This window comes from Schistocerca gregaria, chromosome 7 (genome assembly GCF_023897955.1).
Source record: "Schistocerca gregaria isolate iqSchGreg1 chromosome 7, iqSchGreg1.2, whole genome shotgun sequence".
Classification (NCBI taxonomy): Eukaryota; Metazoa; Arthropoda; class Insecta; order Orthoptera; family Acrididae; genus Schistocerca; species Schistocerca gregaria.
This window is the reverse complement of record NC_064926.1, coordinates 406,492,447-406,636,625: the sequence shown is the minus strand read 5'-3', so window position 1 is coordinate 406,636,625 and position 144,179 is coordinate 406,492,447. Positions and strand designations below refer to the sequence as shown.

Here is a 144,179-nt window from a genome sequence, read left to right as displayed (position 1 = left end):
AGATACCATCTCCAGACACCTTAATACCTAAAAATATATCAACAGATTCGGTACGATATGCATTTAGACGTGAGATATAAATTTCAAAATCGGCTGTAGTCACTTTTGCAAACTTTTTACATGTAATCGTATATCTGACCTCACCAGACGGCGAGTACTTATGCAGATTTGTTCTATTGTTAACAGTGAAACACGTCACGAGTGTTACTGACTCCTCTTGAAATTTTCAGTTACTTCAGTCATAGTCTATGATACCAAACTGATAGTCACTTGTCTTACAGACCGCTCCTGTCCCTTGTACTTCCGAAGTCGTTGACCGGATTTGTTGAAAGAATGATCAAATGAGATTTACTTTAGACCTGACCTCAACAAACAGATATCTGACCAATTTCAATAGTTGTTCCGATTATTTTTTGACATTGCAATCGAACTAATAGCATTTCTTCCTTTGGCAGCCCGAAACATTCCTTTACTTGGATTTCCTTTGTGTAACTTTCACACAGTGTGGGTACTTCCTCTTACAGTGCACCACATTCCACCCTGATACCAGCCAAGCACAAAGAACAATATTACAAGTCAGATTACCCTCTATATCTAATCCTATGGAAGTAACAGGTCCTCAGTGTATTTTAGTGGGACACCTCAGTAAAATCCTGTCTCTTTTTGGGCCTCGTCAAGTCCGATAAATGCTATAGGTCTCAGCAGCTGTCGCTACTGCAGACGTCAGATATGAAGGGTTTAGCTGCAAACTGCAAGGTTTAATTATTGATAAGTATTTATCTTCTACTTCTCAGTTCACCATCACTGTCTAATGATACAGCCCTTTTCAGTACATGTTAGTATCTGTATACGTTAGTTTCTGACCTCACATCTTGTAGAGGTGCTACTGTGACATTCCTTTGGTATGTTTCAGGCCAAAGTATACCGCTTCTCCATCTCTTGGCCCCGTATTCTGCCCAACGGGGACCTGGACGTGATCAACCAGGCTGGAATCGACTACTACAACAACCTCATTAACCTGTTATTGGAGAACGACATCCAGCCAGTGGTAAGAATTTATTTATTCTTCAGATTTCTTAAATATCCGACTACGGGTGGAGCAGTGTGTGTAACCACAAACTTCTCCCTCTGCTACTAATACTGGCGCATGATGGCACAGTTATACAACAAGCCCTACCGGTGCTGAACGGGAAAAAATGTTCAGTCAAAAAATTCAAAAGCCTAGTCAGGTGAAATATTGGGCCCAAGGCCGGTTCCCCTATATTCTACTCACACACATACTATACTCTAGCTTTATAACACCAACAAGGCCTTGAGGTAAAGGAAACCACTGATGCAATATTCCAAACGCAAAGATAGTGATGACCACAAAGTCCTTCCCTTACCATTTAGATAAGATAAAGCTAACTACTGGTACACAACTAACTACAGTTGTCTTAACCGTAACTTTTTTCCTTATTTTTTACCATAGTCATGACTGATTCCATTTTCTTTAAGGTATTTGTCTGGTGAAGAAGTGTTAGTTCCTAGCCTAATTTCTTCGTAGCGAAGTGTTACCATTAGGTTTTCATTGCATGTTCCCTACCAATGTATTTCTGTGATTATTAGACCCCTTATTTCTTTTGCGCCAAATCAGAGCTTTAAAATTAGTAATTACTGGGTAAGACGAAAAATCCCTCCTAACTAGAAGCATTGTATCATAATTCACAAGGCTGATAATACCGAGAAAGGGAAAATACTAGGTTTTTTTCCCTGCACTTGAGTGAACTAAACCGTTTTTATATTTGCATGGATACTCTACAAATCCCACTTAAGTGCATGGCAGAAAATCTTGTTTTTTCATAAATTTAGACAACATTGTCCACGTAGTGAAACGATCTCGTGCTATATTTAGGTTAAAATCAACAGTTGAGATTGCCATAATATTTGTTTATTTACCGGTTTTGGCTTGTATTAAAGCCAACTTCAGAATTTTTTTGCCCCTCATAGCTGGTGCTGACGCTCCTCGGTTTTCTCGTGATACCACGATAGCACATTGTTTTTTACTGTTTAAAGGTAAAGAACAGATGAAATACACCCTCAGGGCTACTATTTTATTAATTAACAATACATGCTTCACCCATAATTTAGAGTAATATAGTACAGTATATGATAATATGTAAGTCACATATTTATCACTTGAAATGGTCTGTTCAGTATCCACTTGCATAGTCTTTATGATTTTAAAGTTATTTTTCCAGCCCCGATTTTGTTGGTGTTCGACCGCTTGAAAAAGTAAAGGTAATCCTTAAAACACATTTAAGACGAGTATCCTTTTTTCTTAGTTTCCAAGGCAAACTGTGCCGCTTTCCTCTCAATCACTTTCTCCTTATTGGTACTTTACTGTCTATGTCGTCAATAATATCCTAACGCCTCAGTAACAGTTTCATTTTGTTAAAGGTGATGTTGTTAAGCATGAGTCGGGGCAATGGAGAGTCGTTTTACTGTTCCTTTTATGTTTAGTACATTACTTGGTCCGGAGATTGTTACCATGGAAATGTATCAGACGTGTTGTTCTTAGCGAGTCTCTCTCCTTTCCAGGTGACGATGTACCACTGGGACCTTCCGCAAGCCCTGCAGTACATAGGGGGCTGGCCCAACCCCATCCTAGCGGACTACTTCCTCGAGTACGCCAGGGTGCTCTTTGACAACTTCGGCGACAGGGTGAGTTACTGTGTATTCAGATTTGTTTCACGGGTCTTCTTGATACTGAGCAGCAACAATTTATACAAAGCAAATAGTCTCAGAATTACCTCAGACAGTATTAAAGATGTACATTAAATTAAAGAGTCTTGCCACCATTTATAGGGATTCCTTTCTTAAGCGTGACTCATGTGGTAGGCTAGGAAGCAATGAATAATTCCGAGAAAGCGACAGTTGCATGGAAAATGAATGCATTTTCTGTTGAAATGTTAATCCTTCATAGTTGAACCAAGATTAGCGTTTAACTCACTGCCGATTCCAAGTTTTTCCAAACGTGCTGCAAGCGCGGACTCCAAAACTACAGGAAAATAAATCGGCCTTCTGAGTGTAACTATCTCGGCTTCCGCCTGAATCGGTGTAGTGAATGATGGAAAACTTAACTCAGAAAGATGAGACTAAGATTTGAACTCCATTCCACATACATTTTATTGTCAGCTGACTACGAGAACAGGGATATTATGTGGGCAGTGAAGGAAGATAACGTCATATTGCATGCCAGATGAAAATCTGTTGTTTGTGGGAAAGTAATAAGAACTGGAGTTATATCTGTTTATTCTCATGTTTCGTAGTCATCTGCGATGTTGATAAAACCTAATATCTCTTTTAATTTCAAGACAAATAGTTTGTAAAAACAATTCTGAGTTCACGATACGTCTGGAAGACCGAGAGCAGCTGTGTCGTACGCTATTATGCGGAAGTGATCTGGTGTCCACAGAGCAATTTTCGGTGAGTTAACTGTGTAATGTGTAAGATACTTGTTACAAGCAAAGTGAACCTGTGACATAAGGAACAACAGAGCAACCTCTGAAACAACAGAACTTTTAGTGCAATGACAGCACAAGTTTAGTGAAATGGCTACATATCACATTTACTTTGACATCACGTATTTCCATAATATTAACAGCAACGATATAGATTTCGTAGTATGTTGTGCAGACAGACGTACTAAAAGGAAAAACTGAATTGGTAAATTTGAGAGTAGGCTCGATAAAAGTAAAACTAAAATTAGGTATTAGTAATATATCAAAAAAGTACAAATTAACAACTAAGTCATGTAAGCAGTTGATAACTAATAGTGGTTAGTCAGCTGAAGCCACCAATTGTACCTGCTCCAAAATGTACATTTCAAAAGGTACACTTCACGGATTACAAAGAGCCTTGGATCCTAGTGATAAAATGAATTGCTTCTCAAGTACCGGAAAAGTTTGTTATCGCCAGATACTACCATTCTTTGGGCTAAGGTAGTGAGACATGGACTTCACTTGCGAAGACCGTTGACTAAGTACCGTTCACCAAACTAACGGAGAAATGCATTTTGTTAATAACTAGGACAAGCGCAAAGATAAAAACGTGGAACAGGGAACAGGCCAGAGTGGAGCCATAATTAAGGTCGTAATGGTAGTGAGTTTGGTGGAACTTGTGGACAAGCAAGTGGATGGTAGAAAGAGCAAGAAATTTTCGTACTTGAATTAATAAGACGATACTCTGGAAGCGGAGTGCAGGAGCAATATGAGTGCTGAAGATTATTGCGCGGAAGCACTTATCTAGCAGTGGATGGATTGATGATAATGATGATGATGAATTGTTGAGCAACAGACACGAGTCAGGACAAAATTAAATGTTGGCCTTAGGTTTACGTGTAACATAGATCATCTACGACACCTTTCATGAAGGCAAGGGTATCATTGACCACAGTAGTTTCTTCTGTACGCCGCAGCCAACTTCAGAACCTTAAATGGTCCACCCATTCCGCTACTTCCAATGCTTTCAGCTATAATCAGCTAAAAAGTTAATTTATAGTCGTATGACATGAACGGATGGGAGACCTGAAGATCAGTTTAACCTCAAAAGTGTTGGAGATGATCAGCTTTCAAACGGAGAAGGTAGCAGCTATAACTTTTCACAATGCGTGACGATTTCAATCGGAGGAGGATATAAAATAAGCCTGACACTAAAGATGTTCAGTGAGCACCAATTTCACGAAGTTTTACAGCGGCTGGAAGGTAGTTGTCAACTGAATCTGTTCGTTATGTTGTTTGCTTTGAAAGGTTTTTGTCCCTGCCTGGGGCGACAATCTCGCTGGTGAGCGCGCAAGTAAAGTGTGTGTTGTCCTCGACCGGTGAGCGTCATCAGAAACAAGGGCATCGTCAAGAGTGCCATACGGAAGATTGACAGGACCGTTGTTATGTTCCATATACATAAATGACCTTTCGGACAGGGTAACTGCTACTGTTTGATGACGATGTTGGGATGAATGGGAAGGTGTCGTCATTTGCTGACTGTAGGAGGTGCAAGATGACTTAGACAAAACTTACAGTTGCTGAGATGAATGACTACTAGCTCTAAATGTGGAAAAATGTAAGTTAAAGCAGATGTGTAGGAGAAACAAAGCAATAATGTTAGACTGCAGAATCAGAAGTGTACTGCTTCACATAGTCACGTCTATTAAATGACTAGGCGTAACGGTTCGAAGCAGTATGAAATTTAATGAGGATATTAGGATTGTAGTAGGAAAGGTGAGTGATTGACTTCGGTTCATTAGGAGAATTTTAGGAAAAATGGCGTAGTAAAATGCTGAAACTGGTTGTCAAATAAAATATGATCGGAAAGTAGACGGCTGAAAGATGTTTAATTTGACACCCTGTACCGGATAGCTGAGTCCCGCAACCATCTCTAAAAAGACTGACGTACAGAAAATGTAGGAAAGTGTGTATCATCTTTAAAGGAGACCGTATGTAGGATACTACTACGACACATTATTGAGTAGTGGTCGAGTGTTTGGGATGCGCACTAGGCCATAGACATCTAAGCAATTCACAGCTGGGTTGCAAGATTTGTTTCCGTTGGGCTCGGAGATCACGCAAACACCCGGAACTAAATGGAAGTCTGTGGAGGGAAGGAGACGTTCATTTCGAGCAACTCTACTGAGGAAATTTAGAGAACCGGCTTTTGAGGCTGGCTGCAGAACGATTCTACTGCCTCCAACGTACATTTCGCGTTAGGCCCTTGAAGATAAGATTAGAGAAATCAGGGCTCGTACCGATACATATAGATAGTAGTTTTACCCTCGCTCTGTTTGCGAGTGGAGCAGCGAAGGAAATGACTCGTAGCGGTGCAGGGTACCCTCTGCCATGCGGTGACTTGCGGAGTCTGTATGTAGATGTAGATGTAGACGTAGACTGTAAGAGCTAAACTGATTTATTTCTCCATTATTTGGAACAGTTGATAGTAACGTTAATGATGTACATTCGTAGTTAACAACGCTTCAGGCTCAGATGAAAAACTGAAAGAGAACTAAATAACAGCTGCGATTTCAGGCTTTTAAATATAACTCGTTCTCTCCGATGTGATTATGGTTTCGGTAACGAACAGCCAGGTCTTTTAAAAAACATCGTTTCTATGTGCATCATGTTTAGCATGATAGGTTCCCAAATTCAGTGATTCCTTATAAACAAATAACCACACCAGCTGCAATTTCATTTTCGAGCACCATGACTTCTTTTAGTGACCAAGGCAGTTTTCAAGTGGTTATGAATCTAGCGTCGTAGTGATACAAAGATTCACCTCCATGTAAGAACTGGAAACCGGATATTAGTCTAGAAAAATGAAACGTGTACTTCACTTAATGTGAACATGCAGTCAGGCACCTGTAACTGAGCTCATAAGAAACGTCGGTTCGTATAATTCATGCCATATGAATAACTGGTGAATATCAGTGGTTGAGAATATGTATTGACAGTACCATGTAGGGTCAGGTGACGGCAAAGATGATTAATGTTATATAGTCACGGAATTCCACTTTTGCAGGATCTGGTTGAACAAATAAGGGTAATGGAATTACTCACAGCATCCGCGGCATATTACACTATTGAAACCACATATCCGTCTCCCATCACGACGCAGGTGTTTGAAATTTTCCTCAAAGGTGACTATAACCTTCCTTTGTAGTGGAACAAAAGTGTGGCGCCCTGGAGCGCCACCGTCGGGTTCGTAGACACTTCAAACTGCAAGATATCGACGCAAGTGAAAAGACACCATAGCTCAGAAGTTATTCGGACGTGCGTAATGGATTAGTGATCTCACATTGGCAACCAAATTTCACCAGAATTCGGCTCAACGCCACCGTGGACGTTTTGCGTGATGGGAAGGCCACCACACCCTCTGTTACCCACTGTTCATCCCCTCTTATGACGCCTCTGTGGTGGAACGCGATGCCCGGCGTTGAAATCACTCGGCTTTCTTATGAGTGCCAAGGAGAACATTTTAGGCAGACTGTCAATCACAATCGGCAAGAAAAGGTCTCAGGATCTGGCATATAAGGAGCGTCGATAAAATCACACCTTTCCTTCGGACATTGATTCCTACACATTTCGCGGTCGAAAACGCCTTTTTTGCTGTGAGACGGATGAGCAACAGAAAGACTTTGTTGACCATCTTTGATACTGCTGACATCTCCCGGACGCTTCAACCCATCTCCAACGACATCGTAACCTGGTAACCCCACTGAATTTGATATAACTCATTTGGAACGCATTGCGTGAGCGTTTTGTGATTTTGTGTACAGGATAGAGCCACTATGGATCGTTCGAAACCATTCGACGAAGTCTGAACGTTGTCCGAAGCAGCAAAGGGTGTTTATGCTTTTTCAGTGCTACTGTTTCACACTCTCCTTTGGTGTGATCACGGAAGGCTGCGACATTGAGACATGAGTGAATTAAACGGTGAAGATTCCCCCTAAGAAACCCACACCCAACTTCCAAATTCGGTAAAACCCTCGGTGGCTCCCACCCCCATTTATTGAGAATTTTATAAATGCGCCTTTACAGAGAACCCTACAAAGTAACCCTAAGCGTTTGCAGGCAGGCAACCACTTGACACACCTCTCATGTCATTTTCCTGCCTGCAGGTGCCTACGACTACTTCGCAGGTTTCTTATGGAAATGCACATTTTAAGAATCCTCAATAAATCAGGGAATCAGGGAGGGTGCCACGGAGAATAATGCTGAACGGGAAGAGGGTAGGCTTTATCCTTGTATCCACGCATTTGTCAGTGTCACACCGTTCCATGATCTGTCCACAGGAGCACTGAAAAAGCGTAATTACCGTTTCCTGCTTTGGGTCAAGTTCACATGTCGTCGGAGGTTTTTGAACGATACATAGCGGTTTCAACGTCGATAACAAAGCAAAAATTGCCCTCACACTGAAGATTGTTGAGGTCACGTTAAATAGGGTTGTTAGCCTACGATGTCCATAGAGACGGTTTGAAGCGTCAGGGAGATGTCAGCAGGATCAAAGATTGTCAGGAACGTCTTCCTGTTGATCATCAAATAGCAAACTATTGTTTTTCGACGGCGAAATGTGTGGGAATCAACGCCACAGGGAAAGATGTGATTTCATTCAAATGGCTCTGAGCACTATGGGACATAACTGTTGAGGTCATCAGTCCCCTATAACTTAGAATTACTTAAACCTAACTAACCTAAGGACATCGAACCTGTGACCGTAGCGGTCGTGCGGTTCCAGACTGAAGCGCCTGGAACCGCTCGGCCACCCCGGCCGGCTGTGATTTCATTGACGCCTGCTATGCCAACCCCTTAGGCCTTCTAGTGTTGATTATAAGCGTCAGTGTGATTGAAATGCTTTCCACGGCCACACACAAAAACCCACTTAATTTCAACTCTCAGTCTCGCGGTTCTGACCTTCATCGCAGAGGCAGCAAAAAGAGTTAAATGTGTTTAAGCCGATCATCCCATCGTGTGACACGTCCGTGGTGATTTGACCAGAATTTTGGTGAAATTTGGTGCGAATGTGACACCATTAACACATTTTACATATAACACGAAATTCTGACTTTTGGGCTTTTTTCGAGTATGGCGAATCCATGATTTTTTATGTTTCGTGGACCCACAGTGTGACATCGCAAGGGCTCCACGCTTTTGAACAGTTACAGAGAGACGCTGCAGGCACTTTTGAGTGAAATTTCAAACTTATTAGTCGCAACGGGAGGAAATTACGGTGTTCCGAAAGACTGACTCCTTAATTATGTTGCGCGGTATAGTTACAGAACAGGACAAGGAAGAGGTGGCAGCAAAACTGAAAATGATTTTAAGACACATCGGCTGTTAGGTGATCCCAGTTCACGACAGAGTGTAAAGTAAAAGTAGAAAATTTTTTTCACACCCGTGAAAGAAAACGATGGATACATTAGTACATTGTGATACAATTAAAGATGTTTTCTGTCGCTAAATTTTTTGTTATTTGAAAGACAAATATTTGGCACTTTCAACACTTATCCACGAATCATTCATTTTCTTTGTCTTTGGCAGAGAACTGTGTATTTCCAATTGTATTTTCTGCTCCAACGATTCCGTTGTAGCTGACTGCATGCAAGCAATCTTTGTGAGGAATGCACTTAAATTAATGAAAATAATATTAATTGCCAAGATTTACGGATAAAGTTCGTGCGTGAGCGAAGGTGTAGTGATAAAACTATTAACGAGCTAGATATTCACGCTACAGCGAGGACAGCAATTACACTGAATAACACTCCCTTCCGTAAGTAACGTATTATTTCCAGATGACAGACTAGGGCACTTGAAACCTTGACGTCATGGAATGATTCTGTGATTCCTTACGTAGCTCTTACTTAAGAACCATGGACATCACAGAGCATCAAGTACTTACCCGAGTCTAGACTACAATCAAGTTCTGACAGCTCTTGTTCACGATGGTGTAGTAGAGTTAAACGTTTCTCCACTGCATGATGTATCGACAGTTAATAGTCATGTCAGTAGATAATGTGGTTCTTCGCATTTTAGCGTCCGTCAGATATTTTAGTAACATTATTTAAGTAATCCAGAAAACAGTGATTGGGGCTGCATTGTGACTGCATGACAGAAAGTCAGGCGCTACAGATTTTAGCGAGTTAAATCTCTTCTAAGATTACGCTTTTGTAACATATAAATAAAGATTGTAGGTCTTTGCTAGCCAAACATAAATTGTAAGTGATACGACTTTGTCTCCCTTCAACGTTTGTATCGTCACAACCAATTCAGCGACTATGAAGTCCATGTGAACCCAAAATATAAAATACTTTTTTGGTCACACATGTCACATACGACGGAGCTAAATTTCGTATTAACTGCCAAAAATGCATGGAGTCGGCTATTTTTCAAATCTTCAATCTTTCAGTAGCTGACTCTTACACAAGCAAGAAAGCCAAATATGACTCGTTTCTCTAATGTTAACATACAGGGTGACAATTATTGAGTAATATGAAGTAAAACTGTCACAATTTCTGAACGGTTTGCGTTAGGACTTTCAACCTGGCAGGGGGCATGATTGGAATTAGTATGCGCATGCTCAAGCGCCTTAATTTTTCCGGTCATTAGAAGCTGAAAATGTCACGGTACAGCAAGCCTGAGCGTATAGCCCGTGTGAAGACCTACTATGCGACGAATAACAGCTCACCTGCGGCTAAAAGGAAGTGTTGCGACCGAGTTCCAGCTGAAGACAACTGGTCCAATTGTGCTAACAATCAAGAATTTGTTTCGCAATTTGAAAGAACGAGTAGTGTTCGTGATGACAGTGTTGGTCATCCAAAAAGAGTCAAAACGCCTGAAAACATTGAGAAGACACTCGCTGAGTTCCAAACCAGCCCCAAGAAATCGATCAGACGAGTTGCATAACTGGTTGGAGTGGAAACGCCTGAAAACATTGAGAAGACACTCGCTGAGTTCCAAACCAGCCCCAAGAAATCGATAAGACGAGTTGCATAACTGGTTGGAATCAACCGGGAGACACTGCGACGAACTTTTGTTGACGACCTTCATCTTGTCCCATACGGAATTCAAACCCATCAGCTATTAAGCCAAACGGCCATGGAACAGTGGTTGCTTTTCGCCAACACTATTTCCCACAGAATTGACGAACAGGATTTTGATATGAATATGGTTTGGTTTAGCAACCAACCCCACTTTCATTTGGATGGATTCGTCAATAAGCGAAATCGGCGAATTTCTGGGAGTGAGAATCCGCATTTCGCGATCGGGAAGTCTCCTCACCCTCAACAGATTGATGTGGAATGTCCACTCACGGAATAATCCGTGAGATATTCCTTTATGTCACAGTGACTGCCGAGTGTATGTGTAGGTTTTGGAAGATAATTTCGTCCCTGTTATCCAACGTGACCATGATTTCGACAAGATGTGGTTCATGCAAGGACGAGCTCGACCCCATCAAAGCAGGAGAGTGCTTGATGTCCTGGAAGAGTAGTTTGGGGACAGCGTTCTGGCTGTGGGGTACCAATGGCATGGGCCTCGATTGGCCGCCATATTCTCTGGATCTTTTTGTGGGGCTGTATTAAAGACAAGGTGTACAGAAAAAAACCCAAAACCATTGGCTGGTGTGTCAGCAGCCATTCTGGAGGTCAGCGGCAGCCTCGATGTAAGGTGCTTCAGCGGTCCATGAAGAATTTCGCTTTTCATCTGCTCCACATCATCGCCAATGATGTCAGACATATCGAGCATGTCATAACGTAAATCCGAACATCTGTAGTGACGTTTACATGTTGAATAAAGTGTGGGCACGCCGTAGTTTGTAACTAATTTACATTTCTTTTATGCAGTTCAATAACTGTCACCGTGGATTTCATATTCTCTGATCGGTACCAACATCAGTTGGGCTGAACATGTTCGAGCAAGATAGCATACTTTCAAGAAAGTTATTCTAAGACGCTGCAATCCAGTATCCACCCACAATTTGCCATATAACCATGTAAAATCGGTGGCGGCTAACGGTATAACGGTACCACGTCTCTGTTGTAGGTAAAATGGTGGACAACATTCAACGAGCCAATCACGTTCGTACGTGGCTACTCAACAAGCGGAGGCCAGGCTCCATCACAGAAGGCTCGCGGCATCGGCAACTACTTGGCTACACACACCGTCATCAGGGCCCACGCAAAAGTCTACCGCCTCTACGACGAGCAGTACCGCTCCACACAGAATGGTGAGTTGACCTTTTCCATGACAACTTAGAAAAATTATCCGTTTAAATAACTGACAGCGAACAGAAGACGCTGACAGAGTATGTGATTATTTGTATTCAAAGTAACCATCGTAAGGATCACAACACGTTTCGAAAGGTGCTGTAAACTGGAAGACAGGACTTATTTTGAAATCAGTCGAGTAATGATTCGTGACATCTGTCGTTTCAGAACAGTTTGACTCTCAGGTACCGAGCGAGGTGGCGCAGTGGTTAGCACACTGGATTCGCATTCGAAAAGTCGACGCTTCAATCCCCGCGTCTGACCATCTTAATTTAGGTTTTCCGTGATTTCGCTAAATCACTTCAGGCAATTGCCGGGATGGTTCGTTTGACAGGCCACGGCCGACTTCCTTCCCCTTCCTTCCCTAATCCGGCGAGACCGATGACTTCGCTGTTTGATCTCTTCCCCCCAAACCATCCCAACTCCCAGGTACAAATTCTTGTCAGATCAGGTAATATCTGTTGAAAATGAACATCAATTTTTGTGCTACTGTAATTTGGAGGGCGTCAGAGTTTATATTTCTATGGCGGAAGGGGAGGCAGTGTTGAATGGTTCGACAGGACCACCAGAAGGAGCTTCAGCTTTTCGTGGACGCAGTATACATCATTTCATTGACAATCATTTGGAATCGGGATTAAAACTGTTGCATCCCTGAAGATGGTGCTTTCTCATAAAGATGTCTCTCAGCCTCATGCCCCGTAAAATTCCCTAGAAATTTCAATCTTATATTTTCTGTTTATTTGCTGTTGTAGACTTCAGTCCAAAGACTGGTTTGGTGCAGCTTTCCATGCTATCTAGTCTATGCGAGACTCGTCATCTCTGGACAACTGCTGAGAGATTCATCCATCCATCCGTAAACAAACTGACGATTCCTTGATGAACAGGGATGCTTCTCACAACATGATCTTTTCACCAGGCTGTGCCCTAAAGATGTGTTTCTTTCAAATCTGATTCAGTACGTCCTCGTTAATTATTCCACCTACCCACAAAATCTTCAAAATTATTCTGTGGCCCCACATTTAAGAAGATTCTATTCTCTTTCTGTAAGACACTGTTATTCTCGTTTCGACTGAACACAAGGCTACACTTCAAACGAATATCTTCGGAAAATACTTCCTAACATTCGATGTTAACAAATATCAATTTTTGTGAAATGCTTTTCCTACTGTCACCAATCCCCATTTTATATCCTCTCTATTTTAGATACCATAAGTTACTTTTCTGCCCAAACATGAAAACTGTTTTACTACTTTTAGTATTTAATTTCCCAGTCTCAGTCCATCTGCAATATTGATGTACTTAAACTACGTTTCATTACCATTCCCCTTGTCTTACTTCTGTAGATATTCATCTTATAACTCTTATCAATTGTTATTCATTGTGTCAACTCGCGTTTCAAGTTCTTTCCTTTCTCTGATAAAATCACACAACTTTTATTTCTTATCCCTGGACCGTAATTCCCTCTGCACTCGCTTTCTTGGTTTCATTCACACCTCGCTTAATATACATACTGAATAGTCTATACATATTTCTTTTCTCAACAACTGATTGCCTTTCATGCCTTTCGACATTTATGATTGCAGTCTGCTTCCCGTAAGAACAGTAGTTAATCTTTCGCTCCTTATTCCTTATCTATTCTCCACTCACAATTTAAAAGATCTTACTGTACTCAGTATTAGAGAAAGCATTCCCTAAATCCACAAACGAATATAAATATAGATTTTCCTTCCTTTAGCCTATCTTCTAAAATAATTTGTAAGATACATATTGCCTCACGTGTTCTTGCAGTTCTCCGAACCCAAACTGATCTTCTATAAATAACTAACGCCACTATATTCTAACCATGTCCTATCAAACCGATAATTCCGAAATATTTACATCTGTCATCGCCTACCGATTTTGAAACTGGAGTTACTATATTCTCCCTTGGGTATTTTCATTTTGAATACCTCGTACATATTCCATGGCAGGGGCACAGTTTTACACAGCTGGCTATTCCAAGATTGTCAGTAACTCTCAGGGAGTGTCGTCTACTCCAAGGCTGTCACTTCGACTTTGGTCTCTCAATCCTCTGTCAAATTCTCCTCCCAGTAACGTATCTGTCTTCCCTCTTTATTTACTTCCTCTTGCCTTTCTGTAATGCCGAACAACATTTGATTCGATTCAGATCAGGTACACATAAGCACATACAATGTACTTGCTCAGCACGTAGTTGCTGCACTTTTGCCCTGAAAATGACAGGTTGGTCACCAGTCGCAATATCGGCGGCTTTCAACGAGATCATCCGGTTGCCTTCCCGTAAAGTTATTTAAAGAACGTATATACACTTCACAGCCACATAAAATTTTATTTTGGGCTAGGTGAACGCCCTCAGCGACAAACAAGGTCCCAGAAATATATTAATATGGCTCTATTGCCCCGATTACAACTAAGGTTTTCGGAAGGTTTCCGTTGATTGTAAGGTGACTGTAGGAACTAGTCAGCTCCATTTATCCCCAGTTGGTATCCCAAACTTCCCTACTATCAGACTGTCTGATAATTAGCTGAACAGAACCGCGTCTCTTTAATGGTCTGGATTTAGAGCATCCCACTCCACTTCTGGAGTGAAGAATGGAAAAAAAATCTATAATTTTGTCTCCATTTCCCTTGAACAGCCACTTCAGCTCCCCTTCTTTGCTTAGTAACGGATCTTTATACTCATATAAATGTTTATCTTTTCTACAAATGTATCTAATGTTTCTATGTTGTTGTTGTTGTTGTTGTGGTGGTGTTCAGTACTGAGACTGATTTGATGCAGTTCTCCATGCTACTCTATCCTGTGCAATCTTCTTCATCTCCCAGTACCTACGGCAACCTACATTCTTCTGAATCTGCTTAGTGTATTCATCTCTTGGTCTCCCTCTACAATGTTTACCCTCGACGCTGCCCTCCAATGCTAAATTTGTGATCCCTTGATGCCTCAGAACATGTCCTACCAATCTATCCCTTCTTCTTGTCAAGTTGTGCCACAAACTCCTCTTCTCCCCAATTCTGTTCAATACCTCCTCATTAGTTATGTGATCTACCCATCTAATCTTCAGTGTCCTTCTGTAGCACCAAATTTCGAAAGCTTCTATTCTCTTCCAGTCCAAATTATTTATCGTCCATGTTTCACTTCTATACATGGTTACACTCCATACAAATACTTTCAGAAACGACTTCCTGACATTTAAATCTATACTCCATGTTAACAAATTTTTCCTCTTCTATAGGTAGCATCAATCTTTTCCCTAGTCGTTGATGATTCTACAGCTTCACATTTGTCCTCTATTCATATCTAATCAGCCATTTTGGACTTCTCGTCAATCTCATTTTTCCTCTATCCGTATCTGATTGGCCATTGTGGACTTCCTGCCAATCTCGTTGGTAGTACTCACATAACATTTTGATATTCTTATATAAAAGTTTTTAATATTTTTAAAATTATTTTTAAAATCTTTATGTAACTTGCCATACGAGTTTATATCTCAGGGTTGTTATTCCTTCTGGATTTACTGTTATACAGGTGTTAACCTGAAGATTTTTTGTGCCACGAAACCGATAGTGATCCAATAACAATACAGCTGAAGCTGTTTATTAACACCCAAGATTACTTCTCATAGCTGTTGTTGCTCTCCATTCGGAGATATGAATGAGGACTTCGCCACTTCCGAATATTTTACCCAGGAGGATGCTATCATCATTAAGCCATAGAACAGAGCCGCATAAACTCACAAAAAATAACGGCTATAATTCCTCTTGCTTTCGTTCTTTCGCAGTACCAGCACAGCAACAACATGTTGGCGAGATGTTACAAAGCCAAATCAGTCAGTCGTTAAGACTGTTGCCTGCTGAAAAGGCGGCAGTTCCTCTTGAGGAAACATTGGCTTGTCTTGGCTTTCCACAGACACTCTTCCGTTGCTGTTGCACCTACGGTACGGTCATCTGTATCGTTGAGTCTCGCAAGTCACGACAAGATCTGTGGGTGATGGGGGTTACCTTATCTACTGCAACAAGTCTTTTCTTGAAGCAGAAGTCTGTCGGGCTGTGTACCAGCATCTGTCACAATATTTTGATAAACTATGTTGTTTTCCTTTCTGACTATCAAATGGCTCTTCTCGTCAGTAGTTTCATTTTATCCCTGGAAGCATTTGGATCCCGGGGTAAAAAGAATTTCCAGTCATTGCTGGTGTTCCGCACGGAATTCAGTCTGTAGGTATCAGATGTAACTTCGTTTCCGATTCCGCAGTTTTCGTAATTAAATATCTATGCGCTGCTCCGTTATTCTGTAATATTGATTTTCATATTCATTATGCTGAAATGTAGGCAGGAGACATACCTGCTCCACGTTATGCGACGCTTCTGGAATGGTTTCGCGACTTTTATGTCTGTTTCAGTTCCTCTCTAAATACTAGGCCATTAACAAAATGTTTCAGACGAATTTTGTGGAATACGTTGCTTTTTTGCGTAGTGTGCTTAGTTTTCAGTGTTTTCCATTTCAGACAGGATCAAGTGACATTCTCAAGTGATCATTATTGTCACACTTGGAGATGTTTTATAGCGAGCATGTCATCAAAAGTACGAGTTTGTTACATGATAGGTACTGACGACGAAACTGTATAAAAGACTATGTATATCTGCGGTTTACTTAGTGATCTCGCAAATAAAGAAAGAAATTTCTCCATGCTAAAAGGAGAAGCCGTCAACTTCGGCATCAAAGCGTACGAGAATTGTTCAAGTGCCCTCGTGTAAAGTGCTGTCGCATTCTACCCGAAAATGATGTGAGATATTCTACTTCTCCTGTACAAGACGCAAATATGTTTATAGTAAGTGCAATCATTATTGATTCATCAAATAAAATGAAAGATAAAAACAACACCGTATTGACAGTGTTTTGCACAAATTGCCAAACGTGTGATATTTTTACCGCTACTTGTTTCGGGACTACATAATCCCATTATTAAGTGCTATAAAACAAGGAAACAACTCAACAGACCGTAATTCTATACGTACTGACACACATCTAAAAATACTTCTATCGTCCTGTAATGTAACATTCGCAAAAACGTCTGTGCCATTAATAACATCGGAAGTAAAAATCCAGCAGCCAACAGTCATTGTCAAACATGAAACTCTTCATAGGAGAGCTCATGTTGACGTATTATACTCTCAAGGCTCAGGTGTATAGTGAAGGCAGTCTCTTTCACCTATAAAAGATAGCACGTTCCTGCAGCGCTAGGAACATCATATGCCAAGTCGTAGTAAATTCTACGAACCATCACTACACCTATGTTGCATCGTGTGCATCGATACAGAATGACCAACCGAAAACATTAAACCTAACGCCGGTAATTGGAATAAGTTTTTGGCTGCCGGCCGGGGTGGCCGAGCGATGCTAGGCGCTACAGTCTGGAACCGCGCGACCGCAACGGTCGCAGGTTCGAATTCTACCTCGGGCATGGATGTGTGTGATGTCGTTAGGTTAGTTTGATATAAGTAGTTCTAAGTTCTAGGCGACCGATGACCACAGCAGTTAAGTCCCATAGTGCTCAGAGCCATCTGAAGTTGTTGGCTGTTTCCAAGGGAGAACATCGCTAAAGTGGGCGCAGAAATGACCCATGGACATTTCTGTCTTCTCAAAGAACAAGCGTTCCTCTCTAAAAACACAAAAAATACCCACTTCCTCCAAATTTGATGGCAAACACCCTTTATCCTCAAAGTACAATACGCTCACGCTCACTCTCACTCCTGAGGTGCATTTTCACCATCAATAAGCCATTCGCTTTATTATTGAGTTCTTTAAACATTACCTTAAAGTTTCTTCCCATTTGGCCCTCGTACTTCATTTTACAATCCTTACTCTTTATCTCAATTAAAAACATTCTTGGTTGCAACTTGCTCTTTTATTAACAACGCCTTTCACTTTCGTGGAGCATCTTCATATTACCTTAAAACTTTCCTTTAACAAAATATTAGAGAAGAGAAAACTGCTCTGTGCTAGACTAAAACACGTATCGAATTAGATGGACCTGCCAACAGTGAATGACATTTCATGCTGTCACTTTCTTTCATAACCTACCTCTTACTCCATCCATTTCTCCACTATGCCAGTCTTATGCTTTAGCCTCTATTCCAATTTGTTGTCCGTCCTGAATGCAATTTTCACCTCTCCATTTTATATGAAATAATTCAAGAATATGACACCAACCTGTATTTCTGAGGGTTTTCTCGCCTTGTTGGTTTATGTGCCATACCGCTGCATTTGTCCTATTAAACCTGCGTTAAACCCATTTTCTGCCGCTACATGCCTAATTATTTTCATCCATTTATCCTTATTGTTAGGAATTAGCGGAATGCAGTTAGCCCTACGCACAGAATTTTTGAAGAAAGCTGATGTATGTTTATGAGGGTGGCAAGAGGTCTTATCATTTTCTGGGCCTGTTAACTTATGTTTCCTAAATATTCTTATCTTAAGCTTGTTGTTCATGTTTTCGAGACTCAGCCCAAGACAATTTACAACTAATGGTTACTCATAGTCCACTGTAAATAGTATATTCCTGTACATTTTTTAAGGTACCTACCCAATGCGTTGATTTCTTATTCCGGTCCTTGATAACTTGTCAGTATATTTCCAAAAATGTTCTGTGTATGAATATTTTACAAAAGCACTTATCGTTTTCCTTTTAAAAAAGCTATTTCATGTGTCAAGGAAGCCGAGGAACAAATACATTAATCAGCCAGAAAGTTATGACCAGCGACCCACTATCGATATAACCTCATCCAGGCTCTAGCAGTCTCAAACGGCGAGGAATGACTGCTAGTCAAACACCAGTTCGATGTATGTAGTAGGTGAGCGTGCTGTCTGTGAGCAGAATGGGGAAGGTTCGCGATCTATCTGAGTTTGAACGAGGGCAGATTGTGGTGATCCGGTGGCTCGGTATGATCATTTCGTAAATTACACAACTTGTCGGGCGTTCAGGGGGTGCTGTGGTGACTGTTTTCAACAAGTGGCAAAACCAATTGAAAGCACGTCCATAGGGCATGGGACTGGGCGAAAATCCCTCATTACAGATGTCGGATGTCGTAGGTTGGGCAGACTGATAAAACAGGTCATTCGGCTAACTGCTCGGCAGCGTATAAATGTGTCTGAAGACACTGTGCACCTAACACTCCCAACGACGTGCCACTTCAGCCGATGACCCAAGCATGTGCCAATGTTGACACAACGGAATCTGCAACTACGACTAAAATGGGCACGTAATCCTCGACACTGGAAATTGAGGCAGTGGCAGAGCGTTGAATGGTCTGGTGAATCTCGATGCCTTCTTCATCATGCCGATGGAAGGCCGCAAATTCATCGCCTCCCAGGGGAACAACTTGTTGACATCTGTACTGTGGGACAGAGACAAGCTGGCGCTGGCTTCATTATACTCTGGGAAACATTCATGTGGGCACTCATTGGTTAGGCGGAGCTCGTGCAAGGCACCATGACGTCACGGAGTATCGTGCACTGGTTGCAGACTACTTACACCCCTTGTGGGCGATCATGTTTCCCGACGGCCGTGACATTTTTAAACAAGATAATGCACCGTGTCACAAGATCATGGGTGTGATTTAGTGGTTCGAGGAATACAGTGGCTGTGCTGGCCTCATAGCACGCCATATCTGAACCCGATCGAACACATCTGGGATGAGATTGAACGTGACGTCAGAGCTCATCGGCCCCTCCTCAGAATTTGCGAGAATTAGGTGACTTGTATGTCCAGATGTGGTGCCAACTCCCTTCAGCGACCGACCAAGGTCTCATTACTTCTACGTCCCGACGCGTCGCCGCTGTTAACTGTGGTGGACATACCAGTTATACGGCAGACGTTCATAATGTTCTGGCTGAACAGTGTAAGTGAATTGAGGAGTGACATTAACAAAATCCATCCGTAGACACTGAGACGGGACTTAACAGCTAAGATCACCAGTCCCTAAGCTTACACACTACTTAACCTGAATTATCCTAAGGACAAACACCCACATCGATGCCTGAGGGAGGACTCGAACCTCCACCAGGACCAGCCGCATAGACCATGACTGCAGCGCCTGAGACCGCTCGGCTAATCCGGTGCGGCATGGCACAGAAAATCTTATATTGTATTCATATGGGCTTTGAAAGTGGTAGGTAGACGAATGGGACCTTCTACATAGGAAAGAAGACTTGCAAAAGAATTCATCATGCAATGGAGAACTAAGGAGTCTCTTTTACATCAGTAAAAGCGTAGGACGGTCCCTGATGCTACATCATTTGTTGGCGGTGTAATCTACTGTGATTTATTTTACCGTATCTTTTGCAGGCAGAATCGGCATCACGGTGAGCACCAACTGGTACGAACCTTACAACGACGAGGAGGAAAACCTGGCTGCCCAGGAGCGTATTTTGCAGTTTGAGGTAGGAGATCTTCACCTTCCTATCGTGCTCTGCTTGACCTTGACTCAAGTTTAAATAGTTTATAGTCCGTGATTTATTGATACAATTAGGTCTGGATACTCTAACATTTATAAAAGAATAGGTGAGTAGCTCTAAGTGTATCCTTACAAATTTTTTCGCATAAGGCATGTGTCAAGAGCAACTGTATATCGAAAATGATATATAACACTGGATGATTCATGTTGGCTGGGGGTTTTCAGTCCGTTTATTCCTTTCGTTGAATCATTTGTTGAACAAGGTCCCAAAGCGATCAAAAACATACCAATTAATCCCTACTAGCCCTTATCATAGCCCTTCAATGAAAGAACACCTTAGAATCAGGGTTTTCGACTGGAATAGAATGTAGAATACACGACTTATTCCTATTGAACATCGCAAATGGCTACCTATTAACTCATCATTATATTAAGGGCACACAAAAGAAGTCACATTTGAAGCAGTAATTAGCAGGGACTTAAAATTTAAGGAAGAGAGACGTTTAGCTGAAGGTGTAGGTGCTAGGTAGGGTTTGTGTTCCAGCCAGAATACTGAGACACTGTCGTTTTTGGAATATTGGGATCTATCGCTCTACCTGAGTCTGACTGTTTCGAAAGAAGAACAACGGGCAAAATTATAATATTGCTTCAGTAACTAGAGGGTGTAGGGAATCAATGAAACATACCAATTTGGGAACACACATAAAAATGCAGTTATTAGTGTTATAAGACTTGCACAGTCAAGGTTTTCCAACTTCAATGTAAAATATTTTTGAGTTGATTGCTCATTTATAAAATGATGACTAGTTTCTACTGTTCTAGCAACCATATTCAATAGATAGAAATGTCGTTACGATAAGCAAGTCATCACATGTAATACCAACATGTACTGTGTTAGTAAAACTCACCCGCTACATGTTCCTGCTGCACATGACGAGTTATTCACAGTAAAGAAATTTTAATTATTTGAGGATGCCTGCTCGAGCAATCGAAACCAGTCATCATCTGTGAATGTGCGATGAAGATAACAAAATATATTGCACTTATTAGTATTTCATGAAAATGTTCACAGAAAATTACGTGAACTTGCTTTCGTAGTAGAATGGGAGAACTTCATCCAGCAACATAGAACTCAGACAGACGCTACAAATTTACATTTAGTATAATAAGAGGCGATGATCAAGGAAATGAGCAGCCATTAGACTGTTTGAGACGTTACACATGCACTTATGCCCATAAAACCCATGCTGCACCTCATTAGTTCCATAAGCATAATTTCTTAAACATGGTTTTTGCACTATTATGTATTTAATATTACTGTCCCATTCGTTATCACGATGACGTAATTAACACCTAAGTCACTGAATTTGACATAAAAAGCTACAAAATGGATGAGAGTCACAGAGGTTGTGCTAGTAATGAAATCAGAGATTTTCATAGCAGATCACAGCGTTTTCTTTCTCTCGCTCACCTCTAACTGAAAACATAGACATCAAGGTTTACAAAATGTATATCGTATGTCTGTCCGAATATTTATTAGTTGCGTAAGAAACTGAAGTAAATCAGTCAAGAATTTTTTGATCATTTGCTAACAACGTTTCACCTTATACAGGATGCCCTGGAAATGTTGCGACAAACTTCGAAGGAATTGTACAGAGTAACTCGAGGACCAAACAGAGGATAGAAACCATTGTCTGGACACGTCATATAATGACTCAACAGGGCGTCGAAATAATAGGTGCCGGTGCCTGCCATTAGGGCACCCTTCGACAGAAAGCGTGACCGTAGGCCAGGGCCGGCCAGAAACTCTGCAAGCGTGCGGTGCTCCTGCACATGTGCAACCTCCGGGTCACAGCGTGCACGCCGCAGCCGTCAGCGTTCATGTAGTGTATGTCTCTACGCACAGATGTCGCTTTATCCACTTGCTGGGATACTCTGTACCGGCGCATTTTCCACAGCTTGTAAGCCAACCATGGGAAGGTATTTCGCGTATTAAGCATTTATAATACTGTCACAGTCTACTCATTGAAACATCTACTTTCGTTAACAGTTTAACCCAGTAAGACAAGTAATACAGTTAATAACCGTGGGTTTTTATGAAGGCAGCTTGACTGACGGCACATATATACGCGTAATGTTTTTGATCTAGTATTTAAGAAAGAGACCACTTAGCGACTTCCAACGAACCTTATTCATGATTTCAAATAACATTAAACTAATGCAAGGTTTCCTATAACTAAAACTCGGTGCCCTCAGTTACACCCACATAATTTTTGTCTCACTGACCTCTGAACAGAATGATAACCGCAGACCTCTCTATGATCACTTGTTATTTCAATCCCATTATTACTATATCTTTCATCAGTTCTTCCGTCTGAAGTCTGCATAATAACCGACAATTAGATGAATGTTATGTTTTATCGACTTCAGATAAGCGTAGCACTTCACACAATAAAAAAAAACCTAAATGTAAGTAGACATTGAACAATCGGTTTAATGACCAATTTTCCTGGTAATAATGTAACATGGAGCAAAATAAGGCAATAATGCACAGTTAGTAAACAATTTTTAATTATGAAAGGAATAAATCCAAACACGTTTATCACTGGTCATGAGAAATGATACAGTTAATATCGGGCACGATGGCACGGCTCATTGACAAACGCAAACAGTTGCGAAGATTTTCATGCTTGATCGAAATCTTGATTTATTCATTTTCATCACCGAGAAAAATCTTTCACAAACATATGTCGACCCGAACATGGACATAACTCTCGCGGCTTCTTGGTGCAGGTATGGAAAATCTTGTTGTGAAAAATTTTCGTAGAATTCTTTTGTACTTCGCACTGCAAAGAACTTGTCCTTCAGTCTTGTATTGCACTGTAGGTCGATCGGTTCCATCTGTAGATCATTCGGAGCATCTTCAACTGACGATGAGAACGGCCGAGCAAAGAGGCGAATGGCAGGAGACAAACTCGTAACATCTGCAAATCGTGCTCGAAATTGTTCCTTAATTTTTATAATTATTGACACTTATTCTTGAACTCTAGCACTTTCATGGACCAGTCCAAGAGTCGGGAAATGTGCAGTGTTTTCTGTCAATAGCTGCCTCTCCCAAAGCGCAAGGTTCCTTTCAAACGCATTTACTTTTTGCAACATGACAGAAATTAAATTATTTTCACCTTGCAAACTGACGTTCAGGCTGTTCATGTGAGACGTAATGTCCACGAGAAATGCAAGGTCTGAAATCCAACAAGGGTCTTCCAACATAGGTTCACTTTTTCCTTTCTCATGTAAGAATTTTACTATGACCAAACGTAAATCAAAAAATATTTTCAGCATTTTACCTCGACTGAGCCAGCGTACTTCGGTAAAGTAAGGTATGTCGCCGTGATCCGCTCCTAATTCCTCCAAGAGCCGCCGAAACTGGCGATGCGTAAGCCCATGTGTCTTCAGATACCTTACAGTTCGCACAACAATTTGCATGACGTTTGCTAACGTTACTGATTTTGCACAAAGCGCCCCTCGATGTAGAATGCAGTGAATTCCATACAACGTCTCGGCTGTGCGCCCTAGCTTTTGGCGCATCCGTGCTATGAGTCCTCTCTGATGGCCTTGCATTGATGGTGCTCCATCTGTGGTCACTGAGACTAACCGATGCCAGTCCATACCGACACCATCAATCGCTTGCTCAACGGCTTGGAGTAAGTCCGCACCTGTAGTAGTCCCTTTCGAAGGTAGTAAGTCCAAAACATCCTCTGTTACACAAAGTGCGTTATCGACACCTCGTATGTATATCACAACCTGGGCTGTACCTGTAAGATCTGTTGCTACATCGAGCGCAACAGATATAGCAACAAAGTCTTTAGCCTCATTTATTAGCTACCTATGCACATCGCTGGCCATAGCACTAATACGTCTTGTCACTGTTTGTTTGGACAGACTGATTTCTTGAAACCTGCTAACGTTCGAGGGACACACAAGTATGGCAGCATCCATCAGACACTCTTTCATAAACTCCCCTTCGGAAAAGGGTTTCCCAGATTGTGCAATTCTGAATGCGATTATAAAAATTGCTCGCAGTGGAGATTTAGTGTGGTTGTCATTCTAGAAAATTGAAAACAGTACATTGTACAGCGTACAGTAAAGCAGACGTAAATGTAACACAAGAAACTAAGAGTTCAAGAAGTACTAGTTACGTGACGTACAGTAAAGTCGAGTTGATGTGTCTCATCCATTTTCTTAAGGATATTTAATTTTGGTTGCCGTTCTTCACTGTTGAGTACACTACACGCATCTTTGTGATATGTATTGTAGTGTCTTTCAGTTGAAAACTTACGCTGTCCGCCTATTATTCGGCGGCACAGCAAACACTGTGAGTTTTCACCAACTGCTACAAAAAAATTGCAGTTCCCAGTCCTTTTTAAACGACTGAGAACATGGATCTCCCGTCCTTTGCTTTTTCACAGTACCTGCCACTTCTCAGTACTTCTCTGTTCAAGTTTACGGTCACCAGGGGTAAACGAGACTGGGTATGTTGCGCTCTTGCTTGTACAACATAAACAGGGAAGTGGAGCCGCCGCCGTTCATTTAGGACACATGTCTAATAACAGATGTCGCTGTCACTCGCAGTCGCACACGTGCACACATGTGCAGCACTTCCGCACGTCTGCACACTGTGCAGCGTTTGGCCGGCCCTGCCGTAGGCGGCATGTCTCGCAGAGTTGTTTGTTACTCAGCGATCATGACTGATTGGCGAGATCGTCACTGGAGATGATGGAAGTAGGTGCTCCGTAAAAAGGTCAAGTCTCTTACGAATGCTGTGCTCTGTTGCCTTGGTGGATGACGGTTTAGAACGCGGATTTACCATCCGCAGTGTAAAGCCAGGGCTGTCTTCAATAATATGAGTAACCTTTTCAAGAATCATGGCTTAACAATGACGACGAAGATCAGACTTCAACGCTGCTACGTATTTACCACACACTTCTGTGGTGTTGAAACATTTACAGAATCGTTGGGTAAGCGGATGGAGGTTTTTGAGATGTGGCTATACAGGAAAATGTTAAGAATTCCGTGGACAGTGCATATCAAAAATGTCGAGGTTCTACGTAGATTGAAGAAAGAGAAAGAAGTACTGGCCAAAGTGAAAGCAAGAAAGATTCAGTAGCTCGGATACGTCATGTGGAACAACAAAAGTTACCATCTCCTCCAGACCGTCCTGCAAGGAAAAATACCAGGGAAGAGAAGCGTTAACTGGAGAAGAAATCCTGGTTTAAGAACATAACAACGTGGACCTCTCAACATCTACAAAGCTAATTTGAGCTGCAAGTGACAGGAAAGGCAAGATAGTTGCCAACATCCGGAAAGGACAGGAACCAGACGAAAACGAAAATAAGTGTATTTTACTTCTGTAAAACAAAAACATCGTAGATTTTATAGGGCTCTGGGAGAAAAATAGACTGCAGGTGGATACTCGTGTCCAAAGCCATCATAAACAGAGCAACAGAGCATGCCGTTCGTAACAGTTAGGGTCCTTCCTCGCAGCAACTAAATCTATCTTCTTCACTTGCCAGCGCGGCAATACGTTGTGATGATTGACTGACAGATAACATTGCGAGACATTGCACCTACAGTCCGTGAGTGTACAAAGTCATGTTTACTGTTGAAGGGGTGGAATAGTGGCAAGCGCTGGCCCCTATCACTTCGACGTTCTGTAGCTTCGTTGGATGTCGTTGCTGGACACAGGTTCCAATCCCCTATTTGTTTCTCAAGACTCCCTCTACAACTCCTCGAGGTTTATCACAACATTTCTGGGACATACTGTATATTGGTATAAATTTAGGGTTTCACTGTGTTCCACAGAATACCAGTGTTCTGTGGAAAGTAGCTCTTAATAACATTGGGTTTTCTCGGTATTAACGTCTTTAATTGGTTTTAAATTTTATTAAGGTATATATGTTATTAGTTATGATCAGAAATTGTAGGTTTCGATGAATAAAACAAGTGTTCCTCATTTTTTTACATTTTAGTAACCATCAAAATCAAAAAGATATTCCGCTAATGTACCAGGTTTCGCACAGTATTCCGTCATAGGAACAGTTCAGTAACACTTGACGGATAATGTGAAGACAGACTCGGGTCTAAACTTATAGCGAACGACAGTTTCAGAATGTGGCTATGAATGTGAGACAGAGTTTCTCATTAATTCTTACCTTGTTGCTCGATTTTTCTCTGCGTTCTAGGTTAATACGTAGAGACGAGCTAATATAGGCTACTATACAGCTCGCTATACTGCGAGACAAGCAGGTTAGTCAGATCCAGACAGAAACTGCATATTCAGATTAATTACCATTGTTCTGATGCACCAGCCTACCTGATCCCGGTTGTTATCTGGTTTACCACGCTCTTTCAGGCAAATGCTGGGCTGGTCCTCAATCCACGCCTCATAAAATACGATGCACGAGCAGTTAAAATATGAAAAGCCAGAGAACAATAATACACGTTTCGCAAACAACTGTAGCACGTAACTTAACTCCCTTAGGTCAAATGACGACTGTGGAAGAGTGTCCAGTCTACAATCTCAAATAAAGTACACTCCTGGAAATGGAAAAAAGAACACATTGACACCGGTGTGTCAGACCCACCATACTTGCTCCGGACACTGCGAGAGGGCTGTACAAGCAATGATCACACGCACGGCACAGCGGACACACCAGGAACCGCGGTGTTGACCGTCGAATGGCGCTAGCTGCGCAGCATTTGTGCACCGCCGCCGTCAGTGTCAGCCAGTTTGCCGTGGCATACGGAGCTCCATCGCAGTCTTTAACACTGGTAGCATGCCGCGACAGCGTGGAAGTGAACCGTATGTGCAGTTGACGGACTTTGAGCGAGGGCGTATAGTGGGCATGCGGGAGGCCGGGTGGACGTACCGCCGAGTTGCTCAACACGTGGGGCGTGAGGTCTCCACAGTACATCGATGTTGTCGCCAGTGGTCGGCGGAAGGTGCACGTGCCCGTCGACCTGGGACCGGACCGCAGCGACGCACGGATGCACGCCAAGACCGTAGGATCCTACGCAGTGCCGTAGGGGACCGCACCGCCACTTCCCAGAAAATTAGGGACACTGTTTCTCCTGGGGTATCCGCGAGGACCATTCGCAACCGTCTCCATGAAGGTGGGCTACGGTCCCGCACACCGTTAGGCCGTCTTCCGCTCACGCCCCAACATCGTGCAGCCCGCCTCCAGTGGTGTCGCGACAGGCGTGAATGGAGGGACGAATGGAGACCTGTCGTCTTCAGCGATGAGAGTCGCTTCTGCCTTGGTGCCAATGATGGTCGTATGCGTGTTTGGCGCCGTGCAGGTGAGCGCCACAATCAGGACTTCATACGACCGAGGCACATAGGGCCAACACCCGGCATCATGGTGTGGGGAGCGATCTCCTACACTGGCCGTACACCTCTGGTGATCGTCGAGGGGACACTGAATAGTGCACGGTACACCCAAACTGTCATCGAACCTATCGTTCTACCATTCCTAGACCGGCAAGGGAACTTGCTGTTCCAATAGGACAATGCACGTCCGCATGTATCCCGTGCCACCCAACGTGCTCTAGAAGGTGTAAGTCAACTACCCTGGCCAGCAAGATCTCCGGATCTGTCCCCCATTGAGCATGTTTGGGACTGGATGAAGCGTCGTCTCACGCGGTCTGCACGTCCAGCACGAACGCTGGTCCAACTGAGGCGCCAGGTGGAAATGGCATGGCAAGCCGTTCCACAGGACTACATCCAGCATCTCTACGATCGTCTCCATGGGAGAATAGCAGCCTGCATTGCTGCGAAAGGTGGATATACACTGTACTAGTGCCGAAATTGTGCATGCTCTGTTGCCTGTGTCTATGTGCCTGTGGTTCTGTCAGTGTGATCATGTGATGTATCTGACCCCAGGAATGTGTCAATAAAGTTTCCCCTTCCTGGGACAATGAATTCACGGTGTTCTTATTTCAATTTCCAGGAGTGTAATTTCCTAATATCATGAAAACAGTAACCTTAATGGAATGGGCCAAACGCTAGGAAAGAGAACGTAAGTTGAATGCAAAGACAGATTTCACTAGCCCTGTGTGAACTGGGTATCATACGGTGCATCTTTTACAGTTGGGTCTGTTCGCGAACCCTATCTTCGCGGACGGCGACTACCCGGCTGTGGTGCGGGAACGTGTGGACAACAACAGCAGAGCCGAGGGGCGACCCAGGTCTCGCCTGCCCAGCTTCACAGACGAGGAGAAGAGGATGATCAACGGTCAGTACACTTGCTAAAGGGGCAGCAGGCGCAGTCATACTTCCTGCCTTCAGTTTTGCTACTCATTCCTGCAGCCCCTCCTTGCGCTGTGCATAATTTTCTATTCTGCATTACTGTATGCTACCTTGGTTGAATGCTGGCAAAATAGGAATTCTTGGGCATCGCAGTTACAGGAGCGATGTATATCGAGTCCCTCACAGTCGAAGCAGTGAATTTGTTTTCTGCGTTTCCTAGATAACATCATACAACGCTATAAATAGTAGTGACTCTGTTATGATACCAAGGAAAAGTACAGTTTCGTGCTAGAAATTAATTCCTCGAATATGTACTGTGGAAAAGTGCTTAGAGTTTTGCTGGGAGTACATCTTGTTGCCAAAAGTCCCATGTCACTGTCAGACAAGCGCTAAATTTTACAAAAAATTCTGTGATGTCGAGTTATAATTCGAGTGCATTGCACAAAGTGTAAGACAAAGACATCAATAAGGAAAAATACCCGGTTATACACGTAAAACCTGAGCATTAAAAAGAGTGTTATTATCTTTGTTACTGTGTGAGGATCTATGGACTAGATACCATTGCTTCTGAAAGTGAACAGTCTATCATGACCATATGCAACTATTATAGATTCTGCCGCGGAGTGTGTTATGTCATTGTCACAAACGAAAATGTCCGCATCGATGGTCACAACAAAGCCGTAGAAATTGACGAGTTATATCTCACGAGTCGTACATACGCCAAAGGACATTTGGGTCCTTCGGGCCCCTAAGGAAAGTCGAAGAAATACTTTATCCTTCGTGTGAACTCCCGGGGTAAGGCCACTTTAGAGCTCCTAATAAAGCATTTTATTTTACCTGGTACATAGCAGAGAGATGGAAATTGTATAGAAATCTGCGATAAAAAGGACCTGCCACGATTTCGTCAACAACTCTATAAAGTTAGTTTCATCTGACGGTTGATCGGTGACCACGCAAAACATAGGAGACTTTATGGACATCTTAAACTCATCTACTGAGCGAGGTCGTCGGGGGGAAACAGATGACTCCATATATTCCAGTACTTACATTTCATAACTTACACATGTCAGGGAAATAACTTCTACTGCAAATTCTTCCAATATTTCTCAGAGATATGACAACCCATTTGTCTTGGCTACGGAAAACAAGGAATGCTGCAGGATGCGGATACCACACGCGACTTTGTACACGGTGAGGATGTCGCTGACGAGTGAACTAGGTATAATTACTCCTCTTTTTATTACATCGCTTTAACTTGAACGAGTAATATTATGCTTCTGTTTATTATTTTCTTCAGTTCACAGTGCCTTCGTCTTTTGTCGTTTGTGTTGGCAACGGTTCAACAGTGAGGCATTCGATATATATCGCTCGTACTGCACAGGTGATTTCGAAACTCATTGGTTCTTCCAAATTAGCGAATGCTTTTGCCAGTGTTTCCTCCAACATTTCTTCACATTGTAGTTCTTTCTGTATCCTGCAGTTTCTGCTTTCGTGGCTAGTGTACTAACCGCTGGCGTATCTTTCGCAGGATCTGCGGACTTCCTTGCTTTGAACTCATACACAACTATGGTTGTGAGGTCTGCAGAATTTGGTTTCTCGCCCTCGTGGGGCCGGGACACGGGAACCTACAGGTCGTACAACCTCTCGTGGCCCGCCAGCGGAGCCACGTGGCTACGGGTGAGTGAGCTGTGGATGTTTCCGTGGTTGACACATTAGCTATGCATGCAACCATTGTCTCTAATCCGATAATCACTGCAACCCGTGCGTCATAATCTTTCTGCTCTTACCTTAAACTGTAAAATATAATGTTATTTCTCATGATCTCAGATCACGTGATGGGGAGTAGCAGTTATTAGAGACAAAGCTTCCCAAAGCTGGTAGGCGTCATTTAACGCTGGCTATTCACCTGAGAAGTGGCAGAGCAACGGCACTCTGTGGCTTTCGTACGCATTGTGTATTGCCATCATCCAGCACGATAGGCCTAGCAAAATTGATTCGCTTCTAAAAGCGCTAAGAGACACTCATTGTTACGGCTTACTTGTTGAAAAATAGGCTATCCATTTACTGGCGTAGGTAGTAAGCTGCAATCGTTGTTAGAAGACCTGATAGATCGGTCAACTCTCTGCATCAAGGGGTCAGTGAATACTAAAGGAAGCCTAGCGTTGTTGGGAAGCATCAGCGAACATGACTCCGCATCACCCCAAAGCTCATCATGTTTCTTGCAAAAAGCGCTCTTCAATGCATACTGACAGTACAGAAATGTCTGTAACTAAACTTCGTGCCGTGCATAATTTCTGTAGGAATGGACGCCGAAGGAAGGCACTTCGACAATACGGTAAAAACAGGTGCTACAAGTATTTTAATTAACTACTGTGCAGCTTTGCTGCTCACCTAATACAATGTGTGGTGTCTTATGAGTACTTGACGTCGACAGCACCATTCCGCATCTAGCTGTAATTTTTCTCTATTTTTTAGAATAAATAATGTTGCATCTGGCTTCTTAATTATTATACAGCAATTAAAGAATATTGTATACAGACTCATACAATTAATACTGACACAGAAATGAGAATACAATCGTTTTTTTCCTACTCAACTTTTAAAGACACATTTTGCTTATTAGTGTTATCCATTCCTTGCATTACTCCACTCTGTTTTTCTACCTCATTCTCTCTATTGCGCCGAGCGGAGTGGCCGTGCGGTTTGAGGCGCCTTGTCACGGATTGCGAAACTCCTCCCGTCGGAGGTTCGAGTCCTCCCTCGGACATGGCTATGTGTGTTGTTCTTAGAGTAAGTCAGTTTAAGTAATGTGCGTGTCTAGGGAACTATGCCCTCAGCAGTTTGGGCCCTTCAGAATTCACACACATTTGAACATTTTTCCCTCTATTTTTCCTCCTTTATTCAGTTGTATAGTTATATCCCTAACCCCAAAGTAAAAAAAAAGAAAAGAAAAGAAGAAATCTGACTCAACCACTCTTCCTCTTGGTCTGTCCCTGTGTCTTTCATCTTACCTACTACCCTCGCAGCCATACGAATCACATCGTCTAAGGTTACTCTTCCGTATTTTACAATCAACTCCATCGCACCCACTTACCGCCGTACAATAGTGCTCAAAAATATTTTGTAGTTAAGAAAATGGCTCTGAGCTCTATGGGACTTAACTTCTGAGATCATCAGTCCCCTAGAACTTAGAACTACTTAAACCTGACTAACCTAAGGACATCAATCACATCCATGCCCGAGGCAGGATTCGAACCTGCGACCGTAGCAGTCACGCGGTTCCAGACTGTAGCGCCTAGAACCGCTCAGCCACTACGGCCGGCTATTTTGTAGTAGCAGTGTTATGTGCTCAGTACTGTTAGTATGCAGTAACGCATGTAAATGTATCGCTTCATCAAGAGATTCACACACAGTGATTACATATCTAGTAAACAAACAAGGTCATAATAGCAATGTAAGCATGTATTCTTTTAGCTTAAAAGTACTTTGTAAATTGCTTTGGTTGTGCGGTGTATATTAACTATTGTTACTGAGGCATTCAGTCAGCGTCTGTTTATTTGTGGAGATACTTAGAAGCATGCCAATCCACAAAGAATACTCGGTTGGTGTAAGACAAGATGTTCCGCTTGCGATCTAGAAGGGAAAGGAATAGTGTAGCGCTGGTAGACACTATACCATTTCACAACTAGTGTGTGAAGTCGACGGCAAACTGGAAGGAACAGTAGCCAATAAGCAAAAGTCAAGTCGTCCTCGAAAAGAATATGGAAAAAAGACAGAATGATATGTAAGCAGTAGGCTGATGATCCAGGAAAATTGGTTCCACGTGTTAGGGATGATCTGGAACAGCGTCATGAAATGAACCTGTATGTCTATCGAAAATGTCGCCTAATAGCAGGTGATTGGAATGGTAGACGACCATCGAGTAAATCACTCATAAATTTATAAAAAGGAGGAAGACCAGAATAGAATTTGCAAATGAACATCTAACTTGGAGTGCTGCAGACAGGACAGGTTTCATGAAATGGTGAAAGTAAATTTAATGTATTTTCTTCTGATGGTGTGCAGTATATATGAGGATTAAAAAACCAATAAAAAGTATCAGGAACCAACCATTAAGCGTGGTGGTGGAAGCTTCATGGCGTGGGGATTTGTTCCGAGACGTGAGGTTGGTTCTCTAGTCCAAATTGAAGGCAAAATGCATCGTTTCCAGTACAGGGTCATTTTAGGAAAGAATATTATTCCACATGGTTGGAAGAATATGTCGCTTAACTGGATAACGGTTCATAACACACCTCTGGCCACATACGAAATTCTAACTAGAGTAAAATATCAAGTTTTTGGAGTTGCCAAATCCAAATGAACATCTCGGGTATGCATCGGATCGACGTGTTCGTCATGGAAGGGTCAACTGCTGCGTCTTTATTGACAATTGGTCAAATCCCCGACTTGTCGTATTACAAAAGCTTGTAAGTTCAGTACCAATGAGATGTGCAGCTATGATCAAAGCACACTGGCATGCGATGATATACTGATTTGTTCTTCAGATTACAAAATAGTTTGATATTATTTTTACATACTTTGAGCTACAAATTACTTACGAGCCACAAGAGTGGTTATTTATGTTTTGATGTAAGATAACTTTGCCGGCCGCGGTGATCTCGCGGTTCTAGGCGCGCATTCCGGAACCATGCGACTGCTACGGTCTCAGGTTCGAATCCTGCCTCGGGCATGGATGTGTGTGATGTCCTTAGGTTAGTTAGGTTTAAGTAGTTCTAAGTTCTAGGGGACTGATGACCACAGCAGTTGAGTCCCGTAGTGCTCAGAGCCATTTGAACCATTTTAAGATATCTTTGTTTAAACTAAATTTAGTTTTGTACTTAATTGATTATAATTTCGCACTTTTCAGTTATCCACTGGCGGTATTTCGGTTATACACTTATCTAACTGTAACTAGTGCTTTATACAAAATACGTTCGAGCGCTACTGTACCTACCTGCAACTACTTCAGTGGAGCATCATGGTTACTACTTTCATGTCCATTGCATTTCTTTAGCGCAATACATTACCAACAGGTCCAGCACCTAGCTCGCTTCGTACCGTAATTACCAAACTGTGTTGCTATTTTCATTATTATCATCACGCTACGACTCATCATGCTATTTAGACTACAATCTACTGGCTGCTGTTACAGAACTGAAGACAAACGCTCATCGTGACAGAATGGCAACTCTTCCGCAAATTGCTGCAGATTTCAATTCTGGTGTAGTACATTTTTTGGCTCCTCAATGTAGACGAAGTTAAGGAATTTTACTACCTAGGCCCTATAACTGGCTAAAAGGGCATCTCTGGCCACGAGAAACCAGCTAATATCAAACACAGGTCTTAATACGAGGAAGAAATTTCTGAGGAATGTACATTTTTGGCACAGCATTTTATGACGGACTTATATTAAGCGAAAACCGGAAAGTAGAGAACAGAAGGATTTGAGATGTGTGCTATAGAAGAATATTGAAGATTAGGTGGTCTGATAAGGCAAGGAATGAGAAGGAGTTTCTTTGCAGAATCGGGGATACAAGGAACATATTGAAAATACTGACAGAGACAGGATGATAGGACATGTGTTAAGAAACCATAGAATAACTTCCGTTGTACTATAGGCATTTATAGAGGGTAAAAACTGTAGAAGTAGACAGAGACTGGAAAACATGCAGCAAATAACGTACATTGTCACGAACGTCGTCTTTCTGCTCATCGCCCTGCAAACTGTCGTTTTGGACCGCGAAATGTGGGAGTGTCAACGTTCCAAGGGAAAGGATGGTTCCACATACGCCCTTTATGCCACCCCCTTGGCATCTTCGTGTAACTTCTTAGCGGCGGTGTGTCTGAAATGTTTTCCTCGCCACCCATGAGAAAGCTGGATGTTTTCAATCGTGGGAGTCGCGATTCTGATCTCCATAGCAGAATGGTCAATAGAAGTGGTGCATTGTGTGTAAGACGGTGTGTGACGACCTTCTCGTGTTGGGACACGTCCTCGGTGGCGTTAGGCAGAATTGTGGTGACATTTGGCGCAATGTGGCGTCATTAACTTACTTTATAGCTCACATGGATTTCAGAACTGTAGCCTTTTCTTGCATACTTCGAGAACTTGCAGTATGAAGTATTGCAGAAAGCCACGCTTTTACACCGTTACAGGGTAATGATATAGATATCTTTGATCCAAATTTCGAACTTATGCATGAGACTGGGAGATAGTTATCAGGTTTAGAAGGAGCGGTCATTTTAGTTTTTTTTTTTTTTCATTGTATATAGATCCTCAAGATTCACTAAAATCAAATATGTGTAGTCTACATAAATTCTCAAGACTCGCTAAAACACGTAGGTACAGTAATTATTGTAACCATTCCCTCAGGTACCTTTCGTTATTGAGATAGAGCGCATTATATAGTCTACTCAGCCAGGAGTACATGGAAGGACATAACACAACACTAAAAGGTGGTTTATGCAACCTACTGCCACCATTGGTTTCAGTTCGCCATGAGTCAAGACCTGTATTTGGTAAAGACATTAGCTACTTACATTTGTAACAAGAGAGACACGCTTAGAATCAATTACAACTTGTCGTGCTAGTATACAATGGAAACGGCAACTTACCATGTAACGTACAGGAATGTTCAGTTCTTGAATGTAGATAATCAGATAATTCATATTTGGACTATTGAGGTACGTTTCTAATTTGTCTTGAATTGGTAGGGTCTCCCCGTTTCTTAATTAATTTTTGAAGAAAGCTGATTGAAAACCACTGCAATGGATTATGTAACTCCACTGTGAACAATAGCCAAGTAGGGAAAATCTATCCGACTTTTTTACGTCTTGTATTCCGATTGTGAAAATCACAGTGTAGTTAAAACACAATTTTAATATCAGCAAAAAAGACCATTAAGGAGTAAATATACTTGGAAGTGAGTGTAATAACTCTGAGCTCCTCAAAATGATCATTTCACGCTGTTCAGTCATCTACTTTACACTATATTACGCGCTTATATACTTCACACTGTATTCTTACTGCTTGTGCTTGTAAAATATAAACCTTCTTCATATCGTATTCACTGCCGCAGGACATAATTCCACAAGACGACACTCTGTGAAAACATGGATCTTAAGACAAGGCTCTTTATTTCTGAACGATGAGAGATGATGGTCCAGTTACAGAATCAGCTCGTAGCCCATATTTCCAACCATCGTGGAACGCTTTTCGGTTCTGGTGATTATTGAGACATTCCAGTTTTCTTTCAGGATATTACCGCCTCGAAATAGATGCCCTTGTATATTTATACCGCTTATCTCGCATATCCATTACAGAGATTATTTTCGAATCTCCTTCTGGCTTGATCGTTTGCTTTTAACTTTTCTTAAATATTTAACGCATCATACTTTCCGAAGAAAAGACAAAAATTTTTGCACCTGTGTTCCATGTACAATGTTTCTCTGACTTTCTTGTGTTTCTTCATAACACATAACAACCAATCTCTGTCTTTTAAAAAATTACGTTTATTGTTTCATTAGCTGCATTCATCACTGACAGTTCCCGTTAGTTTCAATAAGCAAAACATTTAGTAAAATGATTAATGCGGAAGAATTTTCTCAGACACATATAGAGAATAAACACGTGCGACTACGGACCTCTCCAGCAACAACATTCGTAGAGAACCCTCAGTTTTCCGGCAGATACGTTTCACAAACGTGTCGAGCAGCTTATTCAGCTTACACTCGATACAGGATGTAAGGGTATAAATGCAGATTTCTCTATTGGTTACTGAAGACGACGTAATGAACAACATTACATCAATATTTACTTCATTTGCGGACTAATAATTATACGAGTATCAATTACGAGTAGTTTGTTTTTAGATTGATTAGTTCCTCTAAGTACATGTGACAACAGCAAGCCAGCAATCTTTTTTTTCCCTGGGCAGAAGTCAGGTGCTGCAGTGTGGACGCAAAGAGGACAATTTATACTGACGGGCGTATCTCAATTAGAGGTGCAGTTACCACCATGTAGCAAAATATCAGAATGTAAATTTCGTCACGTGTTTGTGGGAACACTGTTACACGGGAAGAAACAACAAGCAACGTACCAATTTGCGTACACTTTTAGGCACCACACATACAAATCTGCACTTATGTCCGTTACATCGTGTATAAGCTATTATCCAGCTGAACTCTCTGTCGAGGTCTGGCAAGGCAATGTATTAAGCTATACAATACTTTAATAGTTGTCTGTTCCAAATAATTTCACATAAAAATATTTCTTGCCTCTTTCTGAAACAGGATGCCGATATTCATATTAAAAAACAACTACGCGCGTAATCCACTCCTGCTCATTTCCGTGCGATAAATTTCACCTAATTTTTATTTGCATTGCTTTGTGTGCAGTACAACATAGTATGACAAAAATAAAAGCAGATTTTGTTTTATTTAATATTATTCGTTGACTGTCTCTTCCTCTAGGTTGTGCCGTGGGGTTTCCGAAAAGTTATAAACTGGGTGTCAACGAGGTACCCGAACTATCCAATCTTTATCACGGAGAATGGCTACATTGATTCGGGAGAACTGGACGATCAAGGACGCATCAGCTATTATGGCGTAAGTACAACGTATTAATTGTAAGATGGAAATCTTAGTAAATAATTGCTACTCTTCTGTCACGTAAACTAATTCTACCGTCACATAATAATAAGTGAAAAGCACTATATTCCGTACATTCTACAGGATTTAACGTATTCTGCATCACATGTAGTTGTTTTTATTTGGAGGGTGGGAAGGATTGTATTTAAATCTTTCCTCTAACACCTTTTGTTTAGTTGTCGGAAGGATCAAGGCTGAGAGGTTGACTTCACTTTGCAAAAATTTTGTTTGCAATTTTGGGTTAGAGGCAAATTCACATTATTAATCGTAGCTGTTTCTTGTTTTGTTCCACGAGTGTAGCATGAGGAACAGCACTCACTCATTGACGTACTTCACTATCAAAAACTGAAAATCACATGTGTGCCGCTTGGGTGTCATTGTCAAATGTATCACTTTTAGATGAGTACGCACTTTTTCAAGTATACTAGTTCCTCCTGACTATATGCTGACGTTATTCTGTGTTGTAAACACTGTTTTTTGAACCCGATGTGTTTGGTGACTTTCCTTTTTGTCTCGGTGTTGTTGTTGTTGTGGTCTTCAGTCCTGAGACTGGTTTGATGCAGCTCTCCATGCTACTCTATCCTGTGCAAGCTTCTTCATCTCCCAGTACCTACTGCAACCTACATCCTTCTGAATCTGCTTAGTGTACTCATCTCTCTGTCTCCCTCTACGATTTTTACCCTCCACACTGCCCTCCAATGCTAAATTTGTGATCCCTTGATGCCTCAAAACATGTCCTACCAACCGATCCTTTCTTCTAGTCAAGTTGTGCCACAAATTTCTATTCTCCCCAATCCTATTCAATAACTCCTCATTAGTTACGTGATCTATCCACCTTATCTTCAGTATTCTTCTGTAGCACCACATTTCGAAAGCTTCTATTCTCTTCTTGTCCAAACTAGTTATCGTCCATGTTTCACTTCCATACATGGCTACACCCCAAACAAATATTTTCAGAAATGACTTCCTGACACTTAAATCTATATTCGATGTTAACAAATTTCTCGTCTTCAGAAACGCTTTCCTTGCCATTGCCAGTCTACATTTTATATCCTCTCTACTTCGACCATCATCAGTTATTGTACTTCCTAAATAGCAAAACTCCTTTACTACTTTAAGTTTCTCATTTCCTAATCTAATTCCCTCAGCATCACCCGATTTAATTGGACTACATTCCATTATCCTCATTTTGCTTTTGTTGATGTTCATCTTATATCCTCCTTTCAAGACACTGTCCATTCCGTTCAACTGTTCTTCCAAGTCCTTTGTCGTCTCTGACAGAATTACAATGTCATCGGCGAACCTCAAAGTTTTTACTTCGTCTCCATGAATTTTAATACCTACTCCAAATTTTTCTTTTGTTTCCTTTACTGCTTGCTCAATATACAGATTGAATAACATCGGGGAGAGGCTACAACCCTGCCTGACTCCTTTCCCAACCACTGCTTCCCTTGCATGCCCCTCGACTCTTATGACTGCCATCTGGTTTCTGTACAAATTGTAAATAGCCTTTCGCTCCCTGTATTTTACCCCTGCCACCTTTAGAATTTGAAAAAGAGTATTCCAGTCAACATTGTCAAAAGCTTTCTCCAAGTCTACAAATGCTAGAAATGTAGGTTTGCCTTTTCTTAATCTTTCTTCTAAGATAAGTCATAAGGTCAGTATTGCCTCACGTGTTCCAACATTTCGACGGAATCCAAACTGATCCTCCCCGAGGTCCGCATCTACCAGGTTTTCCATTCGTCTGTAAAGAATTCGCGTTAGTATTTTGCAGCTGTGACTGATTAAACTGATAGTTCGGTAATTTTCACATCTGTCAGCACCTGCTTTCTTTGGGATTGGAATTATTATATTCTTCTTGAAGTCTGAGGGTATTTCGCCTGTCTCATACATCTTGCTCACCAGCTGCTAGAGTTTTGTCATGACTGGCTCTCCCAAGGCCGTCAGTAGTTCTAATGGAATGTTGTCTACTCCGGGGGCCTTGTTTCGACTCAGGTCTTTCAGTGCTCTGTCAAACTCTTCTCGCAGTATCGTATCACCCATTTCGTCTTCATCTACATCCTCTTCCATTTCCATAATATTGTCCTCAAGTTCATCACCCTTGTATAAACCTTCTATATACTCCTTCCACCTTTCTGCCTTCCCTTCTTTGCTTAGAACTGGGTTGCCATCTGAGCTCTTGATATTCATACACGTGGCTCTCTTCTCTCCAAAGGTCTCTTTAATTTTCCTGTATGCAGTATCTATCTTACCCCTAGTGAGATAAGCTTCTACATCCTTACATTTGTCCTCTAGCCATCCCTGTTTAGCCATTTTGCACTTCCTGTCGATCTCATTTTTGAGACGCATGTATTCTTTTTTGCCTGCTTCATTTACTGCATTTTTATATTTTCTCCTTTCATCAATTAAATTCAATATTTCTTTTGTTACCCAAGGATTTCTAGCAGCCCTCGTCTTTTTACCTACTTTATCCTCTGCTGCCTTCACTACTTCATCCCTCAGAGCTACCCATTCTTCTTCTACTGTATTTCTTTACCCATTCCTATCAATTGTTCCCTTATGCTCTCCCTGAAACTCTGTACAACCTCTGGTTCTTTCCGTTTATCCAGGTCCCATCTCCTTAATTTCCCACATATTTGCAGTTTCTTCAGTTTTAATCTACAGGTCATAACCAATAGATTGTGGTCAGAGTCCACATCTGCCCCTAGAAATGTCTTACAACTTAAAACCTGGTTCCTAAATCTCTGTCTTACCATTATATAATCTATCTGATACCTTTTACTATCTCCAGGGTTCTTCCACGTATACAACCTTCTTTCATGATTCTTAAACCAAGTGTTACCTATGACTAAGTTGTGCTCTGTACAAAGTTCAACTAGGCGGCTTCCTCTTTCATTTCTTAGCCCCAATCCATATTCACCTACTATGTTTCCTTCTCTCCCTTTTCCTACACTCGAATTCCAGTCACCCATTACTATTAAATTTTCGTCTCCCTTCACTATCTGAATAATTTCTTTTATTTCATCGTACATTTCTTCAATTTCTTCGTCATCTGCAGAGCTAGTTGGCATATAAACTTGTACTACTGTAGTAGGTGTGGGCTTCGTATCTATCTTGGCCACAATAATGCGTTCACTATGCTGTTTGTAGTAGCTTACCCGCATTCCTATTTTCCTATTCATTATTAAACCTACTCCTGCATTACCCCTATTTGATTTTGTGTTTATAACCCTGTAATCACCTGACTAGAAGTCTTGTTCCTCCTGCCACCGAACTTCACTAATTCCCACTATATCTAACTTTATCCTATCCATTTCCCTTTTTAAATTTTCTAACCTACCTGCCCGATTAAGGGATCTGACATTCCACGCTCCGATCCGTAGAACGCCAGTTTTCTTTCTCCTGATAACGACATCCTCCTGAGTAGTCCCCGACCGGAGATCCGAATGGGGGACTATTTTACCTCCGGAATATTTTACCCAAGAGGATGCCATCATCATTTAATCATACAGTAAAGCTGCATGTCCTCGGGAAAAATTACGGCTGTAGTTTCCCCTTGCTTTCAGCCGTTCGCAGCACCAGCACAGCAACGCCGTTTTGGTTAATGTTGCAAGGCCAGATCAGTCAATCATCCAGACTGTTGCCCCCGCTACTACTGAAAAGGCTGCTGCCCCTCTTCAGGAACCACACGTTTGTCTGGCCTCTCAACAGATACCCCTCCGTTGTGGTTGCACCTACGGTACGGCCATCTGTATCGCTGAGGCACGCAAGCCTCCCCACCAACGGCAAGGTCCATGGTTCATGGGGGGTTTGTCTCGGTAGTCTACAGTAAAAGACGGGTCATTGTGCTATGGTGGCACATTTTGTCATATTAACTGAACCTTCCGTCGCTTCTTCCTAAAGCAATATAATATTAAAAGAAAGGCACTGCGTACGTTTTTCAGAATTTGCAGTTTGATAATTAGCACAGATTGCTGCAGCTGCAGAAAATAGTATAATTCTTTCGAACGTCATGTTTCATTCGCAGCTGGTATTATGTGGATCTTACCGAGAAGGAACTAGTATATAATTCTCAGTATCTACTAGTACTTCAGTTTTCCTCGTAAATCTGGCATTATTATAAGCTATAATTAATGATTCAAAGATGAGCTCCCATTTGGTCTTCCCAAGATGCATTTGGGAGTGCAATAGTTAGGGAAGAATGATACCCGTGTTCCACATACATGAACGATATTTGGGGAGAGATAACATTGAGTTTATATGTAGCTTGAATTTTAAATGTATCTGACTGCTTGCTGTGTATTCTTCCGTATGTTTCCTTTGTCAGCAGATAGCAGATCAGACAAAGATGGGAAATAGATTGCGTCCACTGGCACTGCCTTCTTTCCCTGAAATAGATAACCCTCGTTAACGCAACATGTATATCTACCATACTACAGACTGGAGTTCACCGCCGTATTTTCCTGTCTGTATGTGCGGTCTGATCTCTGGATCACTGTAGGTATTTTGATACTGTTTTCACAAAACGTTAGGCTGATTCACTAGGGGATTAGTGCGTATGTGTCGTAAATCTGGGGTCGTTTAGTTGATCTGTATTTTTACCGATATAATCCAATAACGCTCCTACTGAATGACCGAATTCTGTGAACTAGTCCTCACTTTCTTGTTTATGATCTCCAAGTTGCTCATTAATCTTTGCAAACTACTCATTAGTCGTCTTTATTAACAATGCCAACACGGTACTTATGTCATTATTAGCGTCTCCTTTTACTAATTTACAGAGTTTCTCGGCGTTATTTTTCTGTCCTACTGCTTCATCAATAAAGCTTTCTTTATCTTAATTTTCCCATGTCTGTATTACTCACCACTATTTCAGATTCGTGTTCAATGAGTGTCATTGTTAATGATTATTCAACAAAACACACCATCATTAAAAGAAAAAAGCAAATAAAATACTTCCAATACTTAACTTTGGTGTTGAAGCCGACGTTGTTAACTGTTCACCTCACTATTTATTTTTCATCCCTCTCTTCTTCTTGATCGCAAACTCCGTTTTCTGCTATTGTTTCTGTTTCGTAACTATGGTTCATATTTCTCCACTTGTTCACATAATTTTATTAACTTAAGTACAAATAATTGTTTTTTACTGCATATATTTTTAAGAAGTCCATTATCAGTATTGTAATTACATTAAGTTTTTATATAATATATGTTTCGTATAGCTATAAAGAAATGGATTTCTGGGTTTTAAGTCTTCAACTTGGAAGTCGGTTATTTCATATGATTCAAGATCGGTTCGTAAATTTATCTCACCGTAACCAGTTTTACTGCAAGTGGCAGACGTTTCAAGAGAGGTGTTGTGCATCACGGAGAAGTTTGCTATTTAAATTTAGAGAGAATACTTTCCGGGAAGAGTCGGACACATTTTACTTCCTCCCACATACTTCTCGCAAAATTACCACGACGAGAAGATTCAAGTAATTAGAGCTAATACAGAACCTCACCGAGAATCTCACTTCACAAGCACCTTTAGCGAGTGGGACAGGGAAGGGGGGATCAGTTAGTGGTACCATAGGTACACTCCGCCACACACCGTCAGGTTACTTGACGGAGTACCGATGTAGGTGCAGATGCAGAAGTGCAGGCAGATGTCAGCTAACAGGGTTAAGTGGTAGACGTAACGCGCATGTATTCTCAGAGGTGACTCGTCACAAGAGTAATCTGCCTGCCACGAGTACTCTGGAACGAGAATCTGGAGTAATCTTGACAGTGGGCGTATAAAGAAAACTCGACCTTCACGTTGTAGTACCACCGACTGTTAATTATTATGACATCACTGTCTCAGGACCAGACCGGAAGAACTTGTCAGTTGGGAGTCTACTGCAGTCACTTATCTCCTTAAATAAATATGTATCTTTTTTTTGTTATTGCTTTTGGTAATATCTTTCAGAAATAGTTCACCCCCTTACCACCTTTTACATTACCATATTCAGTGATTAGATGTTTCACACTTTCCTTGCCAAAAAATTACTTTGTAGAACAGTACGTTTGGATCTAGTAAATAATCTAGGAGCAGTGTGTTTGCACGTAACATTATACAGTTGATACTCATGGTATTTCTTTCTCACAGTTATGTATTAACTAACTGAATGCGTCATGAGATAGTCAAACAAGATATCATATTTGAATGAAACATAATAAGACAAGAATGAGATATGCTGCTATAGCTCCGTATTTTCTCTCAGTACTCAAGGGATACACTTGGATTTTGATCGGTTCTTTAACTGTAAGCAATTATTTTACTAAAAAACATGCTTGGCTTGCTCTCATTAAGTGAACTTACCAGCACCTTTTTTATCTTTTCAGCAATACATGGCTGAAATGCTGAAAGCTATTAACGAAGATGGAGCCAACGTAATTGGATACACGGCTTGGAGCCTTCTGGACAATTTAGAGTGGAACTCTGGTTACGAGTAAGTTCATATTATATGATATTGCGTGGTCTTGTGTACAGACATACTACGTCCTTTCATTTGTCAGCGGCGTAAGTTAAATTTTTCGATAAGGGTAAAAAGGAATACAATACATAACACAAGAATCATATTTGCAAACTTCTTCAGTCCTTCTTACTTCGGTGAACCAGATCATTCATTTTGTTCGGTTTTTGAAACAATTACATTTGTATTGCCTTCAAATTTCGTATTAAGTAACAACGTGATGAAGACCCTGATCCTACTTTCCGGAACAAAACTTGATGTTCCCGACTTTGGGTAGGAGGTTACGTTAGAAGTTTCTGCAGCTGTCTACCATTTATTCTCCTCTGACTTCGAAAAGGCCACATTATGCCGCAAATGATCACTTCCGTACTTTCCTTGTCGTATCATCAAGCGTCATTGTCATGCCACAGGACTAACAAGGTTCAAATGGCTCTAAGCACTATGGGACATAACATCTGAGGTCATCAGTCCTCCAGACTCAGAACTACGTAAACCTAACTAACCTAAGGACATCACACACATCCATGCCCGAGACAGAATTCGAACCCGCGACCGTAGCAGCAGCGCGGTTCCGGACTGTAACGCCTAGAACCGCTCGATTAACAAGGAAAAGGCTACTTTCGCGACACCTAGTTCGATAAGACAGTCTCATTTCCCCAGCCGCGAAAAATGAAAACAATGGATTTAACTTCAGACTTCTGCTTCTATTGTCTCCTCATAATGAATACGGTTAATGCAGGCGACTAAATCCTGAACTTGAGCGCCGGAGAGTTATGGTGCCGTTTTGTTTCCGTTAAATTTATTTGCTTCTTCGATCCTGCTCACTTATTATTTCTCAAGGCAAATGTTGAGCTCGCCAATGAATAGCTGCTAATAGTCACAATGAAGTCTATCAGTGGTGTTATCAAATATGGGATAAGAAGATGTGTGATGAGCAGTAGTTTTCAAAGTTCTCAACTGGCAGTGCTGTGAAGATGCTGAAGACAACGAAGACTAGTGTATTGACGGTATATTAAAATCTATAAAACAAAGTCCTGACGATTTCGTCCGATGATTTTTTTTCCATTAAGTTAACTGGTAGATCATGGAACCTCGTGTTCGTGTTTTTTCACAAACTTGGAGATTGTGTAAAGCTAACAAAGATTCTGTCTGCGGAATATCGTATATTGGAGTCGATTCGAAAAAATAATGCAATGTCGCTGGAACTCACAAGTAGTAGGGATTCATGAACCCGACAGAGAGTTTTAAAACGCTATCCAATAATAAAAGCATTAGCTACCAGCAAAAGGAAGTGGTATGCCCACTGTTGTGTGTATGATAATAGCTAACGAAATTCGGACGCAGTGCTGTAGTGGAACTACGTTTTAACTGCCTGCCCGTGGAGTATCGTTTCAGTTGAGCAAACAGTTTCTTGTCACAAGTGTCACAGTCCGTAGTAACTCATAAAAAGTCATCGAGTGAAACAGAAATATTTGTCGTTTCGCAAAGAATTCAATAGGCTTTCTGCTGTTTCTGATACGTTAACAATATGGAGATAACCTGAACAGCCCTCTTCCACTGTTTTCTGATTATGGTGTCATTAACGTCTAGCAAAGGCACCATATGATCAAAACTAATTGCAAAATTATTTGGACGAGATATCTGTAAGGTGCGAAAAGTGATAGCAGACTATAAATAATGAGAAGTGTGAACTCATCCAGATCGTCATCAGTGTTCTGCCAAAAGGCAGGTTTTCACATGGTACTTATCCAGGCTGTCCGGTCTTCTGCCATTCTCTTCAGGCCTGCGTAATTTCCTCTTCCCTTTATGTCGTCTATCATCTTGTATCTCCCTCTCGGTCGTCTCCCACAAACCAATCCTTCCAAAGCATCTGCTAGCAAGCACCCACTTCTCAAAGAATCTCCCAACCGGTTCTTTTTCCTTTCTCTTACAACCTTCAGCAGACATCTCCTCTCACCAACCCGGCTGCGAGCAATATCCCCGGCCTGTTTCAGCTTTGCTCGAACCTTCCTGGAAGTACTTGCTAATTGCGACATTTCAGTTAATATCAGAGAACGCCATATTTCGCTCGACACAGCACTCTTCAGTTCGACAGAACCGTGGTTCAGTGCTGGGAACTCTTCGCTCTATGTTCGTGGTGTGGAGGACGTTCACAAGTCCAGTGGCTGCTTGCACAAAAAGAGGCAGTCTAGCGGTTCATTGTAACTAGCCTTTAAAAACGAATGGTAATGGCAGAAGAGAGGGATGAGAATTCTGAGTATCAGTTATCAAGTAGCATAAGCAACATTTGACGCGACTTTACTATAAAACTATATTACAAAGTATGCATAAAGTATTTAAAGATTTAGTCGACACTGGAAGAGCAAAAAATTACAACTATCGAAGGACGGAATCATTATTCGTTAGCTAAGAAAATTTTTAGGCATGATTGACCTGCAAGGTATTTCCAGTTTTAATGATAAATCCTTATGCACTAAAACTGCCCATTACGTGTACATTTCTTTCCGCAGGTAGACTTCCCGCATTTCCCTAATGAGGCTACGAAAGTGCTACAATATTACGATCTGAATATTTGTAGGGAAGATCTTTCTTCGAATATGAAAGTAAATAAATTATGATTACATGGCATCTTCGATGCGAAAATCTGTGAAATTGTCAGTATGTTTCGTTTCCCCGACAGTTTGTACTTGATAAAATTTATATTAACTCATAAGTACGTAAAAGAAAAGAAATTAAATAATGCTGTAAACTTGTTGGTGATTTGTGTTGCTGAGGCATGTGAAATAGGAAACCAAGTCGTATGCAGCGCGACTACACTGCCATATAAATGCGGCACATTTGCAGTTTATCCCTCGCCCTCCTCCAAGCACTAAGCCAGAGTAGCGTGGCGGTAGGTTAAACGTGCTAGGGCATACCATGTAAGCCATTATGTTGGCCATCCCGATTTACCGTAAGCAACAATTCTAGTTAAGGGGCTGTGCACACCACTCTAGTCCATCCTCTGCTAGTGTACTCCTTTGCGGTACGGGATCCTTACCAGGTAAGATCAACGGAGTAAATAAAATAGTTCAAAGAGGGACGGCTGTACGTATCGCTAAATAGACAAGAGAGTGTCACGGATACGATACTAGCGTTGGTGTCTCACTTTTCGCTGTAGAGGGATTTTTTCAAGAAATTTCAACCACCAACTTTCTCCTCTGCAAGCGAAAAGACCTTGATCTCTCCCACCTTTGTAAGGAGAAATGATCATTATAATAAAATAAGAGACTTCAGAGGTCGCAAGGAAAGATGTATCTGTTCTCGCCCCCTGTATGATAGCGGAACGGCAGGAAAATAGCTTGAAGGTTGTTTGGTGAACCCCCTGCCAGGCACGTAATTGTGAACTGGAGGGTAGTCATGTAGATGAAGATGTACGTTGGGATGTAGATGAATACATGAGACGCAACAACTATAACTTAACGTGTGTGTTGGAACTCCAGCTGTTCAGTGAAATAAACGAGTTTGCGCACCTGCGATGACGGAAATCTTTTATTGTCAACTGTCGCGATTTCCTCAAACCACTTCAGGTGATGAGGGAGTGGTTCTTGCGAAATGGTCCCATTTTGTTCCACCTTTGTTCTGCTTCTTAGCGAATCGTTAATGCTGATTCATCCGTGTCCTTTGCTGCACTGCATCAATCTTGCCTAGCCTTTAAATTCGTGATCACTCCTTGAACTGTCGACAGCAGTCACCATTTCGTCTACAACTAGCCTGAAGGAACGCCAAAGAACTTTTTCTCGAATATGACTGTAGTGCTTACTAAGACACTTACTGCTTTGAACTCAGATGATAGGCCGAGGACAAATAGTCATTCAGCAATAAGTAAAGCTCTTCTTCGACAAATTGCTGAGACAGAAAAAAGTCAAACGATTTATTAACCACCTGCATCTCAACTGGTGTGTATTTGCTAGATTAAACAGAAACGGAGATAGACAGAATGATTCTTCCACAACTACGAAAATAGCAGTACTGTCAATTAAACCACAAAGTACTATACAAATCATAAGTTACATCTCTGCACACGTAGGAAATGAGAATCTCTCTGTTTTTTCTTCCTCTTATTCTTAGCTCCGTCCCGTTGGAGCAGGGTCAATGTACACCATTGTTATGCTCTAACGCTTCCAGTAGATTTAGGCTTCTTGATCTTTGATCTGCCGTTCTACTGTCCAGCCACCGCAGTGTACGTAGGTCTTAAACAATGTCTCTGGCCTTCGACAGTGAGATGAGAGGACGAGCTGATGACTGGAGCAGTTGGTGCCCGTGTGGTGCGTCCATGCTACTGAAGTCTCCATTCTTACATCTTTTCATTAATCGGGAAGTCCCCCCTCCCGTCCCAGCTCGTTGTCTGATCGTTGTGTTGTTGACGCGATCGAGCAAGCAAAAACCTAATGACCTTCCCAGTACTAGCATTTCTATGATACACAGTGACTGCTCAACACGATGCGGGACAACACTCGCTACTGTTCACTGCAACTATCTCCACTATTGTACACATTAGGTTGATAGGCATTTTCTTATCACAAAGAATATCAGTGACGTCTCTGAATCTCATCCACATCGCTTTGATTCTTGCTCATACATCTTCATTCCTGCAGCTGTCACTCTTTATTCCAGAACTTAGATATCTGTGCGTGACCACTTTGCCAAGAGGACAACCATTAATTTGTATAGCTCCAGGAGACAGAATTTCTTTTGGTCAGAAGCGCCTTCTTTGTCGGTTCCTATGTGATTATTTGCTCTTCGTACAGTTGCTGAGCTTGGAAACGAAACGTATCAACGTCCTGATGCATTTGGCACATTTCCATTTAATAATGTCGTACGGAATAATTTTCTAGGGTAACTCATCACTTAGGAAAAAAGTGTTGATTTCTCAGAAACAAGGAGTAAGAAATAATATGTCGTGCTACCCACGGGTGTCATTTGGGTACTTCTCCCAGGAACTAGGCATTTTAAGTACGCCGTCGCCGTTAATATTTTAGCTAACGAAATTCGTCATAAATAATCCCTCACTATCCGGGTAGAGCAGTGATGCACATACCTACAACGTTAAAAACAAAAATAACTTATATTACCCGTGGTCAAAGCTGTCAGTGACTCAGAGAGAAGTTCAGTATGGAGTGATAAAAATTTTCGATCACTTGCTCAGTGTAATAAAATAACTGATTCGTAGCGAAATAACTGTTAAATCTAATTTAAAAGCGGTTCCACTGGACTTCTTCTATTCCATTGCAGTATTCCTATGTAAAAACTGGTAGCCACTATAGAAAAGAAATGAAATAAAAATAGTAAATAAAAATAAACTTTATTTAAGTTGACACTAATCATTTATACGCATCCCGTAAATTGACTCGCTCCATATGATTTCGATAAAAAAATCATTCAAGTGATCTATTGAACATGTAACTAACTAACATATTGTAAGTGGCAGTCGAATGAAAAAAACACCTCGGGAGAAAAGTAAGAAACTCTTTATTATTTGTCAAGGAATTTAACCCACTGTGAGGCAAAGACGATCAGTGTCTTCATGGAAAAAGTTTGCGGTTGAGTACGAAACCATGACTGTACCCAGGCAAGTACCTCTCAGTCCGAAGCAAATCGACAGACACGAATGCCTTTCTCCAACGCTCCAAAAATTTGGAAATCGAATGGAGGGTAATGGAAGCTGTATGGAGGATGTGTAAGGACCTCCCACCGAAATGTCTGAAACGTAGTCAAAACAACCTCAGCAGCTTGTGGGGGTACGTTATCTTGCAAAAGACTGACGCCGTCCGTTGATATTCCTGGACATTTGGAGTTGGTGGCGCACTTTTAATTTTTGCAAAGTGTTCACGTATCGCTGTGAGTTAGTTATGGGGCCGTGTTCCAGAAGTGAAATGAGAAGCGATCCCTTGCAGTCAAAGAAAAAGGTCATCAGGAGTTTCCTGGAGATGGTGTGACTAGGTAACGCAATTATCGCAGGAGAACCCTTACACATCCTCCATACAATCCTGATTTCATCCCATGCGATTTTTTATTTTTAGAGTCCTGAAGAAAGTCATTCGTTATGTTGACTGTCATGTGCCCCAGTGAGATAAATGTATTAACAGTTATGGCGATTACTTTTGAAATAATTAGCAGTTCAACTACTTTTCTACATCTTTTTCGTTTTCAGTTGACTGCTCTTTACACGTGCTCCTTGTTATTTTGCTTCCAAGGAAGCAGAGTTCCTCGAATTACTTTACTTCTTAGCCCCAAATATTCATAATTTCTCACTAACATCATCTCAGATATTCCTCATTATTTTCGTCTTTTTTCCGTTTGCTCTCAATATATCTGCTTTGCTCACTGGAGCGTTCATTCCATTCAGTATGTCCTGCTCCTCGCTTTCATTTAGAATAGCGGTCTCATCATCGAAACTTGCTACTGATATCTTTTCAGTTAATCGAAGTAATAATGGCAGTAGATGCTATAGGAAAATGAAGTAAATTATTGGGGAAAGTTGAAAACTTCTGCTGGACGCGGATTCAAACGCGAGTTTCTCCGTTTATCGCGAACCGTTGCTAGACCGCCTGTGCCGTCCGGACACAGTTTCTGAACGATCTACGTTTCTGGCTTCTCCACATACTACTTGCGTAGTGCACCTGCCCGTTATCCTCACTACTCATAGCGTTCGCCAATTACCTTAGCAGTTCAGGTGTGTGTGTGTGTGTGTGTGTGTGTGTGTGTGTGTGTGTGTGGGTTCACGCTCAGAAAGAACCATTGCATCATCTCGCCCAAGTTATATATAGGTGGTGTCTGCTCTTTCGCACATGTCTGAAAGAACAGTCAATGTACAATGGAGCAAGGTGTTCGAAAATGTCAGATAAATTCATTTAAGCTACAGGGAAAGACGGGTAATATACAATATACACAAAACCAAGAAGGTGCAGTGACAATCTAAGGCCAAAGAGTACTTGCATTAAAAGTGTTTGTCAGACAATGAAGTAGTCTATCACCCTGCTGCTCAGTCTCTGTATGGAAGAAGCTATGACGGAGATAAGAAGAAGGTTCTGGAGGGAGATTAAAATTGAGGATGAAAGGCTATATAGATATATAGATATGCTTTCATCCTTATTAGCTTGTGTTATTGACAGCAGGCAACCAGAACGGGGAAGTTCTTCAATAATTTGTCTGTCACAGTAGCGCCTGAGTGTACGAATGACTTCACCGGTTCACCTGTAATTTCGAGTGCTGGCAACCAACGGTCTAAGCTTGAAAATATATTCCGCTGCATTTCATAGACATGTAGTAAGGGCCAGAAAAGTTGTCCCATTCAGGATTGTCTACACGGGCTCTCTAGCGAACTACGCCGACGAAGCTTGGTTCACTTTGACATTCATGACAGATGTGTCTATATGTAGCAGTATTGAGTAATATGCTGCCTCTGTGGCCGAGCGTTTCTAGGCACTTCAGTCCGGAACCGCCCTGCTCCCACGGTCTCAGGTTCGAATCCTACCTCGGGCATGCATGTGTGTGAAGTTCTTAGGTTAGTTAGGTAGTCCAAAGTCTAGGAGATTGATGACCTCATAAGTTGAGTCCCATAGTCTTGAAAGTCTCTTCGGGTTTGCTGCCGCATACTAAAATCAACTTGACTCGATATTTCGGCGATCCAAGTGTTCGCCATCTTCAGGACGTCGATTTGCAACCTGGCGTCAGTTCTCAGCGGGACTCATCAGCATAAGTATTTTCCTGAAAATAGCGAACAGTTGGATCGGCGAAATATCGAGTCAAGTTGATTTTAGGATCCGGCAGCAAACCCCAAGAGACTTTCAAGACTTATTACGCCGGCAAAGCCTACGCAATCACATGAGTCCCATAGTGCTTAGAGCCATTTTTCAACAATTTTTGTTTAGTAATGCCCAGGTCTTTTATTCAACAGTTTAAATGCAATTTGAAATTTGGTACTGCAATAATTGGCCGCTTCTGAAAATATTTGAAATTCATTCTCCTGTTCTTTCTTTCAGAGTGAAATTCGGAATTTACCACGTGGATTTCAACAGTACTGAAAGGACTAGAACACCCAAAGCATCTGCGAGCTTCCTTGCTGGCATCTACAGGAACATGAGTGTACCAGAAGAATATTTCACATAATCTTTTGGCTGTAAATGTGTCAAGGAGAACTTAAAAATAAACATTGTAAATATAATTTGTTTTACACATTAGTGTTACACACGCAGCGAAGTTGTGCCGGTGATAAATGCGATTGCCATCACGAATGCTACCGGTTGTCTCCATTATGTGAAATACATTTGTGAAAGGAACAATTACATTTTTGTCTGTAGAAATCACTCACCCGTAACTATTTAACATATTTCGTTTTAAGCCCGTTACTTTTGACAGTTCACTCGCTGTCTGATCCAGTCTATTGGTGGACTATCCCTTAAAACTGCTACACAACGAAGATGATGTGGTACAGACGCAAAACTTAACCGACAGGAAGAAGATGCTGTGATATGCAAATGATTAGCTTTTCGGAGCATTCACACAAGGTTGGCGCCGGTGGCGACACCTACAACGTGCTGATATGAGGAAAGTTCCCAACCGCTTTCTCATACACAAACAGCAGTTGACCGGTGTTGCCTGGTGAAACGTTGTTGTGATGCCTCGTGTAAGGAGGAGAAATGCGTACCATCACCTTTCCGACTTTGATAAAGGTCGGATTGTAGCCTATCGCGATTGCGGCTTATCGTATCGTGACACTGCTGCTCGCGTTGATCGAGGTCCAATGACTGTTAGCAGAATATGGAATCGGTGCGTTCACGAGGGTAATACGGAACGCCGTGCTGGATCCCAACGGCCTCGTATCACTATCAGTCGAGATGACAGGCATCTTACCCGCATAGCTGTAACGGATCGAGCAGCCACGTCTCGGTCCCTGAGTCAACAGATGGGGACGTTTGCAAGACAACAACCATCTGCACGAACAGTTCGACGACGTTTGCAGCAGCATGGACAATCGGCTCAGAGACCTTGGCTGCGGTTACCCTTGACGCTGCATCACAGACAGGAGCGCCTCCGATGGTGTACTCAACGACGAACCTGGGTGCACGAATGGCAAAACGACATTTTTTGGGATGAATCCAGGTTCTGTTTCCAGCATCATGATGGGCGCATCGTTTTTGGCGACATCGCAGTGAACGCACATTGGATTCGTCTATTCGTCATCGCCATGCTCGCGTATCACTCGGGGTGACGGTATGGGGTGCCATTGGTTATACGTCTCGGTCACCTCTTGTTCGCATTTACGGCACTTTGAACAGTGGACGTTACATTTCAGATGTGTTACGACCCGTGGCTCTAACCTTCATTCGAGCCCTGCGATACCCTACATTTCAGCAGGATAATGCACATTCTCCAGATCTCCCACCAACTGAAAAAGGCAGGTCAATGGTGGCCGAGTAACTGGTTCGTCACAATACGCCAGTCACTACTCTTGATGAACTGTGGTATCGTGTTGAAGCTGCATGGGCAGCTGAACTTGTACACGCCATCTAAGCTCTGTTCGATTCAATGCTCTGGCATATCAAGGCCGTTATTACGGCCAGAGGTGGTTGTTCTGGATACTGATGCCTCAGGATCTATGCACCCAAACTGCGTGAAAATGTAATCACATGTCAGCACTGGTACAATATATTTGTCCAATGAATACCTGTTTATCATCTGCATTTCTTCTTAGTGTAGCAATTTTAATGGCCAGTAGTGTAAATATATTCTTCATAATGTAGGATATTGACAGAGGGAAGAATAACTCTCTCAAGCGCAAGCAGTTTTAAGTCTTTTAATCAGCTGAAAGATGATATGCTACACTCTAGTAACAGGCCTACATTTCTTATACATATACGAGAGGAGACAGACGTTGCATTTCTCCATCGACATTGTTTCTATTTTGCTTCCTTACTCACATTCTCCCTCTTCTCGTCTACCGTTCAGTGGTGAAATTGCATTTAGAACGCTTTGCGAGACGAGTGGGTTGGGCATCTGAAGGATATTTTGTGTTTTACTGTCCCATTTCCCCATAACAGCGAATGTTTCAGCTTGAAATATGGAAGCATCACCTGTTGGCTGAAACTTCCTTAGTTTATGTACACAAGAAAGCCGTCCTGTGTGACTTTCCTTATCCATGTTTTGATTAATCTGTATACACTATGTGATTAAAAGCATCCGGACACCCCCAAAAACATACGTTTTTCATACTAGGCGCATTGTGCTGTCCCCTACAACAATTTACTCCAAGTCAGCGACCTCATTAGTCATTACAAATCGTCAGAGAGCAGAATGGGGCGCTCCGCGGAACTTACGGCCTTTGAACATGGTCAGGTGATTGGGTGTCACTTTTGTCAAACGTCTATATGCGAGATTTCCTCATTCCTAAAAATCCCTAGGTCAACAGTTTCCGATGTGATAGTGAAGTTGAAACGTGAAGGGACACGTACAGCACGAAAGTATACAGGCCGACCTCGTGCGTTGACAGACAGAGACCGCCGACAGTTGAAGAGTGTCTTAATGTGTTATACGCAGACATATATCCAGACCATCACAGAGGAACTCCAAACTGCATCAGGATCCACTGCAAATACTATGACAGTTAGGCGAGAGATGATAAAACTTGGATTTCATGGTCGAGTGGCTGCTCATAGGTCACACAACACCGCAGTAAATGCCAAACGACGCCTCGCTTAGTGTAAGGAGCGTAAACATTGGACGACTGGACAGTGGAAAAACGTTGTGTGGAGTGACGAATCACGGTACACATTCTGGCGATCCGATGGTAGGGTGTGAGTATAGCGAATGCTCGGTGAACTTCATCTGCCAGCGTGTGTAGTGTCAACATTAAAATTCGGAGGCGGTGTTGTTGTGGTGTGATCGTGTTTCTCATGGAGTGGGCTTGCATCCCTTGTTCTTTTGCGTAGCTCTATCACAGCACAGGTCTACATTGATGTTCTAAGCACCTTCTTACTTCCCACTGTTGAAGTGCAATTCGGGATGGCGATTGCGTTTTTCAATACGATCAAGCACCATAATGCACGGCCTGTGGCGGAGTGGTTAGACGACGATAAAATCCCTATAGAGAACCTTTGGGATGCTTTGGAACGCCGAATTCGTGCCAGGCCTCACCGACCAACATCGATACCTCTCCTCAGTGCAGCACTCCGTGAAGAATGGGCTGCCACTTCCCAAGAAACCTTCCAGAACGTGATTGAACGTTTGCCTGCGAGAGTGGAAGCTGTCTTCGCGGCTAAGGCTGAGCCAACACCATGCGATGGATGGCGCTACGAACTTGTAAATCATTTTTCAGTCAAGCGTCCGCATACTTTTGATCACATAGTGTATATTTGAGTACAAACTGGTCGCTTTTTTTTTCTAAATTCGGTCTAGGCGGCAACTTCCCATATCCTTTGTTTTTGCTGGAACAATCGACTTATGTTACAGCAGGATGAAAGCGTAGATACGCGATAGATGCATTGGGTTGTGTACTGCTGTTGCCCTGAAGCGCTACGTACTTTTTATCAGCGTTGTGATAGAGCTGTCTTCGCGTATCCGTAATCCGTATGGGAACGTATCAAATGGTTCAAATGGCTCTGACCACTATGGGACTCAACATCTTAGGTCATAAGTCCCCTAGAACGTAGAACTACTTAAACCTAACTAACCTAAGGACATCACACACACCCATGCCCGAGGCAGGATTCGAACCTGCGACCGTAGCAGCCACGCGGTTCCGGACTGCAGCGCCAGAACCGCACGGCCACCGTGGCCGGCTGGGAACGTATCAACACGCGGTCTAAAGTAAGCAGAATGTTGCGGAGAGCTACAAAAAGACTTTTGCCCCTGATCTCAAAAGGTTCATTGCTTTCTCGAACGTACTGGTGAAGTTTTTTTTATATGGTGCCCCTAATGCATTCTTAAATCAAACACGGCACTAAATAATTTAGCACGAGATTTGATTTGCATTTCGTACGTGGAGGGCTTTACATTGTCCTAATATCCAGGTATAATTCGTTTTGTTATAAAACAATTACCAACATTTTTTCGGGAAATGTGTTAAGATGTAACTGTGTGATGGCTTACGCACTATAGCTATTCCTTTTGATACCTCATACACGGCCAGATGCAGAACGTGCTCACACAAATACAAATATTCTCTGCATACTGGCGAATTTTCACATGGTTTGCGGGGATGGGGTGGCAGGGTGAATAACTCTCTCAAGCTCGTACATCTTGAGTGCAAAGAGTATGGGGCTAAGGATAGATTCTAGTGGGAGTCATGTTTTAAGAAAGTATGGTCCAATTACGTTGCTTCAGTTTTAAACTCCTATGTTTCGACTGGCTAAAAACGTTTTAATTCTGCAAATCAGCTGTGTCGGGATTCGCCAGCTTCCATCTTCTTTAGCAACACAGGTATATGGGGACTATCGTAGGAAACAATAATGTAAATAAGACAGCTTTAGCACTCTGTTTTATTGCTACTGCGTCATCGGGGTCTAGGGGTAGCGTCTTTGATTACAAATCAAAACACCCTGGGTCCTGGGCTCAGGACAATTCATGGACAATGACAGTGTAAGACTTCCGGCATAAGAAGTCACCCTCGCTCTGCTAAAGGCATGGTGAAACATGGTTGAGGGGCGGACAGAGGTTCTCAGCACTCTCCTGCCCTTGCAGTGGGAAGGCTCCTAAGAGGGGGAAGAATCAGCAGCGATCAACGGTGTGAAGATGAAGAAGTCATTATAAAGGCAAAACATTCCGTATTAGTTTCTCCTTCGGATCTTCGGGAGGGAAATACAAGGGGAAAATGACCATGAGTAAAAGATGGAATAACCAACGGTGGGATAACATTGTACGAGTAGAAGCTTGGAATGTCAGGAGTCTGAATGTACTAGGGAAACTACAAAAATTGAAAAATGGAATGCAAACGCTCAATCTAGATGTAGTGTTCGTCCGTGAAGCAAATGGCTAAAACTTAAGGATTTCTGGTCCGACGAGTGTAGTGTAATATCCAAACCAGCAGGAAAAGCTATAACGGTGGTGGAATTCGTTATGTACAAGAAGGTAGGGCCAAGAGTGAGCTACCAGAGAAATTCAACGGCAAAACAACACAGACAACGACAGTTAGGATACACATGCCAACGTCGCAAGCAGAAGATGAATAGATAGTTAATGTAAATGAGGATATTGAACGGGGCATTCAGTATGTAAACAGATACGAAAATCTAATACTCGTGTGGATTTGGAATACAGTTGTAGGGGAAGTAATAGAAAAAACGGTTACGGCAAATTGTGGACTTGCCACTAAGAATGAGAGAGAAGAAGGGTAGGGTCCTGCAATTAAGTTCTGGTAGTAATAGCGAACACTCTGTTCAAGAAACGCAAGAGGGAGTTGTATATTTGCAAACTATCTAGGAACACGGTAAGGTTCCAGCTGGATTACATCACCGTCAGGTACAGATTCCGAGATCAGGTATTGGATTGATAGGTGTACCCATGAGCAGGTATAGACTCAGATCACCATTTAGTTTCGCTGAAGAATATAATGAAGTTTAAGAGAATCGTATGAAAGAATCAATGAGGAAGGAAGCGGGATGATGAAGTACTTAGGAATGACGAGACGCGTTTGAAGTTCGCTAAGTATTTGGATATTTCGATAAGGAACACCATGGTCTGCAGCTCAGTCTAAGAGGTATGTACATCATTAAGAAGAGCACTCACAGTTTTTTGGACAGACAAATATAGGTTCATGGAAAGTAACTCCGAAGAAACGCTGGGTAACAGATGAAGTACTTCAGTTGGTCTGTGGAAGGAGGAAGTACGAAAATGTTCATGGAAAAACAGCAGTACAGCAGTCTAAATGCTTTTGGATTGAAGTAAGTTGTAAACAGAGGGCACCCAAGGCGAAATGGCTGCGGGAAAGATGTGAAGGAATCGAAAAAGAAATGATCGTCGGGAGGAATGATTCGACATACAGAAAAGTGAAAACAAACTTCGGTGAAGTTAAAATCACGGTGGTTATATTAAGAGTGCACTGGAAATATCACTGGGAAACGCAGAAGAGAGAGAATATGGGTAGAAAGAGTATATTTAAAGCCTCTATCAGGGGAAGACTTGTCGTTAAAGAAGAGGAAATTCGAGTCGATCGAGATGGCATAGGGGATCCAGTATTATAGTCAGAACTAGATACAGCTGTGAAGGACTTCAAATAAGGCAGAAGGGATAAGTAACATTCAATCGGAACATTTAAAATCACTGGAGAAAGTGGCAATTCACGATGGTGTGTAGAACGTATGAGACTGGCAACATACCACCACTTTCAGAAAATCATCTACAACTCCGAATATAAATATGAAACAGGGAAGACGGAAAGAAAGGGAAGCGATGCGAATTCATGACTTCCAGCAGCACAGGGCATTGTGGTATTGCAATGGCGAAAGTTGAAAATTTTTGCCAGACTGGGACTCGAAACTGAATCTGGCGTGTCTTATGACCTGTTGCCTTAACCGCTTCGGCCAAGTGGACACAATCCTTGTGCGGCAAGAAGTCACGAATTCCCATCCAGCCCTTACCTTTCCTTCCCCGTATGCACCAGCCGCTTCATCACTAGTGGTGTCTGTACTGTGGGACATGTCCGACAGAGCAGGCACCACTGAAATATGTACAAAAGAAGTAATAAGACAGCAAAAGGCAGTAATCGTGAGAATGACCGCACAATCAGCTTAACAGGCACCACTGAAATATGTACAAAAGAAGTAATAAGACAGCAAAAGGCAGTAATCGTGAGAATGACCGCACAATCAGCTTAACAGGCACCACTGAAATATGTACAAAAGAAGTAATAAGACAGCAAAAGGCAGTAATTGTGACAATTAGCGCACAGTCAGCTTAACAGATCATGCATCCAAGTTGCTGCCGAGAATAATAATCAGGGGAATGGAGAAGAAAATAAATGATGTGTTAGACGACGAGTAGCTTGGCTTTAGAAAACGTAGGGGCTCCAGAGAAGCTGTTCTGACGTTGTGATTGAGACGGAACTGGTCCCCCCCCCCCCCCCCCCCAACATTCTGCCTCAAGGTTCCCTATGTTCACATTATTCTCTTCACGTCATGTTCAGGTGCCGAGAGCCTCTAGCTTAGGGAAAGACAGGACAATGTTGCACATCGCTTTTCCATCCTCATTTTGCGCTCAGTTATAGACTAAGTGAGTGTTGTGACTGTTGTTGCGTGAGTAGAGTAGCTGTAGTACAAAGATACATGCTCCACGTAAGTCTTGGCGCCAACACAATACTTGGCATGAACAGTCAAGGATGTTCGTGGCGCTGGACTCTTCGGGGTGGGTTGGAGCCACCTCCCCCCACCCCCACCTCACCTCCTCAGGGATGAGTAGAGTGACATTGGCTGGCACCGTAGGGAGGCCACCATTTGAAAAACAAATTTTGAGCCGTGCGGGGTAACCGAGCGGTCTCGGGTGTCTTGTTACGGTCCGCGCGGCTCCCCCGTCGGAGGTTCGAGTCCTCTCTCGGGCATGGGTGTGTGTTGTCCTTAGCGTAAGTAAGTTTAAATAAGATTAAGTAGTGTATAAGTTCAGGGACCGATGACCTCAGCAGTGTGATATCATAAGACCTTACGACAAATTTCCTACCACAATTTTTGCCTGAAGATGGGCGTGTAGATCAGCTACAATGTATACGTATGGGGCTCCGGAGTTTTCAATTCTCTGTACAGTATAACTCGCAGTGAAGAGAGACGTTTCGCCTGCAGTGGCCGGTCTTAAAATGTGTAAGGGCATCAAATGAGTTCATCACATAGGCTATATAGTAGACAAATCAGTTGTTACATTGTTACTTTGTTAGCAAAACGCTTCGGAACAAAGCACTCGTGCGACCCATCCTACTACACTGGTCGTGTTTGGAACGCTCTGCAGTTAATCCGGAGTTTTGAATTCTCTGTACAGTATAACTCGCAGTGAAGAGAGACGTTTCGCCTGCAGTGGCCGGTCTTAAAATGTGTAAGGGCATCAAATGAGTTCATCACATAAGCTATATAGTAGATAAATCAGTTGTTACATTGTTACTTTGTTAGGAAAACGCTTCGGAACAAAGCACTCGTGCAACCCATCCTTCTACACTGGTCGTGTGTGGACCACTCTGCAGTTAATATAAACATTCTATTCGTCATACAGAGGAGAGAGAAAGCTACATGATCATTTTGAAAGGCACAGAAATCCACATACATGTGTAAAAATATCGAAATAACATCTTAAAGGAAGAAATAGGACACAGAAATTTAAAGAAAAAATTTTTAAAAATTTGACAAAATTTTTTTTGGTGACGGGAAGCCACTTGATCGTTTTGGAAGGTACAGAAATCCACATACATGTGGAAAAATATCGAAATAACATCTTAAATGAAAAAATAGGACTCAAATATTAAAAAGAAGTTTTGAGAAATTTGACAAAATTTTTATTGGTGACAATAAGCTACGTGATCGTTTTGGAAGATACAGAAATGCACATACATCTGGAAAAATATCGAAATAACATCTTAAATTAAGAAAAAAGACTCAAAAATTAAAAAAAAAAGTGTTGAGAAATTCCACATAATTTTTATTGATGGCAGATAATCCTGAACAAAAGACAAACGTAAATTTTACGTAATTTGTGAATATATTTTCATCGAAGATAAAAATTTTAAAATAAACTCCATCTCTAATGTATAGCCCGATAATATAACAACCATGTCAAATGTAACAAAACAGACGTACATCTTGTTTGAATAATAGCATTTACGGCCTTACTGCGTGAGTAAAAATTATAACTAACTATTACACATTTATTTGTATCCATAAAAATAAGTTATAGCTCGATTGTGTTTATGCACCGCTTGAAAATGATCTATGCTCAAAACAGGTGGTAGCAAATAAATATCATGTATAAACAAGCAGCGTTGGTAGAATACAATTAGAATGCATTTTATACATTATTTCATTATTTAACCATATTTCGTCTAGCCCCAATAGGCTTTATGAAGCTACAGCAAAATAAAAATTATTATGCTTTCGACTTGTTATTTTCCACACATCTGTTCGGGAAAAAGCAAAATGTATTCGCCTCCATAATCACAGTGTCACATTACCGTAGTAGATATAGAGATAATTGCTCCAAACTAGCGACTTTCCCGGGTTCACACCTTTAGCGCTCGATGTAGACAGCCGGTCACTTGTCTACTGTAGTAGTAATAAATTACACAAGGTGTAATCCACACGTAAATAAAAATGTGTTATATGGGCACATAGTCCAGATACGCTTCATTTTCTAATGCTCTTCATAATCTCTTGGTAAGAAGGTACAGTAAGTTTTAATTCTTAGGCAATATGGTGTCTAGTTTATTGTTGGTATGCAATGAATCTAATGTGAGCTCTATAAATTTGTTTGATGTGTCGTACTTCATATGCGCAGTCTGGACATTTTTCAAACAGCTGTTTTGATTTGTCGATACATTATGCCACAGAGGTTCTGAGTACAAGCACTGTGATCTTTGGTTGTCAGTGATAGCGATGTTGCCAGTAGCATACTGTGAGAACCCAGACCTTTGTAACGCGGTCAGCCACAGCCGTTAAACTTCATAATGAATGGAAGAAATGTTCAAATGTGTGTGAAATCTTATGGGACTTAACTAAGGTCATCAGTCCCTAAGCTTGCGCACTACTTAACCTAAATTATCCTAAGGATAAACACACACATCCATGCCCCAGGAAGGACTCGAACCTCCACCAGGACGAGCCGCACAGTCCATAACTGCAGCGCCTCAGACCTCTCGGCTAATCCGCGCGGCAGAAATGGAAGAAAGTGAATGAGTCTGGCGTTGGTCACACAACTGAGCGGTCTCGAAACAGGTTGCAAACACAAAGATACAGGGTATATTTCATTTTGTCAATATGATACTGTAAAGATAAACTAGAGAAGTGTGAAGGTTTATAGGTAATGTTGTTGCTGCACTGCCTCTCTGGGTGTAAGTCTGGATGTGTTTGGAAAAAGGAAAGTCTGGGTGGGATTTTTCTTCATTGGTTGAGACTAGTCAGTTACTTTATTCGGAAGTGAGCAAATAAAGTTACCTGTTCGCATGGCTTGCACTCAGAAGCCATACGTTTACCACTTCTTTACCATTTCAAATGCCTCTAAGCACTATGGGACTGTAACATTTCAGGTCATCAGTCCCCTACACTTAGAACTGCGTAAACCCAACTAACCTAAGGACACCACACAGATCCATGCCCGAGGTAGGATTCGAACCTCCGACCGCAGCAGCAGCGCGGTTCTGCACTGAAGCGCCTAGAACCGCTCGACTAAAAAGGAAAAGCTCACAGTAGAGTCGTATTTGTAAGGAGAAGTAAATTTTTGCAAAGATGGTCGTTATTGATAGATTCAATAATTGGCAAGTTTCATTATAGTTTTTGAACTCCAGTCTCTTTACAGTATTCACTAAATCCTCCACCGTATCCTCACGAAAATTAGGCTTTGAAAATGTATGCTGCCGCGATGCAGTTTGCGGAACTCTGTGTATAGTTAAAGAATGGCCCGCTTTTTTCCACTCCCCAAGGCTTTCTTTCTTTTTAGGTGGCTCGCTGTTGCGCTGCATTTTTCATGTACGTCCGTTTCGAGCAGTACCGAGTTTCCACTGCCACAAGTAATCGGCGAAAATTTGTGACAATAAGATCATTCTTAGGTAGGTGCTACGTTGCAAATTTGATATCAGGTTGAGATTAGGTAAAGCAGACTTTAGATTATATTCCTTGTTACACAGTTTCATTCTCACAGTGCAGTGTTACATTTGCGTGTGTGCTACCCAGCATTCGGATATTTGTTTAGTTCGTTGCTTAAGCAGAATCACAGAGCATTTTTGGGGAACATTTGTGGTTGCTTATTCTTCCAAACTTCGTTTTGCAGTTTTATGTAACATTTCAATTCTGTTAGTTTTGTGTGCTGGAATTGAAAGTCACATTTTGACGTCACACACTATGGCAATGTTTACTGCGCAATACAGAATTTCCTAGTACCATGTCTTTAATTTACAGGTTTGATTTTCTAAATAATTTGGTTGAGCCTAATGGCAACAGTTATTCACTTCCAGATAGTTTGGTGACTCATTTTATCAGATAGCGTTTACGTAAGTACACTACTTTCATTATTTATGATTAAAACACAGACACACACACGCAGTTTATGGGGTTGTGAACAGGTTGGGAAACCCATCTCTCAAATAAAGTAAAATTCATTCGTATAGAAGGGACATTTTCTCGGAAACTGTTGGGAATTAAAGTTTGACTAACGTATGACTACTAAACTGTACATTTCTGAACACTTTAATTCAGTTATTTACAAAAGTATTGATTAGTTAAAAGTTAATAATTATTTTTATAGAAAGTGGACACAAAAATAGGAAACTGTCTATAATTTCCTGTGTATGTAAGGCTATAACATCTTTGAGATTAACGAAATAAGAAAACCCTTCTGTTAAAATATGCACAATACTCCAATTTGTATACCCTGTAATTTTGAACATAATCTGGCAGGTAGAAGCTAACAAAAAGTACCGTTTATTCTTAAAAAAAACGTACGGGAAACATCCATTAAAGTTGTCATTGCATCCCATCTCCATATGATGGGTTTTCTGGATTCTCTTTCATCCCATCTTGCAAAGTCCTTTTTCCTCTTTGTCTGCGCTGTCTTGCCCTTGTTTTAAAATCTCTAACAGCTGTCTCTAATTATATAACTCTTCCTTTAAATTTAAAATGTATTTAACTATGAAACGACCATTTCATTGTAGCATATCCATTGTTTGCGGTTTTCACGTTATTACTTATTTTGATTCAGAGAAGTTAAAATGTTCACCGTTAGTGTTTGCTGTTCCAATGCAAGGAATTTAATGTTAACATGAGCCTCACTACATTGCTTGTATTGACGTGCGATCAACCTCATTGCTCTACTCGCATCAAGCACATAGCATAAGCTATTAAGCGTTGATGGTGGACTGTGCAAGTACGTAGCATTAACTGTTTATAGAGTACAACAAGCGTTTGGTTTCCAGGATTGTACAATGGAAGTGTACGAAAATGTGGAGCGGGCAGATTTCCATTCGCTGTAGGAACTGGCAAATGGTAATAGGCGTGGTACTTAACGTTTACATCGGGAATGCTTTCCACGAAGACAGTACCACGACAGGTGAAAGTTTGAAGCAAGAGAAAGTTTGAAGCAACTGATCGACATCTTCGGAAGTAGGTGACGTTTAAGACCACAACTTGAGAGTAAGGGAGGCCTAGAAGGACAAGAGAATCTCAGCTGGAGAAGCAACATCTTTGTGGAAGTGACGACAGATCTACTGTCAGTATAAGACCATAGCTTCAACAAGTAATGTTGAACAGATGAGTGTCTGGAGACTGCTAACATGAGAACCTGCTGTGTCTGTTGCATGTACAGCATGCACTATCAGCAGCTGCAAATGGTTCATTCAGAAATGTATCAGCCCTAACTTTAGTGCAAATGTGCTGTTCACGGATGAGGCTTTTGTTCAACGTAAATTTTCACAAACAGCGTGTATGGGATGTCAAGAATCCGCAAAAAACTGTGCGATCACGTTCTCAACAAAGATTTTCTGTTAACATCTGAGCTAGAACTATCGGAAACTCTTTGCCGGGGCCTCACGTTCCTCCACACGATCTCAACGTAGAAACTTAGCATGCTTTCTTAGAGATTGGTCTACCTGTTCTGATAGATGTGCCTTCACGATTGCGACACAACATGGGCTTCATGGACTATGTACACGATGGAACTCTTCTTCATTTCAGTGTTAATGTTCCGAGGCTTCTAAATAACAGTTTCTTTCGCAGGTGGAAAGGCAGAAGTGAACCAATTCCTGTGGGGGCAGTTGGAAACCGTTGTCTCCTTAATCCAGGTACAAGGTGTATAGAGTCTTCGTGCCCGTGATGTGGAAGGCTGTGTAATAATACGCAGTTCACAAAAGATACATCAGCGCACCGGAGATTAAATGTGACAGCGAGGTGATGCGTTGTTCGTGGCTAAAGGAGGGCATTTTGAACACTTCATTTAGAAAAGTGTTCCATAGTGTGCTGATATGGTTTCTTTTCCTGCCTGTTTATTGTGATTAATATGTCGCAGAGTTGTAGAAACAGATTTCCGATATGGAAATAAAGCGTTTCCGGAGCCATGTCCATATTTTTCTTCCCCTACGTGGGAGAAAAGTTAGATAAAAATTTGGCCATACCTTTTTCTTCCACCCTGCATGCACAAATCTTCCTCGCACGTTAGCCGAATATAACCATTCCGAGCCTATTACATGTAAACGCAGCCCACAGCATTATAGAGCCATCACCAGCTTGCACAGTGCCTTCTTGACAATTTGGGTCAATGGCTTCATTGGGTCAGCCCAACACTCGTACCTTAGCATCTGCTCTTACCAACGGAAATCGGGGATCACGTGACCAGGCCAGGTTCCAACCAATATGGTCGCGAGTCCAAGAGAGGAGCTGCAGGCGATATCGTACTGTTAGCAAAGGCACTCGCGTCGGTCATCTGCTGCCATACCCCATCAACTCCAGATCCCGCCTAAAAGATACGTTTGTCCTATGACCAACAATGATTTTTGCCATTATTTCATTCAGTGTTGCTTGTCTATTAGCACTGTCATCCCAACGCAAACGCCGCTGCTGTCGGTCGTTAAGTGAAGCCGGTGGCTACTGCGTTGTCCGTCGTGAGTGATATGTCTGAAATAGGGTATTCTCGGCGCACTCTTGACAGTGAGGATTTCTGATTATTGAATTCGGTAACAGTTTCCGAAATGGAACGCACCATTCGTCTAGCCACAACTACCATTCTCCGGTCAAAGTCTGTTAGTTTTCACAGTGCGGCTATAATCATGGAGGAAACCTTTTCACTTGAATCACCTGAGTACAAGTGACAGCTCCGCCAATGCTCTGCCCTTTTATACGTCGTGTACGCGATTCTACCGCCATCTGTACATGTGCATAACGCTGTCACGTGATTTTTGTCACCAGAGTGTAATGTGTTTGAACGATATTGTCCCGCCTTCAACACGGAAAACGCAAACTGCATTGTTGTTTATATAGCTATGAGACCACTTTTCTGAAATGCGTAGTTTCGTAAGCTACGCTAAGGTGCTAACGCCGAAATTTGTTTGTTGGTATGCTTGCAGACAACACAATTGTACTGCAATAGATAAAGTTCTTGAAAGTAGAATAAAAAAGTAGAGTAAACTGATAACAGGTGACTGAGAAGAAGTTACAGATTATTACATATTCTTCTTCAGTGACAGTTTGGGTATGGTACTGACCTGACGGATTTGAGGATGGTATTAAAAACAGGAAGCTTTCTTTGATGGAGGGGGTAGTCAATAACAGTGGGGCACTTGAGACCTCTGGGGAATCTCCTATCTCTGGAGAGTCATAAGGCTATATTAAGTGGTGGTGCCACTTGGACAGCGCAAGTGTTCTTATCTTAAAACTGAGATATTTGTTGTACAAGAAATGCTGTATTATCAGATTCCTAATGAACACAGGAAGTACGTTATCTTCTTGTGCAAGGGTCAACACAGCACTCTCTAACCCAGAAATGAAAAATTCCTTAAATATTATGGGCTGTGGTAGTCGGAGGTAACTAAACCCATCAGGGAGACAATATGTTTTTAAATTATTTTTTTTTTCTTTTTAACTGAATAGGCATTGTTAGTGAAGGGTAAAGAAGTCAAGTGGCAGAATATTCCTCAACCTCCACAGCAGCAGGGACCAAGTCATTCTCAAACGATTTTTTCTTACAGTGCTAATTCCGTCAATTCAGCACGAACACTAGTCACAGATTATTAACTAAGAGGTAGTCTTAATAGTTCTGTTTTACAGTAATAGTTATCGCAGATATTATTTGAATCATTTACTTCGAACCGCTGTCAATATCAGTAACATATCAGTACTGTGATATGATGGCGAAAAACAGACTGATTAGATGTAATACTTGATTCCGCAAAACCTTGACGACGCAGTCTTATTTTATGAATATCAAAGGCATTAACTAAAAATTTCATGAACAGTATTCCGTGCGCCAGAAGTACAACGCTCTAACACCAGAGCGGGAAGCAATGAGTCAGGGGTCTGTGGCCTACCCGAAGACGAGTGAGAGGGACACCACGTCGCCTCAGATGGTGGTGAGCTTATATGGCAAAACGCTGTCCCTACTACTGAAAGAGCAATGACAGATTGGGAAGCTTCAGGCCTTTCATGGCCTGCCTCTTCTAAATTATTTTTTTGTTTTTCAAATCTAGTAAATTATTCGGTAACTCGTGATCAGATCGATCGAATGTTTCTCGGATCTGATAAGAGTAATATCAGTGACTGTAAGGCCAGATGCTTCCATCTTCTCTAATCAGCAATATCGGCTTACACAGAGGTGGTGTTTCGCTTGTGAAACGCAGTCTTGGTGAATTTACGAGAGCGGAATGCGAATAGCGAGCAATTAAACCCCCCCCCCCCCCCCCACCCCACCCCAGGCTTGTGGACGCACAGCGGGGTGGGTACAGGTAAGCTCCCAGCGAATGTATTCCTGTGTAGCGTCACGGTGACGGCTTGGTCCAGCATTCGCAAGCTAATTAACAATATGCCTAGGCTCGACCTCCATAACAAACGCACCATAGCGATTCATCCCAGCAGAGGAGAGGTCGTCTTTACCGTTCGGCTCTGCTCCTAAGAAAACACGGTTTGTCTATTGAGCTTTGTTTTATATTCAGCGAATTCGTGGAAAGTGGGAGTAGAGGGACCTATTTCTACACATGTCTGTCTTCACTCTCAGTCTGAAAGCGAATAAAACATTCTAACAGATTTTCCAAATGTCGTGTTAATGAGCAATTCCTGAGGCCACTGTTCGGGAGGAATTTCGCACCCAAAGACAGACAGAAATGTACTGAAAACTCTTTAGAAACAAAGAGCCGTTTTGCTGTATTTTTCTATGTGAAATGACTGGTCACTGGCCGACCAAAAACATTCATTAATGCCGAAGATCGAAAGTCTATAATTCTCAGAACATAGCAGACTGGCAGACACCTGATCGAAAGGTAGGTTTTGCGCAATCCTCGGTGGGAGTAACACTCCGAACTAACAACAACACTATTAGCGGAAGCTAGGAAAACTCTTGTCATTGGCGGACGTTAATTAGCGAGAAAAACCGTGCAGAGCAGATGCTGGGAGGGTGGTGATCACTTCACCTTCCTGTTACGCGCCAGGCAGTGTCAATTCAATTGTCTTCGTGCCACCGTAGGATGGTCTCGGAGAGAGGCAAAGGCAATATCTACAATTCTGGTGGCCTCCACCTACACGTCTGCAGTCTCACAATTATGTCAAAATCATACAGCGGCTTCGGCAGGTTAGATCGCAACAAAGTTAGGATTTTGCTACACTTAAGTGAACTCACACAAGCTGACCTTGATTGAGTCCACAGGCATAGTCCACGTGTAGTTCATCGCCCTTCTTTCGGTCACGCGATAACTGTATTCAAATGGAACCATAATGTTTCAAGTATTGAGAAGTGTTTTATCAATGTCGAGCAGGCCTTATTAAATGGCCTTCCCAGCCACTTAGTGTTCTTTCTCTTGCAGTCGGTTTCATGTAACAGTTATATTTACTTGATTCGTTCGCTGTTTATATGTGTACGCACAATAAGTCATAGTAAAATTTGGATATAACTTGGTTACGTATTTAATTTCACAATTAGGGGGCTCCTCTCATGAGATTAATCAGTATAAAAATTATGGAAATGGTGGTAGTTTATGTGTTCGCACAATAAGGGGGGTTCTTTACCGACAAACCGCGTTTAATTTATTTCCGTCTCGTAACTTCAATAAGTATTTGCATATCAAGGAGTGCTCTATCTCTAAAATGGCAGAAAGAAACAAGTAGTTACTTAACATCTATTGTGGAATGGTAAATTATTACAGAATAAGTGATTAGTAAATTTTAATATTATGGTTTAGCACACTAGCATTGTCTTACCGCCGATATTAACTACTGGAAGAGATCTGTGCATCATTCATTGAAATATCCATCAGTTTTCGTCTACTATTGTCAGATGATCTAGTAAATTTCAGCTAAATCTCATGATGTATTTGTGATAAGAAAACAAGAGTAAAATTATTGAAGTTTGAAATTAGAGGTAACATTAGAATATAGTATAGAAGCTTCGGAGAAAGATTTGACATATTATGTCACAGTGCATGAGCTTATTTGTAACAGCTGTGGAAAAGGAAACGATAAGAATCCAAAATTGCAATAAACTAAAATCATGAGCGTTTGTACAGGAACTAAAATAAGGATCCTACGTTATAAAACACTTTAAAAACAGTTAGTAATTAGCAAGGAAATGACGCGAAACACGAAGTTGAGAAACCGAACCAACTAAATTGAAGACAGCTTTTCCTGCACATGTAATATTTAACAAATTCATTTATCAGTACTGTAAAATAATTCGAGATAGCCAATTTTCAGTTTCCTCATGTCAGCAGTAACCACTGGTTAAATCGGAATGAGAACTATGAAGTCCCATGATTTCGAATATGTTCATAGAACTATAAATTAGCTGACAACTGAATTAAATAACTTTTTATCTCTGTGGAATTACAGGTCGATTCCATGTCCATCAGAATTAACCGTCTTAAATATCATAAAAACTAGTACGCACTGCGCTTGGCTTGGTGCGCATACCGAAGTACATTTGCGGTATCGAGGTACATGATGTTCTTAATTATACCTGTTATTGATATCGATGTAACAAAAAGCTAGTGACATATTTGATAACTTATGTTTTACATACACTGCGATGGCAGAAGACATGGGATGCCCCTAATGTCGTGTCAGACCTCATACTGCTCGACATAGTGCAACAAGGGGACGTGGCATAGTCTCAACAAGTTGCACGAATCCACTTGCAGGAATATTCAGCCATGCTGTCTCGTAGCCGCCCGTAATGGCAAAAGTGTTGCTGGTGCAGGTTTTTGTACACGAAATTCCCTCTCGAATGTGTGGCACAAATGTCAGATGGGATTCATGGTGGGCGGTCTCGGTGGCCAAATTGTTCGCTCAAACTGTCTAGCATGTTCTTCAGACCAATCGCTGACTGTGGCATCGTGATTTGGCGCTTCGTCAGCCATATGAGTTCCATTGTTTGGGGACATGAAGTCTAACATCTGAAAATGGTCTCCAGGTAGCCGTATGTGACCATTTCCAGTCAACGATCGGCACGGTTGGACCAGAGGACTCAGGCTATTCCGTGTAAATACGGCCCACACCTTTATGGAGCTACCACTAGCTTGCACAGTACCTTGTTGAAAACTCGGGCCCAAAGCTTTGTGCTCCACACTCGAACGCTGCCATCAGCTTTCACCAACTGAAATCGGTACTCATCTGACCAAGACATGGTTTTGCAGTCGTCTAGGATCCAACCGATATTGTCAGGAGCCCAGGAGAGGCGTTGCAGACGATGCCGTGTTGCTAGCAAAGGCATCCGCTGACATATCCTGTTAACACCAAATTGCGCAGCACTGTCCAAACAGAAACGTTCGTCGAACGTCCGACATTGATTGCTGTCGTTATTTCAAGCACTGTTGCTTGTCTGTTAGCACCGACAACTCCTTGCAAATGTTGCTGCTCTGAATCGTAGTAAGGGCCACCGACCACTGCATTGTCCTTGGCGAGAAGTAATGCCTCAAATTTGATATTCGCAGCACACTCTCTTGACACTGTGGATCTCGGAATGTTGAATTGAATAATGATTTCGGAAATCGAATGCCCCATGCTTTCAGCTCCAACTTAAATTCCGCCTTCTAAATCTGTTAATTCCCGTCGTGCGGCTATAATGAAGTCGCAAACCCTTTCACATCAATCGGTTGAGTAGAATGACAGCTCCGCCAACGCACTGCCCCTTTATAAGTTGCGTACGCGATACTACCACCATCTGTACGTGTGCATCTCGCTTTCGCATGACATTTGCCACCTCACTTTAGAAAGAGACGTGTAGCCTTGAAAATAAGTTTCGATCAAAGAACAGTACTTGCTCAGACAGACAACGATTGAGGTGTTCTTGGTGCCCGTACCCTGCCATCAGCGTATACCAGACTTACTATGTATCACCAGTGCAGAATACCTTATTACTTCTTTGGATGGCGTAATGGCGAGTTCCTGTCCCTGTACTGATTTCTCTGACCAGTGACAGATGGTAATAACCGTTCCACGTGTAGGTAGTAAGTCCTGTATGTCTAAAGAGGTGGATTGTTCTGCGTGGTATGAATGTTGTTATCTGGCACTGATATGGTAAGTGATTTTCGGAAAGTTGCACAGTTTACGCGCTGCTACTATCCGCTTCAGCAGTCAATTGCCCTTGTCTTCCACACTATATTGCCAGTTGTAGTGTAAGTAGGATGTTTAGGTTTTTTTTAATTGGTAACGCTGCCGCCACGTAGCGCTCTGTATGAAAAATCACTGGCTGTGCTGTGCGCAGACCTTTGATGACCCACCAATACCATTATTTCTACAAGGACTGCAGTGGGTCTGCATCTCTGGTGGCCCACCAATAGTAATCTCTACCAGGACTACAGTGGGTCTGCTCTGTGATGACCTACCTACCGATAGTCTTCAACGTCAACTGACTCTGCTGTGGCCTATTACCTGTCTGCATGTCAAGAGTCAGCACTGTCTTTCGTTGAAAGGACAACACTACTTCTTCAAGACTGCTTAGAAATCCACTACTTCCAAGTGCATTTTCTTTTACTACTCAGACTTTGAGAAAAACAATGCAATTTTACTTTGATGAATGATCAGGACTGTCTTTATGGACTGTGAGAAAATTTTAGCTTTTGACCAACATTGTATCGATAAGTGTGTGAATTTCATTTCTTTGTTATTGTAATTATGAAAAAATTTTTCAAATCTGTATTGGCCACTGCCCAAAACAATTTGTAAATTTTTTGTGGGGAGCATGGGGGCTATGTAAGTAGGATGTTTAGGTTTTTTTTAATTGGTAACGCCGCCGCCACGTAGCGCTCTGTATGAAAAATCACTGGCTGTGCTGTGCGCAGTCTGTGGCTGGTTTGCATTCTTGTCTGCCATTGTAGTGTTGAACAGCGGCTGCTGGATGCTAACAGCGCGTAGCGTTGCGCAGTTGGAGGTGAGCCGCCAGCAGTGGTGGACGTGGGTAGAGAGATGGCGGAGTTTTGAAATTTGTAAGAATTGGTGTTATGAACTGATATATATATATCTTATGACTATTAAGGTAAATACATTGTTTTTTCTGTATTCTTATCTTTCATTTGCCAACTATGCCTATCAGTAGTTAGTGCCTTCAGTAGTTTGAATCTTTTATTTAGCTGGCAGTAGTGGCGCTCGCTGTATTGCAGTAGCTTGAGTAACGAAGATTTTTGTGAGGTAAGTGATTTGTGAAACGTATAGGTTAACGTTAGTCAGGGCCATTCTATCGTAGGGATTTTTGGAAGTCAGATTGCGTTGTGCCAAAAATATTGTGTTTCAGTTTAAGCACAGTCTTGTATAATTGTTCAAAGGGGACGTTTCAGTAGATGATTAGCTGCTGTGGCTCTTTACGAACGTTGGTACACATGGTATGCACTTTAAAAAGTGACAGGTGAGAGGCTCAGTGCGTGTTCAACGTTGAAGGAGGTTTGTCCCATATGTCGGACAGCAATGATATGGTCGCGTTGTACGATCTAACGTTGTTTACCTTGACCACCGACACTCATGCCAGCTTACAATAAGAAGTTCATAAGGCACGAAGGGAGACGCCCAACTGTTCCAATCTCTGTGGCGTCAGATGTGGTCCCAAGCCAACACCACAATTGCCTCTGATTAATTTGGTGATTAGAGTACCAGGAGCAGTAGTAAAGTTACAGTTATCAGCTCGAAAATAATCAAGGCGTGATTAAAGAATTTAGTGATGATGTTAATCCTCCGCTTTTCAGTGCGACATGTTTTGTAAAGGCCTGGCAGAGGACTGTACAAGTCTCCTTGTTGGCTGTTCAGGAAACGATCGCCTTTCTGGAATTATCCAAGGAAGGAGGAAACAGTCACTGATTGCCATGTTACGAAACGCAGCGAAAGCTGAAATTTGATGCTCCAGAAGAGCATCATTTGTGACTATTTCTGGCGCAGAATGAGCTGGTGCGATACTGTTTAGCTTTGGACAGTTTTCCGCAACGCTTCGCCCTGGGGTCAACCCTTGAAGTTGTCAAGAAACGGTCTACGTGCTATGAATATAATCTGTTAATAGTTGTTGATGTTGTTCAGCAACATTCGTGCAATATTTTTTAAATAAATACACCACAATTTGAGTGTGTTGTTTATTTCATTACGACCTAGGTTTGATATTTTATATCTTTTTCAAGTGATTGAGTTAATTTCATTAACATATATTGCACGACGACTCAAAATTGGCCATAAGTTAAGAAAAACATTGGCTCCCCATGAAATTCCAGGTGTAAAATCATCATCTTGTGCAGAGGTCAGCGCACAATAGTGGGAGCACATCATACCTAGTAAATACAGGTTTAATTGGTATATAAAAGATATGTTCACCTATCTGAATTCTAGTACCTAGGTAGCAAATAAACTATGACGGAAGGAGCAAGGGCGACATAAAAGTGAAGACTAGAACTGGCAGAAAGGCATTCTAGGCCAAGAGAAGTCTCCTAGTATCAAACATACGTCTTAACTTGAGGAAGAAATTTCTGAGAATGTTCGTTTGGAGCTAAAGATTTTACGGTAGCGAGATATAGACTCTGACCAAACGAAAACAAAAAGGAAACATGTGAGATGTGATGCTCTGAAGATTGTTGAAAATTAGGTGCACTGACAAGGTAAGGACTGAGGAGGTTCTCCGCAGAATTACCGAGGAAAGGGTCAGGATGACAGGACATCTGTTAAGACATCGGGTAATAAGTGCCACAAAACTAGAGGGAGCTGTAGAGAAAGAGAATTTGCAGGAAGTTGCAGCATTTAGTTAACTAATTCTTTGTTAGTTAAATTAGAACACAATTTTATGCAAACAAAAACCTTTCAGCAAATGCTTTGCTAGTCAAACCCTGTTTCACTGAAGAGGATGTGTTCAGGCAGGAACAACGAAAGACTTCAAAGATTGCATCAAAATCTTTCCTCGATCACAGACGCGAAAATTCCGAAGCTCAGCTCAGTGGTTTCTGTTGCGAAATTTTCTGGGCCACTTAGTCTTTCGGTGCCGTCGCGTGTATTAAACGCTCTTGGGTGTTGTCACTATTAAAAAAACTACCATTCCGACATTTCAGCCTTCTATCTAAGTTCTTGGCGTCAGGAACGGGTCTGCAAACAGCTACTGGAAGAGGATCTCAGCAAAATGGCAAATAATTCCAGTCGTATGATTCTGAAAGAATGACGCGATACAATTACCGTGAATTTTTGTAAGTGTTGACAACAATACGCAATTGTTAAAGTACTTAAGCTTTCAGACTCGTGCAGCGACACCCTTTAATCCTAAATTGTGTCGATGTTTTGTCACTTGACCATGTGTCCCTTCCAATCGATAAATGAAAGCTTCCAGTTTCGTGCCAAGATCACCTTAGTGGTTATACTTGGCTGACGTTGTTGACGCCTTTAGGTCCTCTCTAGTGTCGATATATTAGTCAGGTTGATGGTATTTCCAGTTCGACAGAAAATGTCACAACACACATGAGAGTGAGTATACAGGAAGTAATCATGAGACTGCAGCACGCTTATCAATAGGTCATGCACGTCATAGACCCATAGATATCATCATTTGTTGGCACTCGAGTGTTATCCGACAAGTGCGAGAGTTTATAAGCCGACAACGAGTACCGTTAAAGCAACAGATACCAACATGGTGGCACCTATGACATTATGCTTAGAGCTGCTGGTAATTGCGTGCCTACTGGCGACAGCACCTGGTAGAGAGGTCAACCAGTTCCCAGAGGGATTCCTGCTGGGAGCCGCCACTGCCTCCTACCAGATAGAGGGCGGCTGGAACGAAGATGGTAAGCGACACAATTTCTATTTTATCTGGCGACTTTAATGAATTTCAGGACGTTTAGGAAGATAATGATCATGGAAAGACAGTACAACAGAGACACTTCGTGTTCACTTCCATCATCACCATCACCACCACCATAATGTACATGGTTATCTGTACGCCGTTGGCGTACAAAAGTGAATAAAAAATTTTCGACGTACTTCAGAGAGTTACAAACGCTTCGTTGAACACTATCTTAAAATCTTAGGAGCTTTCAGTTAAAAATAGTGAATTAAGCTTCTGTAATCCCACTCTCTTTAACGAGTAAAGTCTTGAAGTCCTAACAACCTTAGATTAAAACGGAAAGATAAGGTTCTCAGTTTAGGTGTAAAACCCAAAATCCAAATCCAAGCTTCACTCAAGAACAAAAGCACTTCCAACTTCTTACGGTGTGCTTCACTGAAGAAGAACTAAGAGCCAACAGTAATGAAAAATATAAGTGCGGGAATCATAGAAACTTCCAGTCTCACTAAATGTTGCAGCTAGAAGAATAACGATACAATTACACGAAGTCTCAACGAGCACATCGCTGATCACTTTGAGTCCTTGCTGAGGAGACAGCTTTCTATCCAGAAGACGATAGCCAAGTCGGACGTGGCATAGTGGAGAGCTTCAGTTTGCTAGGCGCGACCGAACAACTCTCCCGGGTTTATGCGTCGTTCTATCCGACTCGCTGACGGATATGTGCTGGTCGGTTTTTGGCACGTAATACGGCGGATGCATGAATATGTGTTGATTGCCAGCGACATCTACTGTCGGCGTGTACGCCGCCTGTTAACTTCACAGGCCTGCTATTGACGCAATCTGTTGGTCTGGTCGTGGAGTTCCGAAATTGTTGAGGTTCCATGTCGTATGCACTGTTACGATGCTGAGCTCTCTACAACCAGAACGATGAAAACATTGCGCATGGGGTGCAATCAGAGCTTGATGTCTAGGACACCATGGCATTTGACATCTAATGCTGGTACAAGTGTCCTGTAGACCTCCTTATGTTGGTTCAAAATTGTTCAAAATGGTTCAAATGGCCTTGAGCACTATGGGACTTAACATCTGAGGTCATCAGTCCCCTAGAACGTAGAACTACTGAAACCTAACTAACGTAAGGACATCACACACACCCATGCCTGAGGCAGGATTCGAACCTGCGACAGTGGCAGCAGCACGGTTCCGGACTGAAGCGCCTAGAACCGCTCGGCCACCGAGGCCGGCGTCTTATATTGGTGCTTGTAGCTAGACGAATATATGTTTGTCAACATAATCCATCTTAATTTAATTCGCTCTACAGCTACATCATTAACTCTTACACACTCTGCTGGCCGCTTAACGGTAGGTGTATTGTGCTACTGGTCGTCATTCCCTTTCCTGTTCCACTCGCAAATGAATCGAGATGGAAAAAGACTGTCTGCTCCAGATCAGGCCGTCATTTCTCTCGTCTTCGACGGTTTTGCTCGAGATGGTTTTAGGTGGCAATATGATTCCCTTCAAAGTTCATTGAGCATTTCCGTAATACTTGCGTGCTGATCGAACCTAGGGTAAAAAATGTAGCAGCCCGCCTCTGAATTGTTTCAATGTCTTCTTCTAATGAGGGTTAGTAGCTGTTCCAGACACTCGAAAAACGTTGAAGAAAGGGACGCATAGGTGTACTGCACGCGGGTACGGTTGTAGATGAGCCATACTTTCCTAGAGTTCAGCAACTAAACTGAAGACCATTCGTTTATCCTGAAAGTGATGTCACGTAGTCGTTGAATTTCATGTCGCTCTTCATCATTCCACACTGAAGAGCCAAAGAATCTGGTACACCTGTCTAATAACGAGTAGGCCCCCCTGGAGCACGCATAAATGCCGCAACACGACGTGCCATGGAATCGACTACTGTCTGAAGTAGTGCTGGAGGGAATTTACGCCATGAATCCTACAGCGCTGTCCATAAATCAGTAAGAGGCATCCCAGATATCCTCCATAATGTTCGTGTCTAGGGAGTTTGGTGGCCAGCGGAAGGGGTTAAACTCATAAGAAGAGTGCTCCTGGAGCCACTCTGTAGCAATTCTGAGCGTGTGGGGTGTCACATTGTTCTGCTGAAATGGCCCACGTCGTCGGAATGCACAATGTACACGAATGGAAGCAGGTGATCAGACAGGATGCTTACGTAAGCGTTACCTGTCACAGTAGTATCTAGACGTATCACGGGCCCCATATTACTCAAATTACGTACGCCAGAACCTCCATCGTCTTGAACAGTCTCCTGCTGACATGCAGGGTCAATTGAATTATGAGACTCGTCCTACCAGGCAACAAATATCCAGTCATCAACAGTCCACTGTTGTTGTTGACAGGTACATGCGAGGCGTAAAGCTTTGTGTCGTGCAATCATCATACGAGTGGGCTGTCGGTTCGTTGGTCCCGTTCTTGCTGAATCTTTTTCAGGCCATAGTGATGTCGGAAATTTGATGTTTTACCGGATTCCTTATATTCATGGTACATTCGTGAAATGGTCGTACGGGAAAATCCCCACTTCATCGTTACCTAGGGGATGCTGTGGCCCAACGCTGTGCGCCGATTATAACACCACGTTCAGACTCACATAATTCTTGATAACCTGCCATTATAGCAGCAGTAACCGATCTAACAACTGCGTCAGACACTTATTTTCTTATATAGGCGTTGTCGACCCCAGAGCCGTATTCAGCCTATTTACGTATTTCTGTATTTGAATACACATGCCTCTACCAGTTTCTTTGGGCCTTCAGTGCACACAGATATTTGATCAACGTGGCTGTGTCAAGCTACAAGCACATACTGCTTTGTATTCGAACATTACGGGACTGCTTTTGCTACTCATCTGTGTAAATTAAATTTTTCCACATTTGGATCAAGCTGCCATTCATCATATCAAATAGAAATTCTGTCCAAAGTGATCCTCTGTCCTCGTTGTGTCACCTTCCCGTACACAACGGCGCTATCAGCAAATTGACTGCTGCTCGCCCTATCCATGAGATCGTTTATTTATATACAGAAAAAGAGCGACCTTATCACGTCCCTGTGCGCTCAAGACGGTACGTTTGCGTCTGATAAACACGCGCGTCTCTGATAAATACAGGCACAACGTAGTGAGTCCATTGAGATGATTCTAATTTATTGTCCCATCTCAGTTGGATATTTTTAATTATATTACATGTTTTGAAGACTATGGATCACCTTCAGATCTACGTAACTGCGTCAGCAGACCGTCCTGGCTGCACAGAAGCACATACCAGAGTAGATGCATACTTAGATCTGAATAGGATCCAAAGATATCAAAGCACGTAATCTAATTAATAACGTGCAACTGAGACGGGGCAATGAATGAGAATTATCTTAAATTCCTTTCTGTAACTCTCAAGACGATTATGTGGACTATAGTACTGGGTTATGTTGCTCAAAATCGTTTCGAATCATTCATGTATCTGACATTCTTCAGCGTCTGAAGAGTGGCACTGTTTTCTGAAATCTAAGAATGTCCGATTTCTCCTTTTGCCCTTCGTCCGTGGTTTTCAGGATATCGTGCGAGAAAAGAGCAAGCGGAATTCCGGACGAGCGATAGTTTTTAAATCCAAGCTGTTTTTTGGACAAAAGCATATTCTGTATTATTAAACGAACGAAGAAGTTCACTGCGTCATTTACCAACCGTTGGCCTAAACACACGTTCCACCCACCATTTCATTTTCATTAAAGTGAATTTTTGTCTTCCACACCTGCTTTTTATCTGATACATTTGTATCTTCACCCGTCTTTTCATTTTATTATGAACTTCGGTTAATAAATTTTAGGATAGCGATAAACACCTGCTTACACCTAAAACACCTGCTATTGACTGTAACCAGTATCACATATTTCGTTGCTGTTTCTTAATCTTTCATACTTACTAATTGCCCAGAATTTTTCGAGTCATTATGAGTGGGGCCTACCAAATACTCATTCCTTTTAAATATGAAAAAAATATTTTACGTAATGGCACACGCATACACAGGGTGGTTGTTTTGGGAATGGGGAAAGGGAGAGGAAGAGAGTGACGAATTGACGTTATTACACCTACATCAGCATGAACATGACTACTGTGACATTCGTATTTATCTGCTTGGCAGCGGAGTCACCGAACCACTTTCAATTTCTCTACCGTTCCCTCTCGAACAGCACCTGTGAAAAGCAAACATTTATATCCTTCCTTGTGAACTCTACATATCTTCTACTTTCCTGTGAAAGGGGGAGTTGGTGAGTCCAGTTTCATGAATAGATCTCGTCCGAACATCAATGTTTTTGTTTTAATTATTGTCGCACTAAATCATATATCGTATTCGTAACACTCTTTTCCCTTTCTCGCGACAATACAAAACAAGCCGGCCTCACTTGATCTTTCTCGATTGCCTTCGTCAGCCCTATCCGGTAAGGATCCCACAACGCGCAGCAATACTCCACAAGAGGAAGGACAAGCGTAATGTAAGCAGTCTCATTAGTAGAATTGTTACATCTTGTATGTTTTCTGTCAATAATATTCAGTCTTTCGTTCGCCTTCTCCACAATATTTCCTATGTGACCGCCCTAACCACTTCTGTTCGTAATTATAACGGCAATCTATTCAGTTAAATTAGAGACCTTTATATTAGTGCGATATAACTTGTAACCAAAATTTTGTGGATTTCTTCTAGTAATCACGCTTGTCATTGTTTAGAGTCAATTGCTAGTTTTCACGTCATGAAGATGTCCGAGTTATTTTGCAACGTGTTTCGTGATTCCGGTAGTAAGAATTCATTGACGGAGAAATATCGGAACACCAAGGAGTTTGGCGACACGAAAAAAGTTGATAGGCGTGTTTCTTCATCTGAAAGGCAACTCTATTCATTATTCGCGCCAGGCACACAAGAGTGAAGCTGGAAGCACTACTACGAGGATGGAAATCTGGTTTGCTTTAAATATACGATGTAACGGTCGCGAGCTCTAACTACCTTAGAAACTGGAGATGGTGAACTGATATCAGTCGACAGTGTCTTTAAGGCTACAAAGACATCATTATCAACACCTCTTTGAGCTTGAGTGGTATTGGGTAACAGGGCAACAAAAAGCTGGATGTTCCTTCCGCGATATTGCAGAAAGACTCGGCAGTAATGTAGCCACAGTATGTGTATGATTGCTAGCAGCGGTGGTCACGAGAATCTACTGTAGCAAGAAGATTGGTCTTTGGACACCACGTGACAATACAGAGAGGTGAGGCCACTGTATTTGGCGTATGGCTCTGGCTCATTGTACTGCATCGGCAGCAGCAATTTGAGTAGTAGCAACCTCTATACAGATCGGTTACTTCAAGGATAATTGCGACTTACGTCCTGTACCATGCATTCCACTGACCCCAAACCACTGCGATTTGCGACATCCTTGGTGTCAAGCAAGAGCTGACTAGAGGGCAAGGTACAGGTCGTGTTTCTGATGAAAGCTGGTTCTACCATGGTGCCAGTGATGGCAGTGTGTTGGTTAGTAGAAGGCCAATTGAGGGTATACAGCCAACCTGCCTGCGTGCTTGATGTACTGAACCTGCGCGTAGAGTTATGGCCTGGGGTGGGATTTCGTATGACAACAGGAGCACTCTCATGGTTATCCCACACACTCTGGCTGCAAATTTGTACTTAATTCTGGCGATTCGACCTGTTATGCTGCCATTCATGATCAGCATACCAGGATGTCTTTTTCCAACAGGATAATGGTCGCCCACATACCGCTATGAGCACCCAACATGCTCTACAGTCGACCTATTGAATTGGACTCTCCAATCGAGCACATATGAAACATCATTGGAGGACATCTATAGCGTCATCCAGAACCAACATTAACCGTAACTATATTGATCAACCGAGTGCAACAAGAGTTTCACATTTGCCGTTGCTAATGTAGACCTTAATTGAACTTGTGGCCTTAAATATGTTACCTAGATAGATGTACCGGGTGATCAAAAGGTCAGTATAAATTTGAAAACTTAATAAACCACGGAATAATGTAGATAGAGAGGTAAAAATTGAGACACATGCTTGGATTGACATGGGGTTTTATTATAACAAAAAAAATATCGCTAGACGCGTGAAAGATCTCTTGCGCGCGTCGTTTGGTGATGATCGTGTGCTCAGCCGCCACTTTCGTCATGCTTGGCCTTCCAGGTCCCCAGACTTCAGTCCGTGCGATGATTGGCTTTGGGGTTACCTGAAGTTGCAAGTGTATCGTGACCGACCGACATCTCTAGGGATGCTGAAAGACAACATCCGACGCTAATGCCTCACCATAACTCCGGACATGCTTTAAAGTGCTGTTCACAACATTATTCCTCGACTACAGCTATTGTTGAGGAATGATGGTGGACATATTGAGCATTTTCTGTAAAGAACACCATCTTTGCTTTCTCTTACTTTGTTATGCTAATTATTGCTATTCTGATCAGATGAAGCGCCATCTGTCGGACATTTTTTGAACTTTTGTATTTTTTTTCTTTGGTTCTAATAAAACCCCATGTCATTCCAAGCATGTGTGTCAATTTGTACCTCTCTGTCTACATTATTCCGTGATTTATTCAGTTTTCAAATTTATACTGACTTTTCATCACCCGGTTTTTTCCGGAATTTAATTACTCTGCACTAATTATTTATTGAATTCTTTTTCTATCGAGGTATTGTTTTATGGCTCAGCGGCATAGTACATATCTTTCAGCTGGCAGTCATTTTGGCGACTTACCTGTCCGTAAGCTAACAACACTGTTCTTCAGTCATCCATCCAAGTATCAAGCACGCCTGGGGTTGCTTCACTTCTGTGAACCACTGAACAAGAGCGTTGAGGATGTTCTGATGACTTTGCTGAACTGCAACATATCTGTAAACAATCTGGAAGAGATCCCTGGATTGTCTTCTAACTCGTTTGTAAAGATTAGGAACAGAAGAGGTCACATTCTTGGGGAACGACACATATTACATATGTTTCGGTACACGCTTTTCTGTCAGTTACAATGAACTGTGATCTTTCACAAGATATCATGAACTTAATCGCATAACTACTACGATAGTCCATAGGAACTACGTGGTATTCTGGTATTATGTGGTACAGCGAGGGCTCGCTGTAATCCGCAACGGCCAATGGCAGGCACTCCAGAAGCCCACTCGTCCGTCTTAACATAGCAGATCAATATACAGTGAGACGAAGGAAGCAAAATAATGTCGGGCCTTGTTTTACTCGATATAGTGCAGCAACTGGAAGTGGTGTGGACTCAACAAGTCATTGGAAGTCGCCTGCAGAACTATTCAGCCATACTGCCTCTACAGTCGTCTATAATTACGAAATAGTTGCCAGTGCAGGATTTTGTGAACCAACTGACCTCTTGCTTTTATGTTTCACAAATGTATTTTTTAATTTTTTTTATTTTAAAAATGGCCCTGAGCACAATGGGACTTAACATCTTACGTCATCATTCCCATAGAACTTAGAACTGCTTAAACCTAACTAAACTAAGGACAGCACACAACACCCAGCCATCACGAGGCAGAGAAAATCCCTAACCCTGCCGGGAATCGAACCCGGGAACCCGGGCGTGGGAAGCGAGAACGTTACCGCACGACCACGAGATGCGGGCTTCACAAATGTTTGATGGTTAGTCAAAAAATTCGTTCAAAAGGTTCTCCAAACTGGTCGCGAATTTTACGGCCTTGTGACGTAGCACATCGTCAGCCATAAAAATTCCGTCGTTGTTTGGAAGTCCATGAATGGCGGCAAATGGTTTCCAAGTAACCGAGCATAACCATTAACAGTCAATGATCGGTTCAGTTGGAACAGAGGAACCAGTCCATTCCATGTAAACACAGCCACATCATTATGGAACCACCAATACTTGCACAAATCCTTGTTGACAACTTTGGTCTATTGCTTCATAAGGACTGGGCCAAACTACCATTCGCTCTTCTCTTTATACTTTTTTTGGAGTCGTCAGTCTTCTAACTGGTTTGATGTGTCACACCTCAATGCCTCTCCAGAGCCAACGTCTTCATCTCAAAACAGCACTTGTAACCAACGCCCTACATTACTTGATGGATGTATTCCAATCTCTGCTACCCCTATAATTTTACCTTCTACAGCTCCTTCTAATGACATGGAAGGCACTCCCAAATGTCTTAACAGATGTCGTATTATCTTGTACTTTCTCCTTATCAGCGTTTTACACATCTTCCTTTTCATTTCAGATTCTACGCAGAATATCCTCATTCCTTACCTTATCAGTCCACCTAATTTTCAACATTCGTCTGTTGGAGCGCATCTTAAACGATTCGATTCTCTTCTGTTCCGGTTTGCCCACAGTCAATGCATCGCTACCATACAATGCTGTACTCCAGACTTAAATCCTAGAATTTCCTTCCTCAAATTACCTCCTATTTTTGATACTAATAGACGTCTCCTTTCCAGAAATGCTCTTTTTGCTAATGCTAGTCTGCTTTTGATGTCTGCTTTTGATGACCTCGTTACTCCGTCCGTCACTGGTTACATTGCTGCCTAGATAGTAGAATTCCTTCAATTCTTCTACTTCTCCACAATTAATCCTAATGTTAAGTTTCTTGCTGTGTTCATTTTTGCTGCTTCTCATTACTTTAGTCCATCTTCGATTTACTCTCAGTCCATATGTTGTACTCATTAGACTGTTCATTTCATTCAGCAGATAATGTAATTCTTCTTCACTTTCACTGTGGATAGCGTTATCATCAGCGAATTGTATCATTGATGCCCTTTCACTTTGACTTTTATTCCCACTCTTGAACCTTTCTTTTATTTCCGTCATTGCTTCTTCGATGTATAGATTGAACAGTAGAAGCGAAAGAGTACATTCCTATTTTACACCCTTTTTAATCCGATTACTTCATTCTTGGCCACCCACTCTTATTATTCCCTCTCAGTTACAGTACATATTGTGTATTAACTGTCTCTCCCAGCAGATTTCCACTATTTCTCTCACAATTTCGAAAATATTTCACCATTTTACATTGTCGAACAATTTTTCCAGGAGGAAAAATCCTCTGAACGTGTCTTTATTTTTCTTTAGTCTTGCTTCCATTATCAACCGCAGTGTCAGAATTGCCTCTCTGCTTCCTTTACCATTTTTGAAGCCAAACTCATAGTCATATAACACATCTTCAGTTTTGTTTTCCGTTCTTCTACATATTATTCCTGTCAGAAACCTGGTTGCATGAGCTGTTAAGCCAATTGTGCCGTAATTATCACACTTGTCAGCTCTTCCAGTCTTCACAATTGTATGGATGATATTGTTCCTAAAGTTAGATGGTATGCAGCTAGATGCATACATTCTACACACCAACGTTTTGTTGCCACTTCGCCTAATGATATTAGAAATTCTGATTGAATGTTATTAATCTTTTCTGCGTTATTTGATGATAAGTCCTCAAAGCTCTTTTAAATGCTAATACTCGATCTCCTGTTTCATCTAAATCGAGTCCAGTTTGTTCTTTTACCACATCAGACAAATCTTCCCCACTCATAGAGGCCTTCAATGCACTCTTTCAACCTTTGCACTCTCTCTTCTGCATTTCACAGTGGAGTTCCCGTTGCACTCTTAATCTTACCACCCTTGTTTTTAATCTCATCAAAAGTTATTTTGACTTTCCTGTATGCTGAGTCAATCCTTCCATCATTTCCTCTTCCATTTCTTCACATTTTTCATACAGCCACTTTATCGTATCTTCCATGCACTTCCTATTTGCCTTATTAGTGAGTGACTTTTACTTCTGTATTCCTGAATTTTCCTAAACATGTTATTACTTCCTTCTTTCCTCGATCAGATGGAGTATTTCTTCTGTTACCCATGGTTTCTACGCAGTTACCTGCTTTGTACCTATGTTTTTCTTTCCAACTTCTGTGACTGTCCGTTATGGAGATGTCCACTCCTCTTCAACTGTACCACCTACTGAGCTATTGTTTATTGCTATACCTATAGCCTTAGATAACTTCAAGTGTATCTCGTCTTTCCTTAATGCTTCCGTATCTCACTTCTTTGCATATTGATTCTTCCTGACTAATCTCTTAAACCTCAGCCTCCTTTTCATCACTATATGTGCTCCTGGGTCCACCTTAATATCCAATATCTGATATTTGAATCTGTGTCTGACCGCGATGCAATCTAACTTAAATCTTCCCATACCACATGGCGTTTCCGAAATACAACTCCTCCTCTTTTGTTTCTCAAACAGAGAGTTCGGTGTTACTAGCTCAAATTTATTAACAACTCAGTTATTATTTCTCCTCTCTCCTTCCTTGTCCCAGACCCATATTCTCCCGTAACCATTTCTTGTAATCCTTCCCTTACAACTGCATTCTAGTCCCTCCTGACTATTAGATTTTCATCTCCCTTCACGTACTGCATTACCCTTTCAATATCCTCATGTACTTTCTCTATCTTTTCTTCTTCTTTAGCTTGCGACGTCGGCATGTACATCTGAACTATTGTTGTCGGTGTTGGTTTTCTGTAGATTCTACTGAGAACAACGCTATCCCTGAATTGCTTATAATAACTCACTTTTTGCCCTGCCTTCCTATTCATAGCTCCAGTTATACCATTTTCTGCTGCTGCCATATTACCCTATACTCATCTGACCAGAAATGCTTGTCTTCTTTCCATTCCACTTCACTGACCCCTACTATGTTTATACTAAGCGTTTGCATTTACCGGTTCAGATTTTCTAGCTTCCCTACCACGTTCAAACTTCTGACATTCCACGCCCCGACTCGTAGAACGTTATCCTTTCGTTGGTTAGTCAACCTTTTTCTCATGGTCATTTCCTCCTTGGCAGTCCCCTCTCGGAGATCCGTACGTGGAATATTCCGGAATCTTTTGCCAATGGGAAGATCATTATGACACCTTTTCCATTACAGGCCACATGACCTGTGGATATGCGTTATGTGTCTCTGATACACTAGTTTCCGTTGTCTTCTGTATGCTTCTGCCGTTGATTGTTATTGATTCTTCCTCCTTTAGAGATAGTTTCCCACCCGAAGGATAGGAGAGTTCCCTGATCCTCTGTCCACTCCTCCGTCCTATTAGACGAGGCCATTGGCAGAACGATGGTTCTTATGCCGGAAGTCTTTGGCCGCCAATGCTGATTAATGAATCGAAACTCAAGTTGTGGCGGGTTCCGAACCCCCATCAGAGGAAGTTATGCTTACTACCTGCAGAAGCTACCCCCCCCCCCCCCCACCTTTTTTTAATCTCATTTTGCTCGTTTTTGTTAAGCTGCCCTCCCCCCTTTTTTTAAATCTCATTTTGCACGTTTTTGTTCGTTCTACTTGTTCGGGGTGGACGTCCCATGACGCTTGCTCAAGTTTATCGTTGATCCATTAACTCAGTTTTCTATTACAAAGGGCAGCTAACACTCAAACCGAACACGCTGAGCTACCGTGCCGGCAAACCCCTAGAGCCGACGTATCATATTATCTGATGTTACTAACTGAAATCTTGGCTCATTTGACCTCGCTACGGTTTTCCAGTCATCAATTTCCTACCCATATTGTCAAGAACCCCTGGGAGAGACACTGCAGGCGATGAGATGCTGCTAGCAAAGGGACTCAATCCTGTCTACTGCTACCATAGACCATTAACGCCAAATTTCGCCGCTCTTTCCTAACGGATGCGTTCGTCGTACGTGCTACATTCATTTCTGCTGTTACTTCATCCAATGTTCCTTGTCTGTTAGCACTGACAACTATATGCAAACGTCGCCGCTCTTGTTTGTCAAGTGTAGGCCGTCGGCCACTGCATGTACGTGGTGAGAAGTAATGCTAGAAACTTGCAAGCTCGACACACTGTTGACACTGTGGATCTCGGAATGCGGAATTCAATAACTATTTCAGAAACAGAGTGCCCCACCCGTCTAGCTCCAACTAACATCCCGCGTGCACCCACAGTCGTGTAGAGAACCTATCCTATGAGTTTGTCACCGCTATGTAGTGTCGTGCATGCCAGAGCTCTGGGCAGTTCGTGACCACATCTGAAGGAGTCAATGTCGTAGTGTAGGACTAATGATCTGTTGAAGTTACTGACGAAAAATATTTTCGTTAAGGTTGCATTTTGTACAGCAAGAGAACAGTTGTTGATATGTGGATCAAGTGATGCTTTGATAGTCAATGATAATTGTTCACGAAGCAGTACTCCTACGGCAAAGAAGCGTGTCAAAGTTCAGTAAATCTTTAATTCAATTATGTAATAAAGTCATCGGTCGGAGGAAGGCAATGGAAAACCACTTCCGCTTGGACCTTGCCTAATCGGCGGTGCGGGTCTCCTGCATCGGCCCCCTACGCTTCTCGAAGTATGGGACCTCAGCATCATCTCAATAAAATCACACAGTATTTTGCGTGTTATAGTATTATGAGCGTTGTCCCAGAGCCATCAAAGAACCCACAATTATGGCCTCACTAAAGTAGTTTCTTATTGCTAAAATTTATGGTGAAACCTTCACCTGTCATTTCTTTTGCACAGTTCGCTACTAGTTTCAGTACAAAGCAAATGACAGCTGAAGGAATCACAATTAACTTTAAGAATTATTTCGCGGCTGAATATCCCCACCTGGAAAACATACGTAAAAGTATCTTCGTCTGGTCACAGCACAGTAGAGTCTTATCTTCAGTAAAATTGAATCAAGACACGGTCTAAGGTTTGTCTTTCTGCTAGAAATTTGTTATCTTGAATTACTTCGAAGAGATGAGTTTTATAAAATTGTAGTGCGTGCTATGGTATGTTGATTGCAGAGCAGTAAAAATTTGTCTTTTGAGTCATACTATCTATTAAAATGCGTGTACAAGAATGGAAGTGAATGGAAACATTTTTACTTTGTGTGTGGATATAACCATTAGGGTGGTATGACAAGTAAATAACTAGACAGTTTCATAGACAAACACTTTTGCAAAAATTATTGGTGATACTCGGAGTCAGCTAGCTTCGAAAGGTTACTAGAACTTCTTGGCTCCAAAATAAATTGGTGGACGTTGCTTATTTACCTACTACCAACCAGTCGCATTTTTCACTTCTTGTACGTGACAAATCGTTTATTATGTATTCCATCTCTTGTATATCCTTCCTAAATTTCGTCTTCCAATGCATATGCAATATAACTGAGAGCCACTCAGTTTACATTTTCTTTCCAGAGCTTTTAGTTTAGGTTATACAGGGTGAGTCACCTAACGTTACCGCTGGATATATTTCGTAAACCACATCAAATACTGACGAAACGATTCCACAGACCGAACGTGAGGAGAGGTGCTAGTGTAATTGGTTAATACAAACCATAAAAAATGGACGGAAGTATGTTTTTTAACAAAAACTTACTTTTTTTAAATGGAACCCCGTTAGTTTTGTTAGCACATTTGAACATATAAGCAAATACGTAATCAGTGCAGTTTCTTGCATTGTAAAATGTTGATTACATCCGGAGATATTGTAACCTAAAGTTGATGCTTGAGTACCACTCCTCCGCTGTTCGATCGTGTGTATCGGAGAGAACCGAATTACGTAGGGATCCAAAGAGAACGGTGATGGACCTTAGGTACAGAAGAGACTGGAACAGCACATTACGTCCACATGCTAACACCTTTTTATTGGTCTTTTTCACTGACGCCCTTGTACATTACCATGATGGGTGAGGTACACGTCCGCATCTCGTGGTCGTGTGGTAGCGTTCTCGCTTCCCACGAACGGATTCCCGGGTTCGATTTCCGGCGGGGTCAGGGATTTTCTCTGCCTCATGATGGCTGGGTGTTGTATGATGTCCTTAGGTTAGTTAGGTTTAAGTAGTTCTAAGTTCTAGGGGACTGATGACCATAGATGTTAAGTCCCATAGTGCTCATAGCCATTTGAACCATTTTTGAGGTACACGTACACACGTGGTTTCCGTTTTCAATTACTGTGTGGAATAGAGTGTGTCCCGACATGTCAGGCCAATAGATGTTCAATGTGGTGGCCATCATTAGCTGCACACAATTGCAATCTCTGGCGCAATGAATGTCGTAATGCCGCAGTACATGTGGTGTAATGTCGCCGCAGGCTGCCACAATACGTTGTTTCATATCCTCTGGGGTTGTAGGCACATCACGGTACACATTCTCCTTTAACGTACCCCACAGAAAGAAGTCCAGAGGTGTAAGATCAGGAAAACGGGCTGGCCAATTTGTGTGTCCTCCACGTCCTATGAAACGCCCGTCAAACATCCTGTCAAGCGTCAGCCTAGTGTTAATTGCGGAATGTGCAGGTGCACCATCATGCTGATACCACATACGTCGACGCGTTTCCAGTGGGACATTTTCGAGCAACGTTGGCAGATCATTCTGTAGAAACGCGATGTATGAAACTTCCCGGCAGATTAAAACTGTGTGCCCGACCGAGACTCGAACTCGGGTCCTTTGCCTTTCGCGGGCAAGTGCTCTACCATCTGAGCGACCGTAGCACGACTCACGCGCGGTACTCACAGCTTTACTTCTGCCAGTATCTCGTCTCCTATATTCCAAACTTTACAGAAGCTCTCCCGCGAAACTTGCAGAACTAGCACTCCTGAAAGAAAGAATATTGCGGAGACATGGTTTAGCCAGAGCCTGGGGGATATTTCCAGAATGAGATTTTCCCTCTGCAGTGGAGTGTGCGCTGATATCAAATTCCTGGCAGATTAAAACTGTGTGCCCGACCGAGACTCGAACTCGGGACCTTTACCTTTCGCGGAAAGTGCTCTACTATCTGAGCTACCGTAGCACGACTCACGCCCGGTACTCACAGCTTTACTTCTGCCAGTACCTCGTCTCCTACCTTCCAAACTTTACAGAAGCTCTCCTGCGAACCTTCCAGAACTAGCACTCCTGAAAGAAAGGATATTGCGGAGACATGGCTTAGCCACAGCCTGGGGGATGTGAGTACCGGACGTGAGTCGTGCTACGGTAGCTCAGATGGTACAGCACTTGACCGCGAAAGGCAAAGGTCCCGAGTTCGAGTCTCGATCGTGCACACAGTTTTAATCTGCCAGGAACTTTCATATCAGCGCACACTCCGTTGCAGAGTGAAAATCTCATTCTGGAAACATCCCCCAGGCTGTGGCTTAGCCATGTCTCTGCAATATCCTTTCTTTCAGGAGTGCTAGTTCTGCAAGTTTCGCGGGAGAGCTTCTGTAAAGTTTGGAAGGTAGGAGACGAGGTACCGGCAGAAGTAAAGCTGTGAGTACCGCGCGTGAGTCGTGTTACGGTAGCTCAGATAGTAGAGCACTTTCCGCGAAAGGTAAAGGTCCCGAGTGCGAGTCTCGGTCGGACACAGTTTCTAATCTGCCAGGAAGTTTCATATCAGCGCACACTCCGCTGCAGAGTGAAAATCTAATTCTGGAAACGCGATGTATGTTGCAGTGCTCTCCGATACACACGATGGAACAGCGGAGGAGTGGTACTCAAGCGTCAACGTTAGGTTACAATATCTCCGGATGTAATTAACATTTTACAATGCAACAAACGGCACTGATTACGTATTTGTTTATGTTTTCAGATGTGCTATTAAAACTAACGGGATTCCATTTTAAAAAAACGTAGGTTCGTGTTAGAAAATATACTTCCGTGCATTTTTTATGGTTTGTATTAACCAATTACACTAGCCCTTCTCCTCACGTTTGGTCAGTGGAATCGGTTCGTCAGTATTTGATGTGGTTTACGAAATATATCCAGCGGTAACGTTAGGTGACTAACCCTGTATATTCCTACACCTTTCCTTGCACCCTAATTTATTTTTCTATCTCGTATATCTTTGGATTATTCTTAGAAACCTCACTTTTTTTTTGGCGTCATGCTGTCACCCACATTTCACTTCCATGATTAAGGATTTGTATAACCTGAACTGGGAACTTGCTTGACTTCAATATCTGTAAATATTTTACTATCGTTCCACACATGAAAGTAAATTTATGTAATTTTTGGTCCCAATCACAGTCGTATTCATATGTGAACTTTCATTCTAGATATTTAAAAAGTTTAACTAGGTTCAGTATTATCCACGACTATTTTTAATCTTACTGATTGTACGTGTGACAGGCAACAAATTTCATTTTCTCTGGAGACATTTTAGGGTTTTCTCTGGGGTTATTTGCTGGCACACATTCACTGCAGTTTGAAGATCATCTTCATTCTCTGTAATCAGTTTTATATCGTTTACAAATAACATTACTTGACTGAGAAGTAGCAACTCTGGTCACGAAAGCTGAATACGGCCGAGAGAGCGGTGTGCTTATCACATGCCCCCTCCGTATCCGTATCCAGTGACGTCTGTGGGCTGAGGATGACACGGTGGTGGTCAGTATGGTTGGACCTTCAAAGCCTGATCGTACGGAGTTTAGTTTTAGTTTTTAGTTCCCTGTAGAACCATGTAAGTCACTCCCTGATGTCTTAACAGATTTCCTATCATTCTGTCCCTTCTTTTTAGCACTATTTCCACGTTTTCGTTTCCTCTCTGATTCTGCTCAGAGTTTCCTCATACCCATCTTATCATTCCACCTAATTTTCAACATTCGTCTGTACCGCAACGTCTTAGAAGCTTTGATTCTCTTCTCTTCTGGTTTTTCCACAGTCCATGTTTCTCTACCGTACAATGCTGTGCTCCAAGCGTACATTATAAAAATTCTTCCTCACGTTAAGACCTATGTTTGATACTAGTAGACTTCTTTTGACAAGGAATGCCCTTCTTGCAATGCTAGTCTGCCTGTGCTGTCCTCCTTGCACCATCCGTCATTGATTAATTTTCTCCCTAGGTAGTAGAATTCATACTTAGTGACCATTAATCCTGACGTTAAGATCCCGCTGTTCTCTTTTCTGCTACTTCTCATTGCTTTCGTCTTTTTTCAATTGACTCCCAATCCATTACTCATTAGACTGTTTACACCATTCAGCAGATCATGTAACTCTTCTTCACTTTCACTGTTATCAGCGATTTGTATCATTGATACCCTTTCACCATTTATTTTTATTACACTCCTGGACCTTTCTTTTATATCCATTATTGGTTGTTCAGTGTATAGACTAACAGTGGGGGGTTACACCCTTCTTTATCCGAGCACTTCGTTCTTAGTCTTCCACACTCATTATGCCCTCTTGGCTCCTGTACATGTTGTAAATTACTCGTCTCTTCCTATAGCTCACCCTACGTCGCTCAGGATCTCGAATATCTTGTACAATTTGACATTTTCGATTTTTCAGGTCGATAAATTTTACGAACAAATCTTGATTTACCGACAGCCTTCCTTCCATTATCAACCGCATTGTTAGGAATGCCTCTCTGGTGCTCTTTACGTCCCCAAAGCGAAACTGACACTCGTTTAGTATATCCTCACTTTTCATTTCCATTCTCCTGTACATTATTCTTGTCAGTAACTTGGATGCATAAACTGTTAAGCGTTTATGCTATAATTCTCGAACTTCTCAGCTGTTGCAGTCTTCGGAGTTACGTCGCTGACATTTTTCCGAACGTCAGATCGTATATCGCCATACACATACAATAACGCGAATAGCCGGTTTGTTGCCACTTTCAGCAATTATTTTGAAGCTGTGATGGAATCATTACAAACCGGTTACCTCAAGGACAGCTCTACAGTGTGTATTCCACTGTCCCCAAACCACCACTATTTGCGACTTTAGTGGTTTCAAGCGAGATCTCATGGGAGAGCACGGTAGAGGTTTGTTGTGTTTCCTGATGAAAACCGGCTTTGCCTCGGTGTCAGTGTTGGTCGTCGTATTAGCTACAAGGAGACCAGCCAACCTGTTTACGTGCTACACGTGCTGGACCTACACCTGCGGCTATAGAGCCCTCGCCTGGCATAAATTTGTACGTCACTCTTGTTATTCGACCTGTTGTCATGAACAGCATCATACTGCTGTCGTAGCCCAACATGTGCTGCCGAGTGTCGACATGTTGCTCTGGACTGCTAGATCAATTGGACTGTTTCCAACTGAGCACCTATGGGGCATCATCTGACGAAAACTCCAGCATCATCCACAACCCGCCTTAACCGCCCCTGTATTGACAGACCATGTACAACAGGCATAAAACTCCATCCCACAAACTGACATCCGGCACCTGTACCACACGATGCATGCTTTCATTCAGCATTGTGGTGGTTACACTGAATATTAATGAACCAGAATTTCATATGTACAATGGCTTATCTTGCTCCTTCTTTAATCTGTGATCTTGTAATGTTAATCACTTAAATGTGGTAACCAGATAAATATATTTCCGAATTTCATTATACCGAGCGAGGTGGCGCAGTGGCTAGCACACTGGACTCGAATTCGGGAGGACGACGGCTCAATCCCGCTTGCAGCCATCTTGATTTAAGTTTTCCGTGATTTCCCTAAATCGCTCCAGGCAAATGCCGGGATGGTTTCTTTGACATGGCACGGCCGACTTCCTTCCCCGTCCTTCCCTGACCCTATGAAACCGATGACCTCGCTGTCTGGTCTCCTAAACCAAACAACCCAACCCGAAATTTAATTTCTCTAAATGAATTGTTTTTGATGTTCCGATATTTTTCCTGTCCGTGTAAAGAACACGCTTTTTAATATTCATATGTAATATGTAAAGGTGAAAATTTGTTTTAAAAAATCACTTCGTCTGTTTACTCCAGACTTGTACAAGATGCTCTAATGGACAATCGGACGGTCTTGGGCTTTATATTTTTAATATATATATATATATAGCAGACAAAGGGAAGAAAGTGTTATTGAAAATCTGAAAAGTGCTCGACCGATTTACCTCTTATCTACACAAGATAGTCTGATGAAATTCGGACGGTCATAGGCCACATAGTTTTTTAATAGTACAATGTATGTATGCAGTAGATAAAGGGGAAACATGGATCCCATAATACTGAAAAATTTCTTGACCAGTGTACTTCTTATTTCTGCACGATAGACATTCAGACCAGCTATATACACATTTTTAAATAACGACGTACAGGTTTCCTGTTAAATTAGACAGTGACAGTAAAAATACAGTGCTGTATTCTGCTGTGAAAATTCGGTGTTTTGTTTTCTTTCTCGCATTCAGGCAAATTGTTTGTCCCCTAAAAAGTATATCTCATTATATATATTTAAAGTGAATTTGTACGCACAACAGTCATAACAGATGTTATTTTGTTTTCTTCGACAAAGTCGGATTTCTTAGAAAACAGAAAGGTCTGTTTGTGACTTACCAGCCTATGCATAGAATACTACAGAATATGAATTTACAATAAAAGTAAACGAAACTCAAGGTCAGATAGAGATGGGAGGAGGACACTAACAGAGCTGTGGGGAGGGGGGGGGGGGGCAGGAGGAGGTGTACAGAGAGAGGGGGGGGGGAGGAAGGAGGACATGGACAACGACAGGGTGAGAAGGTGATAGACAGAGGAGAGAGAAGCAGATTACGGTATACCCAATTCCCATGCTTTTTGAGCAATTGTGAAGCAGTGCCAGGTTTGCTAGCTATATGAAGAAAAACATCCTTGCTCTCTGTAGTGGGACTTCATATTAACTTACAGGGAAAGGAGAAAGCATCTGGGACCACATGCTGCACGAGCATCCAGAGTACGGCAACAACGGCGAGAATGGGGACGTGGCCTGTGACTCGTACCACAAGTATGCCGAGGACGTGCAGGCGCTCAAGGACCTGGGGGTGAGTACACACAACAGACGTACAGTGGTTGGACAACAATATGGAAACAACAAAAGCACAAGATATTACTGTGCATAATACGATGCAGAAAAACCATAGAAATTAGATTCCAGGTGTATCGGAATGGATAAGTACAGGTCCCCTCTGCTCTGGTCCTTATACTATTATGCCTGCAAAATACTAGTGTGTTAATGTAACAATGATATGCGTGGGTAGCCATTAAGCAGCCTTCTCTCCAAAGTAGAACACAAAGGATCAATAAATACTAAGATATGGAGACTGCGGTGGCCAAGAGGGGTATGAGAATTTATCGTCCTGCTTGTCAAACTAAACCTTGAAGATGCGAACCATCTGAACGATTGCATCACCATTGGGGAATAAACGTTGCATCAGTGGTTGGACCTGATCAGCTAAAATGGTCAGAGAATCCTTGACAATAATGCGACATTGCAGGAGACCCGTGGACCCATGGAACACCACGAGATGACTGCCCTGATCATCACCAGACCCCGACACGTTTCATTCATGGGCCGCAAACTCGGCCAGACGTTAAGAAGTGTGTGCAACAACACTCATCCAAAAAAAAACGACTAAACGACTTCTTCTATTTTTCCATAGTTCAGATTGTACGGCTTTGGCATGTGCGAAGTGTGTGGCTTTGGCATTCCAGCATTCCGCAGCTGGCCCTGCAATTTCGAACTGATTCAACTTCCTTCACATTTTTTTTCTTTTTTTTAATACAGATTGCAAATGCGACATTCACGGGTATAGTGTCTTTCGCAGCTGTCGTCCTTAGTCACAGTTCTCTTCTATGACCGTCTCTCACCATCACTCAACACATAACTTCGTCCGATTTGTGCCTTAGTGGATGTAGTTTCCCTGTTTTCACTGCACGCAGCGTAAATCTTCGGTATGGTGCCTCTTGAAACACCATGGTTACGAAAGCATTTATCACATGAGAACCACAAACTGCCCATGTTCAAAGTGACTTAGCTCTGACATAATCCACTCACAACTATACCGGACATTGTTTTGACCGCGACTGATAGGAGCAACGTATTCAGGACAATGGATAGGTGCCGCTCAAGGTCGAATACCACAGTGCAACCTGCAAGCTTGCTTAGCGGCTTCGTTTATGTTAAAGCAAACATATCTCTGTCACACTATAGTTCAAAGAGCTGAGAATTTAGACTGCTGAAAGCAGAGCACAGGGATACTAGAGTGTAATGTCTGAGCCCAACTGAGGAGACAATATAACAAAATTCTTTACTCCCCAAAACACGACAATACTGCACACAGGTAAAATCATCGACATCCAGATTACAACAGCCGTTGTTTAACCCATAAAAATTTTAAAAAAGTACAGTGCATGAAAAAGCGATTTCTCAAGTTGTGTGTGTGTGTGTGTGTGTGTGTGTGTGTGTGTGTGTGTGTGTGTGTGTGTGTGTGTGTGTGTGTCTGTGTATTTTTATAGCAATCCTTTTTAAGACGAATTGGGGGGTATCGCAAGTAGAGTGATAATTCAAAACTAAACTTAGAGTTTAAGTCCAATAACAATAACTTTCATAAATCATAATGAGAATACCCACCAAAAATTCACTCATCGCCTCTAAAGAGGGGGCAAAACGTCATTCAAAAAAATATGTTTAATCAAAATTACTGTATACATAATTTTTTTGGGCAACCAACAAGTTAGTTTATCAAAGCTCCGGTCAGATTTTTTTAACTTAAACTAGCATGACTTAAGAACTGTAATTTAAAGGCAAAGCGCTTTCTTAACAACATACGAGTACATCAATCAGGTGCTGCTATTCCGCTGTGGCACCCTTCAGAGAGTATAGACCCACCAGACCGCACTGGACGACGAAAACACCTGAGGCAGCGCTCGAAATGGCACAACAAAAATAAATCACACTCTACAATACATAAAAAATAAACTGACAAATAAATTCACGGCCATAATGACGACATTTGTCGAGTCACCAACCTTGATGAATATAAGACCAAAAAACTTACAGCTAACCTATACGCTAAACTGCCAGTGAAAGCAAGGATTAAACAAAATTGAAGCTCAAAAATGGCAATTGTTGGAGTACATCTGGCCACCATAATTCTCTCTTTAAACTGTCATACCGGGAAGTGAAGATTCCTGGAAGCAATACTTTGTTTTTCATACGTAACCACATCAAAAGCAGGCAGCGGATTAGTACTTAATTACGCAAGATAATTCACGGAAGCGTTAGGTAATTAAAAACCAATCTAGCTTAAGCAACACCAGCTTTTCTGTCCGGTGAAGTGGACAGCTTCGTAGTTTTATAGTGGTTATAACGGCATTTTCTTATTCAGTTTAGAAGCTGGTTGGTTGGTTTTGGGGGAGGGGATCAACGGGGAGGTCATAGGTCCCTTCGGATTAGGGAAGGATGGGGAAGGAAGTTGGCCGTGCCTTTTCAGAAGAACAATCCCGGCATTTTTCTGGAGCGATTCTACATCTACATCTACATCCATATTCCGCAAGCCACCTGACGGTGCGTTGCGGAGGGCACTTTGAGTACCTCTATCGGTTCTCCCTTCTATTCCATTCTCGTATTGTTCGTGGAAAGAAAGAGTGTCGGCATGCCTCTGTGTGGGCTCCAATCTCTCTGATTTTATGCTCACAGTCTCTTCGCGAGATATACGTAGAAGGGAGCAATATACTGCTTGACTCCTCGATGAAGATATGTTCTCGAAACTTCAACAAAAGCCCATACCGAGCTACTGAGCGTCTCTCCTGCAGAGTCTTCTACTGGAATTTAAATATAATCTCCCTAACACTTTTGCGATTACTAAATTATACTGTAACGAAGCGCGCTGCTCTCCGTTGGATCATCTCTATTTCCTTTATCAACCCCACCTGGCACGGATCCCACACTGGTGAGCTATATTCAAGCATTTGGCGAACAAGGGTATTGTAACCTACATCCTTTGTTTTCGGATTGCATTTCCTTAGGATTCTTCCAATGAATCTCAGTCTGGCATCTGCTTTACCGACGATCAACTTTATATGATTACTTGATTTTAAATCACTCCTAATGCGTACTCCCAGATAATTAATGGAATTAACTGCTTCCAGTTGCTGACCTGCTATATTGTGGCTAAATAATAAGGGATCTTTCTGTCTATGCATTAGCAGCACATTACACTTGTCTTCATTGAGATTCAATTGTCATTCACCTGTACCATGTGTCAATTCCTTGCAGATCCTCGTGCATTTCAGTACAATTTTCTATTGTTGCAACCTCTCACAGCATCATCCACAAAAAGCCTCAGTAAACTTCCGATGTCATCCACAAGATCAGTTATGTACACTCCTGGAAATTGAAATAAGAACACCGTGAATTCATTGTCCCAGGAAGGGGAAACTTTATTGACACATTCCTGGGGTCAGATACATCACATGATCACACTGACAGAACCACAGGCACATAGACACAGGCACTAGTACAGTGTATATCCACCTTTCGCAGCAATGCAGGCTGCTGTTCTCCCATGGAGACGATCGTAGAGATGCTGGATGTAGTCCTGTGGAACGGATTGCCATGCCATTTCCACCTGGCGCCTCAGTTGGACCAGCGTTCGTGCTGGACGTGCAGACCGCGTGAGACGACGCTTCATCCAGTCCCAAACATGCTCAATAGGGGACAGATCCGGAGATCTTGCTGGCCAGGGTAGTTGACTTACACCTTCTAGAGCACGTTGGGTGGCACGGGATACATGCGGACGTGCATTGTCCTGTTGGAACAGCAAGTTCCCTTGCCGGTCTAGGAATGGTAGAACGATGGGTTCGATGACGGTTTGGATGTACCGTGCACTATTCAGTGTCCCCTCGACGATCACCAGAGGTATACGGCCAGTGTAGGAGATCGCTCCCCACACCATGATGCCGGGTGTTGGCCCTGTGTGCCTCGCTCGTATGCAGTCCTGATTGTGGCGCTCACCTGCACGGCGCCAAACACGCATACGACCATCATTGGCACCAAGGCAGAAGCGATTCTCATCGCTGAAGACGACACGTCTCCATTCGTCCCTCCATTCACGCCTCTCGCGACACCACTGGAGGCGGGCTGCACGATGTTGGGGCGTGAGCGGAAGACGGCCTAACGGTGTGCGGGACCGTAGCCCAGCTTCATGGAGACGGTTGCGAATGGTCTTCGCCGATACCCCAGGAGCCACAGTGTCCCTAATTTGCTGGGAAGTGGCGGTGCGGTCCCGTACGGCACTGCGTAGGATCCTACGGTCTTGGCGTGCATCCGTGCGTCGCTGCGGTCCGCTCCCAGGTCGACGGGTACGTGCACCTTCCGCCGACCACTGGCGACAACATCGATGTACTGTGGAGACCTCGCGCCCTACGTGTTGAGCAATTCGGCGGTACGTCCACCCGGCCTCCCGCATGCCCTCTATACGCCCTCGCTCAAAGTCCGTCAACTGCACATACGGTTCACGTCCACGCTGTCGCGGCATGCTACCATTGTTAAAGACTGCGATGGAGCTCCGTATGCCACGGCAAACTGGCTGACACTGACGGCGGCGGTGCACAAATGCTGCGCAGCTAGTGCCATTCGACGGCAAACACCGCGGTTCCTGGTGTGTCCGCTGTGGCGTGCGTGTGATCATTGCTTGTACAGCCCTCTCGCAGTGTCCGGAGCAAGTATGGTGGGTCTGACACACCGGTGTCAATGTGTTCTTTTTTCCATTTCCAGGAGTGTATATTGTGAATTACAACGGTCCTACGACACTCCCCTGCGGCACGCCTGAAATCGCTCTTACTTCGGAAGACTTCCCTCCATTGAGAATGACATGCTGCGTTCTGTTATCTAGGAACTCTTCCATCCAAACACACAACTGGTCTGATAGTCCACATGCTCTTACTTTGTTCATTAAACAACTGTGGGGAACTGTATCGAACGCCTTGCGGAAGTCACGAAACACGGCATCTACCTGGGAACCCGTGTCTATGGCCCTCTGAGACTCACGATTTGGGGAAATTACGGAAAACCTAAATCAGGATGGCTGGACGTTGGTTTGTACCGGCGTCCTTCCGAATGCAAGTCCGTTGTGGTAACCGATGCGCCATTTCGTTCTGTAGTTTAGGAGTAAACGGCTCAATTACTGGTGGTTGAAACTTGCACTGGCTTCACACAAGAACGTTTTAAATAGTAAGTGCCTCCCACTTAAAAGCCAAACCACTTAAAAGGCACATCCGTAAACACTATCCTCGTCTACAGGCACAACCAACTGGTTATGCATATGTATCGGTATAGGAGTGGGCGGAATTCGTACACTGCTGAGAAGTAAGCGCAGTTTCAGCATGGCACGGTTTCTAAAAACAAATGGACCAACGACAGGTTAATAGTTCTGGACACAGTGCTTATAGCAGCAAACAGCTAACCCACAAGGTAGGATGCAGCCGACAGCAGCATCGAGAGTTCCGAAAACACCGTACGATGCAACACGACAGGACGCGGTCTTTTCCAGGTGTAAGCCTCCCTCGGACAGCAACGGGTTCACTGCGGGCACTGCCAACCCCAGTTCCGCTGCAACGAGGAGGCCTCGCGCTGCGCAGTCCCACATTCCTGTGCCGCCACTGCGTCGCACCAAGCCGACAGCGACCCCGTCCCAGGCTGCATTGCTCCCTGCCGGACATTCCGCATACGAGTGTATTGCACTCTCCCCCATCGTTCACCAGATTCTCCGTGCTCGCTGCAAACCGACGGTCATAGCCCGCTCTGTGAAATCTCTGCGCAGCAATCACGCGACTGTAATGTCAAACCAAATGGAAGAGATAACTTACGACCAGCGTCAAAGATAGTGAAAAGACGCTAAGGCTGAACTTTATTTGTTATTGACAACTTTTCTCACAGTTTCGTTGCATTTTCACGTTCCAAGAACAGGCTGTGCGTATCGTCATCAGGTGTGATGAATATCTAACCGAAGTGTAGCAACGTCAATGGAACAACATCGGATGTGTTTGTCTACTTCATGGTTTCAATGGTTCAAATGGCTCTGAGCACTATGGGACTTAACATCTGTGGTCATCAGTCCCCTAGAACTTAGAACTACTTGAACGTAACTAATCTAAGGACATCACACACATCCATGCCCAAGCCAGGATTAGAACCTGTGACCGTAGCAGTCGCGCGGTTCCGGACTGAGCGCCTAGAACCGCGAGACCACCGCGGCCGGCCATGGTTTCAATACTGGGACTATTAGCCGGATTTAAGGTCAGCATAACATACTCGCATGATGTCACACATTGTGTTGAGATATCTGTTACATTGACTGTGTTCCGCAGCTCGTGGTCTCGCGGTAGAATTCTCGCTTCCCGAGCACGGGGTCCCGGGTGCGATTCCCGGCGGGATCAGGGATTTTCTCTGACTCGTGATGACTGAGTTTTGTGTGATGTCCTTAGGTTAGTTAGGTTTAAGTAGTTCTACGTTCTAGGGGACTGATGACCATTGATGTTAAGTCCCATATTGCTCAGAACCATTTGAACATTGACTGTGAGTTCACGTTTTGCAAATAACGTAGTATTTTTTCTCCCAATTTATAAACAGTTCAACAAATAGAACAGGTCAATAGTGAAAGTTTGAAAGTACCATCGAAATCACCTGTACTAAGACTAAAGGCATGTATTATTAACAGCCGGGAGTTGTGGCCGTGCGGTTCTAGGCACTTCAATCTGGAGCCGCGAGACCGCTACGGTCGCAGGTTCGAATCCTGCCTCTGGCATGGATGTGTGTGTGATGTTCTTAGGTTAGTTAGGTTTCAGTAGTTCTACGTTCTAGGGGATAATGACCTCAGAAGTTAAGCCCCATTGTACTCAGAGCCATTTTATTATTAACATATCGAAAACAAAACTGTTTAAACGCAAATGCACATAACCAGATGAGGTGAAACTGTTGTGGTACCTGAAGACAAATATTAAATCGACAGAAAAGAGAAATATACAGAGCAATAAAAACTTTAAGTTTTCAAAAGAGGCGTCCGGAACACAGGAAATCCGCTTAGCGAGCAATAGGAATTCGCAGGATAAACATAAGTGTAATTAAGCCGATACTAAATATGATACTTTGGACATATAACCCGGCGAACGGATGTTCAGTAGAGCAAGTCGATAGGTATTGTCTTCCAAGGGATAAGTAAAAGCTGGGACAACAAAGAAATAAAAATATGCTGCATGACGTTATGAAACATGCAGAACCATGGAAGCGTATAAAACACTGTAGTACACTCAGGAGTATGTCGGAGGCCTTCGTTTAGTACTGCGTGTCAAATTTCCAACGACAATGCACATTTTTTATGCTTCGTAGTCGTTACGATAATATTTTCATGTGAAAATGGCATGTAAATTTCCTAAGCATCATCTATAATGTTAAAAACATCATTTTCACAAATAATTTTCATACGATAAGCGAGGGCAATTTCTCAGTATGGACTGAGAATAACTTAACTGTTGATGATCAAAAATATCCGATACGAATAATAATGATTTTTCTACACGTTTTCAATTTCTTACACACATACTGACATAAATGTGATTCCTGATTTGTATCACCAAAACTATTGTCAGTTCTGCCCAACCTCATTAAGTCCTTATTCTCTCACAACCGCTTCCCAAAATCAGCTGGTAGAACAGCCATCTGAAATTTGTCAGAAGTCCGAGACCCACTAAAAACACAAAAAAACAACACTCCGTCTAGATGCTACAAGTGGCCCATCGGGACCATCTGACCGCCGTGTACAGGAGGGGCATGGGGTCAGCACAACGCTCCCCCCGGTCGTTATGATGATATTCTTGACCGAAGCCTCAATTGGCATCAAGAGGCTGAGTGCACCCAGAAAAATGGCAACAGCTTGGATGGTCACCCATCCAAGTGCCGACCGCGCCCGACGGCGCTTAATTTCGGTGATCTTACGGGAAGCGGTGTATCCACTGCGGCAAGGCCGCCAACATAGATAAATAATATCTCCATGAACTGCAGATGTTGCACTCGAATTGCATAGCGTTTTTCCTCGATAGGCGTGCAGGAAGATAGTTGTTAGTTGGTCCAGCAGTTACGAAATTTAAGTTTCACTGGAGCTCGGCACAAATTACACATTTACCAAAAATAACACAATTTTTCTGCTTTTTCTAAATAGATCATCCATTGAAAGTAATGTGTCCTCCAGGTGTTAGAATGTGACATACCTGAATAAAATAGTCTGTTAGTCAGCCGCCTCAGGTTGGATAAATCCCTGAGATTTCGACATTTGTCAGCTCCATAGCGATCGACACTGCTTGAGAACTGCGAAGTCTAATTAATGATACATGTATACTTCCTTCGTTTCAAAAACATTTTAATGTGGGTTCTCACAGATGTCTGCTGAATGTTCTTCATCAGAACCCTAACTGTTGTGCTGCTCACCCTCTCTAGCAGTAGAGATGCTAGAGTAACACTGCACTGTTTGTTTCAGGCTAAAGTATACCGCTTCTCTATCTCTTGGCCTCGCATCCTGCCTAATGGGGACCTGGACGTGATCAACGAGCCGGGAATCGACTACTACAACAATCTCATCAACTTGTTACTGGAGAACGATATCCAGCCGCTGGTAAGAACGCTTTTATCTCTGTTCTGTGGAGGGATCGATTAAGACGCTCACACTACGCATAGACCATGGCATCCACATGGCATTATTGTTCAGGGTAAATCTCCATCCTAGCGTTTATAGACCTTATCAACGTTAGTGTAAAAATTTCTTCACTCTTTGGAATTTACTGCTCAATCTGACTTGGAAGCTGGTCAAAAATTCCTCTCAGCCCCTTATATTAGCATGTGAAGGAACAGTTACACTACATATACCAACAACAATGAAGGGATGTTTGCTCTGTCAGTAAATATAAATGGCAAGAATCGTCGGATCTATGTTGGACTGAGTATGCCTGTAGAACCACTCGCTGCGGATCAAAATTTATTTCATTTTTCTTCTGTCGGTCACTGGCTACGCTCCTGACTCCCTCCAGTGTGGAACTCAGTTCCGTACATCTACGTAAGTTTCCTAGGATATCGGCTCTTGACCGATTCGTTCTACTCACACATTTATTACACTATCTTCACATCGCAAATATAACTATGATTTATAGGTACTCTGATAAAGGTGTCACCATTAATGAAGCATCGCAGTTATAATGGCAATAATGACGGGAAAGCTTATTCCTTAGAAAATGAAATACATGTAAAAACATCTCCATCACCATCAACATACAAATAGACGATGATAATGGTATTTTATATTATATGTAAAGAAACGTTTCTGCTGAGGTTTTTGCTTTTTGTTTACATGTACATGATAGCGCCAAATATTGTTATAAAATCTGCTCTAATTAATTAAAATCTGATCTAGTTGTCTACTGGTCACTAATACAATTACATTGCTTCTTGATGCTCGTTTACAGATTTGTTTCATATGCTTGCTGTTACTGTTTCGAATAGGTGTATTGACATTGCTTCATATGCAACATTGAGAAATTTTTATTTCATTATACCCAACTGGTTTGTAACTTTTATGCGATTTTTCTTACCGGCAAAGTATTAGCATCTTCAGTCAGTTCCTCTCTAGCGAAAAAAATTCTGTATGTAATGAGGGCACTTTGTAGCGCATAAACAGTTTTTCATCATGCTGTCCAGTTTGTTAGAAACAAAGACTCGTAACATTATTGACGCCTACGAGAACAATAAAACGTATCAATATCGGCTTACACTGAAATACTCTCATAACTGCGCTCCAATTACAACATCATTATTGCCAAGGCAATTGGTACAGTGGTACCGACAATAAGATGATTGAAAATACTTGTAACTGTAATTCAATGAACTAAGAACAAAGGTTTCCAAACGTAACTTTCACTTTTACTATTTAAAGTCCAAGAGCAGACATAACCGCACTGGAATACACTTTTAGCAATACTACCAACATAAAAAACAAAAAATAATTGTTTAAATGAGTGATTGGAATATTGGATTGTATTGTACGACTGTTTGAATCACTTAGTAGAAGTCATTCAGCTACAGTTCTATTTGAATCGGTGTTCACTCTCCATCTCTTACAATTTCCCGCTTCTACATTTTTTTTTTCCTGTTCACTCATTTCTCGACTCCTTCTTAAGCCTTTGTTAACAACTCTAGAAGTAAAGATAGTCCTAGAAATAATTTTCGGTCAGTAAATCATCCGTTCGTTACCATTTCTATGACAAATTACATCATTTTAAATTCTTTCCTTACAGTCATGTTATCCTTTCTAGTCACTGTGGCACACTTGATGTTCCGTAATTTTTTACGAAATCGAAGAAAACCAAATAAATGATGAGCTCGGTATTTTCATCATGCAAATGTATCATCACATGTGATGTTCATAGCCAACGTCTCCCATCTCGTAGGTGACGATGTTCCACTGGGACTTACCGCAAGCTCTGCAGTACATAGGTGGCTGGCCGAATCCCATCCTCGCGGACTACTTCCTCGAGTACGCCAGGGTGCTCTTTGACAACTTTGGTGACAGGGTGAGTTACTTTGTATACTGATATTTCTCTTATTCTTGAAGACACTTAGTGAGAATAATCACTATAACTAAGGTTTGTAGGATTTTGTTCTATAGTAATGAATATGTAAAGTGCAATACGATAATGTCTTCACATTATCACAATATTTTCAACCATTGATGTAATTTCCGAAGAAAGCTACTGTCCCCTGTATTGCAGCAGTGAGGAATTAAAAGAAAAGGACTGTCAAGTGGAGATCGAAAAATTTTCTGTTCGGGTCGATGGGGAGAAACCTTAGTCTTTAGTTTCTGAAGAATGTTACAGCTGCACTTCACATCGAATAAGAATTTTTTTAAGATCGGACCCAAGCTCGGATAGGACAAGAATGAGAAAAGAAGTCATTCGTGTCTTTCATACTCTTTAATTAGCTTAGCGAGCACATGGAAAACTCCAGTCTGTATGTGAAGAGATTGGCTGACAGCTAAGGATTCCTCCAGGGATATTATGCTGCCAGCGTGTGATGGGAAGGACCACAGACGTCCATATTTCTGAAGTAAAGAAAGAGTGTCTCGATATTGCACATTCTCTTAGGATGCTGACAAAATTCAAGCGAGGTACAATAGCACCTGTATTTCCGACATGAATAGTTCATGGGAAGAAGGTTAGATTTAACAAAGTTCCCGGAGAGCAACTGTGTCGAATACTGTGATGACGTATCACCGCTGTGTACGACAATTGGCAAACCAAAGCAGACCCCAAACACCAGTTTGCAGTAAGTAAATTATCTAATAGGTAAGACATTTATAGCAAATAATGATAAAGAAAATATACCTTAAGTGAATAAAGTGAAATTTTGGAAACAGCAAGATAATTAGTGTAATAGGCGCAGGAATTTACTGCAGAAACTACACATCAGTGGCAGTCACTTTGATCACCGAGAAGAAAGAGTTAAAACGATGTTAATGTTGGTGATGCAATACAAGCATAAGTTGAAGTTGAAGAAACGATATCATGAGATAAGTTCCCAGCTTGGCTTGTTCTATCGCTTTCTTCCTCAGGCCTAGTGATACAGTTTAAAGCATGGTCATCGAAATCTCAAGGACGCATGATAGAATCCCCACCGGACAACGATTTTCTCTCACTCTGATTCTAAGCTAGTATTTGTGGTGTTACGTATCGATACCACACCACAGGCGTCCTAAGGTAGGCAACGGAGTTGTAAGTTTACAACGTCGGTGACGCGCGTCTGGTGGACAAATGGTGCACGCCACTGCACCATGTCTCCAGCGGCTGTGGATTAGAAGCGCCCTCTTCCGGCGCAATACACGACGGCCGGAGGCAGTCTCTCAGCCCACCTGCACTTGGGTCCTGTTTCCTACGACACCACTGTTAGCACTTAGTAGGTGTTGCTGTTGTAATACCTGGACTTGTTTCTTGCAGCACTGTTTGTTATGAGTCTTTGTAAGATTGTAGAAATATAAGTTAAATATCTGTTTACTGTGTTAACTTAATCTCTGATTATTTCTGCTACTTCCGGCTTTCCTAAGACAAGGGTTGCCATACCACTCTGCAGCCAACCTCACCTTACCGTAGTGCACATAGTCGTACACAACAGTATTCACCTCTACGTGATGGAGAAACCATACTTGGCGCTGATTCCACTTTCTGTAGGTCCCCTTTCCGCAGCTGGATAACGGGCATAGGTTAAGAATATGCAGGTTGCAGAAATGGCTTCCAACTGAGAGCTATACATGAGGGCATTGGGCTACACTAAACGATTATTATTGTTATTATTATTATTATTATTATTATTATTATTATTATTATTATTATTATTACTATTATCAGCTTTCGAAATGTGGTGCTACAGAAGAATACTGAAGATAAGGTGGATAGGTCACGTAACTAATGAGGAGGTATTGAATAGGATTGGGGAGAAGAGAAGTTTGTGGCACAACTTGACTACAAGAAGGGATCGGTTGGTAGGACATGTTTTGAGGCATCAAGGGATCACAAATTTAGCATTGGAGGGCAGCGTGGAGGGTAAAAATCGTAGAGGGAGACCGAGAGATGAGTACACTAAGCAGATTCAGAAGGATGTAGGTTGCAGTAGGTACTGGGAGATGAAGCAGCTTGCACAGGATAGAGTAGCATGGAGAGCTGCATCAAACCAGTCTCAGGACTGAAGACAACAACAACATTATCAGTCCTCCTACATATGAATAAAAATCAGAGAACCTTATTCAACAGACTGTCTGCTTCCTGTTGTTAAACAAGAACATAGCTTTTTAAAGGAAAAGGGCTGGGAGTTGCAGTTCCGCATTATTTCATGTATTTGGTGACTACTTACAATCATTAGCATGAATAATATTCTAGTACTTTGCGCTAGTGCAAACAGACTTCAGGAATGAATAGAACAACTTACTATGGAAATTTTGAGAGTAGGCTTGAAAATCAGCTACGTAATGTTGCAAGTAATCAGTAATCAATAAATTAAAACAAAATAATGCAGAGCCAGGTGACGTTTATTTCTGTATAGAACACTGGGTGACACGTACTCGATGAAGAGCATATGGAATAGACTCAAGACTGATATTAGCCTCGGTTTCTCTTTCCTTCTCCGTTTCTTTATTACGCTTCTGACGTTACTGAATAGGATAATTGATATTCAGCGCTTATTACGAGTTCTAAATTATCACCGTGAGAAATGACCCAAGGAAACCACTGAAAAACTGAATGTCACTAAGTGACAAATGGAGAGATGCGTGTTGTGAATTTCTGGGACAAACAGGAACACAAACATATGGAACATGGAGGAACTGGGGTGGCAACCGTAATTATACCGCAGTAAAAATGAGATGATCGGCACATTTAGGGTAACAAATCGATGTTAGATGGACCTATAAGGATCACTGCTGGATTCAAAGAGGGAATATCAAGAAAACGACACAAGAAACTACACCAGAAACAGTAGAAAACATTTCATCAGTAGTTTACTGATGAAATACAGTTACGACGGTATATGATGTTAAAAACAATTTAAGCGTTGTATTTCCGAAATTTTAGACTAGACGAGATAAAACCTAGTGCGACGCAGTCTGCCAGCCGCTGTGACCGAGCGGTTCTAGGTGCTTCAGTCCGGAACCGCGCGCCTGCAACGGTCGCAGGTTCGAATCCTGTCTCGGGTATACGTGTGTGATGGCCTTACATTAGTTAGGCTTAAGTAGTTCTAAGTCTAGGGGACTGATGACCTCAGATGTTAAGTCCCACAGTGCTCGAGGCCATTCTTTTTTTTCAGACGCAGTTGCGTCTCCTTGCTTGAGTAATTATTAGAATCTTTGAACATCATGAATCATCAAGTACACATTTTGAACTAGACTTTAATCGTGCCCTGATTACCTCATTACTTCTTCTCAGGGTGCCGTACTGCAGTTAGAGGCTGTGATGTTTGAAAAGTTCAAATCTTTTTGTTGGCAGTGCGTGTCTTTCTCCTGACATTGTCAATCGCCAGATGTCTCGTTAACAAACTACACTTAAGGACACTGTAACGGTTCAAACTTCTATTCAATTAATACGTAATTCGTTTCGCACTATTGGCTAGTTTAGGCCTTACAAGACATTCTCACGTGAAATAGGGGCCAACAGCACGTCATTATGTACTACTTTGCAGCGGACATGACAGTTCTTCAAAAAAATGGCTCTGAGCACTATGGGACTTAACATCTGAGGTCATCAGTCCCCTAGAACTTAGAACTACTTAAACCTAACTAACCTAAGAACATCACACACATCCGTGCTCAAGGCAGGTCGCGCGGTTCCAGACTGACGCGCCTAGAACCACTCGGCTACAACAGCCGGCATGACAGTTCTCAAAGCGAGCACAGACGCATGGGAGTTTGAAATTTAAAATAGAATGGCTACTGGATACAGTACTAATGCTCACAGTCGAAACTATTGTCACGAAGAACAGTTTTCAGAAATTTAATACGAACTGCGACGGTTTATTATCCTGCCACATTTTGTCAGAGAGCCCTGTAAAACCACCAGCATCCGACAGTACAGTGGGACCACGTTCCTTTCGCAGGTGAAACTGTGGACGACTTTCAACGAGCCCGCCTCATTTACTGGCGGCTACGCTAGCACCGGCGGCCAGGCCCCCTCACAGAACGCTTCTGGCATCGGCGACTACCTGGCGGCGCACACCGTCATCAGGGCACACGCCATGGTCTACCGCCTCTACGACGAGCAGTACCGCCCCACGCAGAACGGTGAGTCACGACTTTGCAGTGAAGTCCACTTAAATATAGTCATGGGTGGAAAAAAGAAAACAAACACAATCATTACTTTATGTCCCAATCTGAAGTCTGTGGTGGAGGTTACTTTACGCAGTACGTGAATAGTTTCCATTATGACAGTGACATTTGGGTTTTTAACACGAAAATCTTTCAAAAATTGAATATCATGGAACAGTATTGTGCAAAGGACGATCCACTGTAATGAAAACTAAATAGAGGTTGGCCTCGATATTCAGTGAGGTGAATGGATTGTATTAGAACTAAGGCTTATCATAACGACGATAAGTCCCCAATGTATTATCCAACCTACCATTAATGTAGTGTATCTAATAAATAAATGTGTTTCTGTTTCCATTAGTAGTATTGATGATTTTATGAAGAAATCTCTTACTCATATCTAATTCTAATAACTTGTCAGTTTGTAATGAAATGAGGATAGCCCAGTTTTTGTGACGATGCATACCTCCTTGAACATCAAGTCACTGTAAGATCATATGCAATAAATGTTCTTAATTTCGGCATTGTTTGCAAAAAAACAAGCCATAATATTCACACTAAATAACTAATAAACTAACATGCATCATTTTATAAGTGGAAAAAGAATGCCCCTGTGTCACTTTCATTATGTCGCTTTTACTATTGAAAGTCACGTCCTCTAATAAGAAGCGATCTTAAAAAAATATGGTGTCCGAAGACGACATTAGCATTTTCGCCACATAAACCAACATGAGCCGCAGTAGTATGCAAATCAAATGGGTTCAACGATGACTTTGGGAGGCTACAGTCCGACAGAACTGAAGTTTCAGAACTGAAGTTTCTGAGATAGTTTAACTGTCAAATCAGAACTGCCTGCAATTTTTGAAACTTCCACCAGTGAAAAATAACTGGCTGTTTTCTAATTAACAAGAGCATTTTTAAGAGCACAGACATCTAATGTGGACGCTACAGCGAACCTGTACTCGTTAAATGCAACACAAAGATTCGCAAATTTCACTGACGTTCAAATGTGCGTGAAGTCCTAAGGGACCAAACTACTCAGCTCATCGGTCCGTAGACTTACACACTACTTAAACTAACTTAAACCAACCTTTGCTAAGTACAACACACACCCATGCCCTAGGGAGGACTCGAACCTCCGGCCGGAGGGGCCGCTCAGTCCGTGCATGACGCCTCAAACCGCGCGGCCACTCCGCACGGCTAAATTAAACTAATAAAATTACTAAAACACACACTGTAAGAAAACATACCACAAAAGAGGTTTTAAAACATATATCGTGACAAAAATAGACAAAAACCACACGAGTCTGAAATTGTGTGTGCCCGTTAATAGCACGGAAATGTGTGACATTCGATCATCCAAATCAGAGAAACATTTCAAACTATAAAATTTATCGCTGTATATACAAAACTAAGAAGAATTTTTGATATATTTTGAAATAAGATCATGTAAAATGACTGTAACACATATTTCTAGACGTAAAACTTGAATACTGAGCCTAAGAATTATTGCTCGAGCATTCAACATAGTTAATGTTAAAGCGCATTTATTACAAAATCAAGATTCATTCAACACACTAATAAGAAAATTAAGCTGTTCATAAATTTTGGTTGAGCGAGAGCATTCTGAGTTTCCAAAATTATGGGCGTTGAACGATTTCTTACAAAGCTATCTGTGGCTAGATGGTGGAGGCGATGGTCTGCCCACAAATATCAAAGCGCAAACGTTATATTCCTTGAGATGTGGGTCCAATTAGTTAGACGACTGCAGAACTTCTAGGTCTGCTTTCTAGGAAACCTGCACCCTGGGAGCAATCACTAACGTCGCCGCATTTCTATCGCATAAAACTGTTACTTTGGTCACTGTTACACATTCTGTGCATATACGTTCACACCAACCTAGATAATAATGTACAGAAGTCATCAGCTTGGTTTTTCGGCTTTGTCACACTATTTACTCTCCGACTATCGGCTATTTCCTTTCTCATGTTAGTTTTAGGTACATGTTGTATTTGTTGTACTATGAAGTTTTAACTGAAAAGCAAACGGCTTACATTCGCAAATTTCACTATTGTTCAAATGCGTGTGATTTACAGCAGATAGTTAGTTGGGTTGGGTTGTTTTGGAGGAGGAGACCAGACAGCGAGATCATCGGTCTCATCTGATTAGGGAATGAAGAGGAAGGAAGGCGGCCGTGCCCTTTCAAAGGAACCATCCCGGCATTTGCCTGGGGCGATTTAGGGAAATCACGAAAAACCTAAAACAGGATGGCCGGACGCGGGATTGAACCGTCGTCCTTCCGAATGCGAGTCCAGTGACAGCAGATAGTAATCTGTTTGTTGAATTTTTAAACCTTTGAGACGAGCAAGATATCATAATTTTTTGTATATTAAGGACAAGAATCTTCGCAGTAAAGTTTGCAAACAGTTTTTTACAGATTTTGAAGTTGAAGTTTCTTAACCCTTAACATATGTAAAATAAACTTAGTAATGATAGTAAACATGCAGGTCTGCAAGCTTTTCAAGCCATTGCCCCTGAAGTTAAATTTTCTCGCTTGTTCGCTCACATCGTATTTCTTCCAAACGATCGACTTTCAAACAACTTTTCTCGGATCTTCTTCAGGATAGTAGACCGAACACTCAGTCAAATGTGGACGCCACAAGATCCTGAAGAAGATTCCAGCAGAGAGGTCCAAACATCGATCGTTTAGAAGAAACATGACGCTTCCCAGCAACCCAGGAAATTTTATCTTCAATAATAAATACGTAGCATAGCAACTGCTAAATAAGATATAAACTGACAATGATTACGCTAGTGTGATTGCATGTTGTGGACGCGTGAGGCTACAAAATATGTACATAAACGGAGCATAGACGAATGGGGAATTAGTCTATCGAAGATACGGGTAGAAATTGAGGAAATGCACTGAACATTAGTGACCTCAACAAATGGCAGATTGTTGCGGCTCATCATCTGGGAACGAGCAGTGTCCGGATACGACCTCTTTTCAGGCGAACGGTTGCTCGAAACTTTCATCGCATCGTGGAAGCAGGCCTATGGAGGCACTTTTGAGGTCTAGGGGCTTGCATTGAACCAGTAACAGTAATCGAAGCTGTTGACTACGCGAACAATATTGCGGACCACCTGCATCCATTCATGCGAGTTCATATCTCGTTCACTAAATTAGACTGATATGAACGCATTGGTAGAACACATCTGGGATGCTATAGGGCACCGTTTCCATGCCCACAAACGCATGTTATACGAACTACATGACCTGTACGTAGATACCACAGAACACCTACCAAGAACTTGGCGAATTCATGCCATGTTATTGAGAATAAGCACTGAGAATGTTGCGCACCCGTTATCAAACGTGTGACATATATACCATTACACGTTTCAGGACTACGTTATCGCTTTATCAAGCGCTAAGAGTTCATGAGCCCACTCGAAGCGTAAAAGGTTGCGAAAGCATACTTGACCTGTCAGCAACAAATAATCCTGGACAAACAGCGATTATTGTGACGAACACACGGATTAGCTACTACGAGGAAGTTGCTGCTAGGCTGAATACCGTAACACCTACAAACATCAAAAAGAAACCCAAAGTATATCTATTTAAAAAAGCTGATAAAAATGCTCTTAACGCCTTTTTAAGAGACAGTCTTAACACCCTCCGATCTGATCATGTAAGTGTAGAAACGTTGTGGAATGTTTTCAAAGAGACAGAATAGACAGCAATTGAGAGGTATAGACTACATAAATTAATAGGTGATGGTACTGATTGCCCATGGTACACAAAAGGGTCAGATTGTTGTTGGACAAGCAACTTTAAAAGAACGCAAAATCCCCACGGTTGGCAGAGTTTTACGGAAGTTAGAAATATAGCGCGTACTGCAATGCGAGATGCTTTTAATGATTTCAAAATTCTTTCTCGAAATCTGGCAGAAAGTCAAAAGAGATTCTGGTCGTACACAAAGCAAGACGCAATCAATACTTTCACTGCGCGATAACAACGGTGAAGTCACTGATGACAGTGCCACTAAAGCAGAGTTATTAAACACGGTTTTCCGAAACTCCTACACCAAAGAAGACGAAGTAAACGTTCCTGAATTCCAATCGCCGGTTCTAGGCACTACAGTCTGGAACCGCGCGACCGCTACCGTCTCAGGTTCCAGTCCTGCCTCGGACGTGGATGTGTGTAATGTCCTTAAGATAGTTAGGTTTAAGTAGTTCTAAGATCTCGGGAACTGATGACCTTAGAAGTTAAGTCCCATAGTGCTCAGATCCATGTTTGAATTCCAATCAAGAACATCTACCAAGATGAGAAACATAGAAGTAGATGAAACTTCCTGGCAGACTAAAACTGTGTGCCCGACCGAGACTCGAACTCGGGACCTTTGCCTTTCGCGGGCAAGTGCTCTACCAACTGAGCTACCGAAGCACGACTCACGCCCGGTACCCACAGCTTTACTTCTGCCAGTACCTCTTCTCCTACCTTCCAAACTTTACAGAAGCTCTCCTGCGAACCATGCAGGACTAGCACTCCTGAAAGAAAGGATATTGCGGAGACATGGCTTAGCCACAGCCTGGGGGATGTTTCCAGAATGAGATTTTCACTCTGCAGCGGAGTGTGCGCTGATATGAAACTTCCTGGCAGACTAAAACTGTGTGCCCGACCGAGACTCGAACTCGGGACCTTTGCCTTTCGCGGGCAAGTGCTCTACCAACTGAGCTACCGAAGCACGACTCACGCCCGGTACCCACAGCTTTACTTCTGCCAGTACCTCGTCTCCTACCTTCCAAACTTTACAGAAGCTCTCCTGCGAACCATGCAGAACTAGCACTCCTGAAAGAAAGGATATTGCGGAGACATGGCTTAGCCACAGCCTGGGGGATGTTTCCAGAATGAGAAGGTAGGAGACGAGGTACTGGCAAAGGTCCCGAGTTCGAGTCTCGGTCGGGCACACAGTTTTAGTCTGCCAGGAAGTTTCATATCAGCGCACACTCCGCTGCAGAGTGAAAATCTCATTCTATAGAAGTAGATATCCTCGGTGTAACAAACCAGCTTAAATGACTTAATAAAGGCAAGGCCTCAGGTTCCTCTCACAGTATATTGATAAAATAGCTCCATATTTAGCAGTTACATACAACCACTCGCTCACAGAAAGATCCGCACCTAAAGACTGGAAAATTGCTGAAGTCACACCAATACCCAAAAAGGGAAGTAGGAATAATTCGCTAAATTACATGCCTATATCACTGACGTCGATTTGCAGTAGGGCTTTGGAACATATATTGTATTCAAACATTATGAAGTACCCCGAAGAAAACGATTTATTGACACATAGTCAGCACGGTTTCAGAAAATATCGTTCTTGTGCAACACGACTAGCTCTTTATACTCATGAAGTAATAAGTGCTATTGACAGGGTATGTCAAATTGATTCCATAATTTTAGATTTCCAGAAGGCTTTTGACACCGTTCCTCACAAGCGCCGTCTAACCAATCTACGTGCCTACGGAGTAACGCCTCAGTTGTGTGACTGGATTCGTGATTTCCTGTCACAAAGGTCACAGTTTGTAGTAATAGACGGAAAATCATCGAGTAAAACAGAAGTAATATCCGGCGTTCCCCAAGGAAGTGTAATAGGATCTCTATTGTTCCTTATCTACATTAACGACATTGGAGACAATCTGAGTAGCCGTCTTAGATTGTTTGCAGATGATGCTGTCGTTTACCGTCTTGTAAAGTCATCAGATGATGAAAAGACTTGCAAAATGATTTAGATAAGATATCTGCATGGTTCGAAAAGTGGCAACTGACCCTGAATAAAGAAAAGTGTGAAGTTATTCACACGAGTACTAAACGAAATGAGCTAAATTTCGAATACGCGATAAGTCACACAGATCTGAAGGCTGTAAATTCAGCTAAATACTCAGGGATTACAATTACAAATAACCTAAATTTGTACTATCACATAGGCAATATTGTGGGTAAAGCAAACCAAAGGCTGCGATTCATTGGCAGAACACTGAGAAGGTGCAACAGGTCTACCAAAGAGACTGCTTACACTATGCTTGTCCGCCCTATTCTGGAGTACTGCTGTGTGGTGTGGGATCCGCATCAAGTGGGACTGACTGATGATATCGGAAAAGTTCAAAGAAGGGCAGCTCGTTTTGTATTATCGCGAAATAGGGGAGATAGTGTCACAGACATGATACGTGAATCGGAGTGGCAATCAGTAAAACAAAGGCGTTTTTCGTTGCGACGGGATCTTCTCATGAGATTTCAATCACAAATTTTCTCCTCTGATTACGAAAACATTCTGTTGGCACCCACCTACATAGGAAGAAATGATCATCACGATAAAATAAGAGAAATAAGGGCTCGCACAGAAAAATGTAAGTGCTCCTTATTCCCAAGTGCCGTTCGAGAGTGGAACGGTAGAGAGACAGCTTGAAGGAGGTTCATTGAACCCTCTGCCAGGCACTTCATTCTGAATAGCAGAGTAATCACGTAGGTGTATATGTAGATGAAACACGGAAACAAACCAATAATACATCGCAATGTTACACTTAATGCCTACCAAGAAATATTTACTTCGACCCGTAGTATAATACTTCCGCCTCCGTAGCTGAGCGGTAAGCGTAGACGGCTGCCTTGCAGAGGACCCGCGTTCGACCACCGGCACTGTCAAAGAATTTTCCTTAATTGGAGGACTGGTACACGGTGCATTCAATCTCGCGATGCCAATTCAGCAACTAATTGACCGAGTAGTAGCGTCCTCACGGCCTGGAACGTCTACAAAGCAGCCACAAGAGGGCTGTGCTGGCCAAATACCCTTCCAAACAACATCCAGGCAGAGGATGACAGGGCGGCCGGAAGATATCCATTGGGCCTTCACGGCCTGGCGAGGAGCTCCTTTTGTAGACTTAAAGCTTCTGTACCAAGAGGAAACGTCAGAAGCGAGCAGCAAACATGTGTCGAACAGATAACCTAGACACTATACGTGGACTCTGAATGTGATACACGGATGAGGCCTTCAGGATACCTAATCTCGAGCTACATATCAAGAAAGACCTTTCAAGTAAATAACTACGGCTTATACTAGTAAAATCATAGACTAGCTCCTCTCCTGCTACTGTCTAATTTCGATGTCATCTACTTCTTTTGTTTCATCTCTTTTGCAGGTAGGGTCGGCATCACACTGAGCACCACCTGGTACGAACCTATGGACGACAAGGAGGAGACGCTGGCAGCACAGGAGCGAATGTTCCAGTTTGAGGTAGATTAGGAAACTTCCGATTTTCTTACGTTGCTCGTCGGCGTCTACAGAGTACTAATGACCTGTCAAGAATGTTGGTCACATCTGTGATGCGAACTGTGACTATATCTTTGTTCTTAAATATTTTCTCTAGAAAAAGGGAAAATGGCATGTAGTAATTATAGGGCCTGTGCCCTACTAATCTGAAATCATACAGCCAATATCATGGAGAATATCTGTGCTGACAGTATTTACTGGAAATTTGCCGTTACTGTACAGTAGAGGCTGCTCATAAACACTTCTGTGACCTGAATTCAAATGCTGATGAAGCATATGCAATGTTTATCACACCGGAGTAATAGATCTTAAACATATAAAGAAAACAAGAATGCAGATAAACCTGGGACTGTTTAAAAGCAGAGAGTGTAAAGCAAACCGTTGTTGGGAGTCACAGTCACAAAGTTACAGCATCTCACGTAGACTATTCCAGCAAGCGGTTTTCGCAACGAAACAGGTGAATATTCTCTAGCTGCCTACATATCACTCACTCACGGCATTACGAAGTTGACGCTTCCTCCATGAATGGAACTGGCGTGCACTGTTTCCACTGCAATACCGATACCCAGCTCATTGGGGCAAGAAACCAATCGAAAAGCAGCAACTGTAACGAGCCGTCGGAGACCGTGAGAACTTCATAGCAGCATAGAGTATATTCCATAGCAACTCCTGAAATTTTGTAGATGGAGTTCTGGCTAACCTTTTACAGGGTGGGCGAGTAGTTCCCGTATCCTTGTAACCCCTATTCAGGATCAGCTGATATTGTACAGGTTGGTAGCTATGTTACTTTTTATCAGTTGTTCGAATCAGTTACTGGGATTCTTGTTTATATGTCCTCACAGCAGCAGTCGAGTTTTAATTTGTAGCCATGGTAGATATGAGCTGTCATGGTTAAACTACTGAGGAACGCTAAGTGACAAGCGCGTGGGTGTACGAACAACACGCAGGGCAGACAATGAGAGAGGTTATAGGAGCATTCTAGGAAAAATATAATGAGGTAACGGGTTTGGAAAGACGTGCTTTTGCTTCCGGCTGTGCTAAAGACAGGCCTCGAAGGGGAACGAAGAAGACACGAGAAGAAACATGTCCTGGAATCTCTGCTTCGATTGAACACTCGCCTTCGAAGTCGACGCGTAAAAGTGTTTCGGAACTTGGTATACCGAGGACAGCAGTGTGAGGCGACATGTAAAGGACCGTAAGTCAGACATTTTCGACCAAAGTTCGTAAACGAGTTATTGCCTTCAGTGCGGAATGAACGCCTTTTAGCAAGCTGCGCTGTTTTTGAGTCAATTTCCAAACGCAGTGATTCGTGCCAAGGTTATGTTTTCAGAAGAATTTGCCATTTTTCCCAACTCACTTTCAAGAAATATTGTCGTCTGGGCCAAACAGAGCGTTCAGGCACAGTCGGGATAGAAGGTACTCGCCTCACATAATGGTGTGGGTAGCGATGTTATCGTAGCATCTGACTGGACGGTACGTTTTTGAAGGGAATGTCAATGACGCTAGTTATTTACAGGTGCTACAAGCACGGTCAGTACCTCAGCTGAAGGTAAGGGGTCTCACATAACGAATATGGTTGAGGAAAAACGGGGTGACTTCTCACTACACCCATGCAGTACGCAAGTTCGTAAATGAGAGATGGGTAGGTCGAAGTTGCAGCTCCCTTGATATGGCCACCATAACTCCTGACCGCACCACACCTGACAACTCGTTATGGGGAATCATAAAGGGTCATGTGTGTGCATTTCGTTAGGTTACATACGAAGAACTGTGCAATTCTGTTGAGAATGCATTTCGGACTATAGCGTCGGACATGTTCAAAAATATGTCAAGAAGACTGTGGAGGCTATGGAAAAGTGTTTGTAGCGTGACGGGGAGCATACCGATGCAATGGACACTCATTACGTAAGTAAGTACTTGTGCTAAAACAAATCAAATCAAATAGCATTTGATACTAGAGGGTACGGGAACTTATCGCACACCCTGTGTAGTTTAAAGATATCGTTTGTCGGACACTTGAAAGTTGTCGGGGTAGTATAGACACCTAATAGGTCATCATTACAACAAGCGTCCTTTATTGGACTTGCACTGTTATCACCATGACGTACATTATGTAATGCTGAATTCACTATTAGGTAATATGGTAGGTGGACTCACCAGTATAAAGGGAGACCGGGAATACTGTGTTGTACTGTGATTTGCACAGCACTAATTAACCACTTATGATGTATGCAGCTCCATTTGGGGATGTGCAGCGTTACGCATCATAAGCAACGCTCCACGATAGACACGCAATGCAAACCTTCACAAAGAATACCGCCTTGAGACTCTCACGCAGATATTCAATAAACTTGCCGCACGACTGTACAAGAAAACGAAACATTCGAACAAGATTTTCATCCCTAACCTGCATAGCTACGATCACAGCCATAGGTGCAAACACATCCAACCAAAAACACAGCTACTAAGGGACAGTTTACCGCTTATGGAACAAACAAACATGACAAATACTCGTTAATCCTCTAACATTCTGCGTGGTGTCTGTTTGTTCTATATCGTTTCTCCCTACCATTTTCGCGCAAAGACGCTCTGAGCGTGTTTTTTAGGGAATTTACTAGTTTGAACCTGGGACCTGTTGCTGGTAAGGAGACGTCAGACCACACATGACATGTAGAGTTCAGAAGAGTTCAGTAAGACTAACGATGATATAACCAAATACTTAATTATTTCAGCGTCAGTTCCACTGCACTCCCTGTAAAACAATCTTAATACTAACTAAATTTAGTGCAAGGGGTTCAAGGCTTTCCTATTTCTAGTTAGCTGGAAAAATAACGTCGAAAAAGCAGTTAAGTTTACCACTGGAAATTTTATTCTAATCACAAAACATTGTTTATAAATTGCACTATTGATAAAAGGAAATGTTTCAGTACAGGATGGTAAAAACCAACTGCGTTCAACAAAAATGTGAACGAATATTCCCTGAATGGGTTTCCAAGTTGTACAATGGATCGAAGGATGACCTATGCCATATCACATCTTTAATCTAGGTTTAAATTAAGTTTCACAAAAGAGCAAACTATCAAAATGGTCTACAGTGACCCTCAATTATCTTTAATAACTTATCTAACTTGTCGTAAATTACAGTGGCTGATGTGGCTTCTCAATAACTATATAACAGAAAAATCATCGCGTTTCAGATTTTTACTTTAGCTGGCAAATGTGAACACGAAGAGCTTTAATTGACGATCTACAGTAGTGTGACGCAAAAAGGGGGTGTAACAGATGAGACTTCTGAAGTTCTGAGTGAAGCTTTATGGTCTGTTATGCGGCATCACGTGCGTTCATTACCTTATTGGTGTTCGTCAGGGGGCGGCGGACAGCACGGCTCCGCTAACCACACTGTCTCGGAAGCAACTCTCCCCTAACTTCTCCTTACTACAATTTACCGAAGTTGGTTTAAGAAAAACTATCTGGCCATGTTTTCATCTGACCAATCAGGGTCTCAATGTTGACCTTAAGCTCCGCCTACAAAAATTCTGTCTATCCAATGAGAAACGTTATACTTTTGGTGGTGGGGCAATGTTTTTAAAGTTTGCAACGTAACAGAGACGCGAAAAAGTCTCACGCTAAAACTTGCAGCTGGTATCGTAAGATCTATACTGTACTTCTGGTAGGCTCTATCTTTTAACATGGGCTGGGGGGTGGTCCTGACGTAACAGAGACGCGAAAAAGTCTCACGCTAAAACTTGCGGCTGGGGTGTCCCTTTTAGTGTTATCGTAAGATCTATACTGTTCTTCTGGAGGGCTCTAGCTTTCAACATGGGCTGGAGGGGGGGTGGTCCTAGCGGTTAGCTGACGACGTGGGTGTCCAGTCCGTCCCTTATCTTAGGGCCTTCTAGCTTAACACGGTTCTGCTCTCGGCTTCTGTTCTTGTTTCTCCCTTCAGAACTCCATCTGTCTCACAGTGGGAAGGTGTGACATTCATTTAGGCATTCTTGTGTTAGTCTGTGGTATTCCATTTGCTCGCTCGTTAGTCGTATCACTTTGGTTAATTTAATGTCTCGATTTATTCAGAGCTATGTGACATACTACTGGATTTGCTTATCATGTCAGGGTTTTCATGGAAGGTGTTGGATTTGCCTGACACCTTACAACCTCTGCAGCACAGCAAAATTAACTGGAAACGCCAGGTGTAAACTAGCCGACTAACAGGCATCGCAGGGAAGCCGAATTGTGCACTAAACACAAACAAACTCAACCAAAACCCTTACACAGTAATCGATTTATGACGAATCGACCACTTATATAACAATCTTGTCATGTTATAGGTATAGACGATGAAGCTGGCCCAGCAGACTTCTCATGCGCGCAGTACCCTCCTCTAAAGAACTGACGATCTTTCTGACGACCTAAGCTGTGATAACAGTACCGAAAACTGCACGATACCCAAAACTAACAACTATTACTCTCGCATGACCTGTTGCACATAGCAAGAAACCACTACTGCTCTTACTACACGACCAGATTATCGCAGAGGTTCCTTTTTCTCCTTGTTTCTTGTCTTGGAACTTCTTTTCCTCCGCCCTTGAAAGCGCTGCCTTTCGTTCGCTTTTCATCCACTATCTTCTCAATGCGTCCATGTTAGTGGGTAATCCTACTCAGACCTACAGATAACATCACGGACCCAGATCCCGTGAAGTACTCGATTAGTAACTAACAAATACAGAGAAGACAGTAGATCTTTTGTGATGGTCACGACGTCGATGTGGGCGTGGGAGACTCAACCACTTTACTGTATTCTCGGTAGAGAAGCAATAACAACCGAAAGCGTCGGTCAGGTGTTCTCGGTGATTTCGAATGTGGACTAATCATTGAATGCCACACGAGTAAGAAATCCATCAGGCAATTTAGCCCTTCAAAATCTGCCCAACGGGTCTGTTGACGATGTGACTGGGAACTGCTAACGCGAAGGAGCAACCACAGCCAAATCAAAACCAGGCAGGCCCCATGTATTGATGGACAGTCAGGGATCGTCGAGCATTGTAGAAGACGGCTGTACAAAACTGCACATAAACTGTGCAATTAACTATTCGTGTGTTCTAAAGTGCGACCAGCAGTCCAACCTGCATAATGGCTGCGCGTAGGTAGTCAAGGAGAATGGGGTGCAGTTGTCGTGCACTTCCTCATCAGTCAGACATTTTAGCAGTCAATGCTAAGCAAGCGACGCCACTGGACCGTGGAGGACTGGAAACGAATGATCTGGAGCAGTGAGTCACGCTGTACCGTGCAGCAATGTGACGGAAGGGTTTGGTTCTGGCGAATGCCTACTGAACGTGAAAAGTAATGTGCTGTACACGACACCACTGGAAAGAGAAATATCTCATAAAACACAGAATTCCTTAAACAAGGACAACGATTAGCAACATTAACTACAAATAAGTAATGTATATGTTAGCAGATAGTTGGAAATGAATACATGCTTTATAAAATTCCTACACGTCTTCGATAATAAACTGAAAACCAAAAGTCTTTTTACAACCCCATTCTATCGACGTACAGCCATGTAAACTACATACCCTTTTGTTCACTTTTGCGCTCTATGCTGCCATATGATAGGCAACCACCTTCTTCAGCCGTGTCCTGAGCAATTGGCACACTGTTAATCTGTTACAGCTGGGGCTGTACGCCAACCCAATCCTCGTGGACGGCGACTACCCGGCGGTGGTGCGGGAACGTGTGGACAACAACAGCAGAGCTGAGGGGCGACCCAGGTCTCGGCTGCCCAGCTTCACAGAGGAGGAGAAGCGGATGATCAACGGTCAGTACAACAACAGAAGGGGCCTGAATTCTCATATTTTCTGTTTATCACTCCTGCTGTCCCCTGAGGCTAAAAATTAGTCTATTAATCCTTGATAGAATGTTTCACCCAATAATTTAAGTATCACTTCCACATCTGTAGTACGACCTCCTGTTCCGGTTGCCAGCAAATTTAAAATCTGCCGTCGGCACTACAGTCATTAGGGGAGGGCGTACCACACAATGTACCCTGAATTGACGAAACGATGTACGATGCATGTTTCTAAAGTAAGTGTAATGTTTTTGTTTGTTGAGGGTTGACAGCAATAGGTGTTAAATGGGAATCTGCTGACCAAAGCGAACATGGCACGAACACCATGGTACCTACGCTCAGTTTTTGTGTCCAGTTACGTGAAAGATGTCAGTAAGATATCGTTTCAAGTGCCAGTCACGTGCCGTGATGGTTCCTACTCTTGGAAGAAATAACACTTTGGTAGTGTCCTCCTGAGGCAGAAATTTGTTACAAATTGGGTTCCTTTCGGAGTATGCTGATGCATTAGCTTCATACTCATCAATCAATCACAACCGTTTGCTAGACGAAAGATCCTTACTCAAAGACTTCCAAGTTGCACAGGTCACACCAATATTCAAGAAAGGTAGTAGGAGTAATTCACTAAATTACAGGGCCATATCGTTAACGTCGATATTCAGCAGGATTTTAGAACGTATATTCTCTTTGAGCATTATGAAATATCTCGAAGGAAACGGTCTATTGACGCACAGTCAACATGGGGTTAGAAAACCGTTCCTGTGAAACACAACTAGCTCTTTATTGAAGTGCGTTTTATTGACAAGGCATTTCAGATCGATTCCGTATTCCTGGATTTCCGGAAGGCTTTTGACACTGTACCACACAAGCGGCTCGTAGTGAAATTGCGTGCTTATGGATTATCGTCTCAGTTATGTGACTTGATATGCGATTTCCTGTCAGAGACGCCACAGTACATAGTAAATGACGGAAAGTCATCGAGTATAATCGAAGTTATTTCTGGCGTTCCCCAAGGTATTGTTATAAGCCCTTTCCTGTTCCGGCCGGGGTGGCCGAACGTTTCTAGGCGCTACAGTCTGGAACTGCGAGACCGCTACGGTCGGAGGTTCGAATCCTGCCTCGGGCATGGATGTGTGTGATGTCCTTAGGTTAGTTAGGTTCAAGCAGTTCTAAGTTCTAGGGGACTAATGACCTCAGAAGTTAAGTCCCATAGTGCTGAGAGCTTTTTTTTATCTATATAAACAATTTGGGAGACAATCTGAGCAGCCGTCTTCGGTTGTTTGCAGATGACGCTGTCGTTTGTCAACTAATAAAGTCATCAGTAGATCAAAACAAACTGAAAAACGATTTAGAAAAAAATATCTGAATTGTGCGAAAAAAGGCAGTTGACCCCAAATAACGAAAAGTGTGAGGTCATACAAATGAGTGCTAAAAGGAATTCGTTAAACTTCGGTTACGCGATAAATCAGTGAAATCTAAAGGCCGTAAATTCGACTGAATACCTACGTATTACAATTACGAACAAGTTATATTTGAAAGAATACATTAAAAATGTTTTGGGGAAGGCTAACCAAAGGCTGCGTTTTATTAGCAAGACACTTAGAAAATGTAACAGACCTACTAAGGAGACTTCCTCCACTACGTTTGTCCGTCCTCTTTTAGAATACTGCTACGCGGTGTGGGATCCTACCCAGATACGACTGATGGAGTAGATCGAAAAAGTTCAAAGAAAGGGAGCACGTTTTGTATTATCGCGAAATATGGGAGAGAGTTGCACAGAAATTATACAGGATTTGGGCTGGAAATTATTAAAACAAAGGCGGTTTTCGTTGCGACGGAATCTTCTCACTAAATTCCAATCACCAACTTTCTCCTCCGAATGCGAAAATATTTTGTTGACACCGACCTACATAGGGCGGAACGCTCACCACGATAAAATAAGGGAAATCAGAGCCCGTACGGAAAGATATAGGTGTTCATTCTTTCCGTGCGCTATACGAGATTAGAATAATAGAGAAGTATGAAGATTATTCGATGAACCCTCTGCCAGCTACTTAAATATGATTTGCAGAGTACCCATGTAGATGTAGATGTAGATACAAGACCATTAGGAGCTTCTGTGTCAAATCTGAGCTAGTGTGTGAGTGAAATGTCTTTCTCGGCCACTCATAGTAAAACCGGGCGATTTTAACGCTGGGAGTAGCGGTTTTAGTCTACATATCATAGGCTTCAAGAGAAGGCGTGGAATGTGGGACAAAAGGAATTTGATGATCTCCTCATCGTGTGAAACGTCCACGGTAGCACTGGCTAAAATTTTGGTGCCAAATTATCATGATTACCTTACCTCTCGGAAAAGAACCGAAGAGTTTGAGATGTGTTCCGTAGAAGTATACTGAAAATTAGATTGAGCGAAACTAAATGAGGGAATTCTCCACAGAATCGGCGAGGAAACAAATGCTTGGAAAAGTTTGACAAGAAAAAGGATCCGTATGATAGGGCATGTTTACGAAATGAAGAAATAAGTTCCACAGAACCTGAAGGAGCTGTAGAGGGAAATCAGTGGGGGAAGATATAACTTTGAGTATATACAACAAATAATTGAGTATTTGGGTGTAAGAGTTTAAGACGAAGATGTACACGTAGGTGAGGATGTTGTGGCAGGCCGCATCAAACCAGTCAGACTGATAACCCTACGCACAAGAAATAAATAAATAAGAATAAACTTGGGGAATCGAGGGCTCAAAAATTTATAATATGGTGGGCACTGAGGAATAAACTTCTGAGAACGTACATTTGGAATACAGCATTGTTTGTTGGTGGAACGCGGATGGCGGGAAATTCGGACCAAAAGACAACTGAAGAATCTGAGATGTTTAAAAATAGATAGATCGACATAGAAAAAAATGATTCTGCGCAGAATTGGAGAGAAAAGCAATAAGTGGAATATAGTGATAAGAAGAAGGGACAAGATGATTGGACATCTGGTAAGATACCGGGGAATATCTTCCATGGTACTAGAGGGATCTGCAGAGGCTAAAAACTATAGAGGCAGACAGAGATTGGAATAGATCTAGGAGAAATACACTCTTGGAAATTGAAATAAGAACACCGTGAATTCATTGTCCCTGGAAGGGGAAACTTTATTGACACATTCCTGGGGTCAGATACATCACCTGATCACACTGACAGAACCACAGGCACATAGACACAGGCAACAGAGCATGCACAATGTCGGCACTAGTACAGTGTATATCCACCTTTCGCAGCAATGCAGGCTGCTATTCTCCCATGGAGACGATCGTAGAGATGCTGGATGTAGTCCTGTGGAACGGCTTGCCATGCCATTTCCACCTGGCGCCTCAGTTGGACCAGCGTTCGTGCTGGACGTGCAGACCGCGTGAGACGACGCTTCATCCAGTCCCAAACATGCTCAATGGGGGACAGATCCGGAGATCTTGCTGGCCAGGGTAGTTGACTTACACCTTCTAGAGCACGTTGGGTGGCACGGGATACATGCGGACGTGCATTGTCCTGTTGGAACAGCAAGTTCCCTTGCCGGTCTAGGAATGGTAGAACGATGGGTTCGATGATGGTTTGGATGTACCGTGCACTATTCAGTGTTCCCTCGACGATCACCAGAGGTGTACGGCCAGTGTAGGAGATCGCTCCCCACACCATGATGCCGAGTGTTGGCTCTGTGTGCCTCGGTCGTATGCAGTCCTGATTGTGGCGCTCACCTGCACGGCGCCAAACACGCATACGACCATCATTGGCACCAAGGCAGAAGCGACTCTCATCGCTGAAGACGACAGGTCTCCATTCGTCCCTCCATTCACGCCTGTCGCGACACCACTGGAGGCGGGCTGCACGATGTTGGGGCATGAGCGGAAGACGGCCTAACGGTGTGCGGGACCGTAGCCCAGCTTCATGTAGACGGTTGCGAATGGTCTTCGCCGATACCCCAGGAGCAACAGCGTCCCTAATTTTCTGGGAAGTGGTGGTGCGGTCCCCTACGGCACTGCGTAGGATCCTACGGTCTTGGCGTGCATCCGTGCGTCGCTGCGGTCCGGTCCCAGGTCGACGGGCACGTGCACCTTCCGCCGACCACTGGCGACAACATCGATGTACTGTGGAGACCTCACGCCCCACGTGTTGAGCAATTCGGCGGTACGTCCACCCGGCCTCCCGCATGCCCACTATACGCCCTCGCTCAAAGTCCGTCAACTGCACATACGGTTCACGTCCACGCTGTCACGCCATGCTACCAGTGTTAAAGACTGCGATGGAGCTCCGTATGCCACGGCAAACTGGCTGACACTGACGGCGGCGGTGCACAAATGCTGCGCAGCTAGCGCCATTCGACGGCCAACACAGCGGTTCCTGGTGTATCCGCTGTGCCGTGCGTGTGATCATTGCTTGTACAGCCCTCTCGCAGTGTCCGGAGCAAGTATGGTGGGTCTGACACACCGGTGTCAATGTGTTCTTTTTTCCATTTCCAGGAGTGTATTAGCAACACCAGCCACACTAGACGTCCCCTCGTCTCACCTGCTAATGAGGCGAGCGACAGACTGCGTGAGTGGACTGCAGGTGCTCGAGGACCCCAGCGAGCCAATAAAGTCACGAGTTTATGTGCTTGGTTTTCAGGTTCTCGAAATTTGTTATTTCGTTAACGTGTGTCGACTACTGTCGTGTTACACAAACCCATTATGAGTCAGGTTACACGTTTATTCATTTTAGAAGCACTAAATCTAATGACATTCTCCTTACTTTATTGTTTAATGAAATCGCCATGCCTCTGCTTAATTCCGCATTAGTTTGTCATCTAGCAGACTGACGAATCAACAGAGAATATGAAACAGGGTAACAGCTACACCGCAAGTACAAAGGGTTGATATCATTGTAATTATAGCGTCATCCCCAACCTGGACAACGTTTTGAATTACCGCCAACATTTTTCACTGTAACCACTGAAATTCTATCGATACTCATAATTCAAAGAATAATGTTATGGGATGCTCAACTACTGGTACAGTTAGGTATGAGGTGTTGCTCTGATTGTCATAGTCGCACGTAATTTGTCGGAGAATGATTAACAGGAGCCAAAATTGTTATGATCTATGTTAGTAGAATACAATTATTATTTTATATGAAACATATACTTTGATTATTTTAATTATTGTAGCAAGCACAAAGGAGCATTCCATTCTTTCAGGAATTACTATCCAGTACCTTCAGAACGGGATGAATAACGAATTTTCCTTAACAGAACCAATTTAGTCTGAACCCTCCTGTTTACAGTTATAAATACATATATTTGTATCTTTCACAGTGTAATAATAAATGACCATGTATCGAGCCAAAGTTGCTTTTACAGAAGAGTATCTCAAAATTTGTCGTGTCTGTCACAGGATCTGCGGATTTTTTTGGATTGAATTCGTACACAACACTAATGGTGTCATCTCAAGAGTACGGTATCTCTCCATCAATGCAGCACGACACCGGAGTCTTCAGGATGCCCAACTACACCTACCCTGTCAGCGCCGCCTTCTGGCTCACGGTACGTTTACATGCAGACTCTATCCCATATGCACAGCAAGGGAACTTCGAGTCTGTCCTTCAACTCCTTATAATCTGAGCGTCACAATTTTACAGATGAGCTGTATGATATTCTTTTCTTATGAACTCATAGCATTCACCATACGCGGTGATGGTTCACTGTTGTCTTCTCAATAAGAAAAAGTAGGATCTGAACGTGAATAAATTGTTCTCATATATTCTGTCTATGAAACGTGACACGTTGCAAAAGCTGTTATTGAGAATTATCGGTAGTGCACCGTCTCTTCTTTAGTATTCTAAGACAACACGAACTTGCGGAGGTTTCTCTTTTAGCAAGAAAGGACTGCAGATTTACAGCCTTACGTACAAAACAAAAGAAAGAGTTGTATGAAATTGTTGGCTAGTGGCCCCGTCGGGTAGATTGGGGTAGACTGTGTGACAAATTTGAGAAAGATTTCTTCTTCCATAAAAAATGAGAATGATTTCTGTTTTATGTGTATCTGTTGACAATACGTGACTGTGATAGAAGTGAGCAATGTGTGATATGTTTGTGTTGATGAGACAATTCAGAGACCGACACTCAGTGCCGGCATATTGCCTACTAGTTCCAAATGGGCCAAGAGGACCGTCGAGCTCAACGTCTCAATCCAACACATGTGTTAGTAATGACGGTGCCACATGCCCTGCCTCCATTGGACACTGTAGGGAAGGTTGGAGTTTGAGCTAGGACATTTGCACAAAGTCCAATAAGCAGGAGCTTCGTTCTGTCACGTCTCCATCCTCTACCGCACTAATACTGGTTTTAGCACTTTGTTCCGAAAATAGTTTCTACAGACTGTAGCTGCTCTCGTCTCTTTTACAAGGTACAACTTATGTAAATAAATAGTATACTGTCAATTCGAAGAACTAATTTATGGCGTATGAAAAATCTCTTCATACGTAATAATTAAATGAAAATGGTTTATCATTCGAGTGGTAAGCTTTAATCGCCCATTTACGAACAATAATTATGCATTTCCTGAACTATTGGTCACAAAACTTAATTCTACTCTACTTCTACTTTCGTACCTTAAAATGTGTCCCATATTAAATATTTAGTTATAGTAATCAAGCGTAAAAGCGTGGGAATGCTGCTATGAAACGCTGGATACCAATAAAATAACACCAATTTTGAACATCAGGCAAAGGAATAAAAAATTTACAAACAGGCTTGAGTCAAGAGGCTTAGCATATTTCTGCAGTACGTAGCCATGTCACTGGTAACTGTGCGAGGAGCTCGTCTTGTAAAAGATGACAGTCACGGCTGGTTCCTACAGGACTCCCAAGCATGTGTCGGTAGACCAGAAACACCCAGCGGACTAATCTGAATGACGAAACAAAAAGGTCTGCACAGTCTCGAGGTCCAGAAACAGTTGCTCAGTCGCTACCTGCGTGTCTCGGTGGTCACCGCTACTACAGGTTCTTTGAAGAGCTGCAACAGCATGCGAGCAGGTTCCCCACAGGACGGGAGCCTCTCTCGTCATTGGTCTCCTTGATGCTTACTGCATCTTCTCAGGTCTTGTTAGGCCCCTTTGCCAGATTATTCCTTGGAGTCAGTAGGTGTTATAAGGCGATGTTTTCTTGCGTGTATTGTGTAAAATATGCACGTGCCTGTGTGTGTGTGTGTGTGTGTGTGTGTGTGTGTGTGGGTGTGTGAGTGTGTGTGTGCGTGTGCGCGCACAAGTGTAGTAGCAGTATTGCATTACATTGTCTAAATTTGTAGGCACCCTTTTCACACAGTTAGGAACTATCTTTAACATTATAAACACTGTTCGGTTATGCAATTTCCACAGGCTCCCACTGCTAAAAGCATTAATTAGTGGTTGTTCTCTCTTTCTCAAATATGTATTGCTTCATCTAAATTGCGAACGTTGCAGTCAACTACTGCTTCGACACCTCTACATTTCTTTATCTGAATTATATAGTATGAACCTTTCTGAGCCGCTAGCTACAAATTGTTTGCTGTGTTCGTGTTCTACACCCATTCTGTCATCTGATGGGCTCCATCTGGACACTTGATCAGTATGTTTTCCATTGCAACAGATATCAGTTCTTGAACCACCCACGTTTTTTGTTAATTACAACGTTTCCTAATAAAATGAATTAAGTTTCTCATTTTTTTAATTGAGAAACTCGCCGCTTTCCTAATTTTCAAGGTTTACCTCTCTGGAAATACAGCCCTTGCAGACATTATATTCAGCTTCCAATGATGTTATCATTTGTGATGAATGAAGCTATGTTCTAAATTTTCATAAAAGATCTACGAAAAAACGATCTGACCAAAAGAAAAATCAGACTTTTCCCTATTCGATATTAAATGTTTCACTCAGTTCCTTCTGTTTGGTTTCATCTATCTCACCACATTAATTTAACGAATTCGGTCATCAGCAAAACCACATGCCTTAAGTTAAATGTCATTGCACGCAGAGAAAATCGGTGAGTGGATTGCCATAACGCGAGCGTGAATTATAAGGACAATCTTTTTTGATACAACCATCACTTCCTATGTCTATTGTTACCAGATAATTTATTCCATTATTGTCCTGCTGAATGAAAACTACATCAGGCATTTCTTTTCCCAACAAGGCAAGGCTACCGCTCACACGACACACCAGTCGCTATGTCTTTTGGGTTAAAACTTTGGAGAGAGTGTAATTACCAAAGGCCTCTGGTCTGCGCACTCGCAGGATCTGTCTCCGAGTGACTATTTTCTTTCGGGTGCAACTAAAACATTTTTATATCAAAGTAACCCAAGACAATAGATAAACTGAAGACAGTGATAATTGGTTAAAAGCATTCGATTACACGTGAAATATTGGTAAAGGTGTTCGCAGATAAATGTAAACGTTATGAAGTATGCCTTCATGAAAGAGGAGAACATTTCCAGCACCTACTGTGATTTTAGTGAGCAATGTGTTTAATTGTAATTAACATAATTCATCAATTTCAATGTTTTAAAATTAAAATGTTGAAGCCAGATTCCCAACATAAAAGTAGCCAATAGCAGTGATTTCCAGTCCCTAGCTTATACAGGGAAATGCATGTGCTGCCAACCTTACACGCACTTTGCGGACGCACTGTATATTGCCTCCTAGGTTACTTGATTTTGGTATGGCGTTAGGGCCTTAACACACTGGAATACCGAAGGGGCTCTGCTAGCAGAGACGCCAGACACAAGGCATGGGGCTCAATGGAGCCTCCCGTAGCGGCATCTACCGGAGAATGGCAGCTCTATCATAAGAACTTCGTTTCTTATGTCTGCCAACAGGTCTGTCAATAAAAAGCACGGCAGCTTATGGCCGTCCCACATCAGTTCATAAGGAGAGCTGCATTGGACTACCTGTCACTCACCCATAAGTAGTTTTCTTCAAAGTGTGCACTATGGACAGTTTTGACAAGGAATCTACGTCTACAGTAGTAGATGAAATCAGAAATCTGGAACACTTCATTTCAAGACTATTGAAACTGTGAACTGAAAAAAGTGTGTTGGAAAACATGAGCGTCGTAAATGCAGGTCATTCCGAATAACACACAGTTTTACTTTATAATCACCTTAAAACTACATGCACTAACACACTTTCCGGACAGTGCGTGGTTGGAGAACGTGTAAATTATCGATCCTCAGTGTCCTCACAGCCTGTTTCTGATCATCCACTCCAATCACAATAATTTTAAAATACAAACACATTAGTATCCAGTGCATGAGAGTTTCCTTCAAAAGCTACTTGCAGACTCAAACACGACAGCTACATGTTTTGCTGCAACAAGTGATGCAAAAGGATCTGAGACCTCAGATGTAATTGAATTAGTTTAAGAGATGAAAATGTAAATAGATGAGGCTGATTTTTTGTTCCACGTATATATTTGCGATATTCAATTTAGTTTCATAATTAATTACCTTTCAATTAAAAATTGAAAAATCTCATTTATGTACACAGTACGGTTCCATGTTACAAACTCTCAGAGATGATAGATAACGCTAAATATGTCAATTTTACGTAGGAGAGCCTGGTCCGGAAACGGCTGATTCGAAAGTTTTAAGCAAAAACCTTTCAAATACCTCTGACAGTGGAAAACTTGTACCAGTACTGCTCTTGATGAGATCGCATCCGAGGCTACTTTCAGAAGTGACAGTATGGATCAAAGCAACAAAAAATGTCTAGTAAACGTGGGCACTAAACCGCATACTTTAAGAGATGTGAACACTTGTTAATCTTCAGTACTGTTAAGTATTTCTCTTCTATAGCAAGCTCTTTGCTTTCAATAAAATGGCTCTGAGACCTATGGGACCTAACTTCTGAGGTCATCAGTCCCGTAGAACACAGAACTAATTAAACGTAACTAATCTAAGGACATCACACACATCCATGCCCGAGGCAGGATTCGAACCTGCGACCGTAGCGGTCACGCAGTTCCAAACTGTAGCGCCTAGAACCATTTGGCCACTCCGGCCGGTTTGGTTTCTGCAATTTTGGAGGCGGCAGTATGGGCCAAAACAAGAAAAAAGGCTAGTAAAAGTGGGGTCTAAAATGCGTACCATAACAGCTCAGGGCGCCTGTTCAATAGATGGGATGTGTTTCTTAATAGCGTCCGTTTCGGTATTGAGAACGGACTGCTAAAGCTTTTCAGAAGTACATGAGAGGCCATTTCTCAGATGTAGTTTTGATTGTAACAGAATAAAGAAGGATGGTCGCACCTTTTTTTTAAAGGTTTTGTGATGGACTTGACAGTACTACCGAATCTCTCTTTTAACAAATTATTTTTCAGTACCATTATGAAATGCCTTCTAGTACTCCATAGTGAAAGAGTCTGAAAAAACATCGTATTCAGAACTGCGGTGTGAAGTGAATTAGAAATTTATACTTGCCCATTATTTTTATCAGTTTTTCTTTATTTATTTTTATGTAATAAGAGGTGAGGTCACAGTAACAATTTACGTCTTGGCGTACTTATTTGGTGGATTTTACGTACTAATGTCCACTACGTTATAGAATAAATATTATGAGAAAAAATTACAAAACATTAAATGAATATTCGAAAAATCGAAGTACCTGCAGTAAAGACACACACACACACACACACACACAAACACACACAAACACACACACACACACACACACACACACACACACCTTAGTATGTCTGCCTTTGAAAACATCTCTTAGCACGTACATGTCTTAATGCAAAATGTAAGCAAGCACTATTATCCAAAGTTACATGACAATACCGAAGTGTTGCGAATATGTGCAGAAACTGTATAACAGTATTGATATTTCTAATTTATGAAGAAATTTTTAGAAGCAACTGCTGAATACTTCAGTGCCAAACAATTCGTAAAACCTCTAGAATTTTGCGACAGATACGTTTCATAACTCATGAGCGTATTTAGCTAACACAGCTTTGTAGTTATAAATAACGTAAGCCCCAATCAAACTGTCAATTGTCAAGATAATGCATTACACCTTTTGGTCTTTTATTTCTTGTCTCATTCATGAATGGTACAATTTTTCCAAATAGTAACACTTACCACGAAGCGCTACATATTTATGAGGTAAGGTGCGGATATTCTTGTGAACCAAACCTTTTCAAGTAAGCACCTAAATTACTCCTTGTTACCACCAGTCACAATACCACCAGAACACCGTTTAGTGTAACAAAATTAACAGTACACTTTGAATTGTCTAACACTCCTCGTTTGATGTCTCTGTTCTTAGGTTGTGCCATGGGGTTTTCGCAAAATTATAAACTGGGTGTCTACAAGGTACCCGAACTACCCAATCATCGTTACAGAGAATGGTTACGCTGACTACGGAGACCTGGATGATCAAGAGCGTATCAGCTACTATGGCGTAAGTGAATTGTATTTACAGCAAACGCTCAGTTGTTTGTCTGTACTGTTATCAATGTACAATGGAACTATTGTGGAAGGCAATCTCAATTCCATTATATTTTCTATTATTGTGCACGGAATCTTTTTTTTAACTGTGATTTATGATTCTGTCTACGTGTAATCTATAATTATGAAGACATGGCAGTCCTTCCAACCCTGCCATTACAGCAGACGAAATTGAAAGGAGCGATTACGGAAAAGAGTTTTGAAGTTTGGAATCAAAAGTTTTTAAATTTTGTGTGCCTGCAGTGCACGTTTTCGGCGAATTTTTTGCAGTTTTATTCCTTACTATACGTGCATTTCTTGGGTCACAATCTCTAAATTAGCGTAAGTCTCATTTTGGTGGAACAGAGATAGAATTGAAGGAGAACTTACTTGGAAGCAATTAGCTTACAGAACTCCTGCTTGACTGATTTCTGAGTATTCCTCATAAATGTGGGATCAGTATTATGTGAAGATTCAGAGAATTGCTGTGAGTTTGGATAGTGCCAGAAATCCTCATCCAACGCAAGTACCATGCGCTATAAGATATTTGCTGTGTTTCACTGATAGTCTTGTTAAAAATTCTTACATCGTCCTCATGCATTATACTACTGTCTTTAACATCTCTCTTAGGAAATTACTACATACAGGTAGTCGCAGAAATCCCAAAAAATGGCAATGCTCCATGGAATTAGGCGAAAGTGAAGCACAGTGGAAATATGATGAACACAAAGTGCTCTTCACTACTAATCATGAAAAGACGAAAGGAGCGCCTGGGAAAAGGCGTTGCACACAGTGGCAAATAAGGCTACATCTTTTCAGCGGGCCTTCCAATACAGGAACTGAACAGTGACTGCCTGGCGGCAACTAATGTGATCCAATGAGTAGTGACTTTACTTAGATGATGCAAGGTGCAAGTGCCCTGACGACCGAAAGAGACATTTAACGTATAGTGTGTTGAAGGTATACTTCTCGACAAATGTTGCTCTTTGATGTTTTGGATCGTTCAAATAGCACTAAGCACTATGGGACTTAACATCTGAGGTCCTCAGTCCCCTAGACTTAGAACTACTTAAACCTAACTAACCTAAGGACATCACACACTTCTATGTCCGAGGCAGGATTCGAACCTGCGACCGTAGCAGCAGTGCGGTTCCGGACTGGAGCACCTAGAACCGCTTAGCCAATGCGGCCGGCGATGTTTTGGAACGGGTTTTTGTACTATTTCTTGAGTCCACTCATTCAGGTCACAGTAAACATGTTCTACGATGTTTATTTCTTCTCAGCAACCAATTTTTTCCCTATTTCTTATACGTCTATTACGAGTGCGCTGCAGACACTTTTGTCTTCCAAGATGAGAAAGCAGTGTTCATAGGGCTTTAAATATACTTTCTTTGTTTGGCAGTTACTCCGGCATCCTTATGCACCTCAACTGGTCCACCATCTTAATGCCACAGAAAATGTCAGGAGCTACTTGAAATAGCTGATTAACTGACAGTCAACTTTTCCGCAATATGGCAGGTCTACAGGCGCTGATCATCTATGAGTAGCTGCTATTGTATGTCCTGCCTGACAAAAGTTGTGGACCATCTTCGTCGCTGAAATGAGGTCGTTATCAAGGCTAGATGACGTGTACACGGTGTTATCATGATGTTTTCTGGGAGATAACTCAATTTGTGTCCATAGTGCTCACATGACATTTAATTCATATGTGCTATATAAGTTATGCACTCGTAATGAAGTTGTAAATTATTGGTCATGAACATCGAACTGAATAATCTAACAACTATAAGTCTATATTTCCAGAATGGTATTGTTGCTCTGGCCCCACTGTATCGTGAACGATCCGCAACTACACTATAAGAATGCTTTCCCCATGGACTCTTGCAACTGGTTCTCACTGCTGGCTGACAGGTACCGGTGTCTGTCTTCGGAAGGCAAGAGTGAAATAGTGTCATTTTTCTGTGCTGGCTCCCGAGGTGTTGTGTCGAGAAGCTGATAGATGACTCATGACCTGAACACCAGCAGGCTGTATAATCGCCAACTAATAGTAGAAGCTGAAACATCCTGGCACATTGTAACTGTGTACCAGACACAGTCTGTAACTCGGCTTTTTTTCGTTTCGTAGGCAACTGCTCAGAGCTATCCAGGAACGTCTCGCTAAGTGCCTGCTGAAAATGTGTTCTGCCAGGACATCTCTCCTAGAGTTTTAAACTGCCTGGAAGTAGGATTTTGAGAGAATGTGTGTATCATTTTTATCTTGCGTGTTAGAATGGATTCAGAAGTTCTTTCTACTGCCTTTGTTAAATGGAACAAATTACTTTTAAGGTCAACGTTATTAGTTTGACCTCATTTAATGCACTTTACAGAATATCATACTCTATTTCAGCAATACCTGGCAGAAATGCTGAAAGCTATTAACGAAGATGGGGCCAATGTAATCGGATATACAGCGTGGAGCCTTCTGGACAACTTGGAATGGAATTCTGGTTTCAGGTAAGTCGACGTTATATCGTATGGTATGATTTAGAGACATATGTAGTCCTCTAACTTAAGTTGATTTTCTATCGAGTTATGAAACATCAGTGCCTTACGATACTACCAAAAATCAGGCTACGATGTCCTTTAAGACACCTCTTTAGTTCTTCCTTCTAGAGACACGTTAAACGTATGTAAGGTATTAAACTACCGATTTCTATCGACATCGTCAGGAACCAGAGACTGAATATTGTTAATATACTGAAGGCAGACATAAATCGCCTACAAGCCTTTTGTTTCTCCCTTTCCCATCTAACGTGTTCTGTTGCTGAGGGCTGGTTGTTTGGGGTTTTCTGCTACTGAATTTATAATTCACAAGTTTGATTCCAGCATCCCTAAGGATTGGGTAACAAATGGTTTGATACAGTGGTCCGAAGTTACTAACAGAATAAGCCTCCAGTATTCTCTCAGTAGCTTCTGCAGATAATAGTTATAAGACGAGAGACTGATCTATTACCAGTGAGGCAAGAGAGTGTTTCTAAATATTAGTCTATACACTGCATATAAAGATTTTTAATATAGCAACATGATTATTTTTTCCTTCACATCGTACTCTGCGAGCCTCAAGAGTGGTGCTGTTCGTAATTTTATTGTGCCATTAACGTGCCTTTCCGTTGCATTCAAGAAAGCAAAGACCAAATAATGACTGTTTCTATATCTCTGTGTGAAATATGATTTGCCTCATGTCATGAGCACGATCTCTATATGGCTTATACGCAGAGAGCTGAATAATATCCATAGTTTCTACCTGACAGACTGTTCACGAAAGTTATTACACAGGTTCTTCTTAGATATCAGCGACTTTATATTACTGCCTGTCTTTCTTGTCATTCCAACAAGCCTGTAACCATTGGCGCCGACATATTTTGGATGAGCACAGTACTCCCTCATAGACTAGTGTAACTGGTCCCATATATTCTCTATTCATACGCATGACATCACACGCTAAACTATTCTAATTGGTCCCATACTTTGTATTTGCACATTCCTTATGTACCCTGTTAGACTAGTCTAAGTGGTCCCAAAGACAAAATGATGGTACATATGTCTGCATTGTTGTGAGTGTGAAGTTGGGTAACTGATTACTCATGCGGTACTATTGGAGGATGTCTTTTCGTCACGCTTATACATGTATGATGGCAAACCGTGTGTATGACTACACATATTGCCCTCCTAATTAAACAGACCCTTGTTGTAGTGAAGTGTAAGAGGGACAAAAAGGAATATTTTGGAAAAAGGGTTACAATCGAGAAGTGTTTATTCAATTCATTGATTGGTTTCACCTGCTGTCAGCAAATGCCCAGTTCCAAAATCACGAAAGAAAACAATACAGTTGCAAATAAGCGGCTGACTTGCGAAGGCGTCACATTAATAGCTCTCCTAGTCAAACAGATAGGAACGAAATACTGATTAAGGAAGAATTCTCTGGTACAGACATGAAATCAGCTTATAATCTAGTAAGACTTAATTTTGGGATGAAATTTTAGAGGTTACGGGGAAATGGGTGCTCATAATCATCTCTGAGATAACATGCGGTGAAAAATAAATGTAAGAATAAAAGGTTTACGGAATGAACCGAGAAGGTTTCTTCGCTTAGAAAAGAAATCATGTATAAGAGTAATGAAATGAGTGTGGAACGTCCGTGCCTGAGAGGTAGTGTGTGCGGCTGAGAGCGGAAAGTTAGAGAAATATTAAAAATAATCTTGATGAAGTGAAACTCGTCTTAAACTGTCCAGCATGTGGGAAAAGTTACCAAAGGAATGAACTGTGTAGTATACGATATAGATGGTCCGTACAAGAGTGTAACAGGATAGAGGGAGAAATAGCATGCGGCAAATGTAGCAAGTAATACGATTATACATTTTTTGTGAATTTTCTCATATAACTCAGAAAAGATTGGTGATTTTTTACCTTTAAACTGGCATATTTTCCACTGAAGACCCCAGCCATCCTAAAGAAATCAATATAATTTAACTTTCAGTTCGATAAAGCGCGATATTATTTTGAAGTCACCTGTAACGTTTTCTGTAATAAAATTCAGGTGAGGAGTAGTAAGTCATTCGCTGTAGACTCTTTGTTCCATGTGCCATTGTATGTGAAAGGACTAGACTTGATAATTTTTGTTCAATCCAGCCTACATTTATCGCCGCATCGTCCACAGCTGAGTGTATGTGAAGCAAGTGCTGTGTAGGTTAATATTTCCTCTGCACTCCCTTTTTAAACAATCTCGATTTGTACGAATTCTTGCTATAATAAACTGTTGTATACGAAGGACTTCATGAAATGTCTTCCTCTTCACCTTACTTCGAAATAAACATTGCAAACGGTGAAAATATGTATTCAAATTTGTTTTGTTCATGGGCAGTTCCAGAAAACTAACTCACATTACAATGGGATAGGATGAAGTGTCACGTCAGAGTGAAGTTGGTAACGCAGTGCACGATTAAAACTTGTGTTATCGCATTACAAATATATTCCGATGCAGAATCAAATTAAACATCGGCTTTAAAGGTTAGTTACATCGCATCATAGAGATAATACGAAGTTTCATTGATAATTTCCGCTAAACTACTGTGACCCGATATCACTGTGGGACACTTACCTTCTATCCTTGAAGAGAGACGGATTACACACTGACTACCGATAAGCCCGTTTTGAAAATTTGCAGACATGCCTCGTAAACGAGGGAAATTCCGTAACTTTTCTTATGACTCACTGTATGAGATAATTTTAAGCATTGTGTTGATAATCTTTACCTTGCAGCAAGAAAACGCCGAAAGGAAATCACGCCACAGGTACAGATTGCCTTCTGTGCTCCAACTTCTGTGATTTCTGCAGAGAGAAAGTTCGAAAATTCCAGCTTGCCGGTTTTCGTACACCACATAATATTCTCTGCTGCATTGCACCTCAGAACTACCACTTGTGGTACTTTGGGCATGTGAAGGCAGACAGTTGCAAGCGATGACATTATCAGTCACGATTTAGCCATGGTTATCTTCAATGAATAAGTGAATGCGTTGAATTAACGTATTTTCACACCAGACGAATATCAGGACATCGTTTTGGTATGTCATCAAATCTCACATTATGACATTTGTATGTGTTCCCTAAAGCACTGAACTGGAGAGCTCGGAACATCAGTTCATGCCCTTCCATCAACGTGCTTATTAGGCTACATTTCAGCACAAAAAACGTTCCACCCTATGGTCCACAAATGTCCATTATATGGGTTGGAAAATAGGGACGCTGGAGGTACATGGTCTTTCGTGATGACAGCAACATAGACACATGGGCTGAGAGCTGGTGAGGGCCGTATCTTGATATACATATCTGTATATAAAATACACCGAAATAATAGTCCCAGTTTTGTTATAACTAGTGACTTGTGTAAGTGGTCGGACCTGCAAGACTTAAGATGTTACGAACAATAATTTTATATTCTCCGAGATTCCCGTAAATCACTTTTCACTCTAGTTCAAAAGAAGCAGAGATGTACATAATTACAAAACCAGAAGGAAAAATGACATTCATTACCCCACATTGAGGTTATCGTTAGCACAAAAAGGGCACACAGTGCTGAAGCTAAATTTTTTTATATTTTACCCAGCGACATAAAATGTCTGACAGACCACAAAGTAAAATTTGTAAACAAACTGAATACATTTCTCCTTGTCATCTTCTATTATTCTGTTGAAGAATTTCTGTTATTGTAATGTGTAAGATATACGTTTTGAAACATTTTATCTTGTTTCTGTTGGACTGTTGATCTTTTTTCTATAATGAAGCAGGCCTACCGCGCTTCCTATAGTGGCGCTCGCTCCTCGCCAGCTTCAGCAGACTCCCATTTAGTAAGCTGTCTGATGATGACATCAACAGTGGTCGAAACAAGTCAGCAGTAAATAAATAAACATCTTTATGGGTTTGGACTGTTCCATTATGTAAAGAAAAGTTATCCGTATATTTTAAAAAAGAAAATAAGTAACTAAACGATTTCTTAGCTTCATGGAATATGTTTCTAACCTAAAAAGCAGGCTGCTTCATGAATTAAAAAAGTGAAACGCATATGTCAAAAGGAAACTGCCTTTCATTTACTTTCAAAGAGACAGTATACTTCCGTGAATCCAACGCAGAATAAAAACGAAAGAAAACCTTATAAAAGAAGCGAAAATTGTTGAAATCCAATGAGTCAAAATTTTCAATTTTCCTTTTGTTCACTGTTCAGTAGATTTCAGAATATAACCTATCATTTGGTGTTGAAATTAAGCACTACATGCTCCTACAAATAGTAGAAAATGTGGTACGCTGTACGATGATTTTTGTTGAAACCAAACAAGTTACTGACTTTTCTCGTTTCAACAGTCACTGCTAATGTTCATTGAGCGGCAGTTGGTTCTATTACTATGGCTGCAAAAAGGAAGAACAAAGGTGCAAATTGTGATAGAAATAAGGCAAAGACAGCTCGTACCAAAGAACTGCCTTATCGAAACAAAGGAGATTATGTTCCAGGGAAAGCAGTTAGAGAATCTTGCAAGGAAATATCAATCTTTCCCATGACCGTATTAGCAACCCTTATAAGAACTGATAGTAAGTAATAAATGGAATGTGATAGTAATATTAGTTAATGGAGAGGAAAAACTAGATTTCGACAACTGGTGGCCAAATTTTTTTTTAGAAAAAGTATTGCTTCGTGTAAGACAGTGACATAACAACATAATAAAGAAATCTTCTCTGCTCTGAGTAGCTTCAGATAAATATAATAATACAAAACTTTGAGACAGGAGAGGTGGCTGACCTTCCGTGTATCGATGGATGAGTGAGATTCATTTAAGAAGAAGACATGAGACCATCATTTCAGGGTTAATGGACAGAATTTCAATGGCCTACCTAACATACCAAGTACCTATTTCCAAAATGAAGATGTAAGATGTGAAGAAAGTCATTGAATATGTACCTGCTGCAAAGAGATCATTCTGTGAAGACGTGCTTTCTTGGTCAGTGATTGACTAAAATTATAGCTAAATTACAGTTAATCATTATTGCTGTTAATATAATTCAGTTTGTTCTTTGTTGTCAGACCATGCTAATATATTACGAAGTGTTCATACAATTAAATCCTAAAAGAGCAAAAAATATGTTTGTAAACTGTTAAAACCAAACAAATCAAAGAACTTTGAAATCATTAAATATCGAAATGATGTACCCTATGTTAATTATTTCTCTCTCAATAAAAGCAGAATAAAGTCACTTTCAGTTCTGAAAAATTCCAGTAATATAGCAATAATACACATGGCAGTATTTACATTCTTGTTTCTTCTGAAAAAAGTAAAAAATGACATTTGGTTTCAATAACTAACGATTAAAATGTTCAGCATGTAGCCACAGTTACAAATTAACCCTTTCCGACCCTCTTGCTACAATTGTGTACACTAACTTTAAATGTGACTTAGCTACATCAGAAGTACATTTCCCTTCTTGCCATTGGAAACCTGAAAACACATTTTTTGAATATTCACCCTTTCAATCATTCGCAAGTGCTGCCAACTGTTGGACATCACTGTGGAAATATCATCCAGTAAATGTGGCAGTGCTCAGCCACTCGTGACCACTGGAATACACTGATGTAGTTGGTTCGCTATATTTCACTGTACAGTTTAATGTTGTTATTGTTATTGTCATGTTGATTATTGAACGATAATTTTGTTATTTTTTTCAATAAAGAATATTTAGTAATTAATTAATTTAGTCCATACAATGAATCCAAGTTACAAACTATGTTTTGAAAACATATTTTTTGTATAAATCTTGCATCTAAAATAGTTAAGAAATCACCTAAGACCATTCCAGCATAAAGAGTAATTTGTTTCCCTAAAGAAATAATTCTAGTCTGAAAGGGTTAATTTGCGATGTGAATGTAAAAGGACTCATTCCACATTATTACGATTGATTGTGTAAGTAATCCATGGAACACGTAACTAACTAACGAAAATTTTGGAATGGCTCCTTTACCACAAAACTGTTTGATTCCTTCCGCGGTTCTCCTAGTTACCATCTAGTGGTCTTTCTTTGATGTTCCAGGATCGTCGAAGCCTGTTGTCTTCCCTGCTTTCCTTCATACACAGTACAAAACGTTTCCTGCGTACACCTAACCCTTCAGGCCCAATTTCTCGTGACTACAGTGCCGAAATTTTTCTTCCTGGACAGGAATAGTATTTCGTCTCTGACTGCACTTTTGGACAAACATGTTGTCGTATTGAGAAATATAGGCTGAAGTAATCCGAAAATTGATATTGTGTGTGTGTGTGTGTGTGTGTGTGTGTGTGTGTGTGTGATTGATATGTGGTTTTGTGCTACGCTGTTGGTCTATTCCATAAGTAATAACTGTTGACATTTGATGTTGGTGCATCTGTTCTTGTTTTCAGTGTGAAATTCGGTATCTACCACGTGGATTTCAACAGTACTGAGAGGACAAGGACGCCAAAGGCCTCGGCAAGCTTTCTTGCTGGCATCTACAGGAATATGAGTGTACCAGAAGAATACTTCCAGTAATTGTCTCGATGTAAATTCAGCATGAAAAATTTCCAAATAAATGTTCTATATATTAAGTGCTTCGACAATTAAATAATGACACTCACAGTTGACGGTGTGGTTCCTATTATAAAAAGGACTACCATGCAACACTAAACTACCTCGTCATTGCGTTCCTGTGTAGCTCGTTTTCTCGATAAAACAATGATACCACCAAAATCTGAAGACGAAATGTTATCCTTACAACTGACGTTTGAATTTGCATCCCAACCAACAAAATTTTACTGGTTTATTTGTTGTTCCCTGGCATTTTTCTGTCTGTGATCTATGTTGGGACATACTTCTGTCTTCAGTAATAGGTCAGCATTCTAGATGTGCTTTCCAGTGGCTGAGACAGTAGTCACCACACTGGCAGGTTCCGAAGAATGAACATCAGCTGTCATGTGAAAACGAATATGTTACCGTTTCTCCCTCAACTTTTTGTCTGTTACTTGGATATTTTGTGCGAATCAGTGATGATTAACAGAGCTCTCACCCAACCAGGATAGACATTACTTTATAACAGACGTTGCGTGGAAGTAAACTTCTTCTCTACAGTGTAATAGAGTGGAACACCTACAATCTTCCTTTCGACGTTATTTATTATATGGCTACCGGTTTCGTAGATTCAGTACTCCATCTTCAGTCTTTAACAGCCCCTGGTAAGGACGGGGTATGGGGGGGGGGGGGGGGGGGGTCGGAATTGAGTCCATATACACGATTCCATCAGTGGCCAACATCTATGAACTGGTTTTCATAGAATGTAACAAAGATGTTGTGTGTCTAAGCATCAATGGCTGGAGACACCACATTGTTGTTACAGTCTACGGAAACCATGTCATAGATGTGGTCCATTAATGGAATCATGTGTCAGTTAAGGCTTCAAGATGATGTATCGAATCACCGAAACTGGTAGTCATGTAATAAATAACACCGAAAGGATGGTT

General features: G+C 42.0%; 2 protein-coding genes across 2 annotated transcripts in view; both read left to right on the top strand.

Moving 5' to 3' along the window:
- Window positions 1–51,953, top strand: part of LOC126281474 (myrosinase 1-like) — a 58,880-nt gene extending 6,927 nt beyond the window's left edge. Inside the window, exons 3-11 of the mRNA XM_049980470.1 lie at window positions 914–1,048; window positions 2,581–2,703; window positions 11,568–11,751; window positions 20,152–20,246; window positions 28,410–28,554; window positions 30,097–30,245; window positions 37,077–37,211; window positions 43,620–43,726; window positions 51,772–51,953. Coding sequence (XP_049836427.1) covers window positions 914–1,048; window positions 2,581–2,703; window positions 11,568–11,751; window positions 20,152–20,246; window positions 28,410–28,554; window positions 30,097–30,245; window positions 37,077–37,211; window positions 43,620–43,726; window positions 51,772–51,898 — 1,200 coding nt within the window. The 3' untranslated portion in view covers window positions 51,899–51,953. The remainder of the gene's footprint in view (window positions 1–913; window positions 1,049–2,580; window positions 2,704–11,567; window positions 11,752–20,151; window positions 20,247–28,409; window positions 28,555–30,096; window positions 30,246–37,076; window positions 37,212–43,619; window positions 43,727–51,771) is intronic.
- Window positions 51,954–74,725: 22,772 nt separating this feature from the next.
- LOC126281475 (myrosinase 1-like) lies at window positions 74,726–143,289 on the top strand. Its single transcript, XM_049980471.1, has 11 exons — window positions 74,726–74,891; window positions 94,513–94,646; window positions 103,137–103,271; window positions 105,097–105,219; window positions 109,283–109,466; window positions 116,688–116,782; window positions 122,492–122,636; window positions 128,072–128,220; window positions 133,973–134,107; window positions 136,520–136,626; window positions 143,088–143,289. The coding sequence occupies exons 1-11, from the start codon at window positions 74,738–74,740 to the stop codon at window positions 143,212–143,214; spliced, it is 1,488 nt and encodes a 495-aa protein (XP_049836428.1). The 5' UTR covers window positions 74,726–74,737; the 3' UTR covers window positions 143,215–143,289.
- The last annotated feature ends 890 nt before the right edge of the window (window positions 143,290–144,179 follow it).

Coding starts and splice junctions, on each gene's coding strand:
- LOC126281475 (XM_049980471.1), top strand. CDS start 74,738: ATGGTGGCACCTATGACATTATGCTTAGAGCTGCTGGTAATTGCGTGC. Junction 105,220..109,282: donor TTGACAACTTTGGTGACAGG/GTGAGTTACTTT, acceptor TTCCTTTCGCAG/GTGAAACTGTGGACGACTTT. Junction 136,627..143,087: donor GAATGGAATTCTGGTTTCAG/GTAAGTCGACGT, acceptor TCTTGTTTTCAG/TGTGAAATTCGGTATCTACC.